Below are 127803 nucleotides of genomic sequence, written 5' to 3' on the forward strand. Positions count from 1 at the left end.
GGAGCAATGGTTATCTTTCGTTTCTGCCATCGCACAAATTCCTCAAAGCACGAACTTCTAGTCTGGTCGGCTTGTTCCCATGGAAACATCCCCGTGAGTACGCAAAACAGCATCACTCCAAAGTGCCATGAATCTTGGCTGGGTTCTACAGCAAAACTCTCATTCTCTAATGCCTGACAGACTTCGGGTGGTGAATAGGGAATCGATCTTGCATTCTTACGAACCAACGACCCGCGTCGGCGCGTGCGACCAAAATCGGAAAGCTTCGCGACAGTGAGATCTTTGTCAAAGAGGAGGACGTTCTCGGGCTTAACGTCCCCGTGTACAAGGCGCTTGGAATGTAGAAACGATAGAGCGGCTGCAACCTGGGCAAGGCAGGACTTGGCCCTGATTTCATCTAGTCCTTTCTGAGGTGGAATTGCCTCCAAGAGATCTCCGTATGGCGCGTATTCCTGCAGCATCATGTATGCGTCAGTAGATTCAAAGGTATCCGGAAGTGTCGCGACAATTGCTGCGTGAACAGACAACTCGCAGCTTAGCGTGGTCTCGCGATTGAATTCCTTGAATTTAATCGAGTCTTTCTTGACTTGTTTCAACGCGTAGCGAACCCCTGTACGCTTATCCACGATCAATTCTATCTTGCCGTAATTGCCTTCTTTAAGCACCCCTATGGGTGTGTAACGCTGGGTTCCCGGAAACGGGGACACTGCTGTTGAAGAGTCTTGACCCCCTGACCCTCCTGTGCTTTCACTTAACTTCCGCTGTGCCATCGTGTCCATGAGCGACATCTGCACCAAGAGTGGGTACGAAACCACTTCACCTGGAAATCATAGAAGTAGAACAGACTTCCCACTTGCCACTGGCTCTCGAGGGTATCGCTTTTAAACCATGTCTCTATGTAGCACGATCACTATCCATGCGTACTACATACACTCTTTGTCATTATCAAAATTTCCCTGGCTGCTGTTTGTCTTTATCCTCCAGTGATTTCGGCAGAAGCTCCAGACGTTTCATTGGAATATCTTTAGACTGATAACATTAGCTTCAGTTTAGAATCAACAAAATATGTGGCAGGCTTTTCAGCATTACTATCATCCCGCGCAACAAACACACCATCATAGCGCTCTCTTGGTATATCAACACTCTTATTGAGAAATTTTCTGAAGAGCTAGTGACTACACAATGCCATTAAAAGTCAGCAGAGTCGGGAGAATGCACGCGTTACTTACTTAAATTCCGATTTGCAGCTGTAGCATTTTAGAAGCCCCGTTGAAATCAAAACACTGATGTGATACTATTTGTTGGCTCTTTGAGACATTTAACGCTCCGCAAGCAGTCGATGAAAGGTGCAAACATCTATAAACGCTTTGATGATATTTTCCTTTTGATCATGCAGTTGAATATCCTTAGCCTTAAGGTGGGGTTATTCCATTTATACAGCACAGTGCCACAATACACGGAAGGAAAACATAATTCATGAACGATCCATTTATCAAATGGGAACAACTCGGAGAGGTGGTCGAGACGCACGAGAAACAAATCTTTCGTGCATCGCAGTGTCACCCTCGACGGTATGAGGAATGAATGCCGTGTGTCCGCTTGTTCGATTCTTACCTCGACTCCTGCGTCTTAAAATAGCCGAGATCCATTAAAAGTTAATCATCCTTTAACTACCCATTTCATTCCATCGCGTCAAAATCTCTCGTCCTGTCTCTCTTCGTGTCTCTCCTTTCACACCAGGCGTGAAGTTATTTGCTTTCCAAATAGGATCCCTCTGCTAGATCTCTCTCCTCAACACAGTTGCCTAAATGGCACCATACACCGGTATCTACCGCATTTGGAGCTTATTGCCTTGGGGTATCACATGACAGTATACGAGGCTGTCAGATCACCCAAGAGTTTTGAAGTTCGTCCTGAAAGCTGACCGTTTAAATTCCACCACTTCCATCCGTTAACAGCAGCAATTCGTCAGAAAAAAAAGTGATTATGGAAAATGTCTCATGAAGTTGACTCCTCTTGAATAAGTCCAGCAAAGTCTTTTCAAGAAATCAAGACGAGAAACATTTGAGCTTTTCCGGTGACATGGCAATAACATTATCAGTCACCTTAAGATAGATCACATTCTGTAAAAGTCGCCTCGTGTAAGTGCAGCTCAGTGGTAGACAGCGAAGGAAGGCAGTTTCTCACTGCGAGTAAAACGTCGCCAAGTGTCGGCCAATTTCTACCGCATGCGTGAGCGCTCTGCCGGATGAGACACTGGCTAGAGCATCCTCCAGGGCGCCGCATGGCTGGCGATTCACGCTTCCTTTTTGCCGCATGTTTCAACTGTTCGATTTGTTTTCCTCCTTTCCTGCAGAGTACGTATATGAGGATTTGGGGTATACCCCCGCGCGCACGCACGCAAGATGCGTCACGCATACTAATGTAGTCGACAGCAAGAGCTATACATGGTAGCGGAAGCTGTGTCGATTAGATGTAACCGTCGGGAAGAAGAAGAAGAAGAAGAAGGATGATACGAAAAGATGAAGGAGAAAATGGAGAAGAAGAGGGTGGAGAAAACCTCAAAGATGAAGTGAAAGAAAAACAGAAAATTCGATATTACGATTTACAAACGAATGTATATATGAGCTCACAACAATTGCTTCTGTGTCTCGTTTACGCACTCCCCAGTATTGACAGCATCAAGGAATGTAGAACGAGCTGTTTCTCCTACGAGGGTATGGAGACATGTTAACGCAACAAAGTGTGTTCATTGATTGAAAAATGCACATTTGTTTGTGTACATATAGATGTATATATAATCTAGATTATACTATGAATACATCAGTATTTATGAATCGAAGAGAACACGTCGATGTGCATGCATAAATACATACCTTTGTGACAAGTTTTGCCATTTTAACCTATTGAAAGAAAGTGTATTCCCAACAATTTGAATCAAGATAGGACAATAGTCCCTCTTTTTTTTTCTGGTCACATTATTGTGACTTTAACATTATCAAGCGTTGGTGTAACATGCACACATGCACACATTCTTGCGTATCATGCCAGCCGTGGAAAGTAATACATCAGTGCGCATTTAATCACTTCAATATCCATAAAAAGATTGCTGTGCACAGTCATGTGCGAACAAAATCATTCTCCATTTAATGTTCCCGACACCGAGGCTTCCGCGGTTGAAATCACTCGCTGTTATTCCCTCATATTATTATCACATCGATCAAGTTGTTCCACTCCAGTCATCAGAGGGAGAATGACTTAAAACGCCCATCCATCATTATGGACTCTCTCGCACCTGATTAACTTGTCCCTCTCAACCCCTCACTCCACCCCACCCCATACCCATCCTCTCCTCAATTCCCCCTGTTTATCACCATCTCCTTGGTGGTTAACCAGGATCTAGACAATGATTATGTTTCACAAGGAAGAGGGGAAATGCGAAATTATATGGAGCTCAACAGAGTGGAGGAAAGATATAAATACAGAAAAAGAAATGTGAGGAGTGTATATAGAATGTTAGAGGAGGGACAATGATACAAAGAAGTAGGTGTGAAAATGATAAGGCGGACAGAAACAGAAGAACTTAACGAGAACAGTACTTCTGAATCTCGGGGTGGGGCTGGTAGAGGGAGATGAATAAAGAAGAGAGATGCGCAAGTAGTTAAATACGTAAGTGAATTAGATTCGATTCAAGACAACACAAGGACTAAATGCTTCGCAGCCGGTTTGATGTCTGAGAAGGCATACGTAGTCGCTTTGTACGTCAAATATAACTTTCCACGAAAATCACATCCAATAAGAAAAGATAAAAAGATGAGGAAGAGTGAATGTTTATAAAGCAGAAACAAAAAGGAGTACATGTCACTGTTTTATATAACATAGAGAAAGAGACGGAATCATGAAGTCACAAATAGAAACATTACTTGCTAGTCTGATGAGTAAGAGAATCAGGAAATGAACCATACACTCGTCTTTGTTTACAATTATTCAGACACAGACATCAGGTGGAGTGCGGGTGTAAGGATCTTACAGCCGGATTTATTCCTTCGCTTGACGTCAATGTCGTGATGTGATACATGGATAAAGTCGGAATGAGCTGTAGGCAAATCCATTATTCAAAATAGTGGTATGATTTACTGATCGTCATCAGCACGACACAAAAGCGCGCACTCCACTATGATAACAAGAGATTCTCCACAACACACCTCAAACACGTAATGTAGCCAAACTCATCCAAATTGAATTACAATGTACCAACAACGCATGAATATGATATCATGGACAGAGCAATGATAACCAAATTACCTGAAGAGGTATATCAAACAGCGCAAGATCAGTATAGCAGAGAGAGGTATATAGAGTATAGAAAATTAAATACGCTCGAGGGACAATCCTCAAAGAGTTTAATTGTATTTCGAGAGTCTCTCTCTCTCGCTCTCTTCTCTCTCTTACATAACAAAACGAAAGTTAATGAGATATGATAGCAACCTTTCGAATGCCACGATATCTTTCTCTCTCTCACATTCTTTCTGTAATCATTGATTTTATTCACCAACGTGTCGCAGGGATGTTTATTTCAAGTCGTTATGGGTGCATAATTCATCTCCCTTTCATTGTCTCTCAAACTGTCTGACATTCAAAATAATGTAAGCAATAATGTTCTCTACAAGACAGCCAAACCATATCAAACGATCTCTCTTCAAAGTTGTGTCTGTTAAAGCTGTCGCATTTTCAGGAAAGTCTTTTTTATTTAAAATTTTCTCCTACGTTTATAAAAGTTGAAATACTCGTTTCCTCAAGGATAAACAAATCGTCATATGCAGAGATGAGTCGTTCTGTCTTTATGTCTTTTATTTCCGGTGGCTGAAACGTTAAGCTAATAATCAACGTGCTTCGGTCAGGCATAATCAAGTAGCATTCGCATTATTCGTTGAAAGAGCAATTATTTGGTAGTGAAAATGTACGAATAATAGGAATGTGAAAACAGGGGAGTTTGACTACTGGCGACAAAGTGATATCTTTTTAGGGAGAGCCTTTCCTCTTAAAACTTGGTCTCGTAAGCTATAAACCCTATACGATTCCTACTGAGAAACAAACAAACAAGCCTGCTTTATCGAAATCAATTTACCCAACTCATTGATCAGTACGCATCATGTGCAGAAGAAAACAACGTGGATTGCCTCCCCCCCCCCTTCCCTTCTCTTCGCGGAGTTCCTATTGCATGTATTGCACACGGTCTCGCGCGTTTTCCTTCGTTCTTTCATGCAAGCGGAAGAAATTACCTGATTACTCTCGCCGGAGCGATGTCTAAAATCCTTCCTTATTTACTGCTTCCCGATTTGATTTGTTGCCCCAGTCATGCCAGCATTTGTTTTCTTTCATTTTGTTTCTGTAAAACTTTTGGTTTCTTTTCTCTCTTACACAAGCACCCCATGGTTTGTAGGTATTCCTTCTCCTTGTCACATCAAACATCCTGTTCCAGGTAAATTTGTCGCGATCACGTTATTGTTTGTGACACGTGATTGGGCAGCTGCTTATTGCCACCGATGCGCATTATGAGCAGAAATGAGAGAAGGAGTTAAAAAAGAAGAAGAAGGAGAAGAAGAAGAAGAAGAAGAAGAAGAAGAGAAGGATAGCAGAGAAGAGAGAGATAGAGAAATTCAAAAATGGGAAATGAAGAAATGGATACAAACATGAAAGAACGAGTTCAAAAGAAGAGAGAAAAAATAGATTTTGTGTTTTCAGCTGATATCGATGGTTGATTTATTGTATTCATCAACCTTTGAGGGTTTCTTAAGGAAAACAATGGACTAACTTGAAATCACAAAGTGGTTTTGATGAATTTTATTCGTGCTGAGTGGTGTACATAAGATGTCTGTGTTTGTTTATAAAGACGGGTGTAATTTTGGGGTGTTTGTGTGTGTGGGTGTTCATAGTTTGAAAGCGTTTGTGCTTGGAGGAAGTGTGGGATTTGACAGTGTTAGTGGTTATGGTTTGGCGGCGTCTGGCGTTACGTGCATTGTGTGTGCGTGTGCGTGTGTATGTATTTGTGCATATGTATTGACAATGTTGAATACAAGACTGAATCAACTTTGACAATATTATGCCGGTATGTGTATGAGACAGTTAAAATTTGTGTGTATACAAGTATTGATAAGCAGTTGTGTAATTTTGCGCTGTTAATAATTATGCTTATTATCAATGTGATGTGGCAATGTGTCTGTTCAACGCATGTGGTTTGGAGAAGTTTGTGTACACGGCTATATACCAGTGGTTGGATTGAATAATGTTTGCGTATGTCAAGTATGTGGTGTCTTTGGTTAATCAGTATTGTTTTGTCTGAAAAAATTGTGAATACGCCATATTTGTGTGTGTGTGTGTGTGTGTATGTGTGTGTGTGTGTGTGTGTGTGTGTATGTGACAGTGTTTCTGTGCTCTGTAAAGGTCCAGTAGGATGACAATTTTATTTGGTCTATATGGTCCGACACATGGTTCGATCAAAATAACTTAATGATTGAAAAAAATAAATACGACTACAATAAAATATTTGAAACACGAACTGTGAACACGGCAATCCATGGTGGATTAAATCTGTGAAGATCAGACACCTATAGTATAGATGACATCTCTTAAACAATAATCAAAACGTGTCATTTTTTTTTTTACCATCTTTTAAAGTTCTTTGAAGAATGCACGTTATCATTATCGATGTAAATCAGACACAATTCAGCCGTTCGGCTGCGAAGTTTGATCAATAAACCATTCCATACATACATACATACATACATACAATTCAACAGAATACGACTACAATGAACTATATTCTACAAGGTATAGTGGATTATGCTTTTTCTTCTGCGTGTTGAGTGAATTATGTTCTACTAATGCATAATATTACATAGTATATTAAACATAATTATTATGTACAATAATGCATTATAATTATTATAATGTACTTTAATTGTACTCGTTTGTGCATGGCATCACTGTCACAAATAGGTATGTTAACTGCCTTGTATCCTTTCCAGGCACCATACCCCTATTTCTTTCATGTCAGTGTGATGTGGTAGGTTGATCGTAGCCGAGACTGACTTTAGTTTGGGGATCGTCATGGTCGATGCCTTGCCTCCACGGGCTACTGCTACCTCAGTCTCACACACAGCGTGCAGCGTTTCAATCAGCCTTAATTGATATGCAACCAGCGTCTCCTCGTCCCAGCTTGAGTCGATTTTTTTTTGGGCTTGTTTGTAGGTATATCTATATACTGAGAGAAAGGGGAGGGGGGAGGGAGATAGGGAGAAAGGGAGGGAGGGAGGAGACAAATGCTTATCAACTGATGAACATATTATTTCTTTCCCCAGATGAATGTCTTCCTTGTTGTTCTGAGCATTGCACCCTCATCATATTCCTAGAATGCTTCAATCTCATTATCGCTCTACACCAGGAAAATCATGTTTCAATGATGCTATCATAGTAAATGTTAATTTGATTATCTTGGTCTCTAATACCTATCGTCATTTTCTGTTACAGCCGTCCTCCGTTTCTATTTCTACTGGAAAGCAACAAACTTAAATAACAAACAACCCCACCCCGTGATGTCCTGAAATAAAACAGACAAAGTAAGGAAAATTTAGGAACACATTTATCGATACTCTGTAGGGCCTACTCGTCTTCAAAGAAATTTCAAGTCCATCGGCATTGAGGGCGCAAGTAATATTCTAGACCTACGTAGTCACTGGATAGTTAGTGTCGTTGACATGTGGCAACACATCCTGGTGTGTTGCAAGATAAAATAGATGACACATGTATATATATAACATATAGAACTGAAATTGCATAAAGCTATACACACATTATACTCACATTTGTGTGTGTATTGTAACAGCTATGTTGTATGGTATAGGTATAAGGCATACACAGACATAATGTTCGTGTATTACACCAATCTACAAGACAACCATACGGTCAGATATAGCAAGGAGGTTTTATACATGGAGTTCCAACTGGCTGTAATTATTCAAGCAGTTGTCAGATTTTCTGTTGATGTACAAAAGAATTCCACAGGTGCACTTGTGCCTTTGATGATCGATGTTCGAGGCCGCCGTCTTGCTGAGCAATCTGAAGATTCATTTTGAACGTTATCATAATGTTGGCCATATTTTGCTTATTTATCTATTAAATGATATAAAATTTCACTTAATGATAAAGCATGTAAAACAAAAGTCAATCCCGTCCAGAAATTTGTGCAAAAGTGTAAATCAAAGCTGTATCATGTGAAAATGTTTAAAACTGTACTATCCTGGAAAGCTGGTTTTATCACTTTTCCGCTTAATTTCCACAAATGAAACTAATATGAAATAATCTTCAAGTATAATTCTTTATTGATAGATATATCAGATTAGTGCCCGGGTATGCCTATAGTCCAGTAATTTTCATCTTTATTTCAGCATTTTTTGCTCAATTTCTATTCGCGCATCCTCGTGTCTGTACCACCTACCTTTTATAAGAAGGGATAGCGAAAAGTAATTACCATCACAAAGACATATCTTCTTATGAAAGTGGCTGGTCATGATGCAATGAGACACGAGTCAATTGTCTTCGTATCTGCGCGGCAGATCCTGTTTGGCATATGCTTCAAATATTTTTGAGCGGCGGCTTTGAACATGGTTTCAAAGGAAATAATACAGTCGTGACTCCATTCTCTTGAACCTCCTTGGATATAGCAGGAGTGATAATTATAATTTCGCTGCTTTGACATAATCTCAAAGGAAACATTTTGATACACATGGCATAAATTTCTAATTTTCCTCGTTTCATAAGCAAAATAACCAGCCTTTCAGTGAATAGAATGTGAGAGGTTTTGATCCTGTCGTCACATGTCCCATTCGAATGCGAAGTCAAAAGTGTGTGTGTGTGTGTGTTTTTTTTTTTTTTTTTGGGGGGGGGGGGTTCTAATTTAACTTGTGTAAAAAGCGGAGAAACAAGTAGTTTACCGACTTTGAGACAGAATAATAAGAAAAAAATCATGTTGCAGAGCCCCGTGTGATTTTTATGTAAATGTCTTTTTTTAATTACTTATAGTAATAGGAATGTTAAATTTTGCAAAGGTTGGTGCAAGAATAATGCGACAAGGCAGTGCCATTCAACGTACGTGGACGTACTATAGCTCATACAATTCACCAGTGTGCCAGAAAAAAAAATAGAAGGTAGCACTCATGGACCTATGAACGGAGGTCTTTCTTTAATCCGACCTGCATCGCCGCCACCTGATTATGTGCATCTTATGAGTACATTCAGATGTTTGGACAATGACGATTGTGTAATCGTTCATCGTCACTGACAAAAGAACCGTTTCCCTCATTTCGGTTTTATTTCGCTGAGGTGCCTTTTCAGACTTAATTGCCTTTGGAAAATCGACAACGATGGGGAGCAACAAACCTCAAATCATGACAAATTTCGTGTCACACAATTAGTAATTACTGAAGTGGACGCTTGTGGACGCGCATGTAACGTTGCTTTAATGGTAAGACATACATGTCGTCACCATTACTGTCCATGTTGACGCTGAAACAATGTGTGAAAAATGGGATAAATTAGATTACAAATTACAACCATCCTGCCGAAATACTTGCTTTCCCTCGTAAAGTACGTGCATTTCGCAAATGAAATTAACTGAGCAATGATTTCCCAATGTACACTACAACTGCACGTGCATTTTCTTGATTTAAGAGAGTTATTATCTTCAGCGCATGTAGTTTTGAGATATCTCAAAGCGCCGCGCCGTCTTGTTTTTACTCCAGGCTGGCTGTCGGTGATGCACTATATGAGATCAAAGTAGGAAAGCATATCTAAAATGTTATTGTGCCGCTTTTCACAGAAACAGGTGTTTGAATTAATAAATGAGCGATGTATGTCCATGTGTGGAAGGTTTATGGTAGCAATAGCACTGATTCGTAGAGCATTGCAGCCAAGAATGCTACCATGACACTTGCTCCTAGATACTTGTCGCCCTCTAGTGGCGATTTGAAAATGGAAAAATGGTTGACAACTGCTCAGTGGTACATGCACTGGACGCTGGACGGACATACGTAACGTACATGTATGTATGTCTTACATATACACGTATGTCTTGTTCACATCTTTATCGACTTTGATATTTGCAGAGCACACGTGCATGAACATGTACAGCGGTAAACAGAAACACGAGGTGAATGATTTTGAACTATCATGTATTCATTCTATCATTAAATATGACTGAATTGTAGAAGCACCAGTGATTTTTTTAGAATAACTGAATGTATTGATCTGTTTCTAAAAGACCACATTATGAATACATCTTAATGTCCATGATTCTTTTTATTCAGATGAAATACTTATGGCATTAACGATTTTTCAGAACGCCTGATCGAAACTGATTATTTTTCATCCTATGCCATTGTGCATGAGAAGATTAAGCGACATTATTATCATGTCCAGACTATCAGTTCCGCAATGATCACTTTGTTGAAGTGCTCTTAATGTGCTTTAATTCCGTGGGTAAGCCATGAAGTTACGATAAAAATAATTTGAGAATGAAATAGATAAGACTTGGCACTGGTATGGGTTGATTGTATTCAGAGTTTGCAAGGCATATGGCATTTTCCACTATTCTTGTGCACGACATGTACAGAAAGACACAACGATGTCCTCGTCATGTTAGGAGAGTACAGCGATCGCCAGAAATCTGGTCTTTTTTGCCTCTTGCGCTGCTTTGTCTCTTTCAATCAGCTTCCATTCATCTCGCTTCACATCCGGCTGACCGAGCAGCTCGTCTGATCTCTTCTTCGTAGCCCATTGCCATGGCAACCGAAACCGGATCTGAAAATAATTCCTCTCGCTGAAATTCCCACATTTTCCCCCTTCTAATGGTGGGCATAAGATGGTTTTCTGAATGCTGGTATACAGTCTCTCCCCCCCCCCCCCCCCCCCCCTCCGTCCGTCCTTCCCTCCCTCCCCAGTTCTCATCACCCCTTAGGGACATAATTTACCTCAACGACGTCATCATCGTCATGACAACCCCAAGGAATTTTCCCGTTTTCCCCCAAGTATTTCAGTCCGATCATTTACCAATATGCCCGACAGAATAATTGGGAAGTGTTTTACAGCGATGTTTTACAATGGGGGCCTCAAATTAGCGCAAATTAACGCACGTGCGTAAACATGGGAAACATTTTCTTGCAAGATGTGGGTTACGCCAAAATAGTTCTCACAGAATTCGACCCCTTTGAGACTACTGCTAAATCTCTTCAGCGCTCGATACAAACCGCAGGTAAAACGGACCCAGCTCTACTGGGTGTCTCTTTTCAGTTTATAGTCGATATCGGTTGTAGAAAAAAAAAGATGGTAAAGTTTTCAGTTGTGTGTTATATCGTAATGCTTTTCCTGTATATGTTTCCAGCGTGTCGGATGCCGTGTTTCAATCTTTGCTGACAATATTTTATGAACTACTACTTGTTCCACTTTGCTGCTTTATTTTTTTTTAGTCGTATCGGCAATGTGTATCGTAAAGGGGTGGATAGATTACTCACAGCTTCAATGAATGTTCATCTTCAGATGGCACTGCGTATAACTTTTCTGCTAGACCAGAATAAGTATTCCAGATTAACATTGTGAAATGAAAATAGTACCCTCGATTCTAATCAAAAGTGATGATGATGATGACCTTTCACATGTTTAGAATGGGGGGCGTGTTTTATGTGCGTTGGGATTAAACATTGTACTAAATTGATAGGGCCTATGTAATGAATATTACGTTGGGATTATCAGTTGATTATTGCACAATATTACTGAACACCCTTCTCGATCTAAGCCAACATTTTCCCAATTCCATTTTATAACTCTTCTCACCAGGTGATCTGTTCACTGAGGTCCTAAGTTTTGCTTTGTTTTGTTTTTGTTTTTTTGTTGTGTGTGTGTGTGTGTTTTTTTTTTTCCCCATATGCATAAAAAAATGGCTCTGGGGGCGATTGCATCTGGATTTAAGGCAGCTTGTGCGACCGGCGTACCTCCGGATAATTTTCAGACTTTTGCACTTGAACATTATATAAGTAATATTGGTCATTTTGGGTGTACAGAGCTACAGAATCTATAGTTATTGGGATGAGAAATAACATTGTTTTCAAAATCTATAAGAAAATCATAGTGAACAAAGATGATGACATAGCAGCTTCACATACGAATGCGTGATTGGGTGGACATGGAAGAGGAACAAAAGAAGAAAGTATGCATAAAGTCTACACAATTGAACTTGTTAAGCATGCGGTATTGTAGTGGAATTACATTGCTACATAACTGGAATATGTGAGCCTCTACGTCATCATTCTCGTTCAGTGTAATGTGTTTGGACTTTTTGAGAGTATTGGTTTTTCTGCTCAAATAAATGAATAAATAATAAATTCCACAAATCTATGTACATGGCATTATCAGTTTGTGTACTAAATGTAAATGTATATAAATTGCCTGGAATGTCCCTTTAACTGGACTGTTGGAAGAAAACCTCAGTGGATATCGAATAACAATGTTCAATATTAAATGTATTTCCAGTGCTTAAGGATAAAATGGGTTTAATTTCTCATGAAGGCGGGTCACTGTTGTAGATATACATAGGTGAGCGGTCAAGTGAAGTACTATTTGAAGAGCTTAATCGAAAAACAGGTTTAGTGCCATTTTAGAACATTTTAAAGTTCATCATCATCATATAGAGCAAAATAAAACCTTTCCAGTCATACCTCGCCATTGTTACTTAACAAGGCATATTCTTGAAGATTGCGATTTTAAAGAATATCACGTATTTTCTTTTACGTTTGATGTTTTAGCAACTTTATTCGCAAATATCTCAAATCAACAAGAATAGAGGTAACTTGTTTTGCATTCAGATTCTTCTTTCATTCTGTTTGAAATTCACTGAGATCCCTTACAAAACAACGGATAAGACACCACTTTGATAAACATGGTAATACGGGTGTGACGCATTTCCTCGTCTCATTTTCAAACATCGAATTTGGGGTGGGGGGTGGGGATGAGGTGGGAGGGGTAAAAGAAGCATCGAGGAGGAAGAGACTCTATTTGTCAAATTGCCCCAAATTACAATTCCTTGCGGACTCACAGTATGTGACCCAAAGAATCAGTGTCCTGATTTAGTTTTATTTTACATCATCATCCAATAATGTCATTATCTTTATCATAACTATGATCACTATCATCATTGTTGTTATCATCATTATTACCTATGTAGGCCTACTTTTCATTTTGATCATTTGAAGCATAAAGTGGAAAAGACCCACGTGTAGGTACCATACAGAACGAGATAAGGCGGTAAAATAAAATCGATATAAATAGGTATAACTATAAAAACGGGAGAATATGAATTGAAATAGCTTTAGATAAGTCGGCCCGGATAGAAAGACAACAATTAAAAAACAAGTTCACCTTCATAGACATGTGGATTGAATGAATGAAGCAACGATAGTACAACACATCAGTTAGAGTGTGAGGAAAATTGGACAATCCATTCATAAGTCATGAATATTTGAAGTTTCTGCTTTTTTACTACTGGATGAGAAAACTACTACAGCTTGTGATGTCAGATGCATACGGGTACATGAGTCACATGAACATAAAGAATTCGACATATTTTCACTTTTCTCGCATAATAAAAGAATACTTGACTTACCTCTTTCAGAAGACAGGTGGAATAATATTACCCTTGGCATACGTCAGTGCCAAGTCGAGGAAATGAACATATTTTCCCTAAAAATACAATTTTATGAAATTCTCTTCATTTTCTTTATATCGTTCAACGCATGTGACATCACACACTGTAGTAGTCTTCTCATTAAGCAGTGACAGCGCGGATACTTTAGAAATTAATAACTTTCGAATGTATGGTCCGATTTTCCCCAAACCTCCACTGATGTGTTCTACTAATATTGCTGCATTCACTCAATTCACATATGAAGTTGGACTTGTCCTTTAAGATGCATACATAATTAGTCAAATAACAAAAACAAATATAAAACTTTTAGGGAGAGGGAGAGAGGGGAGATTTTGGAGGAATATGAAAGAGTAAGGGAGAGGAGAGAAAAAATGGGGGGGGGGGTAGAGGAGAGGAAAAAACGAAAAAAAAAAGGAATAGGAAAGAAGACAAGGCATGCATGTAATATGTGTAACACGTCATGTAGGCAACAAACTTCAGCTTCAAGCTCTTCCCTTTCTCTCCAATAGTCCCATTTAGTGGATATATTATTCCGGGGAGCGCAAACCCAATCGACACACGGTCTCTGCAATATCGACCCTTTTCCTTTGCACAATCTTATGGGGGGCCAACCCCAGCCGCACGACGACTCAGATCGTCGCTTCTCGCAGTGGTGCCTCCATCGATCGATAAAACTCCGTTTAATGAACGTGTCTTTTTTTTTCTTCTCCTCGTTTTGTGCTCCAGTTTCTTTCCCCCCTCCCTTTACAATCACCGTTTGCCGAATTATCAGTTCTTGAAAGATTTATTTGCCAAAGAGATGTTATGTATTTTTGACGACAATAATCTATGTTAACTTGGCGTTGGTGCTGCATTCGAGATACTATTCTGTGGATTTCGTATCATAATCAGTGCTGGCAATATATCATAAGGAGTAAAATTGAATCATTATGTGTGTGTGTGTATGTGTGTGTGTGTGTGTGTGTGTGTGTGTGCTTAGATACAGTTTATTTGTATATAGTGAGGATAAACCGTTATCATTGTAAATGCAGCTATAGGGATTTGCAACATTACCAAGTGTTTAGTGTGATATTTAGTAGTTTAAAGCCAAATTCCCTTTTCCGTCAATGCCTTCACTTGCTTCAGATACAGCCCACATACAAACAGACAGACAAACACACAATACATACATCGTTATGACTATGCAACAACATGATTATCTATTTATTGTTGTGGGTGGATTATTAATTCCTCAACCATCATTCCGTCAACCTCTGAAGGTAGTGAGCATTAAATCAATTATAAGTAACTTTTGATAGTGTCTGTATAAAACCATCTTTCTTAGTCTGACTTCGGCGTTGTTCTTTTTCATGCGTGAAAGTGCAGGTATCACGAAAATCTAGTCATTAGTGACACTGATACTTTGAAATCGTCTAATGTGTTGTTTTCGACAAGCTTCAGGACGAGGACAATCTGATAGCCTCTCCATAATGGTTGCTATGGAGCTTTAAAAATATTTCAAAAACTCCTATTTTTGTCCACTGTATAAAAGGTGCGAGTTCTTCAGTGGAGTTATACCGCAGCTACAAATGCCGGCCGATTTTCTTATTTAACTTTGTTATTTTTTGGATACCCTATCACGCTTAGGGGGTTAGAAACACCCAACATTGATGAGCTGTACATTATCTAAAAGCTGAGATTCTTCGCTTTTAAAACCCTGACCCTAACCAAAATTGACATGGCGATAGAATTAAGTAGATAAACACAGAATATATGAACAATTTGAATACAATAACAGATAATTGCATTTTTTGTTTTTAAAGTAAGGTAATCATCAAATAGAGAAATATTAAATCTCTTTAAGTGATGCTACACTTTGTTTTCATTGGTTTTTTTTTTCAGCTGATTCCATTTCACATATCTCAAGCTGATAAAAATTCAAATTTGTTTTCTATGAAATTTTATATATTTCATATATATTACACAAATGCATATGCATGTATATATATATATATATATACATATATATATGTATATATATATATATACACATATATATATACATATATATATATAGATATATGATATATGTATATGTGTAGGTAAACACGTATGTATATAAATATGTGTAGAATGTATGCTATTATACACATTATTTTATGATTTATCAATGCATGTTATGTTTGTGTTTATGCATGTAATGAAATTGAAAAAAAACACCTCTATATATGATTTTAGAACATCTTAAATGTCCATTTGAGGCAACAGCAAACACTTGCATTTGTGTTAGATAATATTACGCTTTTTCTGATAAATTTTAAACACTGGAATATTCAACATCTTGTTTGCTCTGGATGAGTACCCGAGTACCTAAATGAAGTATCAAGAAGTATGTAACTTGTGGCGCTTATCAATGCTACTGAGTTGCATTTGGTTATGTTACACTTTTCGTGGCTATGTCGCTGTTGTAGTCTCTTTTTAATGTGCTGTGTTGCTATAAACCTCATGTAATACCATTCCTTGCAAGTATTCCGAACAACCGTCATGCTATTAATCAACAGCCCAAACACACATATTTTTATGAAATTGTTTTAGTTTATTTAATTGTTCACTTACCTACAATCTAGTGTACATAACATTTAATAAAACCATATTAAAACTTTGAAACACCAATAGTTTATTGCGAGTCGACAACGTATCAACGTACTCAAACAGATTCGGTATATCCAATAATAAACCATTGTTTCTGTACATAATAGACGATTGATTTCATCATAAACAATATGAAAATGAATGCAAGTGAAGTATTGTCACATGAAAAGTATTTATTGTTGTTTTCGCACATTCTACGTTCAAATAATGAAGGGTGTCGACATGACAATAACTACAGGCCGGCCTCGAGAGCTCTGGCTTTACGATCAAAAGCGTATTGGCAAGTACGTGCAAATGCATCGCAACCTACGGCCTAGAGTTTGTGCAGTAAAGCAACGCAGTGGACTGACGCACTGGGCGGTAGGTTGTGCTGCTTGGAGGTGCATGAGTTGACCCCTCCAAATGTGCATAGATAAACGTACAACATTTGAGTGCATAATTATACACAAAGCACTATAGAGGTATGAATGCTGGCAGTACGACGCTTGTCTCTGTGGAATAAGATCTAGCGATGATGATGCAACTATGTATACTAAAACAGTCGAACATTTTCAGCACATGTCGAAACCTGTTTGGTCTGTATTAACCCAAATTGAGAATCAAACCCTGTTCTGCCCAATTGCGCCGTGTTATATACGGGCCAGTTATGATTTCCAAACATACTCATTACCGATGGATAGATAGGGGATATAACAGTGAGATGGAGAGATCGGACTGACCTATCAGACGTAGATATGAAGATAGCACTTTAAATGGTGAGAGATAGGTAGACTTATGAAAGGTTGAGGGTGGACAGATAGAGAGATGGAAAATACGCATGTAGACAATAATAGAGTGAGAGATACGTATTGATGAAGGGGTATACAGCAAACATAGACTACAAGGCATAGAAGGAGATAGATAGATAGATAGATAGATAGCTATATAGAGATGGAGAGAACGAAAGGGATTTAAAGAGATAGATAGATGTAGAGAAAACGTATTAACAAGAAGTACTGACCAAAGCTGGAATCAATCTCGAAAACCTCCGTAGTTCAACGAATTATTTACAGCATTACAAGACGTTGTAGACATAAAGCAGCTCCGTCGAAGTATAGCCGATACCCATTCAAAGCAACTGAAGGAGTGTAGCATTCATTTTGCAGGATAATTAAAACTCACGAAAGAAAAACAAAATCGAATGAAGATTGCCGTTTCAGTTTTATATTGAGTTTGTTCGTCTTATGAATATGTTTAAGTGCAATACCGGGCACATGAAATCACGCCATATCAAAAATTTTACACATTCGGAAAAACAAAATGCTCTTTTAGGTCCGCTACAACTGCTGTGTTATAACATGCATTAATGTAGTTCTTAGTCCAGCAAACGAGAATAACAAGGATTGACGTAACCTTTGGAAGCGGGATCAACCGGACCCTAAAGGCCAGTTTGAAACGTAAATATGCCACGGAACTATCTTATCCCCTGAGGATGTGTGGAATTGATACTGGAATTAACCGTACATAGTCGTAGCTGTTTTCCCGAACATGCAGGACAGTGCGGTAAGGTGGAGAGTTCTCCCTGCCCTGCTTTCGGTACGTATAGAGGTATAATAATCTGTATTAGACGGAGGTTTATGTACATACATATAATATGTATGTATGCATGTATGGATGGATGGATGTATATCTTTATATTACATACAAACCATACATTATACATGTTATGTACTTGGTACGATTATTTCTTTTTGTATCAGACATGAGAACGTCGAAATATGACTTATTTATCTATAAGTTCATTATTGATTGATTGATTGATTAATCTATTCATTCATATCTATATCTGTCTCATGAGTTTAACTGCATCACAATCGAAAGTCTGTCTCAGCATGAAGTGTAACATTTGAGACGAGCGTTTCATGCGTCCTTTTTAATTTTAGGTATATAGGTTGTTGTTTCCACGGTAATTACAAAGCAATGATATTCATACCATATGAAAGCGATACAAGCAACGAAACAAGAACGAAGTCATATTGGAATTGTTTACATTTTAGATTCACGTCATTCGTCATAACTGTGTTTGTGGTGGGTTTTTTTTTTGTATAAAACGAAGCGGCGCAAAGTGGTGGAAACAAAACGCGTGATTCAGACATTCGTATTCAATCATTGAGAATATAAATCTACGGAGTCAGTAGAAGATTCATGGTTTATCTTCTAGTATACAAACAAGTCAGGACAGCATAGGACAGGACAGGACATCACAGCACAGGAAAGGACAGCCTTTCGATAAACTGTGAAGACACAGCCACAAGTAATAGCGAACACCAATGCCCATTATATTTCTCTTGCCCTCTCCCACTCTCTCTATCTCTTTCTATTAAAATATAAAACAAGCAGATTGTCATTTCATACGACTCAATCGTCATAAATTGATTTCCTTTTGTTTACCAAATACTGCAGACAATGTTGAAAACTTTCACGACCCGACTAAAAAACAAAAGAAAAACAAAAACAAAACAAACCCCCCAAATTGTAGAAATATGTGAAGGTGATTGGAACTCGTCAAGTAAAGGAGCAACATAGTTACGTACATCAATAACGAAATCAAGGTGTCAATGCACAATAATTCCTGTCGTCTAGTAATAGAAATGCTTCAATACACACTGTCTCCTCATTTCGCTAATGGAAATAACAAACTAATGCCCTCAGTGGCATGGTATTTCCACCATGTCAATAATACAAACACTAACACGACAACAACGGGAACACAATTGTTTGAGTAATACCCTCCTGTCGAGGTCGTTTTTGTACTTATGAAAAGAAATTATATATATCCCCAGTTTGATCTCTCGTTGCCCCCTGGCATTGCAACGAGAAATGTTATAGTCCATGGGCCAAGACCCGAAAAATGGGTTATTGGTACCACCTGGGGTGGCAAAACCTTTTTGGTGTCATTTTGTTTGTCGGGCATAGATATGCTTATCAAGCTATGACAGCATTTCCAAATGAGTAGCTTAGTCATAATAAATGAATTTTTAACCAATTTGGTCTCGTTTTCATATCCCTGTACTTCTGAATCGAAACTTACCGCTATAAAGAAGAGCACCGTGTTCTGTATGTCCACAGGCGTTCTGTTGTAAACGCGGTGCGCTTAGTCTTTATTCAAGGCAGCGAAGGGAACATCCAAAGGGTTATGATGTCCACAGCTGTCACGCGGTGCGCTTAGTCTTTATCTAGTACAATGTACCGTTATCATATCTAAAGTTCCTAATAAAAGGAATTGTCTATACTGTTTTTATACTACCCTCTCAAAAAATACATCAGTTTTAAACAAAAATCACTCTGTTCATTTACAATATTATTTATCATAATGTATTGTAGTGTACCGGTACATTGTTTTTGCATTATCTGTCATTGTTGGATGGAAATAAAGCGACATTGGCGTGGTATTAGCGTTTTCACCGTAGCGTTTTCACCGGAAAATGATAAATAATTGAAAAATACAGTAAAATTCACGAGGAATTGCTTTTTTGTTGTTATTTTTAGATAAAGGGATATACACTGTATCATAAGCTTTGGATATTCCCCTCGCCGTCTTGAATAAAGACTAAGCGCTGTGGACATCATAACCTTTGGATATTCCCTTCGCTGCCTTGAATAAAGACTAAGCGCACCGTGTTTACAACAGAACACCTGTGAACATACAGAATACAGTGCTCTTCTTTGTATAGTGGTTAGTCTCGATTCTGAAGTATAGGGATATAACAACGAGATCAAATTGGTTTAAAATTCATTTATTACGACTAAGCTACTCATTTGGAAATGCTATCATAGCTTGATAAGCATATCTATGCCCGACAAACAAAATGACACCAAAAATGTTTTGCCATCTCAGGTGGTACCAATATCTGGCCTGGCCCATGGACTATTAATGCTCCTTGAATTTCTCCTCATTCATTAGACATCATTCCTGTTGTGAAGCCGCGCGAAACGTTTTGATATCTTTTTAGACATCGGCAACCACAACATTTCCATAATGCTATGAATATTAGGCTATCACCTGTCCACCTTAGTTGGTCTTCTCCTGCCTCCGACGAACATGTAGGGTTTCTTTTTCCACCCCCACACGTTCATACGGATAACAAGCACATGCGTACACACACACGCACTCACGCACACGAACGCATGAATTCGCACACAATATACGAACATACCAGTACAAGTACATGTACTTTTACACACCCACGCACGTCAAGAACGAGCGCGTTCGCTCGTGGATATAGCACACAACACACACGTACACAATAAGAAACAAAATCACATTTTGTAAACAATCTTTCAATGAAATACGATTCACAAAAATGTTTCTACTATAGCTATCCGGGCTAATCTGACCGAAAACAGCAATTTTATGCACGTGCATGTGGATATAGGAAATCCACCCCCATTTTGTGGTACCTTCATGGTAATACAATAATTTTGAAATCTTGTTTAGTTTGTATTTCTTTCATAATTATTGTTATTATTTTATTGGTGTGGGAGAACTATTATTCTCTTTTAATCGAGTCATGTCCTCTTTTTTCATTTCTAAGTTTCATTTCAGCAAAAGTGGATCCCACGCAACCCCCTCCCAAATAACAAACAAACAAACAAACCAAACAATATTCAAACGAGCCACAACAATATCAATGACTTCGATGCTACCAAACACCTGCACTCGCATTTTGGACATCCAAATAAGTCAGATACAAGATGCCACCATTATGATACACTCCCTTCTACAGCGTACATGGCATATCACAACATGTGTCAGTATAAGTGTGTTGCCTCCATTTTGTCGGCTAGCATGTGGAGGCGCTATTTTCGCAGTACTGATAGAAGATCGCCGAGGCATGAAGCACAGTGTATTCCGTTCTGACTACTGAGTATTCAGAAATCACCTTCTCCATACACCATAACTCTGCAAAGGCTGTAGCCCACAGTTGCAAGTCAACATGGAGGTCATGAAATACGAGGACTAATGGTAGATTTCAAAGACGATTTGCCAAATAACAGGAAACATTCATAGTGATGAACAATTTTTTGTTTCATAATTTACTCTTCTTTTGGTGCAGACTGCAGACTTCACCTATCATACTCCCAGAAAGTAGGATAGGAGGACACTGGAAGAATACGCTGTATTTTCAATTCTCATGACCTAGTATATGACACTATTTGATACCAAATGAAATGTTAAAATGATGTTCAATGATATCTCAAAGAGCTCCCCAAAGTGGGCTACCTTCAGTATGTAACATTCACGTTGTAGAGTTCAATAATTTGATATCAAAGTCGGAATACAAAGAAGTGATTTAGTTAATTGATGGAAAGTGGTCCAACATGTTACAATAGATACAAAGTCATTTCAATTTGACACGAAAACATGTTGTTTTGACAAACATGGATAAAATGTGACGTATCAAAGGTATATCGAAATCTTCACGTTTCTTGTGCTTTAACGACTCGATGTTGGCAATGTGTTTGAATAATTTGTTTGTGGAGTATCGGCAGACTTGGTATAGAGTTGGAATACATAGAGCGTCTGGGAATGAGTCTGAATTTACCCAGAGGAAAGATAAAAATCGCGATTTTTAGGTTGTTGTTGCTGATATGATTTCTCCCATGTCAGTGCAATCCACTCTGTGGCGAGCTCCATTCTCTACGTCCAGATGTCTGGCCTAAATTACGAGACCAACATGGCATGAGGTAAAACTTTCTCACAGTCTTCACGCGTGCGCAGTGTGTGCCATTGCGCCACAGGGGTTCGTTGTGAACTGCGCATGCGTTGCCAGTGAGTGACCTCGCTGTGACCTAGAGTAAAGAGACAAGGCATGCGGAAAAATAATCAATTTAGCGTTTTCAATCGATTTGAAATTACGTATGTTTGACTGCCTGATTGAAAATAAATCACATTATTTTCATTCATATAGTGGCGGGCAAACTGGGAAAGATAGCTATAAAAGGAAGAAGAAAGAGAGAGAGAGAGAGGGAAAGAATAAATGATTAGCAAGAGTTCATGACGAGAGTACTTTTTGTAGATTTCGATAAGTCATTTCTATCCAAGCATGGAGGGATAGAACAAAAGGAAAACATCCAGAATAGAATGCTGAAATTCCTTTTACATGAATTCTATAATTGGCATATTTGATTTAAAATACGTACATTCCGTTGTAGATTTGGTAGAATAAGATAACGATCACAGAACTTTGTAAAAGTTTTAATCAGGTTTCGATACTGAGGTCAATGACCCCAGACGTGGATACGTGTTATGTCCGTCAAATTAATAAATCATCAGGCAACGTGGGTAAATACGCTATCATAATACTTCCTTAAGTTTTAAACAGTATAGCGTCAACACAGGTCAACAGATTTGTCACAAAACGTAGATAAGTATAGATATACAAGTAACTTGGAATTGTTATCATGGTTCAAACCTGTCCGATCTTTTTTTCTAAATGTGACACATAATGTTTTCAGTTGCATTTGAATGCGCGTAGTGGGACAATGATTGTATTTACTCTCTCTACAACAAGCAAAGTGATGAGAGTGTAAATCAAACCATTCAGGCTAGCATGGAGAATACAACTGCAGCATTTGTTTTCTTAGCATTACTCAAATTAGATTTTCGTTAATGAGTCTTCAAACAGTCCTCATTCTCATATGCGTCCGGTTTGAATAACTTCTGTGGCACAGGTAAAACAGCTCTGTTTATTATTTATTGCCAAAACATCACTCATGAAAAAAAAAATGAAAGCACAGCGATTGAAATTCATGAATTTGAATAAAAAGCACAGCGATTATATCAAAGGCCATCTGTCATGAAATGGGTGGTAATACCCAGTCTATATCATTTTCTGCAAGGGACATGTTTGATTCAGTCTAAAACGATGTACAGTATGTTTGTTTATTTGGGCCTGCTCTAAAAGCCAGGTCTGAACGTCATTCTCCATCTAAAGGCCACCGCACACTACACGATCAGACTGGTCTTAAAGTCTTAAGCCAAGCTGGGTCTTAAGACCAGTTGTAAGACCGGACACCGCACACTATACGACCCGACTGTAAAGCGCGCGCAGTGCGCACTACGTACGCTTGCATTTTACTGCATTGTGAATGGCTGAAAGCCTACGACCAGTCGTAGAAATTCAACATGTCAAATCTCTGCGACTGGCGCTAAGACCCAGTCGTACGACTAGAAAATGGCAAGACTGTGACGTCACACTTCCAGTCTTAAGGTCTTAAGACCGGTGAATCGAGGCAAAATCGTGTGGTGTGCGGCGGGCTTTAGATTTAGCTATGATGAGAAGCGACTGACTTCTAGGAAAAAAACAAACAAGCGATATTTCTTTCATCTGACCTGAAGCTATCGTGCCCATGATGATTTGTCCCGTAAAATAGTCCCGGCTCTTCGTGTTGTAGTCCCAGACGGAGATCAGTAGGCTGACGTCACCGAGTGATGACGGGTTGACGTGGAAGCTGAAAGTCTCGTTGAACACGGGGTCGAGAGTGTTTTTCTTCGTGGACGTCTTCTTGGTCTTAACCACCTTCTGTCCACTAATTAACTGGAGTTTGACGAAGGGATCTGCAGAATGTCCAAAGAGGTGGCAACTGTTATATCTGATATCTATTTATAGGTTTTCCCGGCTAATTTCGCACTTTTGTCAGTCCATTTGATAAAAGGTTCATTCAATTTAGCGAAAATCCTCGTCACTGCACATTCTGTCATTCAAAATTGCAACTTGTTCGTTCAACTTAGCACTTCGATCAATGCAATTCGCACATTTGCCTTTCGAATTCGTAAAACGGGCATTCAAATTGGCACGTGCTCTTCAGTCATTCAAATTCGCCAGCACTGGCGGAAAATGGTATTTCAGTCATTCAATTTCGCGCATGGGCAGTCCAATTCCAAACATGTTCATTCAAATTGGCGTAATGTTATTTCTATTTTGAAAAGGTGAGAACCGTGATTCAGGCGTATTCAAATGTGAATTTTTGTTTCATCCACACACTGTTAAGTTGTTAAGTATATAGTAAAGGTATCTTTGACCCTAAATAACTCAAGTTTGTTGTTCTGTAACGCTCCTCTTCTTTTATACATGTTATCAGAACTATACATGCACCAGTACCACAGATCACTTCACTTTCTTATGTCCAGTCATGGCAGCACGAGTTAGATACAGGCGTATACCTCAAGAAGACAGGGAAAGAATCATAGAAGCATTTGAGGGTAATAACCTTGACAAATTGATGGCTAGAGCTGATCCAAGAACTTTATTCCTAATGATGATTAACGCAATATAGCACCCACCACATGAAAATAATGGAACATACAGATGAAAGAAATAATCACGATGTAAACTGAAACCTCCTTCTACCAACTAATGTCAAAAGAAACTTAAAATTAATGTATCTGTAAATGAAATAATGCTATCGAACATCATAAACACATACACATACAATGTGTGTATATTGAAAGTACTGTTGCAAAGGTGATATCAGAATAAAGAATGAATACGAAAATATTAAATGTTTGATGCTTGCAAACAATACCTATGATAAATGAAAATTAAAAAAAAAGGAGTAGAAGCATAAACGTGTCTGCTAAATTGACTGCAGTAAATGCGAAATTGGATGCCCAAGAATGAATTCGAATGAACGAGCGCAGCGTGTACGTGATCACGTGACTATATCATGCTAAATTGAATGAACGATTTGCGAAATGGTGCTTGTCTTACGAATTTGAACTGAAAAAGTGCTGATTCGAATGATGTTAAAGGTAATTTGAATGCTCCAAAATGAATTTGAATTCAATTCAATTCAATTCAATCATAGTTTATTTCCAAGAATGACAAGATTATAAAATTGAAATACCGATCATGCCATCTAGGCTAAATCGTGATAAATTGAATGCAGCAATTAGAAATTGGACTGAAAAAAGTGCGAAATTGGCCGGGAAAACCTGAATATTCAAGAACATATATTCTTGAACACGATTTATGTAAAACATCATTCGATATGGCAATGGAGTGCACGAAAAGAAACGCGCTCGTTGCCTATGTTCGAGTTCAAGTTCAAGTTCAAGTTCAATCTTATCTTTCTCCATCGCAGCATAATCAATGACATTATACGCACAATGTTCGCACCGTAGTCCCAGCCGGACTGAAAGAGCTCGGAAAGGTTTCTCGAAATCAAAGTATGTTTCGTAAATTGTTGACGTGTATCAAGATTATCATCGTCACCATCATCATCATCCTCGTCGTTGCTGTCGTAATAAATATATTGTAATCATCTTCAGCATACTCGGTGTGTCGATTTTAGAATCATTCTTCTTTCTTCGTGTTCTTTTTCTACTTCTTTATATTCTTCTTTATATACTTCTATTTCATTCCTTCTTCTCCTTCTTCTTCTTCTTCTTCCATCTTTCCTTTTCTTTGCTTCATCTCCCTCTTCCCCTTCGTTTTCCCGTTCTTTCCAGATCAATCTTAACATAAACAAGTTTCTCTTAGCACGAATATGGCAATTTCTTTCGGCACGTGTCAAATCTATGCCGCATGCACCTGCTGCTATTCACCGTTTTTGTACGCCCGATTATTCTCGGCTCTTAAAAAAGCATCTGGCCGCGAATGCAAAAAGTTGACTATGGGCTATATTTATCCCACATGTAATGTGCATCGGTTGAAATATGAATACTTTCGTGCATGCATAATGTTTCTTAAAATGCAGACTTTCTCGCAACTTCACTTGGTATGAATGGTTGCCTGCTATTAGGTAACATAATAGTGATAAAAATAGAGGGGAAAGCGTCATTCCAAGCGGTTTGGTTATTGATCGAAACAATTCTGTGACACATACAAATACTAATAATACACAGAAAGGAAATTCATTTCTTTATTAGCGAGAATACAGCCAGTTCCACGTCTTGCACGATTAATTCCGGGAATCGGTAGCAGCTCTGCAAATCAGATTGGTCTGGTAACTGGCTCTGTGTAGCAGCAGCGTGTCTTCACTAAACATGCTCAACCTGATTGCAAAAACTGGAAACAAATCTCCTAGCAACGGGCTGGGCGGGGCTCGCATCACTTCATCCAATATGACCATTTCGTCCTCACACTACCTTCAAGGAAACGCGCTTCTGGTGGCGACGTTCAAGCGTACAGAGAACCTTTACTGCTGGCAAATCCAATAATACAATAGCATTTAAAAAAGATCTCGGGAGAGTTGTTGCTATCGCTTCCCAGAAAGAAAAGACGATTTGATAACTGGAGAAAAAATAGCGAGGGGAGAAGTGCATTGGTCGAGGTACTCTGCAAACCAGAGGGGGGGGGGGGAGGGAGGGGCAGGGACACCTTCCGAGGTGACTTCACGTGACAAATAGATGTCGACAAATAAATCCATCATGGAGGAAACAAAGAATATTGAGCTTATCTCGCGAGAGAAAATGGTTTCAACGCTCTTTCCCTCCATCGTCTTTGATAAGATTGGGTAATTTCTTTCAATTTCTGGCGGAAGCATTTCTGGTGGGAGAGAAAAAAAAAGCAAGACGTAGAAGGAATTCGATTTGGCACCGTAGTCATTCATTGCAAAGTGCAATGTTACCATTGAAAACCCATTGAGATGTGCATCCTTTCTCGCTACAATTTGAAAGGTTTGCCAACTGAGCGGGGAAGGTCAAACCAGGAGAGAAGCCATACATAAGTGTTAGGAAGATGTGTGAAATGTGTTTACAGTTTGTGACGAGAATACACTATATAGATCAAGGATACGACGGATCAGTGGCGTCTCGGCTGTTGTGCGAGCCTTCCCCATATCTCTCGTAAGGCGTAGGCCTGCCACAACGAGAAACAAAATTATTGAACAATCTGCAATTTGAATCAATCGGAATATATCTCTACACTCATGGGCAATTCTTCTGCACAAACGTTTTATACCTATGCATTCCAGAGACATGTAAAAATAATCGTATGACACTTGCAGTAAGGCTAATTTACTTACCCGAGCCACCCACTATGTCTGTCTGCAGTAGCTGCTTGGCCTTTATGACGTCAACATTTAGCCGGCCAGCGCTGGGCAGGTAATTCAATGATAGTAGAATTTCCCCTCGACCTGGGTTGTTCTGTGTTTGAGAGAGCGGTAATGATACATATTATCTCGTATGACGTAGGGGGGCTACCTAACCACGCGAATAGAGTGGCAACACGCCCTTCTGTTGTCTTCCAGAGGTAGATTTGCCTCGAACTGGGCCAAGATATGTGACATTTGCTAATTAATATCTCCTCCAACCTCCAAATGGAGTATTTGAAAAGTCTCCTAAAATGTGTTTCTAATCTGATGAAACAGTGGTATTTTCTCTCTTCGTTCCCGTAGCCTCACAGAATTTCCGAAGCTTTGTAGCATCTGTGAAACAATTTCATTTGTAGCAAGCAACATCAGTTTTTTTTTCCGTTATCATCAATTATTAGCAACTTTTAACCTGAAAGACACGATAATTATAAATATGTTATATGACTGTCACCAAACTTTATCAATCTGACACGTGAGAACATGCCTATTTGACCGAGGGCCATCTGCAAATGAACTTAATCATGCTGTTATGTTCAGCAATTATACATCTAGCGTGAAGAACGTAGTAGAAACACCCAAAGATGCAATCGTTTAGTAAATTTATCAATACTTTCAGGATAGCTGTTTCGCGAAGGGACTTTTTTCAATGACTCTACCGTCTAGAGACACACAATTATTCAGCTACATATTCTTAACAGCACAGTGGGTCAGGTTCTTTACGTGAAATCAAAATGTAATACACAGTGCGGTCGGTGTTATTATGAGAGCATGAGGACGGCAGTAATAAAATCACAGTCATGCGATCATTACTGCCTGACACACACTGTATGACGTTATACAAGGGTAATTGACACCTTGACGGTTATATTTTGTTCACGTGAACTGAAGTAGTCGATTTGCCTGATGCAACATGGCATAATTGATAAAATTCTCGGTAGAATTCCTGTCATGTTGAAATGTCCTCAGACACGTTTGATTGTGCTACCAAATTCCCCATTGACCCGGCCGTTGACCGAGGTACTGTATTAGACGGATACCTGCGATGTTACATAATAATTACGGCGTTACCTACGCCCGCCTGTAACCGTTTGCTGTAACGGGTATGTTCGTTATTCCGAAGATTTGTTACCCAAAAATGAAATAAAGTTCGTTATTCTGAAATGCGCAAACTGCGCATACCTACATATTCGTTAATCCGATGGTTTCTTTTTCCAAAAATGAAATAAGGTTCGTTATTCTGAATGTAAGTTTATCCGAAAATGAATAAAGTTCCTTAATTCGAAGGTTCGTGAAAAAAAAAACGCGTACGAAGGAACCTTCGAAATAACAAACCTTATTCCATTTTCGAATTACCGAACCTTCGGAATAAGGAACTTCATTGCATTTTTGGAATTATGAGCCTTCGGATTACGTAACCTTCGGAAGAAGGAGCCTTCGTAATAACGAACCTATGGAATAATGAACTGTAACTTGTTGTTACACTTACGTAAGTACTAAATATGGGAACATTATCATTGATCACAGCACGTTTGTAAAATTTCTCTTCCTAGTAGGACTCTCCCTTCTACTAATTCAGAGGCGTTCAAGTTTTTGGATAAATCTCATATTAACTTATTTATTTCCTTTTCAAACAGACCAAACAGGGAATACGACACTGATACAGAATTATTATATGTTCGGCACAATGTCATGAATATGAATACATTTTCAAACAATTTTCAAGACTTTTGATATAACTAAAATACTTCCGGGAAAATGGAGGGACTCAATGAAGAAATGCTCCCTCATGGAGGGTAAATTATCAATCAGCTCCCCTATAAGGTGCTTAAAAGCAAACATATCCTAGTTGAAGTGAAACATAAAACGATACAGGAATACGATACAAAATAACGGAAGAGCGAAAAAAAAAACATCTTGGAGTATAGGCATCAGTAGGCTTAGCGGAGGGAGAGAAAGAGAAAGACAGAGAAAGAGAGATAACTAGAGTATTTAGATAGATATACTTGATCCTATAAGTTGAGGTTGTTTCACATGAGAGAATCGTAACCCAATTAAGACTTCGTATTTTTTCTTCATCATTTAGGTGCTTTTTAAAAATGATGAACGTTAAAACAAAGAAGTTTGTACATGTACGCTACATAAGATAAGTAGATTATGTTTTTCTTGATGTGATGAAGAGGAAGAGAGTGAGTGAGAGAGGAAATATATATATATATATATAATATATATATAATATATATATATATATATATATATATATATATATATATATATATATATATACCATACATATATATTAAATATAAATATATATATACATATGTACTATATATATATATATATATTTGCCTCTTGGATGCATTGTTAGAAGGCAGACTACTTCAAACGTCAAAGTGATATCGAATTTATGACTAGCCTCCCAGGGTACATACTATGATAGACTTCAATTCTATGACACTCTCTTCCGAAATTCGAGATGACATCCCACACGCGGGGGATAATCTAGATGATGAATTCCCGCTGGACAATTCAGCCCGATGAAATTTGATGATGTTTTAGCAATCGGGATAATTAATATGCTGAAAGAGAGGAAGAAACGGAAGAAACGGAAGAAACTGACAAAAAGTCAAAACAACCAAGATACACGTAAAAAGAGAAGGAAAGACAGAAAACAAGACAGAGGATATCGAGAAGTTGATCATCAAGTGGAAAGCTTGGAAACCTTGAGGGAGTGGTGACAAGTTTTTACAATATTGTGAATATGATAAATATACCATCGTTCTACAAGGTTTCCCCTCCAGCATTTTGGCGCCATCGTCGTGGGAGAATCTATCCCTCGACGGAGGAAGCATACTTCAATTCCAGCCGCCATTTCTTGCTTGAAGTCATTTTAAGTTAACTTAAGCCTAATCGCATCCATGATGTAATAACATCTATACAGATGATTATCTACACCAACATGATGGAATTTGATGTCTGCCCAAACAAACAAACACAAAAACTGGAAATATCTGTAGTAGGGCTTGACACTAATTTATTTATGTGGTTGCCAGTTTGAGCCTTTAAAAGCTCTAATTATTACATTTTGATGACCCGAAAAAAGGTATATAATTTATACATAACAATCCACTTTGAATCTATAGTTGCCCGATTGGGCCATCAGTAGAGAACCTTTTTGGAAATTTGGTGGCTAAAAGCCCTGAGATACATCGATTATACAAGGTACATTTATATGTATATTTAAATCAAACACAGTTGATCCGTGAATCAATTACCGGTCTGTCGAGGCGGACTGGTCATTATATCTTCCAACACATTCTTTGAAAGCTAAACATCAGGAAGTCACATCTGAGGGAATTGAATTGAATATACATGACTGGATTTTGAATTGTCTACCAGCTACAAGGAATCCTGCCGAACATGTTGACTACAGCCATCCAAGTCGACGAAGTTAACTGCAGTAATAATTAGTACCATCGCTCAGCATTGCTATCAAAATAGGCGCACGTAAAGGAGCTGGCACTTGAACAAACATTCACACAATACACACAAATAGAATTATCATAAGGAAGAGAGAGAGAGGGGGGGGGGGGAGGGAGCGGAGCTAGGAGGTAGTGATGCAAATTAACACACAAAAATCGAAGTGAGCAAATTTATTGTGTTCTCGATTGTGAAGCGCGCTCACTGCCGAAAGCTGAAAGGCCCCTAAATTATCCATGGCAACGGCACACGGTTACCCGTCAACACGTAGGAACCACCTCAAGAGGATCATTGCAAAATAAATAACCTCTCAGCACATACCAAAGGTTTTTGAAGCCCGAGCTTGGCGGATCTCGTAATGACCACACAAACCATGGTCTCATGCATTGGGAGTTACTATAATACACTCGGGACATATTGCGCGACATACGCTCTGCTTTACAATGCTTGAAGCGATAAGTTACATACAGATTCTCTGCAGATTTAAACTACTTGTGCGAACTTACTGCAAGGTGACGTCGTTTTCCAGTGATCATGTTTTATGCATCTCCCAAAGTTGACATTTTTGTAGGCCATTAGAGAATGATTTCAGCAGTTTGGAAATAGTCACTCTGGCATTATTTTCTTTTTGCTGATTTAGACGGTACTTCACATTATAACTTATAAGACATACAGTTTTGAGATTTCTGTATGATTATAAGTGGATACTAGAGACAATAATATTAAAACATTCTGTATGTATTTGAAACAATCTAAGGAAATAACATGGTCGGTTTGCATGTCAGTCCAAAATATTCTGAGCGTTTCCATTGTCATATAGACGAAGACACGTACACTTGTATGCCATTCTACTTTCTTAACCACACCCCTAAATTAATCTTACATTGTATTCCTTCGCCCGTTAGTAATTCTGTTGAGAGAATCATCACGTGATTTCTGTGTATGCCGTGATGCAAAAATAGGCACATATTCAGCTGCCACTATGAGAAAATTCGCATTGTACTCGAGGGATTGTAGAATTATTATTGTACATAAGGATGTCATAATATTGAATAGCATGCCATCTTAACCCGATTCGCACGATACTTCAATAATACTGTAAACTATACACAGGCAATGACAGGGTACCGTTACATGGGTTGGTCAAATACCACTCGGCTATTGGATAAACATGATCACGTGATTGCGGACCATTTGTAGTATTCTTCTATGGGAACATTCTGGGAATGTCGCCAACGGGAGATCATTCTTGTTTGAATAAAAAAAAGGGGGCACGTAAGTGGGACAAAGATACTGAAATAGGTTAAAGAAGCGCATAGCTACCTAGATGCGGGAATTTTTACCTCCTAAAAGGAGATTGTGTTTTTTTTTACCGGTGTTAGTTTGTTTGTCTGTTTACAAAATAACTCAAAACTTTATCGACGGATTTTGATGAAATTTTCAGGAAAAGTTGGTAATGACAGAACAAAAAGATTACTAAATTTTTGTAGCGATTCAGATGATCGTCTGGATCCTGTGGGTGGAATTGAGTTGATTGGCAGAGGTCTGCGCTCTCCGAGGGCTTTTCCACTTGCTTTTGTTTGTTTGTTTATTTGTTTGTGTGTGTGTGTGTGTGTGTGTGTGTGTGTGTGTGTGTGTGTAATGCAAATATGGCTAAGGAAATGAAATTGAACTCAACTGAAATCAAACGTTTGCGTTACTCTCCGAGTGATTTAATTCACCTATTTTCTGGTGAGTAGTATGCTGATTCTTGCTGTCGGAAGTCCACAGAATCTTCAAACTCCAGAGTTTAAAAGTTTCTCATTAGCATTTCGAACACTCGAATGACTCATTCAGTTTGTTTCCTAAAATGGCAATCATTATCTATTTATTACCACTCAAGAAAAAATATAGTGAATTGTTTGATGTTCAATGTACATAAACATTCAAACATCGGATATCCCAAGTTTGTGCAGACTCAATAAGTTGCATAAAATTGTGATCCTTCTACGGGTCTTTCATAGACGTTAACGACGATTGATATGCAGTGACTGGTCACGTTCTTACGTCCATATTCCACACAAGCTATTATCTAGATAATGACCAGAGTAGAAGTGACCAAAGAAAAGAGATTGAAATACAATGAGAAAGGTAATGAGTCCCCTGGCGAAGTTGGAGGGATTTTAATCTCCTCGAAATAGCACCGGCAATCCGAAACGTAACTTAGAGCATTCTGCGTTGGCTACTCTCGACAACAAAAGGTCACCATCCGTTATATAATAAGGTATCATTACATGGCATGGGTAATTCAAAGTACAGTTGAGTGACCCGCACCTCGTCATAGTTAATGTTTATGCATGTTTAAATCACATAACGTCACTGGAATTCTATGAAATCCCACTCACATACAGGAAAAATGCTGAAGATTCCAATGGAACGACAAGTTCAGTGATCGATACCGGAAATTTGCAGCTATCGTCGTCAAACGCGAACGATGCGAAATAGTTGTGCGCTAAGGAAGGGGCCCGCACTTCGTCACCCCGCGCTCCTATAGACAGAGCACGTAAAAGACGTGTGCGGGTAACCGTGATGATACTTATAACACGTATTCCTTATGTAGATTTAAGATTTTCAAGAAAAACTTCGGTTTTCACCTCAGTTTGCTCGGTTGCGGTAACCCTGCAAAGTTTCAAGCATACTGAACACAGTCCCGGGCGTACATTTTTTGTTCAGTGCGCTTCTAGCAATTTTACGCAGGGTGACGGTATAAGGGCCCCTGACGAGGTTGGGGCACCTCACTATACTTTGGAAATGTATAATACCTCAAATCTCCTCATCCGCAGCCATGGTGGCAGCATCACCGCCTAGACCGCAGGACGCACGGTGCAGCTTTTGCGCCTCATGCGCGCATTACCTATCCGATTTCATTGGGCGCTGCTTTCCTCAATCACATAATATCCGTTCGCATCAAAAAATTTTCCGACGCTCCTATTTTGAGCATCCTGCAAAATTCTAAAATGAAATCTTTCGATTGCGCTGAATATAGCGTGCTATCGTTTGATGTCGTTTGACATTTGTTTACACGAAAAATGCTTGCTAATGGGATACCAGTGTTCTGCCCATGGGAGATCTTGTCAAATAACCCATTATCACGTGATAGTAATCATGAAATTGTTGAACGGTGCTTGATGGACAATATATGATATAAACTCGGACTGTCATCTACCAGACTGTACATAGTAGTGTTCATGCCAGTCCTGTGTAAGTCTTTCCATGTCATATAAGCTAGTTCGTAACTAGCTCACGTCTACATTGGTATAAATTTCCTTTCTTTTTCTAAGTTGGCTAGGCACTTCACTTGTTCTGAAAGGAGCATAATACATCAGCTTGCCCGACGTAACAACTTATAGAATTCATGTTCAAACAAAGAATAAACTTGCGCCGAGTAGATGACCCGAAAGAGCTGTCTATTAACACCTGGGGAAGCATATTATTTCATCGACTTTCCTTGAATGCACTAAGCTTTTTTTCTATTAATACTGCCAAATAAAAGACTTACTGTCTGGTGGATGTGCTATTTACAAGGATCACGTGAATAATCATCACACCACAGATGCTTATCTCGGTGAATTTACAAAACAAAATGCCTGTTGGTACAAATCATCTTTTTCTGCTCATGCGCAAAGTGGAATTACGAAATGGTCTATTGTCACAAATGAAAATTATTATCTATAACGCCGGGAAGCACCGTGATAGGATGAATACAGGGCTCTGGAACCTTAATTTTGGAATTCTCTTGATAACAATATAAAAGAACTATTAAGTTTTCATACCTTTTCCTTAAAGTTTAAGAATTATTCAAAAACTTCGTATGCAACATAGTAAGTTACTTTTTTTTTCTTTACTTTTGACTTCAAAATTGTTGCTCCGGTTTAATTTTACTACTTTTTGTACCTCGGCGAGCCCGAACTTCTGTGCCTCCAGTGCCCTGGTTATGACCCACCATTTCCTTCTCCTTTCCCCCTTTTTTTATTGTCCACCTCGGACTTAGTACCTTCCTCACTAATCCTTCTATCCTCTCATCATTTCTTCCTTTACAAGAGAGTCGTGTTGTGTTTGTTAATGTGCGTCCTCGTGTGTGCATGTATGTGTGTATTACTCTGTCTGTTTTCTATCACTTAGGCAAATTACCTTCTTTTTTGCAATTTGATTTTTTTTTCTCATGAGGAGACTGCATAACTACAAGCTCTGCTTTTTAGCAGTCCCCTTTATTTCCAGCAATTTTGTTTCTGCCTTTACCATAATGATAGAAAATTTATCGTATCTTTGTTGATAATTTACCTGTGTCTTTATTACATGTTACTATGTTTATCACATTGTTGTACTGATTTCCTGACATCTGTATATACGAACATTTTATTGTATTCCTAATTATTTGTTTGTTGGAAATGAAATAAATCAACTTGAACTTGAACTTAATGACAAGATATGCTGGTTTGAATTCTGTCCGCTCAACACACCCTACATGTAGGACATCATGATTCTACCCACGGTGTACTATAAGAAACATCCTTTGATCAATGTGTATAAATAGGTACCTGACAATGCTAGGGATAGGGTAATATTAATCATCCGGGATGGCAAGGATAAAGAAGACTATATATCACAGCTTTAGTGATAGTGATTATAAAAACAATGATATTAGTTATGAGTGTCATAACCATTGCAACAAAAAATAATAACGATAATTCAATGACAGCACTGCTACTAAAAAACAGCAACATCTACCACCACTACTGGTGATTACTATTAGTTGTGACTATGTGATTATGTTATTGCTATTTCTTTTAGAACACTGCGTTGAAAGCCAAAAACATTCCTTGGAAGTCAATTTTGCGCAAAATTGTTGTCAAAACAGCAGATATTCCAGTCGCTGAAATTAAGAGTAATAGAACTCTTCGGGCGTAAAGATTGAACTTTTCAGAGAGCGTGTACTTTGCCTATGGGCGTTATTGTGCAGACTGGCGTTTGCGACAAAACGAAAGCCTGCTTTATATTATGCAATACATCACGTATATAGGCCAACATGCATCGTGTTGTAAAATGATTGAGGAATGAATTACCTGGGAAGAGAGAAACTATTTTGAAAACAATCTCTGTACTCAGAGTGACGTCAGTGCTAACGAAATCCTTATTGTTCGATAAACTTCTGGGACACCACACCTATACAGCATGATGTTTACGTGACTAAAATAACATTAATCGCCTTTTTTCACTTTTTTGCTTTGAAAGTGCAAGATATCACTGAAAGAAAGTATGCTGAGTAGACATAGTATAAGTTAAAACAAAACGCAAAGAAAAGCTGACATATTGCATTGGCTCAGCGGGTGAGCAGATCGAATATATATATATATATATATATATATATATATATATATATATACACACATTTGATGCATTATCAGCGTCCAACAACTTTTGATCATTGAACCAAATGTTAAACGCGTCACTTGCCTTCTTCAGGACCTCGGTCCGAAATGTATAGGTCCCCTGTTTACATGGTATCCGCTTTCATTCAGTTGTTAACAACAAAAATTCAATGTGTATGGCATAAAGAGAACGACGAGAAAACACGTTAAACACGTCTACACTGATAATAAAGCTGACGGTTTGTCTATCTCTCTGGACGTAGGTTTATCCTCTTAAATTCATAAGTTACCATTTGCAGATGAAACATAAAACCCAGCATTAGCTCTTCAAAATAGTTATAAAATGTGAGCTAGGGATAGAAACAACCACTGTACAAAATTTCAATCAATATAATCGCTGTTAAGTATTCTTAAATATACAACATGTGAACAATAGTTATAATAAAAATGTTTTCAGACTAAACCATCTACAGTTATGGTTTATTAAGAAAAATAGTGATATTTACTCATATTTTTGGCTTTATTGCGAAAATTTTACATGTAGGATGTTTTGGGATACAACTGACCTACACGTATGCATCAAACGTGATATCTTGAATATATTTAAACTCACTGCTCCCAAAGGTAAACAGGACCTTTAATATAGCATAAACCACCGCCAGTACACCTGGACATGGCAAACGTAATGAACTACATGTATATCTATAGGCGGATGTTTTTTGTTTTTGTTTTTGCTCTACAGTAGAAATAAATAATCTCATAATGGAGCACCCTGTTGCTTGTCGCTTTTGTACTCATTTTGTATTCTTTTTAAATCATGAATAAACAATATGTTGAAATGATATTAGTTCCGCACGTTAATTACAGCAATGATTACAGTGAAGTGTAAACATACAATGACAGGGCCCGAGGAGAGGTTAAAGGCAACTCAATCGGATACCCGAATACAAAGCACTTTTCAATTATACTGAAATTAAGTGGTATCCACGCAAAAGCAGCGATTTCATAAAATCATAATAAAATCAATTTAGTTAATGACAACGTGCTTTAAGAAGCCAAATACAACTAAAAATACCCGTAGGTATCATGCCAAATCACAGTACTCTACATTGTGACGATGTAAAAGCGTTCTGAATTTGACATGCTCTTCATCATGTGCTTACTACGTCTTCAGACAGGCTATGAGATGGGTAACTCGGTTGCCATGGTAACATTTAGCGTTTCAGTAAATTTCCGTATAGTTTTGTAATGAGAAATGCTCATTGACATATTCGTTTGACTCGACCTCTATAGTGTTTACAGTGGTCTCCCCATATCGAGGTTCTATAATAATGTACAACAGTGTGCATTGCTATGTGAAACAGTTGCGTTGTGTTTGTTTGTTTGTTTGTTTGTTTGTTTTGGGGGCATGTTCTTCTCACCTGATTTGGTGGTTGCAGGGGTTTCCAATAGTGACCTCCTTTCACGAGATTAAGTCCAGCTAACGTTACCGTGTGCTGCCCTATGACGCAATGCCGAGAAAACTTATCGAAATCTTGGACGCTGAGTAACAACATTCGTCTTTGCGCCTCTGGGTGAGGTAAGTTGAAACAAAAACTTTCCTCAAAGTTTGGGTTCTGTGTTTTTCGCTTCACCGACGTCTGGCGGGAATCCTTCTGGTCGGGGAGCAGACAAATTTTCACGTAAGGATTGGAATGCGACAAGTCTTGTTTACTGGAATCATAGAACATCGGAGGAGGCAGGTCGCGCGCTTTGATGATGCGCACATTTAATCGACCCTCGTTGACTTCGTACTTGAGCGCAAAGTGAATTTTTCCGAGTTTGAAGCGCGCTACTTTCTCCTCGTCAGTGAGGTCCTCCTCGTTTTCGTTAACTTCGTAAAGTTTTGGTTCGATCTTGTCAGCATCACTGAAGGAAGAGAGATCACTGGTGTACCTACGGGTCAGTGGGCGTGGTTGGACCGGTTCCTGGCTGGTATTAGGGGGCCAGAATTCGATCGGTTTCATGTCTATAATGGGAACGGGTGTGCTGCTGCCCCGGCGATAGCCAGAGCTCGAATATTCCGAAACGGGCGTCGAGCTTCGTCTTGACTCGCCGCACGATGACCGTCGCGAGCTGGTGGAGTTGAGTCTGGAGTGGGACGTCGATGACGGTATGTCGCTAGAGTATCCCGGCGATATTGGAATGTCAACGTTGTCGTCGTCATCGAAGTCGTCGGCGAGATCCTGAAAGGAGGAGTGATGTGGACGGCAACAATCACCACAGCATGCACGGCAGCAGCGAGCTCCACAGCACAGTGTAGCCGCCAGCTGCCACAGAACCCCTCCCCCTCGGTGCTGGAAAGGAAAAAGAAAAGAAAAGAAACTTCTAGAAGAGACAGTCCGTTTCGTCAGGTTGCAAAGGGCAACCTTATAGACAACAACTTAAAGTTAAGTGCGACAGATATTTTCAATGGGGTTTTCCGATGATTTTGTTTACTAAAGAGTTTAATGTATATGTTGTGTACTTGCTTATTTCTCCTATTCGTTTTCAAATGTATGTTCATAAATTTTGTATTACTTTGAGGTATTGTAATCATAGTATTTGAAAGAACTTTGTGTGATATTGGAAATGACATCTGCATTCGTTAATGTTATTAGTTTGGACCATTTTCATCTGCATTATTTCATGGTTGAAGTGAATGATCATCGTTGTAGTTGCTCCGATGCCGCTGAGCAGGTTGGCAACCCATTCGCAAAACGTTTATTTCATGACCCAACGTTAGATTTTCTAAACCTGGCAATTATCTACATCTCTGAAAAAGCCCCCCCCCCTCCCCATAAAAACACCAAAAAAAAAAAAACCCACCAAAAACCAAACAAACAAAAAACAAATAACAATAACAACATCAACAAACAAAACCCAAACCAAACACAAAGAACTTTAAACTCTACTCCTGAGTATTAAACCTTGCCGGACACTATCAGCGGTGCCGTCAAATCAGTTACTGTCGATGCACAAAGCCAATTAATTATCCTTGAACGTGGCAAAATCAATTTCAGAGCGTGATAAGGAAGCAATCAAATTCCGTTTTAAAGGAAGAGTGAGCATGAAGTGAAGACGCTTCGGATGTCCTCAGTAAACAGGATTTGTCGATGTATACTGATGAACATTGCTTCGTGAAAATATCAGACACGTAAGCAAGACAACCCCAAGAGAAATTACAGCAATCAATAACCTAAAACTTCTTTTATTGAAAAGTACTCCCATCTCTTTATTCTTTTGAGTGTGTTTGTATGGGGGGGGGGGGGGAGAGAAATCACCCCATAACTGAATTGGGAAATTCCGGCTTTGAGTGCTCCTTTTATGTGCAATTCTATTCAACATGGCTTTGATAATTAGAGTTAAAGTCGAACATACAGTTTGTTTTATTCATAACAATAGCTCATAATATAGGACCAAAGCATTACGAGACCCCAAAAGTTTTATCTGTTTCTGTAAAGCAATGATGTCAGTCACAACCACATACAAATCAGATTTGCCTGTTTTCATAATTGCTAGCGTGCTCTTGAACTTGTCTTACGTAATAGGTTGACATTGAGTATTATGTGCTTCCAACTATGAATAGGTATTATGCCTTGCTTCATAAAATTGCTTGTGAGTAATTGAAATGTTGATTATGTTCTTAATTTGTAATAACTGCGAATGATGTATTAATCTATATACTTTAAATCTAGGGTCACATTACACTTGACTTGACTGCTACATTTCTTTTAAAATGTACGAATTGATGCTCACAAATGCACGTTTGGAGCATTGCTGTATCAGAACAATTTTCTTTCTGCCTCATCATACTATTTCACGCGTTCGCCGACAGAACGTGACACCTTGGTCACTATCACGTGCTATCCCGTCACGTTGAGAAAAAATGTATTCCATCTGTCTTTCACTGCAACTTGGAGGCAAGGATCACACACTATATAAAGCAGAGAAATTACTACACACAGTAAAATGCGAATTAAACAGATGCTAAGTTAATGTGTAGACACTTGTCAGAGATAGGATAAAAAGCCGTGCACAGCAAATGGGACACCATTTTGTGCGACACCCCCTTTGACTCTCCATACAAGGTGTCTCTCTCTCTCTCTATGTGTGTGTGTTGGTGAACCAAGCTTTATTTAGTCAATTAGATGAACGAAATGAAAGAGCTTGAATGATCATAATGAGACAATCCGATGACGCAGACAGGAAAGTCTATTTGAATATACAGTACATGCTGCGATAAACAAATGTCTATTAATGCTCCGGTAATTTGTAGCATCCTAATTTCTTAATATCTCACCATTAATCTTTTTTTACGTCATAAAAATGACAATATAATTCCGCGAGGGCACACTTAAAAAGGGACATCTGTTTCCACGAGAACTTAATGAATGGTTCAAACAGTGCGACATTTTCGGTCGAAGACGGGTAGGATGGGGTTAAAAAAAAAGATTCTAATAATGTCTCTCTTTCGACAATTTACGGAGGATACTAAATATCCTGCCCCGAGCTATACTCCGCCTATGCCGGTATTTCTCCTCCCAATAAAGTTTGAGCAAGATATATCTGGCCTTCGTCTGAGAAGATCGATGGCTGGGGACGGACTAAGTTGCCTCCATCTAATTGACTTATTGGACAGCAAACAATGATGAATTCAAGGGTTCTCGTGTAACCTATAGTCCTGTTTATCGAGTCGTTTTCGTGGCTTGATTTTACACGCACATGTAGGAATGACGTGATCGAGGCAAGATGAAAGTTTTTGAAGTTTTTTTGTCCGCAAGAATTAAGAAAATGAAACTCACTTTGTCAATGGACGAGGAAGGAGGGACATGTATAGCCTTCTAGCTGCATTGGTGGGCGCTATGGATGCACACGAACGGAGAGACAAAAAGAAAGTGAATATATTTACGCACCCTGCGGGGGCGCTGTCAGTTTCACGATATCTTCATTTTGGCTGAATTGATGTTCGGGCACAGCGAACATACAACTCCAGCATCGGATAAATGATACCGACCGTCACGCTATAGAAAGACCTCGCGTCATTTATCACTCGACTAGAGTGGCACAACACTCCTCCTCCTCCTCCTCCTCTCTCCCTCTCTTCCTCTCTCTCCCTCTCTTTCTCTCACTCTCTATCTCTCTTCCTCTAAAAAGATGCAGATCCAGAAAGTAATTGGGCCCAAACGTGATTGCCAATATTCAATAAGGCGAACTTTAAGCATGTGCTGATACAGGTGTAGGAAAAATACGACTGCTGGGGAGAAGTCCAAATTACCGCACATCTTTCCAACTTTTGGGGTGATCTCTCCTTGAGCTTTGGAAACATCGTGCCCAGCGCCGAGAGGTCGGGGCTTTCATGTCGGCGGGGCTAAATGCAGAAATGAATGCCACGCGATATCTTCATTATTTTCTCCGGACGGGTTTAAAGCCTGGAATATTGTGTCGTTCATCATCGCCGAGAAGGAAAGAAGTCCATTTAAGCCTTCCGGACACGACACGATGAGATCCTGGGACGGAGAGATCTTCTCCTAAATCTAATAAATGATGGTGCTACTGTTCTAAATCGGGCGCAGATTTTTATTCGAATCTCGCTCAAGGCTAGAGATGCAGCAGGCAGGGAAAGGCGCAAGTAAGAAGCAATAACCTGCAGGGAGTACAAAAAAAAAAAGATGAATCCATCCCAATGGATGCCTGCACTACCAGTAAGCATTCAGTCGGTCCAGGTTAATGTCAGATTCGTTGCTTTCATCCGAAGGAAAAGCAGGGGCAAAAGAAGCACAACAACACCCCCTCCCTCGCACAATTACCGATGCTTATAGATTCAGAAGTTCTATTCAGCGGCTATTCGTTCTATTTAAGCACCATATCAAGGCCAATGAGTACCGTAGTAATGACTACTTAAAAAATGCACATATGTATAAAAATCCGAAATGATTCTGTCTCACGGATTGCTGTGTGTGTATGTCGCGAAAGGATGTCATCTAATTAGTACCCTGAGAAGTCAAATTTATGAGTGAAGTGTTAAGGCAAATCGTGAATTTCATTTGTAATAAAAACAACTATATTATAACTCTATCAATCTGAAATGAAAATGGAAAAATCAATTATAATTTACAGTTGAAATTCATGAAATTCTTCCGTCGAGATGTTTTCATAGCAACTGATGGACAAATTGCCCTATATCGACGGCAATTTGTCTATCAGTTGTAATGACCAAACATCTCGACGGAAGAATTTCATAAATTTGAATAATTACGCAGTACCCGCTGCATGCTATAAGGATTAGAACCAACACTTAGTGTCGGGCGGAAGCGTAATATCTATATTCTTCATAAAATGTCTGCATCTTCATATTCTCCACATCTGTCTGCCGAGCTGTGCTCCTTCTCAAGACAGAATGTGTCTGACATCTTTGATTCCTCAATTTTGGGAAAATAACCTAAGTGAAGAAAATGCTGCTCATTTAATAATGACCAATCACTGTAGAAGCTGGAGCAATCATGAGTCAATAATCAAGATTGATGCTTTGTATGTGTTACTGATTTTATATCGCAAATAACAAGCATATGAACTCTGGTATGTGGGGAGGGTTTCACCGGACGGAGTAACGTTTGAGTGTATGTATGTGTTTGTGTATGTGTATGTGTGTTTGTATGTGTGTTCATTTAAAGTGTCCTTGCTTTTCTATCTGTCCATTTAATAGTTTCATTATTTCATTTCATTTCATTTCCAACAAAAGTATACAGTACCGTGTAACATTTGCACATACATACGAAATCAATGCGGTTTATTTTTATGATAATGAAAACATAGTTTAAGAGAATACAACAGGCTAACTGTGACTTATTGCATCTAAGAAAAGTTGTTGGAAATGGATGATTATTTCGCTTGTTATGATTCTGCAATCTTTTCAAGGACCTTACAAAAATATATGCTATACGTTATATGATTATCTTCAATATGAGGGTTCTTCAGCATACTTTTTCATTCACTTAATTTTGATTAGATTTCATTCTTTATTCTTGATAATGATATCTTGAATGCAAAGAAGGCCAAAAATATTACATCTGAACATTTCTTTGTTAAATTCATGTAACATATTGGAAGTCTATGACCATGCGGATGACAATTAAGACGTCAACTTCTGATCCTTTCTATCTCATGCTTGGAGATTGAAAAGAAAGATAAAGAAATAGAGGCAAAAAAACATAAACCTACGAAATATCACCTTGACTCTTGCTTTTGTTAATGAAGCGAAGATTGATTTCAGATTAGGTCTTAATGTTAACAGCTTTCTCTCTCTTTGGCCGTGTATATGACTGTACGTGAAATGCCTGTCTAGGTGAATTATCTTAAGGGGGATAACAGACGTTTTTTTTGGAGACGGGCAAAAAAGGCGGCCATATTTCCCTCCCCCGGACTCGCCAGAGGCAGCGAAGAGTATGCGTCTCGGCCCGGCAACCTGTCGACGGCGTGTCTAACTAATTTGCATGGATGAGGTGCTGACAGATAACAACAACAGAAGGGAATCACAATCTTCCAGATTTCATGACGTCAGCGAAATCTGCTGGGCCGAGGGGGCTGGCAAGGCGCAGACACTGTCACCGCGCGTTACGTTGCTCTTACTGCACAAACCACCTGTTTCGTGACGTCACAATCAAACCGGCGTCCTTCCTCGATTACACTCATTTCGTTCTTAAAGTTATAACCAAACGTTTTCGACACGCTGGCTGATTACTTCAAACCATGTATGGGGCTACGGTAGCTCTTTATGTTCAAACAAACTCGCATGCAAAAAATCTCATTGCAGAATCAAATTCTTGAAAGATTGTCTCTATAGCTTGGAACTCGTACAAGATTATGACGAACATCGATTCGTAATCTTTATTTTCGTGATCAACGGTATGATTTTGAACAACATGACAGCTTAACATACACGATATGAGAACTAAATTTGAAGAACTGAAGAACTGAGTGAAATTATTTACAATCATTTTGGAAGGAAACGTGAATATATAACATGACCAGCTATGATTATAGCCAGATGTTTCTATCGAGTACAATATCCTTTAAGTGAGAATTTCTGTTTGCCACTGAAAACGCGGTACATCTAAAGAGTTGTTTTTTTTTTTCTTGATACAAAATAAAAACGTTTTATAATTCTGTCATGATTGAAAGAACCAACAAAACGCCTCATGAGACCATTCGTCCTCTATTGCTAAATGCACTTATGTGCGCATACACACGCACGCACGCACACACACACACACACACACACACATACAAAACCGTACACCCACTAATCTGTGAGGTACATCTTCATGTCTTTCTATTCTGTATACATGACATTGTATACCCCCACAAGCTCGAGGGAATCGAACCATCTTTAGTTCTGTATGGTTCCCTTTACCAAACAATTATAGTCTAGTGTGTCAGAACACACACACACACACACACAAACACACACACGCACGCACACACATGCGTACACTTGCATGTAAGCCTTCGACAGCATTTGGTCTTTGATGTTGTCTGCCCTGTTGAGTTCAGTGACAGCTTGGCTCTTCCTTTCTTCCCCTTGGTACGCCACACTCGCCTCACACCCACCACTGTGATGTCGACTATACACACGCACGCCGCGCCTGTGCATCCGTGAAATGGGGGAGCGTGTTTCGCGCGGCGACCTCAGCTCCCCTGAAAATGCCTGCATCCGACGTAAGCCTAAACGCCAAGGGACTGTAGTTCCCTGCAGCAAGAGTGTAATTCTGATTCTCTGATTCCGAAATCTGAATTGCTCCCAAAAGTATCCCACGAAATACTTGTGATTTAATCTTCACCTATTACGTTTGTCTCCTCTTTTCCGATGGCGTCACAGACGCCACTTCGCGTGCATGCACCCTAAAATGCTTGCAACAGATTCACGTCAGTTTATGGTTACATGTGGTTAAATACTGCCGCTTATGAATGTGCCAATTTCATAAATATTCTCTTTTTATGAACGATGGAAAGAGTTGATCTACACAACATGAATGTCAATAATGAAAATAATGACAGGTAATAGCTAGTATGTCATTCTTAATTCGTCATTCATTATGCGTTTTAATGAATCGAACGTCATTATTGGTATCTATAAATCGTCTGTATTTCATACATGTACTGCTTGTGGCAATTTTTGAAGATGCTGAAAATACACCAAAACTATCGAAAACAGTCTAACTATATCCATGAATATATACATTATACAAATACCAGGTAGTGTGAAATAAGCAGTTATTATATAAATGGCGTATTATTCGATAACTTTGTGCAGTCACAGTTGGATATGTATAATCAGCATATTCACATATAACTTTGAATTTATGACGGTGGCAACACATCTCTTTCTGAAAAAAAAAATGTATTCATATCTTAAGGAGTCATTACCTAATTATTGTAAGAGAATTAGCAAATACACCTACAAGATTAAAACAAAACAAAACAAAACAAAACACGATGGAAAAAGTGTAGAAGATTATTCCAGTGGATTCAATGCTATAAGGCCACCAAAATCAAATATTATGACCATAATGGCACTGTTACTGTTATGCATGATTGTGTATTTGTTACAGATGATTTTTTTTTCTATTTTTATATGTGACAGATAAGCTTATTTTGGGGACTATTCATATCTTCACCTTTAATAGGTGTGTATAACATGGCTCATTCCGTGCAAGTGTGAATTTATGGTCATTTTTCACAACATACCATGATTATATACACTGGCTCCATGTTAAGAAAGTCAAAAGGTATCATAGGGAAGGAGGGATCACGTGTAAAATACATCTCATAAAAGATCTGTGTTCTGGTATTGTGGGTATACAGCGCATAGGTCCAAAATTACATTACCAAATGCACCGCAAGGGTTTAACACTTTCCACGTTTTCTCCGGACTCAAAGTCGGGCATCTGTCCGCAACGTCTGCCCCTACAGGTCCACTGCCATCTGTTATCTGTATGAGACATCTGTATATGTCTCATAATAGTTGGCTCCTTAACATACACGGTCCTTGCAGTTTGATGACATCGTAAATTATGATATCAATCATGATGTCATAACTTTACGACTGAGTGACAATCGCCACTAGACGTGTAATTCAAACGTCAGAGAGAAACGTCTTGTGCTGACCTATGTGACCTTTGATAAAGTGGCTGAGAGTAACAAATAGGCCAACTATATTTTATGTAAGAAAACTGATTCCGAAGGATGACCACATCGGATCCCTGTCTTCGCTGGTATCTCACTAGAGTACTTGCAATGTTTTACTTATTCATCCTTTGCGATATAATAGGAGGCCCTCCCGCATCCGTAAAATCACCAAATTCACTAAACGTGTAGGACAGCGTACACTCTGAGAGCAGTCATCCTTGAAATTGGATGCGTGACCATCCCACAGAGATCGAGAGAACCAGAACAAAAATAACGACAAGAAGAGCAGAGCAACTCTAAAACACAAACCGTCATCCGCTGAGCTGTGGGTGTCACGGGAACGTGACGAAAAATACACTCGGAGGTGTACTTTGCATACACTGTTCAAGAAGTCTATGAAATTGGACAGCTTTGTACTATCCATGCTTTCTTTCTTGCGCAGCTATGAGTCACTGCATAAAGTTTCTACAAGACATGCTAGTCACTTCTGTTTCAATCTGACCAACATTTGCAAGAATGTTCCTTATAGTGTAGTGTTCCTTGCACACGTATAACTATCGAATACTCGACCCTTGACCTCTAATCTAAATCAGTCAAGGTTTGTACATGGTTGGTCTTCTTTAAACCACAATGTACCCAGCCGTAGCTTTCAGCGACAAACTCGGTTACAAGCAAAAGAGCCAACCAAGCTCCTTGTGCACTTTTGGGCTGCCGTCTAGAGGCATCCAACTTTCACGTCAGATTATCCCATTACAAATTAGCTGGATTAGAGAAACGCGGGGAGTCGGTCAAGGCTCAGACACTGGGCTGTTGACGACAACTTTCACTGGCATTTCATTAGCGCACAAAGCCCGCGGCAACCTTAGCACTATAGCACACATCGTGACCCACGCGCGCACAACAGACACAGACACACACACACATGCACATATGTATGTATGTATGTATGTATATATATATATATATATATACACACAAGTGCGAGTGCAAACTTAATGTGAAGTGTAAGGTATCAAAATCAATATGAGCCATTTGCGCATTGCTTTTTTGCTTTGGAAAATGGATCACTTTGTGACAGCCAAAAATCCCCTTACTTTTAGAAAGGATGCATTTATTTTACTTTCCGCCTGATTTATAACAACAGCAACGAAATAGAACCATTGTTGACATCAACTGCTTTCAGTGCTTGTATACCATTTTTCATGGGGGGGGGGGGAAGGGAGGAGGGGGATACAACCCTACAAGTAAAGGTCAAAAGCAGGTCTACCACTAGACATATGGAACATTCAACATGCTGTGTGCTTGTTGAAACGTAAAGCACAATCTATGCATGAGATGAGATATGATCCAATTTCCCTTTAGTGAGTGACGTTGCCGACATCCCTCTTTATTGGTATCGCTAATTACGATTTATCGTTGATATGATTGTAAAACCGGACAATGGCCACTCCTATTTATTGTTAGCATCTTTCCATTAATAATGTTAGTATTATTTCATCCGATCCTTCATTCTTATCATTAGGCCTACATGAAGCCAAAATGTGCTGATATTAGGTGGCCGACCAGTGAATGTGTTTATCATTATTTTTTTTTTGTCGTTTTCGATATAGCATGATATCTTTTTTCATCACATAGTATTCATCATGTAGACATGATCATAATCTAACTTTAGTTAATACACAACCATGAATACGATATGTTTTATGTACATGGTTTTGCACAATAGTCAATTGACATTCATTGTTTATTTTTTTTCCGTGCTGAGTCAGCTCCATGACGAGATTAAAGCAATTCACACGCCAGATAGGATTGCCTTTAGTTTTTCATGAGTCTTCCGCTGACCCACGAGAAACACCATTTTCAAAATTGTGCGACGTCGCTAAGGAATATTATGGCAAAGGTGGTAGTTCTTTTACATTGTTTTGTATCATTATCATTATCATTATTATTATTATTATTATTATTATTATTATTATTATTATTATTATTATCATCATCATCATCACTATTATTGTTGTTGTTATTATTATTATTATTATTATCATTATTATCCTTATTATCATTATTATTGTTGTAGTTGTTGTTTATTTGGCATTTCAACATAAAATACAAACTGAAAATCATATTACATGATATAAAGAATGTGGTAATCCTAGATGCATACCGCTGGTTGCCAGGGGAGGAAATGGCAGACTTAATCACCGAGGCTCGAAACCTTCCTCCCCGACCAGTGCATGCACCCAGAATTAACATCAGCTATAACAATATAAAACAGCTCCAAACAATATCAAATTATACAATATTTCTCAAAAGAAATATGCACTTCAAATACTACTAGTAATAAAGGCAAATGAAACCAAAACTATCACTGAATGTGATTTTGTTTTGTTTTTGTCAGGAGAAGTGGGAGAAAAGAGGCTTAAGATTTAGCATTCATGTCGATAGATCGATGGTACTGAGACAGATGTTAATGAGTACAGGTGTGACTGAAAACTCAGACAGAGAGAGAGAGAGAGAGGGGGGGGGGGTGGAGAGGGAGAGACAGAGAGGAGAGAGAACTGGGAATACGTAACATGCGATGCACTGGATACCAGGCAAAAAGAAATGTTTATCGTCAAAGGCAAGCTACCTGTGCTGCCCTTTAATAACACGGCATGATGGCGGGCTCGAGGGCTCAAGTTTTGTCTCTCGAATTTATGCCCATATACCCCTTTCATCGGCGGTATGGTTGTTCTCCGCATACATGCTATTTGAATAACAGGGATGGACTATATTTGTGATATTCGGATACAAACATACACACACACAGAAACACACACACACACACACACAGACAAACGCTCATACTAAGGCGCGGCATATACAACCTTTACATGCAGAGAGACAGAAAAAAAAAACATGTTTGTCTTTCATGGTCTATGAATAACCTATTCTACTTGCTGTAGGCGCACACCTCTTCATGGCTGGAATGGCTGGCAATGCAGCAGAAAAAAACAAGGAGTACCGTTTAGAAACTAGATCAGTGATAACAAATAGAAAGGAAAACACATGAAGATGCAGATGAGTATGACCCATAAAAAGCTCTATTGTGCAGTGAATGCGCTCTATTTTCGGAGCTACGGAGAAACAGAAGTGGCGACTCTCTACTCAATGAAATATTATGGTAAAGGCAAAGCGAGATTCTTATCGCAGAGCGAAGCAGAGCTTTACATTCTTAAAACATGATAGAGACGACAACAATTTTCAGACGAGCCGCACCTCACACAAATATAGATTCTCTATTTCTTTACCTCTCCCATCTCTATAATGTTCTTCTACTGTCTCGTCTGAAATGAAGGAGAGACGCATAGAAACCCAAAATCAAACAAACGGTCTTGAGTAATATACAATACACCATATAAATTCATCGGTAGAAATTCACACTGGCATCGCTCCACATGCAAAACAATATGTATTATACGAATATTGAAGCCGTTATATTTGCCTCTTTTTGTTTTCTGCATGAAGTCGAGCTTAATCACCTGGATTTTCAAAGAGCAAGAATAAAGAGGAGTTATCAAAACCTAAATACAAAGAGAAATCAGTGTAGATCAACCGTTTTTATTGTGTCGGGAGTACACACTTGTATGTGATAGCGGCACTCTCCTTGCATATTTCATATACCTGTATACATTCATGTGTCATCGCTTGTCCACTATGGTGTCTTGCACTTTAGCACAAGTGCACTGGTATAAAAACACAAAACATCACTAAAACATCCTTTCATGATAGTAAAGTGAAACGGATTATGATGCCGACTAATGTAAACGCACTCAACAGGTTAGTAATCATTGTTAAGGCGGAATTTACCCCAAGTATAATCACAGACTGAATAAATGCAGCAATATTAGTAGAACACATCAGTGATAACGTTTGAGGAAAATCGGTCAATCCGCTGAAAAGTTACTAATTTTTAAATCTCGGTTCCGCCATCGTTGGTTGAGAAGACTTCAACAGTTCCTGATGTAACGCCAGGATATAAAGATTATGAAGATAATGCCAAAGAGATTTATTTTTAAATGAAAAATACATATTCCCTCGAGTTGTTACTGACATGATGTCAAGGCTAATTATTCCCCCTGCCTTCTGAGAGAGACCGGTTAAGTGCTCTTTAATTAAAGGTAAATGAACGTGTTATAAATTCTATTTAGATTTTTTTTTCAATATTGTTGTCCTACATTGACATCATGAACTGTTGTAGTTTTATTATCCAGCGACGACAATACATGGATTTAACCAAAAGTTAAAGGTTTACTATGTACAAATATTTATGCATACATTGAATCCACGTATCTATATTATATTGGGCAAATTCCCCTGATAATGTTTATCTCTACATTCGCTATAATCAAACCCAGTGCTTTTATAGTGTGATCAAAAAAAAAGAACAGCAACGATTTGTGGTATGATGAAGTTTTTGCAATAATAGAAAAAAAAATGATGAAATGATATATGAATCAATTTAAAATCGAAGAAATTAAATTTCCATGCCGTTATCAAAATCATAAACACTGCTTACACATCCCCCCTCTCTCTCTCCCTCTCTATCTCTCTTTGTATATATATATATAAAAATGTGTGTTCATGTATCTATTTACCCCTCCAATTGACTGTTTGTATACATAGATGATCTTACATAAAATGAAACACGCATGCACGCATACCTGTGTCTGTGTGTGTGTTTATAATCATAATGATAAGCAAGCACGCGCTTTCCGATGTCCTTCAACCTGCCAAACTGCTTCTACAAATTCTACTACCAATTCCCTCGTCCCCACCACGTTGAGATACTTGTCGCACTTGTGCCCCTATTTAGATCGCTTCACTTTATTTAGAACATTTTATACCACTTTATTTTGCGTCTCTGGTTCATGTCATCCATCACATGCGTTTACATAAATACAAGGCTGTGCTTGTAATGCGTTTAAAAATAAATTCTCCCACACAATTTCAGTGAGATTCTAATATTGGACGTGAAATGTGCCTCGCTACAATTGACCCTAATGACATGCGTCCGCACAGAGATCAAATAATGGGCGGCTCTATCCCTCTGGCTGCTGGCGGAGTGATATATTTTCAAGTGCAAGACTGCAATCTTAACGGAGACATCGTTTTCCAGGTTTATTTATGGACATTCCTACATGCGAGCGGCCACGAACTTGCGGCCTCAGCCTAATTGCCGAGTAAATCACGCCTTCATCTATCATTACTGACTGGCGAGACCTGTTCGGAATACATCGCGGGTGCTATATATGGGGAGATGTGTTAGTCAATTCGTATTCAGTTATGCCAGTCATAAATTGTTCCGTTCAGCATGGACATTATCCGGTCATTAAACGTGTACTTTGTAACACTTACCTATTTTCCGAGTAAATATTTGCTCACTGATGCCTGCGTGGGAAGGCTAAAGTACTCTCCCCACTCCCGTTAGTTCTGTTAGCAAAGGGAATATTTGTTGTGGGCTTTACGAAGGTCTAGAAAAAATGTGCGAACTTCTGCAAATATCATATCATATTTGTATTCATCAAATATAATGCAATTTGATAAATCAGCAAATATGGGCGATGTGCCAACGCATCTAATCGTCTGTTGAGCGTGAAGACTCCTTCGTGATTCAGAAAATGGCAATGCTCTCTACCTTATAGCCTTTACGCAAGACGCTTTCAGTTACTCCTCTCACTGAAAAGTTTATGCTCCGAAGGAAATATATACACAGTAAATCCTAAGAGCGGTGTACAAACCGTTAGTGAGAAGGGAGCTAGCGCACTGAGAGAAGACTGACTTGGGCGCACTGATCACTATAGGAAATATATTTCCCATAGAGATCAGTGCTCGGGCGCCGCGATTCCCTCGTAGAAAATGTAGAATTAGGCTATGAGTCCCGTGTAACTCATGACGTAAATTATGCCCAAAGATGTAACGATACCTCTTCCACCCTCAGATGGCAGAGTTCATATACAACCACATGTTTCTCTTTCTCCCTTTTCCCGATTTTCTTCATTTCCCCGCTGCGATTGCCTTGTCTCGTATACGAGCAAGCACACCTGGAAAAATCAATTCATTTCCTTCAGTCCCAGCTATATATTCCTGTGTCCTTTTACTTCACTGTGTTAATTCAGCAGGCCTATCAAATTGAAAATGCTATATCAATAGCAAAAGTAACTTTTAGTAATTTTAGTTGTCTATCTTTCTCCCATACGTTCTTTGCGGCAGGTACAAAGACTCGAGCATTACACTTCTCGGGTCTCAATGTGATGATGCTATATGTTCTTCATACGTGGCTATTGCCTTATTCTTTTCGAAGACACACTCATATGAAATTAAACTAACTTCTGTGCAGGAGGCTACTCTTATCCCCTCTTTGTGCTGCCGTGGATGCAATCCCGTGACTGTCTTGATTTCTTTCACACTTTAGCTCCTTTTGGCCATAGTGCGCAAGATAAAGTTACAGGCTGTGACATTATTAAAGCAATATGAGCCAAATCTGGCGCCAAAGAGACATGAAGATCTCAAACCTTATCGAGAGACCGAAATCATATGCATAAGTTGACCTTAAACCTTGTTTCATGCAGGAAAAAAAAAAACCATTGAGATAATGTGGCATAAGGGCTTTGATCTGGATTGCTTTGGAAAACATTTGGTCTGCAGGCAATAGCATCTCTAGTGTTTAGATGTATATGCAAAAACAAAAATATCAGATGTACCCAGGAAACTGTTTTTAAAGTTCGTCTTCAATTTGCAATGACACTTCTTATAAAACATCTCTGTCACCCTTCCTGAAAATTCATGTACGTCATTATGCTTGCTTGTGTGTGCGTGATATAGTGTGTGGTATGTGTGTGTTTTTGTCAGGGGGGGGGGGGGTTGTATGCATGGTCTTTTGCAATTGTCAATTCCAAAATCAGTTTAGCCCTAGGAAATCACTTGACTCGGAAAGTATGGACTTAAAAAGATATAGCGTAAAATGATATCCATGCGAAGTGCATTAGAATTTAATTCAGTGAAGGAAAAATAAATAGCCTAAAAAAAGCGTGACATATTTCACGAAAGGGCTCACCCCATCTCGATATTATGCTGATATACCCATTATTTTTGCTATGACATCGTGATACATAGTGAATTAATTATAAATGATTTCCAAGGTGTCGAGAGAATACTGCAAAATTAGCATTAGATAGTGTAATTTCAGCATTTTAATCTGACCTTTAACCTCATGACCAGACCCAAAACTTCCGAAGAGAATATTGTCAGGAAATACATGAAGATGTACTAAGTGTCATGAAGATACCTTGAACAATTTCCAATATATGCAGACCAAAGTGAAATTTTAGCATTTTCACTTGACTTTTGAACTTTAACTATTGACCCTTTGGTCCAAAACTTTTCCTAAAGAGTCCCAATCTGGTAAAACATGTATACACCAAGCCTCACGAAGAAATACCTTCAGGTATTACAGAGATATTGGGGAAATCTGGCGACGCTGTGTGGCTGAAGCATAATAAGAATAACCTCTTCAAATACATGCCACACCTGACGATTGTTTAACATCTAACGAAGATGTGTCGGCTTCACATTGTGAAGCAGCTCATGGACTGTTTCGCGGCGAATGTTTTCGAATCTTTCTGAGCGTAAACATGATAAAGAGTGGAGACGAGTCTAAAATCAGCCATATTGGCAAGCTTGTCGGCAGTCTGAAACCAAATCTTTGCCGACGTGGACATACTCTGCCCGCTGTTTATAAATGACCGTCTAAACTAACGAGCCCTTGGGAATCACACATCTCGAGTTCAAATAGACTGAAGCCACGCGATATTTGCCCCGTCTGGCCTTCTTGTTAAGGTAAGTATGGCGGGCGAGCGTCGCGGGGCCAGTCGGTATGACATTCTCATTAACATTACGAAAATTCCCTGCTCTAGCCGTCTCTCTTTGCATTGTTGAAGCATTCCATCCTCTTGAAAAAATGATGAGAACAGGCCCAATTCTAATCATTAACACATCCGCTATGTGTATGACGAGTAATTACCGCCTCATTTATCTGTCTGGAGCAGGAATTTTCCACAATTTGTACTGTTTGGCATGCCGAAATTGGAGCTCCGTTTGAGAATCGATTGCTTTGGCTCTCTCAACGCACGAACCACCACCTTCTCGCGCTTGTTTGTAACGCGCGTTCCGTAGTCGCGCACCTTATACTGACAGAGGGGGCAGAATTGACGGAATATGTTCTCGACTGTGTTTGGTATATCTACCTCCTCCGAGGTGCCCAATTATACGAACAATGATGTTCTCTGACCACCTGCAAGGTAACGCTGTACGCATCCCTGTTTTCCTGCCCTATTTTCAAGTGTTTTCTTGACGTGTTTAACTTGTTTTTAACGATTGATTGAGGTCAATTTATGCCATTTATTCGGCAAATAAAACTCAAAAACATATCATTTTGGGGTTTACGATGTAGAGAATAACCACACAGCTTCTGAGTGTAAACACAAAAACATCATAGTGACGTTTAAATGTGGAGAATAACCACACAGTTTCTGGGTGTAAACTGATTTAGAAGAACTCGTTGCACAACAAAATACATGTAAAGGAGAGAGACAGAGAGAGATAGGGACGGGATTGTTTTACACGATACTTGCATACGAGAGTTGAGAGTTTAACGTGACCAAAGGTAGAGTTGAAAGCAACTGAAAGGCCAAAATGAAATGAATAACTATACTCAGTGGAGCGGAGTTTCCAGCCGGGTAACCCAGGGCACACCGGGTCAGAGGGGAAGGCACGAGCAACAGAATATTACGAAGTTTAACAGGAGCATAACCTGACGTCATCAGCGTCAGAGTGCAACGGTTAAATAAAAGAAGAAGAATCTATCTGCGAAAGTCATGGTATCAGGATCAGCTCTGGCAGTGAAGAATGTTGTTTGTGGAATGAAATTGGTTACAAGCAAGAAGTATATGTAAGGACATCAAATATATCTTCTGCAGAGTCTCGTTTCTAGCAACAGACCTCACCACTCACAGGATTAATCATAGTATTGTTATCGTTGCTGTTGTTATTTATACTGTATACTTCTCTTGAGACCTACGATAAACTGAAAGCATGGTCATTTGTAATAATAACTCTATAGGCCATTCATGTCGTCACGTAAGGTAGAACGGCGTGAGGTTATTGCTCCTATGACTCTGCGTTGAGGATTCCAGAGTACTTTCAAAATAAACATGATAAAGATCACGTCTATTTTACAGTAGAGCTCCATGAGTTTAACAATATGGATTGACCCATGATGTGAGAATCACCTTCCAGGGTATGATTTATACTCCACCTCTGTTCATATGAGAAGACAGAAGAATAACGGAGATAGATAGATAGATAGATAGATAGATAGATAGATAGGTTGTTTGATTGATTGATTGATTAAATTGATTGAGAAAGAGGAAGGGGACCGAGTATGTAAAAACAGAATAACACATGGCAGAGTCCCACATTTATGGACCAGCCTGATAGATATTACAGATATACATGAATAGCATTCAATTTTATTCTCGCGGATCTTGCATAGAAAGGTGACGAAGGCCTGCACAAGATGAATGATCGTTGATCGACCTTTGAAGCGAGTCGGTGTAACTGTTGCACTAAAACATTCACCATAAAAATCAATTGTCCTAAAAAGGAACTCTTCCATCATACAATTTCATGCAAACACGGCAAGCAGTCGCTTTGCAATGAGGTGCCGCAGTCATGTAAATCAACAAGGACAGCGAATCAATAGTGTAGATGTTCTTTGAGTGCAATAAACTGGAGATGTTATCCAACTTTCTCTCCAATCTCCTGCATCGTTCTTGTGAGGGGGGGGGGGTAAACTAAAGAAGACAACAGGACAAGATACTGCAGCTGCTAGTGAGGTCATTGTCATGATTGTTACGTGCCCGGATGGATCCAACAACTGGCCATTTTGCAGGTATCCCGGCGAAAGTAAACGATTTCTGAGCGCCTGGTCTTTAATCGACAAACTCCTCTTAACCTGACGAGTTCTGCTTCATGCATGCCTCACGCAGCTTATTGGAGGGACTAAAGTCTTCGAAATACGGGTCAGAAGCTTTCGTTATTATTAAAAGTGATCATGATGTGAGCAGTGAATAACCGAGTGGACAATTTGTGACCGACGGAAACTGTCACTCCCATCCCTGGCCCGAGGATTGTTACACTCAACCTGTCTTTCATTTCGGGCGAAAATCATTCGAGAGCGCACCTGAGAAAGACGCCAGCGTTCAGGCCGTCCCTGGCAGCTCCTTTAAAAGTTTCAAAAAGTTTTGTGGGAAAAGGGAAGGTGAGGCACACGATGATAAATATTTACATCGAGACTCGCAATGCTTGCGGCGCTGGCCGTCGCCATGGAAACGATGACGTCAAACCGAGAGCGATCGCGGCAAAACTTCCAGTGATGGAATGGAAGTGTGTTCCGTTTTCTGAGCCACGTTATCAATCTCGTTCGGCTGCCGATACAAGGTGGTTCATACAAAAAGGCCTTCCTTTTTTACTGTTATTTTTTTTACTGCTCGTAACAAGATGTGGCGTTTGCCTGGCTGGTATATAGCACACGGCGAGATGTATCCCCGGTTGTTTATATGGGGCGGTAGAGTCCACAAGGACTTTATAGAGCATACAGGATCTTCCTGCACTGACAATCAGCATGAAATCATGGCTTTCTACAGAATATAGGCCCACATGGCGTGAAATGTGGCAAAACAAAGAACCAAAATATCACGGGAGTGCATGCAGTGAAGGTTAAGAGGTAGGGGTCACTTTGGCAGGGGTAAAGGGTTGTCATGTTTTAATAACATTAAACAAACGTTAATGAGTACTGTGTATTGAGGGTAAGGGGCACTATACTCATGTGTGTGTAATCTTTCTTCTTCTTCTTTTTTTTTTTTTGGGGGGGGGGGAGGTATTTTGTAAACACTGGTACATAATTGTCGGCAGCAATGATGATCTGGCCAAAAACATTGTGCTGATAGCACTACCCATAGTCATAGTGCTGCGGCAATGGAATTACATGATTGGGAAGCTTGCTGACTTTAACAACTGTATGATTACCCTATATGCATACAGAAGGAAAATACTGAATATGTTACCTCCCCCCCCCCCAAAAAAAAAAGCATTCATTGGGACAATTTTCAGAGCATTATGTGGTAACGGGTTTGCACAGGTTTTCTTAGGACAAGCTTTGCTGGGACAGCCTGCGCAATGAGTCGGTCAGTAATAAGGTGGTAACTGACAGGAGGACAACGGGTCGGGCTCCGGCTTGTTAGACGGACGGGGACTCAATTTCATTTCTCTCATTCATTATGCATGATAAAAGGGGGGTTCTCCGTTCCGCCACGTCTCGGTAAAGGCCTCGTAACCTGACTGCAGGGTGTCGAACCCCCCCTGACATGACGTACGAACTCAATAATGAATACGTGGGACGATTTGATGGAGTGCGCAGCAGACGACACGGTGCGTCGCGCCGCGGCCTAGACATAGACCATGTCACGGATGGCTGTAATGAATTGGATTGTTACGCGTCACGTGATAAATCGCAGGCCTTTGATATCGCGTGGGTTAAAACTGGCGAGGGCTTTGGATGGCAGGATTTTCTTTATCTGTTTTTTCTGTCGTTCGCATGGGCTGTATGTTATGCAATTTCGTCAGTGTCCTAATCTGAAACTCTACTATCAATTGCTAATTACTGGAAGTATTAAACCGCTGTAATTGTGAGTCGTATGTGCTTTTTTCACGTAAACGAGATCATTTGTTAAGTAAGTTTGCGCTGCATGCTTCTTGATTAATCTAACTTCCCTTTCATGCCACACTAGACGTCATTCTATGTGGTCGAACAAAGCAATTCGAACTGAGGGCCGTAAAACATGGACTGATAGTGATGGTCAAAGATTACAAGGAAAACAGAGCGTGCTTGAGGTTTGACGAACTGGTGTTTTTGCAATCAACGTACAGCTGTATAGTATCAGCATTGACTTGTATTTCGCCACCGAGTAGTATGCAATAACTATTATCAACCCTTTTTTTACACTGTCAACTGCAACAGCAACAGCAACAGCAACAGCAACAAGAACAAGATCAAGAACAAGAACACAAACGATGAAAACAGTGGTATACTTTCCCCTATTTAAAACATGGTTATAGAATTGACAAAACCATGCCCTTCACTATAGGCCTACAGAGAGAAATTAAAAGGTCCTGTTACCATTGGGAGCAGTGATATAAAAATGTTCGAGATATCACATTTGATGCAGATGTGTAGGTCAGTTGTATCACAAAATTCCCTACCTATTTGAGTGACTATAACGACATGTCGAATGCATACAGCAATTCGTACTTACCTATAAGCTTTTAAAAGTTTGAATTTAATAAACCCCATGTGTCATTTTTTTTTCCATTTCTGTTTTATGGTGAAACTAGCCTCAACATTAGACCCTATAACGCTTCTCGGATAAATAAAGCTTTGCGTATATCACCGTAATACGTGTCTGCTCACAAAACGAGCTAACTCCATCTGTGCTAATAATATATTTGTCATTAAAGCTGCTAAAGAATTCAAGGAAACTGATAAGGAAATATGGGATTTTTAATCATAACTTAAAGAATATTCCCTGTATTGTTACAAGTGAAGTACCACTGGAAATGTTTTATTTTGGACTGACCCTTAAAATGTTTTAAAATGGCGTTTAACCATTTGCAGTGAAACTCTTCACAGCGATGATAATTGTCAGTCTGAAATCATTCAGCAAACTCTCATGAATAAGTAGCCCTAGCTCTATGAATGAAAGTGACATTATCAAAGTGGCTGGACGATTTTTTTTTTTCTTCTCTTTATTGCTCCATAGTGCCGATTCTTTTTTTGTCGGTGGAAAGTCGTAAACTGGAGCTGTTTGCAGAAAATAGAAGGTTCTCCAAAAGAATTCTTGAAGCGGAGATAACGAAGCGGCTGGATCGATCGAAAGGGAACCATTAGCATTTCATTGAATACAACTAGATCGTAGAACAGCGGGAAATAATAGTCGTTCGTTGCATCTAAATCTAAATCTATTCTTACTGCTTTGCTACTTAAGTGGATCACTATGATCCTTACAGTAATAACCATAAATCAAATCTCATGGTATGTCGGCCACACATACATTCGTAAAGATACAGCTTATTTGACATGATGACTTTCGAGCAGGATGTTTTGACACAAGGTGTTCTTTTGTACGTCTTATTTTAGTACGAAACATCAAGTCAGGTCCTTCAGGTCCTTGCAACTGAACATGAAACATCATTTCCTTCGAGGGACTATGCAATGCAAATTCATGTTGACTTGTAACAATTCACAATACCCTGACCAGCACTTATGTGGCGAAAAGAATATCGAGATAATATTTGCTATATATTTCATAATGATTTTTTTTATACTCTTTCTCTTCAGATTATTTGAATACGTCCACAAAATAAAAGAAACCCTTCGAAATCAAGATTCTGTCAAAATATCATCTGTCAATCACTGATAAAGTACTACTATGATTAACAAAAGACACTGGAATGCCACTTCCCCTATATAATATAGAATATAATATAATATAGAATATAACTTGCTTGTTTTCCTGCAATGTCTTTTGTGAATCATGATTATTAGTACTTAGGCAATGATTGACAGATGACATCACTGACAGGATCATGGGTTTGAGTTTTAAAGAAAAAACAGTCGAACAATACGTGAAATGTATCTAAATGTTTATTTGGCCATATAAGTCACGGTAAGGGTACCATGAATCAATTATAACACAAGTCAACATGCATTTACATTGCATAGTCTCTTAAATTCGTCAAGAATGAACCGAGGGAACTTTTCTTTACGTTTTGCTTGTGAGTACAGTGTATTTATAGTGACACCGACCTAACGCTATGCATTACTATTAATGATCTTATTCCTGAGCACACGTATTATGACTATCAATGATAACAAGGTACCTATATATCGTCAACATCTGGGTCGAAAGATCCATGCGCTTGCAAAGATTCTGCAAATAAAAGAACATTAATTTGGTCACAATCGCATCTCATCCTAATACGTAGGAATGTTTTTGCGCAGAGATTGCAGTTTTCATTTAAAAATAAAACTGGCGCTGCAATTCAGCTCCCAGGCATTCATCCCTGCATGTAATCAGCCCATTGTAGTACCGATTTGGGGATGTGTGTGTGTGTGTCTTTTGATTGATGAAGAAATGAATGGCATGACAACCTAAAAAACATCGCGAGGAAAAATGTTTGCCGTACCGACTCCGATAAAAGGTATTTCGCTGAGTGAATCGAACAATGGAACCTAAACTCGAAACGCTTCGCCATTAGCGTATGAAAGAAATTGAGGTCAGCTGACGTCATCTCATCTCAATAGCCAAAAGCAGTTACAAAATTCTTTCCACGTGCAATGCAACTTTCTTTTTTTTTTGGACCTTATATATTCACAAGATATCATTGAAACGCTAGGCTGCTTTATGATCTTCGCCTTTACCTATCTTTTTCCTTAAATATGCTAAACGAATTACCCTCCCATGTTATGTTAAGGCTGTATACATAAAATAGATAGTGCTAAGCTGCTAAGTAATGTTTATCAGTATAATTATTTTGATCACATATTTCTAATGAGTTACAAGATTTCAGGGACTGTTGGTTTCAGAAAAAATGACGTTCTGTCAATTTATTAGATTTTACTGATAGCATTATCGAGTTATCTGTGGTCGGCGAATTACATGAATTTGTGTGGTACAAAATACTGGTAATAATCATTGTTTCTCGCTCATCCTTGCATTAAGAAACAATGTATCTGTTTCTCTCTCAGAGCGATGGTCCTCAAACATATACATAGGCAAAATGTGGCTCTCGTATTCCTCTAAATAACAAACGTGATCCACTCTTTCCGTATTGCGTTTGAGATGAATTAGCTTGGGGGTATTTTTTTCTCCCTGAAACTCCGGTTGAATTATGCACAGATATACCAAAGAGAGTAGGTTCATTTATCGATGGAGAATATCAGCTCTCCCTCAAAGCTGCCTTGATGTGATTAATCCATGGCAGTAACGTGTAACTTTTTTATTATTATGTTCCTGTATTATGGGCACCCACGCGTCTCCTGGTGACTGTCTGTAGTGGTTCCAGTGCCGACAATATTCAAACAAATTATCCCAGGGTGAATAACTAGAGCTTATAAAGTTAGGGATATCCTATGATGTCGTATTGATAATTATGGCTATTGATGGTCAGGTTGAACGAAAAAGTTGAATGAGGCTGCTGTAAAACAAATCTTCGGGTAGCAAGAGATAAATATGGTGAAGATAATACACATCTGTTACTAGCTCTCGAGAGTTCATAAGATTTGCATAGGTCAACAGTTGAGCACATTTGCCTCAATTTCGTGTTTTTCCATGGAAGGAGTGAAAATAGATATCACATCTTCGGCACATATGTCTTTATAATGACCAGGGGGGTGTTTCATAAAGCTGTTCGTAAAGTTACGAACAACTAACAAGCGACTGGTGATCAGTTCTATGTGCTATACTTACCAGAATTTCCATAATTCAGCACAAGAACTGATCACCAGTCGCTCGTAAGTCGTTCGTAACTTTACGAACAGCTTTATGAAACACCCCCCAGGGCTTCAACCCACAACCAGCCCATTACAATTTGGCAGTATCATAGGAACCAGTCAAATCAATCATAATTGAAGAAATGAATTGATTACTGTGTTATTCAAGAAACTTTTAATATGAAACAACGCCCATATCTGTACCAAAATAACTCTTGGCGGAAACATGTAGTTGTCACTAGCAAAGACATGAAACTAGACACAGAAGTAGGTCATCGTTAAACTGAGGCGCAACGTTGAGGAAAGTTACTTTAATGGTTAAACCCAATCAATCGTGCCAATGAGAGTAATTTCGTGATATCAAGCTGGCTTCATTTGTGTCTACTCGATCAATTGATCCCTCATTCAACAGCTGCGATATCCTGTTATAGTGCGAGCAAAGTTTTGTTGATATACATAATATGCACGTCTATCACTTGTTATCTATCGATCATTTTTCGTGCAAATATATTCCGTCAAGATACTCAGAGAGATAGCTTCCGACACCATTTTCAATAACCATTCACTGTTAATAGGCTATTATGTGCCAAGAAATACATCATTCCACTTTCTTGGAAGTCGTCGGTCAAATTAATGTTGACATCAACGTAATTTAGTATATCATTTGGGAACTCCTGTACGCTTTGACGTCATCATCACTGATGACTTAGTATATACTGAACATATAATACATATATATATTTTAGGGGGGGACTGCTGCTCTCAGCTTCGACAAAGATATAATAATCATCAGGATTTTATACGATATCTCAATATGGTTTGTCCCACTCTTCCTACACAAAATGGTATAAATGTATGCATATCATTATATTGATGTATTTGGCTATACATTATGTGCAGGTTTTTAATAATGTGCCTAGTGACAGGAGTAATGATAGTTTGTGAAGCGCGTTGAAATTCTTCACAAGTCTGAAATTTACTTATGAATTCAGAGGTGTGTTGATTATTAGAACAAAGGACAAATAGGAATGACAAGAGAGGGCACGATTCACTATGTAAGGTCGCTCGTGAAAAAAAAAATAAACAAAAGACGTCCTCATCCCAACCCAAAGCACGCATCGGTATTATAAACCCACTTGCAGTGGTAATGAATAATCTTTAGAATGAAGCGAATCCCCGGGGTGGTGGTTGGCCGAAGTGACGGAAAGGAGAAGAGAGAGAGAGAGAAAAAAATAAATCTGAGTGTTTGAGTGTGCCACGTATTGAAGGCGCGCAGTGTCGTGTTAGTTAGCATCAAAGAGAGTTGAGATGAACCGTCAGTAAAGGAATCAAAACAACACAGAGAGATATATGCATATATAGACAGATACAATAATGTATGCACCTATATACTAGCAGACAATGCAAACAATGTGCTAGCCTGCCGAAGAAGAAGTTGAGCGTATAGACAATTTCGATTCCTCCCCAAAAAGGTTGCAAGAAGATGTACCTGACGTGAGGTTGAAACAAAAGGAGTTTGCGCAACCTTTTTGTTTTTGTCCCCTAAAATGACAGGTTATATATAAAGCAGTCCTTTTTTAAATTTCAGGTCGAATTTTCGGGAAAGGACATCAGCGGTTAGGGCGTTAATGCACATTGAAGATTTTTAATGTTTTTGACAACGTGCTATATGCTATAATCAATAATAGACGCATAGAGTATATAGTTTGTCAACCGGAAGAGACTGTTTTTGTTTATACAAAAACCATGTGATAAATGTACATCTGCCTTCCCACGCACAAAAATACCAAGTTGCATGGAAAATTGTTTATCAGGCGATCGTTCTGGCACGTGTGCTTGAGAATGTGGATAAATTGAGGCCACTGTGTTTTTGTCAGCATATCAGCACACATTATCACCGCCATTTTAGACGACATCCTTCGGCGATCGATCGAAGCGAGGCGAATCAATCTTTGCCCGCGTCCCCTCCACGAATCTCTGCAAATCTGCCTCTGTTTCTTCGATTAGCTGCACTCGGGGGCAAGACAGTCATTTGCAAACAAATAAAAAAAAGAAAGAAATACAAAATGGCACGATGCATTCAAGTGAGCATCATCAACTCCGTGTACGCAGACGAACATGGCTCATGCGGTATTCTATTTCCCCTTTCTATTCTTCCTTGGTTTCCTCATTCAGAATTGCGCGGGGCGGGGGGGGGGGGGGGGGTGGGGGTGGGGAGAGGTAGGAGAGGGTGTGCCGCAGTGCATGCACGTGAGATAGAAATAATGTATTCACAGATTTCACATTAAAGGGCCTCGGGTGAATATCAGGATGATTATTAAAGTGACAAAGACAGACCTGATGTGAAAGTCATCACGTGACCAAAATGCTTTGCCAGTTCAAGAGTTAAGAACCCAAACAAAGGCACAGTAACGTCTGGTCAAAGATTTTTTTTTGCACACACACACACACACACACACACACACACACACAAACACACACACACACACACACACACACGTTTTTGTTTTATGATATTCTTTATTTGAATTTCACTCGATATCAGGCCCATGTTCACAACTAAATCAATAATTTTATGAACAAAAACAATACACAAATTATTCTAACCTTCTTAGCGCGCGACAAAGCGCAGTCTTCTACGTAAGCACGCCTATGTAAAGCTCCTGCTTTTCATATGAATATAATATTTTCTTCTGATATGTTGTCGTTTGCGTAGTAAGTCTGCTGTCTATGCAAGTCGCTTTACAGATCACTGCGACAAATGCATAGCCAATGACACGTACTAGAGGTAATGTTATTTTCAATAGACATGTTTACAAGACTATCTCAAGCACCCTGCACACGTGTGTTTACACTTGAAGGTCAACGTCGAGAATAGGTAATATGGGGGGAAAAGAGCACTCATAGTAAAAAGCAACGACAGCAAAAACCCAACAAGGTCTGTCGAATTTGCGTCCAGCTTTGAGTGGGACTTTATAGCCGCTCAAACCCTCGCATACTCTTATGAGTCAACACGAGCCGGCAGAAGCAGGTGCAGTCGCTGCCAAAGTATGACATTTACAGACCGTAATCTGCGCTCAAAAAATAAAGATTATCTTAGAGAGAGAGAGATACTGGGGGGGGGGGGGGTAAAATTATAAACTTGAAGCTTCATATACGTATATGGCATTTAGCCAGTTTTGAGAAACTTCGACCTCCGTTCTGAAGTGTTGTCTTGGCAACCGGTCCATGTATTTTGGATATAGTTTTGAGACAGTGTGCTTGTTTCTTGACTCAGCGGTCGTTTACCTAGGAAAGCCTGTAACGTTTCTGCTGAGGTGATTTTGATAAAAATCCCTAAGCGCTGATTTCATACCCTATGCAGCATGAAGAAATGTACATTTTCGCGTTGATTGAGTCAGCCGCGGTAATTTGACAATCCTCTAACTTTTATTTCATTATTTACACGTGACTAAAGTTTTTAGTATTGAACAGCTTCTAATCGGCGTGCATCAATGCATGTACATTTCCTCTACACATAAGATCGCTTTATATAGCAAAATATCTTATTTTTTTCAAAGTTGGAGAATCTTTCTTATTCAAGTTGAATGACATTGGTATTTTTATGGACTTGAGTAAGGCGTTTGATGACATAAATAATTAGATTTCATTGTACAAAATGGAAACATACGGTATTTGACGCCAAGCTCGACACTGGTTTAAAGATTATCTACAAAACAGAAAGCAATACATGTATACATTTTATCAGTAAACTGATTTTTACGGTGTCCAAGAAGGATCGATTCTATGGACCCCTATTGCTTTTGATGACTTTGAATGACTTATTATATTCATTGAAGTGGGTCAATTTTACTTTTCACCGATGATCTTTTACAAGCATTTTTTTCTCATAAAAAATTGTATACACTGAATACAAATAATTTAGAATTATTTAAAGTTACAATATGGTTTAAAGGGTGTGTACAGTTCTAGTCGAGGTGAAGATTTAGCTTTTAACGTTTTGCGAGATATTCAGAAACCACTCTATGAGATGTCAAAGAGCATGCAGTTCTAAGGGGTATCAAAAGTTTATTCGATGAAAATTGGTTTTGAAATGGCTGAGATATCCAAAAACAAGGTGAAACAAAGAGATCCTAATAAAGTTGTGGCATGTCGCCTTTTATTATTAGCACTTTTTTGATATCTCAGCCATTTGAAAACCAATTTTCATCAAATAAACGTTGAATCCTTCTTAAAATTACATGCTCTTTCATATTTCATAAGAGGCTTTTCATTATCTCACTTAGGAATGTTCAAAACATGAATCCCTACCTCAACCAGTACTGTACAGTCCCTTTAAGGGTAGAAACCTGTCACTTAAAATCGACAAATCTAATCACACCCTCTTTTAATTCACACATTATCCAATCACTAGTATACTGTTATTCATATAGATAGACCACACTTATAACTAAAATTTGGTGTTCATAATGTTTAGGAGTAATTATTTATTCTTACTCAATATGGTCCGATCATGTCACAGGGTGCACTTATATTGGGATCCCCTAGAAGGGTATATACCATAAAAACATACTGCATGTTCCTTGCAATCCTTACGATGCATTCGTATACTGCTTCATATCACCAACAGTAATATTTCATAGGGAAATTGTGGTACTTGAAATAGTACAATTAATTTGATATCATGATTACAAAAAAAAGTAATGTAAGACTCATCACTGATTCTCATTACTTTATAACATACACTAACTGCTTGTTTCATGATGTAAAAACTCTCAGATAAACACAGATATACAAACATGGCACACCTAAATATTCATGTATACATTAAGAATGTAACCAACTCCCTGTAATGTTTAAACATACGTTTATATCAAACTCTAACATCCATTCATATTAACCCATCACGCAAATGTATATCATTTAGCAAATCCTACACGTATTACAAAAAGGAAAAAATCTGAGAGAAACCTTATAGCCCCTGCCGCATAGAACTCATTATATAGTGATCCTAGTGCTCCCTTTAATGCACTAAATTATCTTACAAAAAGTTCGTCTCTTCATAGATTGAAAATACAAAAATACAAATTCATAGGTATTTTTTGTGCAAATATAGTACAATATAATACATATATTTCATATATATTATATATATATATATATATATATATATATATATAATAGCTCCAAATTACATAAAACTGTAAGCATCCTTTATTTTCTCTCAACTTTTCCTAACTCAGGTGTCTCCTTTTATATCCGCTTGTATTTGTGTCTCTCTCTCCCCTTTTTTGGTGATGTTGTTCCTTCACTTAAAAAAACAAACAAACAAAAACACACACATAATAGAGGTCGTTATCTCAGTCAAGCAAACGGCGTATGTATGACGTTTTCTCCGTCTGTACCGTCATACACGATATATGCTCTTATACACATTCTTAATTATAGCTATATTCAATTCAAGTACACTCACTTACATTTGACGAAATTGTTACCGTTGATTTGTCATCGATTATCCTCTTATAAAAGTATGCTTATGGAGAAATATCAATAACACAAATTGAATTTGACATTGATTTTTTTTAAAACTTTTTATGACATGCACCTTTTCTGTAATTACAATAAGAAAAGATTGGAGCATTAAAATTCAATGACCATGAATTCTAAGGGGGGGGGGGATCATTGTCAGCGCTCCAGCATTTTTCTCGTTCAGAGATACCATAGAAAATACTTCCGGCCTAATCCTCAGAGATGTCTTTTGTCATTTGGCTTTGCAAATTGAATGCATTTAATATTAGGTATTGTCTGCGCGGGAATGAGTGAATCCGCCCATTAGCCGTGCTTCGATTCCAATTATTCAAACCAAACTCCCTCAGTGCGCCAAGCTAAACATAGACGAGGAGACCCTTTCTGTCCACGGAGTATACGCTTTTGTGAGCATATGGCAGAAATGCTACATAATCAATAGCAGGTAGATCTACATGGTTGGAAACGGATGGCATTGAGAAATGAGTGTGGAACCGTGGGCTGTAATCTTACTCCCACGTGAGCTTCGGTTGCAGGGATTTCGTCGGCTAAGTAAGATTGGCAGTAACGATACTCATTTATGACACAGGCAGTAAGGGCGAATTACTGACGATGATAATGCCTTCATAGCTGGTGGTTATTGGGGTTAATTGATCTCCCTTAAAAGGATTATACGATACACAGAATGACTAGGGGCGGTAACACGATAAATGCTACTCCATCTGCAGTTCAGATGATAAAAATTGATACTTTCTGACACTATTATGAAAAAAAAAATGGCGAACACACACACACACACACACACACATATATATATATATATATATATATATATATATATATATATATATTTATTTATTTATTCATCTATTTATTTATTCATTCATTTATCTGGGTACAATATACAAACAAGAGGAAAAACATGGAAAGAAACCTAAGTTTAACTATTTCTGATAAAACAAGTCAACTCAGTGATGTACGCAATTCGTTTCAAACTTCAATTAGCAAGACTCCAGCAACAGCAAGCTTCTTCATCATTTGGCGAGCCCTTTCTTTTTGAAGAAGGGTATTTTTTAACGCGATACATGTAAGCAAATGTCGAAGCATTTTATTTACTTATATAATATCTATTTTATGTTGGGCCAAAATCTCATTTTAGTCATCAAGTACCTTCACATCTTGCGTAGATAGCCATTATATGTTGTCAATTCAAAATATGCAACCGTGTGAATTATTTTTTCTGCGTGTCAAATGGCTCCCTCTGCTACCGTTACGTTCGTAAGAATGTACGTCAAACTGCCATGCTTATAGTAGGTAATACAGCCAATAGCTCAATAGGAAGCCGTTGAACATGCCTATAACGCCCGCTACGCATGAATGGTTCTATTCTTTGTCATTACGTTTTCATTCTTCCTTTGTGAGGAATTTTAGCACTAGTGATCAAACCGTCTGACCAAATACAGGAGACAAAGGTGGCCTCATTGAACAAATATTGAGACAACACTTCTTACCTGACAAAACCTCCATGTAGAGACACGTAGAAACCCTTTTCAAGAGCATAGGGTTTTTATGATCAGGCATACGTTTATGTCACGAGAGAAATTACATAGGTATATCTATGTCAATGTATGACATTCAGACAAAATATCTGTGTTTTCTGTCTTTATGAGTTATTCATGTTGTAAATCTGAAGATTGTTTTTTTTTAATGGTACAGCTGGAGTTAATTGCCGCCGGGGAGGTAAAATTATTGAACATGTATATATATATATATATATATATATATATATATATATATATACATACATTATACATATGTATACACACACACACACACACACACACATATATATATATATATATATATATATATATATATATATATATATGTATATATACATGCGTACATCACATTGCGTGACTACATGCACTTACTTTCGTCATGCGAAAAATATATTACACACACACACACATATATATATATATGTGTGTGTGTGTGTGTGTAATATATTTTTCGCATGACGAAAGTAATTGCATGTAGTCACGCAATGTGATGTACGCATGTATATATATATATATATATATATATATATATATATATATGTGTGTGTGTGTGTGTGTGTGTGTGTGTGTGTGTGTATGCATATATATATGGTACATTTAGTACGCCCAGGGTAATAAACAGTTATATGCACCTGTGGATGCGATTAGAAATGGGTGTGTAGACACATCATGCTGGTAAATGCGGGTTTACGTGTTGTTTGCTTTTCAAGTCTCTTTACACAAATCAAAGTTCAACTTAATCATACGTGGGCCTGTCCTTACGTGTGTGTTATATCTACGTTTTAAAATCTCAGTCTTGTTTTCACTTCTTTCTCCGCTTTAGTTGTCTATCAAAACGTCTATGTATTTTTAGATGTTTTTCACTTTTCATCAATCCTTTTACGAAAGTTCTCTTTCCCCATTTTCTTCACTTCTTCATTCAGTTTCATCAATTTTCAATTCAATTTTGTCAATACTGCGTTCACATCCTATGTTTAATTTCGTCAAATTTTCATTCATATCCGTATTTTGTCATTCAAATTTTAATAGCAAGCATTCAAGTTCATCAATTGTCACTGAAATTCGTCGCTGTTTAGCTCTATCGTACTCAGCTACTGAGACCGAAAGAATTTGAATCAGAGTTGACGAAAACCGGTGCCAAAGCACGAAGTTGAAACACAGCTTTCATATGATCAACAGAACACGAAATTGAAACGATCATACGCACATTCCAGAGTGCTCGGGAAAAAGTTGAAAACTCATTTTTCATTTTGAATGGAATGACGACGAAAAAAGGCTGGAAATCCTATATTGTGTCATTTACTTATTCGTTATGGCTTAATATTTCAAAGCACTGTTCATTGCCCGTACTGTTGAAATCCCTTTTGTTCTATCATAATTATTGATATATCTGCAAATTGTAGGACGCAATCACAGTGATAATTCTGTCTCTCGAATCCACGAGCTACACCCTCCGTTGCCAAAAACAAAAATAAAAAACGAAACAGGAAAAAGAAAGCGATACTTCGAGACAATTTTGATGAAGTCAAGACATAAAGTTAGGCAAAAAATAACATAATAAATTATCTACGCAAAGGATATAATAGTCGCAATGTGTATATAACGTTCGTCTGTTACTTAGCGACACGCGACAACTTCCTCTAGTATCATCCTTTTCCGAAATTCTCGTCGAGAAGCGACGATAAAATAAGAAACACGTGCTATATTTAGGGTCTGGATGCTCCTTGGTAGCCCTGTCGGGCGTCGGCAAAGCGTGGAATTGTAAATTGTGATCAAAGGGATGATTATGCATGCACCAAGGCGGAATGCTACTCGCAAATTCGATTTCCATTTACGGTAAAACAAGAGCCTGGTGTCGCAAGACGCGAGAACCTGGGGGGGGGGGGGGGAGGGGAGGAAGGGAGGGGGCCCCCAGTGGGTTTGCGGGACCCTCTTTCTAACCGGCCTTCAGATTGTGAATAAGGAACCGTCCACGCCGAAGTGCCTACCTTCGAGGGTTTGCCTGTGTTTGTTCGCCGAAACCATTCAGCACTTCTCTACGGTGTTTGCTTTGTAATGGAGAGTCTGTGGTGATACGTGATAGGTAGTCAACTTCTTTCTTCCCGCACCTCGGCAAGATGCGAGATTCAAAATCGAAAAGAAAAAGGATCAAATCCTGGAATATTGCCATATCAAAGCAAACAAAATCTTCACGAAACCGAACTGATTTTGAGGAGCTCGCATTTGCCCACTTTAATAAATTATACAGGACGACGACCATACATACACAAAAAGTAGCATTCCATGCTGGGCCATTTGACACCTCCATCATGACATAGCTGCAGTAACCCGGGAAGACATGTGCTATGTACGGTGGGGGTGATAATGACGTGATAGGGTATGTACAATACCAATCAGTTTGTTGATCACGCACGCGTGAAATTGGCGCACTGGCAATATAACAAGGATTGTCAACGTCTCTTACGGTGCGACGGCGTTGCATATTACACTGCGACACACGGACAAAATTGGCGCCGTTCCGCAAGCGTCGGCTCCATCACACTTCCGTTGTATGATTGATACTCTTGTTCTTTCCGGGTGTCCATCAGAAAAAGAAAAGATGAAGAATTACGGTCAATGACCCCAGGTCAGTAGGTACCTAACTTGGATTTCCGAATTCTGTCTACCTCCGCGGCAAAGACGTTCCCACAATGAATAGGAATAGGCCTATGTACCCATGTGAAAAAAAAAAGAAAATCAAAAGTACATTGTATATCCATGCATTTCATTAAAAAAAAACCAAAAGCATATAGACAAACAGTTCAAGTACCAACAGAGGTTCCGGGAAGTCTTGATTTACATAGATTTACATAGATTGACAAACTTAGAGTTATTTTTCCTTCACAACCATTAAAACATTTGCTTCAACATCACGTTTTCTCTAAAGACGAATAGACGATTACTTCCATTTAGATGGAGACAGATGAACCCCGAACTCTTGGGAGCAGACTCCTCGAGAAACTGCTTCTTCTGAGACATTGGGAAGTTGTTGACATTTCACGCACACAACAATGTACCTGATCCCTCCCCCCACCCCCCCCCCACCCCCCCACCCCCCACCCGCTTTGGTCGATCAGCAATTCCCTTTCCCTCTCTCCACACACACACACTCACGCACACACACTAACATACACATTTTTTCTTTTTCGATGGTATTTCTTATTTTCATTCATACATTTACACACACACACACACACACACACACACACAGAAAATCGTTCCTCGGCACTTGTGTCAAATATGAAATGATGGTCATTTCACGCACAAAACAAAATAATTGCATTATACGCAAGTAAAGGCGGAATCAGGTGACCCAGGGGACGGATTTTGAGATGTGCATTGGCCGTGCCACGAAAGATGACTTCACGACATTTACATGGTCAGAATTGTAATTTTCCTCACTTGATTATCTGTATCTTTCTTTATAGCACGTTCATGCAAAGCAAAATATGTTTTCTCTGTGTTTAGATTGATTGCGCTGTACACTTTGGGAAGGGGGGGGGGGCGACTGGCAGGGAGAAACAGAGAGAGAGAGAGAGAGAGAGAGAGGGGGGGGGGGTAGAATACATGCATGGCCTTGTATAGCTAAAGTACTACGTTATCGACTGGCCTTAGCGAACCCGGCTAAATTTATCTCTTATCTCCGTATCAAGAGACGTCAACAAAGGACGCCAGACTACATTATGCATTCCAGGCAATCTTGCCATCAAAGCCAGCTTGACATTTAAAATAGAGAGAGAAAATGGAAAGAATATAATGTTTTGAATAAAAGGACGTTACAGAAACAAGAAAACATTTATGTTCTGAAAGTTAACAGAGAGCTGAGAGAAAGTAGTCCGAGGAGATTAAAACAAATATCAATGAGTCGGTCCAAAACACGATCATTTATTACCTTCTCTCTGTCGGAAAATTCAACCCAGCAGGAATTATTTGGGTACCCTATAACTGGCTGTCTCGGCCATGCGGCTGCAATAAGACTTACATCCACTTATTATGTTGTATATATGTCACGGATGTTGTGTTCCACGGAAAAGCAATTTATATCTACATCAAAAGTCATGACAAAACAAAAAACCTAACAAAATATTTTTGACTTTGTGTAGTGCAAAGTGACTATGGCGAATGAAGGGTTAGATTAGGGTTTGATTGAAAGGTAGCATCATAAATACTGGTATATGAGTGAAGTTTCATTTGGCTAGAGTAAACAATGTAACGAAAAAAGAGTGAGATTAAGATTTGTTTCCTAGTGTACGTTAACCCTTTTCCCACCCTTCCCCATCGCCCATTCTATAATCCAACATGCCCTTCTCCTTCTTTTCACCTTTCTTCCACTCTCTAATCCCCGGCCTTCTCCACTACCTTAATATTATCAACCACTCCAACATCCTTCTTCATCTTTCTCCTCCTAGTAACCGCTTCATCAAAACTCTCCAGCCAATTCTCATCCTTCTCCAGCCCTCCTTCATTTTGTTCAGCTCTTCCTCACTCTCTCATCCCTCTCCATGTACCCTTCTCCCATTCTGTCAGTCTCCTCATCATCATCATCCACCATACCTTCATCCTTATTCAGCCTTCTCGAATCTTTCATTCTTACCCTCATGAGCTTCATCCCCATTTTTTCCACACTCCCTCCTCATTTTCCACTCCTCCCGGCCCCACTCGTTCAATAGTTTCCACCCTTCCCCACCCCCTCGTCGTTTTTCACTCCTCCGCCACTCCCTTGTCCTTCACAACCCTATCCATCAATCCTTCATCCTTCCTTATCTGTCCCTCACTGCCTCCTCTTTCCTTTTGGCCTTCCAACACTCCCTTATCCTTCTCCACCCCCTCCCGTCACTTCGTCTTCCTTAGCAACCCCTCAGGCGCACCCACGTCCTTCTGCAACCCATTCCCCAAGTCCTTCACCCTCCTCCGCCCCTGCTCTCTTTCTCTCTTCTACAACTTCACAAACTTGCTCCTTTTTTGGCAAAACCACTTCGAGCTTAATCTCAGAGCTCGGGGTACTCGCTCTCTTCCAACCTACGACAGTAATCGGAAACCACAGCGCTAGTTCCCAAGAAACTGCAGCGCGTAATCAAGAAGGTGCAGTACTAGTGCTCGGAACTTCGCTTCGTCACGAACGCGGGTGTGCCAAACTCGTCATCCAACCTACTCGGCCACTCTTGGCTTCTTCCTCGGATCTCGTTTCGCTCGCTCATCTTAATAAAGAAAAACACTTAACCTCACCAGAACTTCAGTTTTCAAAGCCGAAGCAGAGTTCTAGTATTTTTTCCCTCATCAACCATGATGATGTGAGAGCAAATATTTCACATATCATTGACACATTATGGTGATCAAGCAATCCAAAATCTGCTCCGTTTTGGAAACAAGTTAAATTTCTTCCGTGAGTGTAATTTCATGGAATGATTGTCACTTTTCATTGGTGAGACTACACCGATCTTTGATACCATTCAGCACGAGTAGTACTAGTACGTGGATCAATAACAAAATCTCGCATCTAATATACAAATCACATGCAGGACTCGATATTATAAAATTCAATCAAACAAAGGCTAGAGCTAGAGCCTGTAATACACAAAAAAAAAAATGCACCCAGGGTCAATCCCCCAATCCCCTTTTAACGAAATGGCCTGAAGAGGATCAACGAGTTTTTAAGGGAATCTATTCGCGCAAGATCGAATTTGAGCGCATAAAATCTGAGATATTATGGAGTCAATGCAAACGATTCGAATTATGCCTCGGAGCAACATGGATCTGATGTTTATGGGAAGACTCAACGTGCTACCGTTAAGTGGCATGCGGGCACGGCACGAAACTCGGGCTATTTGTGCTGTGCATGTACGCTCGCAGGGGACGCACGAGTACCTGGCACAACAAGGCTGTGTTTGGACTATTGACGCCGCGCGACTGAACCCACACTGCTATGCATTAATAATCACCATTGTGGGTTGTTGTTGTTTTTGTTGTTGTTTCGTCTCACTGCCTGAGGGTCCAACCAAACTCATTCATGCATACTTGAGAGAACGTGAGCGCCACTTCGGAGAGATGGCAATATCATAGACGGTTCACATTCAGACATATATCATTATGCAAGAAAAAACTTACCCCCCCCCCCCCAAAAAAAAAGGGAGAAATATATCTACGAACATAATGTAATCCGTTGATACGGTGGAACAATAATAAGTAATTTCCATTCCTCTATAAGAAATGCATGCTTTTCTATGTGATATCATGTTAGATGAAATAAACTATTACTTTGATAGCTGCAATATTTATGTATATTGTATGAAAACGAAAATAACAATAAAAATGAATGAACTCAACTGAATCAAGTGCTTTTTGGAAGGAAAGGGAAAATTTATGATTGGTTGAATGCGACACGGTCATTTCCGATGATAACTAATAATGTGTGAAAAAGATAATTACGAAGATGTTGGACTTTATCAAGAGAGCTATGGTTTGTTCATTTCATGGCCAACTCGAGATGTGACAGGGATTACACTTCACTCGTCAGACTGTGAGATAAAGAAGAACCATTTCTCCTGCACATTTAACCAACTTTTTTCATTTTAATGTTTCAGCGTTCATGGCAATAAATTCATAAATATTACTGTGATTCAAACTTTAAATCGTAGTTGAATCCTTGTACCGGCTCAAAAATATATGGTATGATTTCATCACATTTTTTTTTTTTTTTTTTTTTTTTAGGGGGGGGGTACTTCTCTTTCCTTTCTTCGAAACAAAAGGTCGCGACGTAGTTATGTGAGTGAGCCCATTTAACCAGAAAAACAGAAACAACAAAAATGAAAGAGACAATTAAAAAAAGACGAAGAAAGGCAGACGTGAAAATTCCGCGGAATGCATGGCCAATGAATGTAGACGTGCGCCAGCGAACCAGTAACGCCATTAGCCATGATGAAATAAGGGACGTAGGAGTATAGTGGCGAGGCAAAAGGATGTCTCCACGAATTGAATTGTCTGTCAAACCGGCGCATCGCTTCCCGCCACCATACCTACAGCCCCACCTGTGTTAGTCTACACATGAGTTCGTGCACGATATCCAATGCCGGATATTTCACTATTTATAGATCACTTCTTCCACTTTGTCTGAAGCGATGGCATTTTATGTTTGACATTCTCCAGGATGTTCGCCCCTTCTCGCTCATTCACAATTCATAAACGGGGCAAACATACATCAAATAAGTTCGTTACATGTCGCAGTACGTCACATATCACACACTATTATGAATGCCGTATATAAGGTCAGATTCTCTCGGTGGCGGAAAAGTACTGCGCTCATGCGATGGCGCTGTTGGATTCAAATGCGTGTACATTTTACCTCGTGTGGAAAAAAAATCAATGTCTCCTGATGACAGATAATGTAGAGACATGTTTAGGTACTGAGGATGTCGCATTCATAAAATTATTTATCGACACACACATCATGATTATGAAGTAAAAAAAACTCAAGATAAGCTTTTACCATCAGGATATTAGGTTTGGATGGGTTCTTTAATGAACTACCACTTATACAAGTGGAGAACAACTACACCAACTCAAAAGTGCGAGTTTAAATTCATAAATATGCCATCGTTTTTGGGTGATTGCCATGGCAAAGTAACTTTTGGAAAATGTGTGATCAGGTCGAACAAAAAGCCTACATTACCTATAGAATGCACGAAATAAATGGCAACATTGATTTGTTACTTTGATTGCGAGGATTAGTGAACAAGCTTTTAACAAGCATAAGTATAGGGTATATAGAAGTATATACCCATAATGTCAACTGTATGTGTGGTTATGTGACTGAGTGCTGTTAAAAACTTTGCATCAATAACGTTTATAGTCCACACTACTTGATTTTCCAGAACCTGATGTTTACCTTAAACTCGCCGATCGCGCTCCGTGCAATATGGCGCGTGGAAAAAAAAAGGCAAAACGTGCAAGCCGCAGTCAGCCTGTGCTAAGACTCGCTGTGTGCTCATGACATGATAATGACTGTGAAGTCTGGATTGACGGGGACACTCTAGCGGTCACTCGAGCCCACTGCCCGAAGCTGAAAATGAAATACGAATTCCCGAAGTCGTCATCAAGTACGACACCCACCACTGCCTGTCAACATCCCTCTCAACGCTAAAGGGAATCAACGGACGTCACGCAAGGCTTTAATAGACAGCTTAGTCTTCTCTGAGTTAAGAAAAATTGAACAGATTTCTAGGCATAGAAAGCGTTTAATCTTAAAGCCATATTTTAACTTTAATAATAATGCCTCACTGCTTTCTGAAGCAGTAGTGGTGCCATGTTATACCTGTGCATGATAAATCATACGTTGAGTGAAATGATGTTATTCCATAAGCCAATCACTAAAATCTTGCTGCATGATGTTATGATAAAAACAACTTATGAAAAATGAATTTCTTTTAGAGGCTTTGCAATTTACATGCTCTCCTTTTGTGAACGTGACGTTTTTCTTTCTCACCAATGATCTAAATTTTATAGTCACATTGTGGCAGCATCACACTAATTTTGAATGCCCAACAGTCTTAACAAATATACAATGTATAAGCATAATATATGTATAGCTTATGACATTATGATGATATGTATACAGGGTAACCTGCAGTATGAACACAATCACAGGGGACCCTGTCATTATTGCGCCAAACTCGCAAGGTAGCCCTTTATACGTTTAGGTCAAGAGGGGCAAAATTAGTTGAAAATTATTTTTTCTAAGGGTGAACGGGCGGGGGAGGGGGTGGGGCATGATTCGAATTAAAAACTTATACGAGCCGAAAGTTTTAATCACTTTACCACGATGAAGATTATGTTAGAATTCCTATAGTCAAGAAAATTAATACACTATACTCACAAAATGAAAATACACTAAGAATGATAAAATGTTCCTGTATTCTTTGTAAACTTGTGACTTCGTCGTTTCCTCCAAGAAAATCATACTAAATATTTAATCATGTAAATGCTGCACAACGGGCAAAATCTAATTTTATGGTACGTTAACGCTATAAATACGAGTCATCATTCTGTTGCCTATACAGTGGACCCAGCTTAGGTCCAAGCCACCCTCACCCCTGGGAGGCCTGGCCAAATGAAGTCGCCAATACCCCCAAGAGAAGCGAGAATCACCAGTCACACTGACCAAGGCTACTGACACCATTCCACGGCTGCTCAATGTTAAGTTTTCCCTGACATTTTGCCTGACAGAGAATCGAGGGGCCCCCTAACGTACAATTAGATGCACAAGGCGGATCCAAGATCACTTGTATGATATATGGGAACGTTTCTTTCTACTAACAGCATTTCTAATAAACATATATACATTGATTCATGCATAATATCAGTGACAATTCTCACATATTTGATGTTGTTAAATACAGACCAACAAAAACTGAATGCGCAATAATTTCCAGAAGGCGGTTTAAACTCAATGACAGTCTACTTTTTCATGAACATAAAACGTGTCTTCATAGTCTAGCTTTCAACTCGTCTAGCTTTTTTAGCTCGTGAAAGTTTTTTTTTTTTTGTCTCGAGACAAACTGGGAGACCTGTTAGAACGTCAAATTGAATTAAAAATCATAAAAGTTAATAAACGGTTTCCCCATGAGTGGCCATTGAGTTTCCTAAAATACTTCGCAAATATGAGTCGCTGCGATTGCGGTTTTCCTCTGCACATATCCATCAATGCAAAAATGGCTCGGTAGCTTACAGTTTAATGCTATAAGGCCGATATAATTACATATCAACAAAGTTAACCAGAATCTAAATATATTTGTTCATATCTGAAAAAATTGTTGATAACATTTATTTTAGGCAAGTTTTGATCACGCGTTGTTTAATGATTTAATGATGTTTAAATATTTACTATTCTATTCAGTATGGCAAAACTCGTCAGGATCTGTCTGCGGTAGGTTTGTTTGTTTGTTTGTTTGTTTGTTTGTTTGTTTGTTTGTTTTTGAAACAAGTCGCTGATTGTCAACAATCAAACACTAGCAGGTAAGAAATAATGTGACATAAACATTTTTGGATCAGGGAAATTTATCTTCCTTGTACAGGATCCCAAATAAAGTAACCCATATGTATTAAGCCCAAAGAGGTTCTTTAGGGATAGAACCTCTTTGATTAAGCTTCATCAAGTCACACGCCAGTGATGATAACCTATACGCTTTCCACTCTATATATTTAGGCCACCAGCACTTACATTGTCTTTTCAAGTCTACAGCACAGGTTATGTATTATGTTTGATGTCAATCAAGCAACGCTCATGGCATCTGCAGTGGCTTTGCGATCATAAAAGAATTACGAGAATTATAACGAGGCACTAGACTTATGGTGTATATGTATACATACATGCATATATATATACATACATGTATATATACTCTATATATATTATATATATACATATTATATCTATAAATATATACATATATATATATATATATATATATATATATATATATATATATATAATACATGTAAAGATTTGGATTCTCCCCTGAATAATTATAGTGGACAGTTTAAACGTGTAGAGAATGACTCGATAGTCCATATCCAACCCTAAGAAATTTACCATTTTGACAGTGTGATCAATATTCTCAGTCTTCCACGATCATTGAATACATCCGCTTTAAATGCAAACATCAACACAGGAAAATTATTTGCATTCAAATCACTGGATCTAGGGTTAACGTGAGCTCAATAGACGAAGAAAAACAAAACATACATAGAAGCTGCTAATAACATGCATGGAGAATCTGACTTTCTCACTGAAATATCATTGTTCCGTGCAAGTCACAGTGCCAGTGAAATGCGCTTTTCGTCCTTAAATTGGCTTCATCATTAATTGGTATAACTTGAACATATTGAAAACCAGATTAGCAAAACATACAACAGCCTGAAATAAAAATCTAATAAAAGAACACTAAAAGTAGAGGTACATGAGTAGAATTGTTCAATCAGTTGAACCTTACTTGAAACAACATCTTGAACATTTCAGCGTTGTGTATGACTGTTTCAGGTACATGATTCATCTTCTTGAAGGAGCGACCGTTATATATAGGAACACGCTATAGTTGTAAATACAATGACGCGGACATTGGGGGTTTTTTTTGTCTTCTCTTTTTCTTTTTTATATCTTTCGACGTTTATATTTCCCCAATTCATAAATTGTCATTCCTTTCAATTGTAAATATCAAGTAAGAATCAATCTCATATCTGCGTCTGGGAATCTACACCCTACAAGCAATGCTTTTATGTAGATTCCTCATATTTCACATGTTTAATTGTCTTAAATACTGTATTTGACAATTCACCCATGCATTTTTTTATGTTTATGGTTTATTTGTTGAAATGTGGAATATGGAACAATAAAAACAAACAAAAATATACATTTAAAATCGTCAACGAATTTCGGCTGTCGTGAACATAACTATGGACCCTCCAGGAAGGACAATCTACTGTACGGTGTCGCACAGCAAATAAGGAACGCAAAAGGAAACAGTAAATTTGCGTCTTAAATGTTGTCCAGCGTCATAACACGTGAGAAATTGACTTCAAAGTCACATGACACATCTGACATGTTTATTGCAGTCTTTCAGGCTGACCGGAAGAACAACGTAACCTTACAAATTTACCCAAATATCCATCACAGACACACAGAACCATTGTCTTTTCCAAGACACACGCTCATATCCAGCAAGAAATGATTGGGGGTAGAGACTCAATTCATACTTGATCAAAATTGCAGGTAAAAGTGAAATTCAATATCGATCGTTCTTCATCGAAATTTTGTTATGAGATTTTAGCGTGATGCAAATTGCCAGCTATCTACGTATTATTTTCTTTGCTTTCTAGTGTTTGCAAACTAGGGTTATAAGCAAATGAAGCCAGTAAAAAACACCTAATATTTTCAATCATCATCATACTGATCGACTTTCGGCGTAACAATGCAGAATACTTTTGAAGCTCATGAATAAAAAAAAAAAAAAAAAAAAAAAAAAAAAAAAACATCGTACTGGTTTCAGTGAAAAGGGGGCTTGCTATTTTCGGATTTGATTCCAGTTATCCGCGTTCCTGATGGCCTAGAAACAAAATATATCAGAGGCAGGCGCATGTCTGTTTTCTGCTTGACTCCTTTGTACCTTACTAGACGCAATGGTGGCACGATGTTGATGTGGTGTTAGAGAACTGAGCGCCAGAGAGAGCGAAAGTGTTTACTGTAACCACAGAGAAACTCGGTGTAGCTTTTAAATCGACAAGAAAACAGAGCAGGCTTCCGCCGAATTGGCAGGCGATAAAAATGCGAGACCGACTTTGGGGCTACTCGCTGAATCCCCATCACCCCAGCTGAAAACATGCTCCAATCAAGTTGCATCTGATGCTGGTATTTCTCATTGGTTAACGACTTGGAATGCGTATCACACTTCGAATGGCAGACTAAAAACGGGGTGTGGTCGACGTAATGGTAAACTACTAGTTCTGTCCATAATACCAATACAAGTCAGATGCTATTATATCGAGATGATGATGGTGAGAAAATTTTACAATGTAGCTCCCTCAGGGATGAATTAATTTTCCCCGATGTCTGACCTGGGCCATTCTCCTCCAGGGTCGTCACTCCAAGGTCAGAGGAAGGGGAGGGGCTCTTCAGAGGAATAGTAAAGAAGTAGAGGTAAAAGGGGACTGTACCATTGTTTCCTGGTTTGTTCGTTCAAGGGCAACAAAGAGCCACGGAGCCAGCCCGCGCATACAGCTATTGAGCAACGCTTCTTTTAGTCACTGTGAAGTAACATATTTATGTGTGTAACAGGGGGCGCGGAACCTGCCGTAAAAAGAAAAGATCACAACAAAACCCATGACTTTCCGACGGAGATTATTTCCGTCAAAGCGGAGGGGGGGGGGGGGGGTAAGGAACCATTGACTCTTTTACTCAACCACGCACTATATACCCTACTACCCTATCCCTGCCTACTCTCGACCCCGGGCCCGCAGTCCCCCCCCCCCCCCCCTCCCCCCGCCCCCATAACTAAAAAAGAAAAAAAATCAAAACACACACACAAACACAAAACAAAATAAAAACCCACCACCAACAACAACAAATAGATAAACAACAATTTTCGCGGCCACTGTACAATAATGTGTAGGCCTACATAAACAGATTCCATGTAATGTAAAAGTACAGCACTATGCCATTGCCATCTACCTATATATGCATGCATTTGAATACACTTTTTTTTCAATATGGCGGTGTATTCATGTTTACAGATGGTAGGAAGAGTTATTTTGGATGTCTTCTACTCCCTTGAATCGACGTTCCTGACCTAATTATTTCACTTGCAAAAAGGGACGCAAATTGTACGAAGTCATAATGATTATAATGAAGTCAGGTGGTCTGATAGCTATTGATCGGTTGCCTGGAGCTCGATCACGGAGGTGATATCCTCGGCAGTAAATAAAATCGCTGTTGTCGAACGATTGAATGAAAGCTGCATATTTTGTTGTACACTCACTTGACATAGATCTATCAATAGCTATTTATCCCTATTGCACTAATGTGACAGTGAAAGATGCTGTAAGAAAAGACATCATATTATACACTTACACACGAGCTAAAAGTTCACATCGAAAAATATAGGTAATGCGCTGGATCAAGCAGCGCTTTCAATTACGAAAACATGAAAGGGAGGGTGATGTAAATATGTTGTTTAGTATATATGTGTTGCATCTTTGACGCAAGTTGTATTTCTGTAGAGAGATTTGGAAATTCGTTGATTTGGTCCTACCGTCAATAATACGCAAGCATTGATGGCGTGTTTTCTTCGATTGGCTTACGTACGAGCGTCCTGAAGGAGCTATACCGATTGCGGTTCTACGTGTAAACTCACGCACGGGCGCACATTATTTTTGTGTAACGGTTCAATGCATGCAGCGTACGATCAAGTGTGCATATCTTCCATTTATGAATACCTTACTAGGTGTATGTGTGTGTTTGTCTGTCTGTCTGTCTGTTCGTTTGTGCGTGCGTGTACTTTGTATTGTTATGATGATATATCGTAATGCCTGTACAGCGTAAGGCCTGTGCAAAGTTGTGTGAAACTTTATAAGATGAAAAACATATCATGGAGTAAGGTCATTCTGGACCCTTATTCCTGCAAACATTTGCTAAAACTGAGCACGTTATATCTTTTGTTTGGATAAACCGATTCTTACTTTTTAAGCTATATACATAAGTGTATACAAGCATGTATTGTGTATATACGTCTGTCATAAAGATACTAATATGATATGCGTCTTATTGTGTCCTTGTGTATATGTAAATGTGTGTATTCGTACCAATCTTTTAAGAAAGATAATATCTCATCGAAATTTTTCCACACTGCAGACATTCCTAAATAAACTGCATGCATGCCGACCTCTATTCAGACCATGAAGCGAACATAATAGGCATCAGCGCAAGAGCTCGCTATGTACGGTCCCGATGGCCACTCGAGCAGTTATAGTCATTTTTGTCCTCGCTTATTTCCACCAAAAATAGCAAGATGTAGAAGGAGATAAACATATAAATACGCAGAGGTATTAGGGGAAAATCCCACCAGAATAGCTTATCGAGGAAACATCTACTATCAATTAACTTATAAGGGATGGCCACACGGTGCGTCAAAAAGCATGAATATTTCATATCATATCAGATCATTCCTCCTTTCATGCAGAAAACGAATTCTTTTTCATCAGAAAACGTGATAGCTCCTTCATTTATGAGAAGTTTAAACCTTTTTATATATTTTCTTTAGGAATGTCTGAGTAAATATACTGTTATATCGATCCACTCTGCGTTATTACTCGGTCGGGTGTTTCTTTTTTAGTTTTCCTTTTCTGCCGTTGTCGTCAGCCTGTATACCTGTATTGCAATTTACTGTCGTTTTATTTTGTTTTACAAGTAATTCTCGCGAGGTATACTTAATGCATGATGAACCTCGCAGACGGGGTAATTCAACCCTCTTAATCCCCATTTCGTGATACCAAGGGGGCCACTGCATTCAATGACATAAAAGACACGACCTTAAAAAAAAAAGAAATGTGTGGCATTCCGCCTTGTTTACGTGTCCTTCACCATGAGGCAAGCCCTGGATACGTATAGTAATTGCATTAACGCGAGGCGGTTTGCTATGAAAGTTGAATATGGTCGTGACTATTTACGGCTCACACCATATTTTATACGCAAGCATAGGGTGGAATGGTATACAGCCACGTATACAGCCACCAGTCGGTCTCACTTAAGTGTATTGCCATAAAAACCAACAGCTTGTTACTCATCACGAAATCTTCGTGCTGTAGCACGTGTGGTTGAAAAGAAACAACAACAATAAACAAGCAACACAAAAACACCTGTATAGTTATTCTTCACCTTGAGAGCCTATGAAGCTATTCATTGTTTGCCAGGTATACCTTTATTTCTTACAGATTTATTAAGCGAGAGAGAGAGAGAGAGAGAGAGAGAGAGAGAGAAAGAGACTTTTGATGGTCAAACCGATGGACAAAACAAAATATTCTTCCATAATATGTTTAGCCAGCAGATGAGTTTGCGTCGTTGCATATCAATATACGACATGTGAAGTATACTCGTATACATATTGTATATCTTTAGATAACTGATGGCAAATATTAATGTATAATCATATTATAACATCATCCTTGATTTCCTTGCATGATATTGAACACCTACCTGTTACTTTATACCATCCTAGTGTGAAAACTCTTTCTATTTAAAGTAATGGGCATGAACATGTATTCTTGGATAGATATTCTAATGTTGCCCCATATTGTTTCTATTCTTGTGTGACAAACGATCGGTGATAACATCACGCTCATTACATCAACAACCCCCCCCCCCAAAAAAAAAAAAAAAAAAAAAAGATAATGATTTATGTAAATTCATGAATTTAACTGTAATCAATACTTACGTCATCATCAAGTTTGCGTATTACATCAAAGAGACACCGATAGACAAAGATGACACCACAGCTATGGTGTATGCATAACACACACGAGAATATAAATGTATGTAATAGTAAAGATAATCCTTCTATCAGAATAAAGAGTCCCATGAAACTCATTTCCTCCCTACGACCTCTCTTGTAGTGTTCGGCGACTGATAATTAAGTTCCATCACACTTACCTTCACTTTTCTTAAATAAAAACAAAGCTGAATAACAGGAAATAACATGGATAATAAAAACAATGATGGAGCTGTTGATATTTTATTATTGTTATTGTTATCATTATCTTTAAGCATAGCAAAAGAAAGCAAGATGTAAGAGCGTTACAGTGGCATATCATTACAAAACTGGAAAACTTATCACGTACCTTGTAATAGGAATTCATCGTGCCCTCTTATCCTCTTAACACTCCCTGTTACTCTGGGTCACCACCCCACGAGCTGCTATCATCAGGAGCCAATACGAGACACCACCAGCCGAGCTACCCCGCTGTCCCGCTCGCTTCCTTCCGTGGCGGTGTGACTTGGCGAGTCAGTACCACCTCTCGCCTGCATTTCAAATTATCATGCCCTTTGAGTAGTTCCAAAATCCACACTTTCATCCGGTTAGTTCTTTCTCATCTACCTTTGAGACCTTTTTTTCTCCACTGCCTGCCCTCGAAGTGATTCTACTCTCTGCCAAGGGCAGCGTACAAAGCGAAAGGCAGCACCGTTGCGGCAAGACTATGGTCGACAATGGAAGGAATGCTGTCTTAACGCATATTGACGGACGTGCGTCGTCTGCTGTCGCTGTGAGAAGTGAACGTCGTGCATTGAAATGGAAGTGCGCCCCTGGAGTTCACAAACAGTTAGCCGCTATCAACAACCTCAGTTACGCCGTATGGCCGCAATGGCGCACTGCTGTGGGGCTAATTAACCCATAGGTGGCTACGAAAGGATGATGATCCCGGCTTAAGCCAGAAGCTCCCGCCTGCGCTCACAAATCTGTCAGCATTTAGCAATCTATCTTGCTTATGATGTCATTGTGCCTAGCGATACCTTCAATGGCGCTTCTTTCTACTCGCTTTCATTGGCAGATTCTCGTCGTCTGCTAGACGATGGAAAGTTTTCTTAGCTTTATTTTCACTGTATCTTCTTTGAAACGACCCGCTCGCTGTTATTACTTTCCACCGAGCATCATTTCGCGGTGTTTTCACCTCGTTTAAACAGAGTTCATCATTACAATCACTAATGTATAACAGACTTTGACATGGCAACCACAGTCAGTGACAGTTAATAGTTGACCTTCAACAATAAGAGTACATTGCGAGCCTGCTCTGTAGTCAGCCAGTGGTGTTCATTACGGCATCATTCTTCCTCTCACTCGAAACTGCCTCTTTCACTGTCTTCTATTACTGCCACGGCTCTAACACACACGTGCAATGACGCCGCGTGAGATGCGACATTGTGTACTGATAGGGATCTTTAGATCGGCGACGCTAAAGACGACGCTATTAGGCTACATATTATGGTCTTTTGCGCAAGTGCGAGGCATCTAAATTCATAATGATAATAATAATAATAATAATAATAATAATAATAATAATAATAATAATAATAATAATAATAATAATAATGAATGAATAATAATAATGATAATAATAATAATAATAATAATAATAATAATAATAATAATAACTCTTTCTTATTGAGCGATTTTACAGGGACCTGATCAAAGCGCTGGTGAACACCACTGACGAGCTATTTCCATTGTTCAACCCGGGAGGCTGCGTCGTTTTAGCGTTCGTGTCGCAGATCTAAAGCTCACTAATGCTGTCGAGCGCACAATGATTGTGTCGCCTTAACTCCAGAATGTGCGTCCACGCGGTTTTCGGGTAGTATAAAGCCTAAAGTCATACACTATCATCCGTATCGGACTTCCTCTATATTAAAAATATTACAATCTACCAGTGCCACCTCTGCTGATTCTCTTCTGATATCTTTACATATCTTTTGCAATAGAGCTTCATCCACATGATGCGACTGAATAATGGAGCAAAACAGATTGAGTTAGACAAACAGGCAGACAGAAAACAGATACAAAGAGAATAGAAAGATAGACAGAGAGTAATTGTAGTAATAACGATTATAATAATGAACATAGCGAATAGTAATCTAACAAACTTTTAAGTGCTTTATTACTTCCGTCTTATACATCAGAAAAGAGTCAAGTTTTCAACGATACAATTCAATACAAAGAGAGAGAGAGAGAATGTGTTTCTGTATGTTTTCTCTTTTTGGATTGTGTGTGTGTTTGTGCGTGTGTGTGTTTGTTTGGAGAGAGAGAGAGAGAGAGTGTGTGTGTGTGTGTGTGTGCGTTATGAAAGACAGAGATGGCTTAAAATTGCAATATAGAAAGTTAACGCAGTCTACCAAAAGCACGCTCAAAAATTTGCCTACGTTGTTCTGTTATCAATGCTTTTCAATATGTTCATCTCAAATTTATCGTTAATCAGAATGAAACAGCTTCATAAAGATCCTCCTCATTCTAATTTTAGGCACATTAAAATGATTAAATGTTATATTTCTCCTGACTAATACAAAGTGAAAAATGTTGTACCACAATCCTCTAAAAAGATAAGCTACATATCATTTCCTATTACCTCTCGGCAGATGAGATATTGTGCGGGTGACTATCAATAAAAATAATGTATAGTCTTCATTCTTCAACTCTAAGTTACACATTAATTGCTCGATGACAGTAAAACATGAAGACAATCGGGCACGTTGTTGCTAGGCTACGTCTTCGCACAAGAAAACCAAAGCACAGCATAAGATTCGCGCGCGTTTCGACGCAAGAGACCCAGCCAGCCAATCACAAGACGATCTCTACCGCCAGTCTCCTCCCAACTCATTGAATCGGTCATCAGTCGAGCACAGTCTGGCTGCATATCTTTGCGGTTTTGTTTTTGTCTGCTTATATAAGAGATACATTAAGTGCATAATGTTCGAATATGTGCAGTAAATGATTGACGAGCTTGTAGAGCAGAGATAAAGCCAAAACATAGTTCTCGTATGTCTGCAGAACTGTCGTACGGAAACTTAAAAGTGCCAACCAGATGACGAGATAAGAAGACGAGAAGACAGGTTAAATACCGAGAAGCCGAGTTATTGCAACTCGGCAAGTCGACTTGTTTAGGTCAAGAAGACAAGAAGCCGATTTCTTGTAGCTCGGCAAGTCGACTTGTTTGGGACAAGAAGACATGATATCGAGTTGTTGAAACTCGGAATATCGACTTGCTTGGGACAAGAAGACATGATAACGAGTTGTTGAAACTCGGCAAGTCGACTTGCTTGGGACAAGAAGTCAAGATGACAAGTTGTTGAAACTCGGCAAGTCGACTCGTTTAGGACAAGAAGTCAAGATGACAAGTTGTTGAAACTCGGCAAGTCGACTTGTTTGGGACAAGAAGACATGATAACGAGTTGTTGAAACTCGGCAAGTCGACTTGTTTGGGACAAGAAGACAAGAAGCCGATTTCTTGTAGCTCGGCAAGTCGACTTGTTTGGGACAAGAAGACATGATATCGAGTTGTTGAAACTCGGAATATCGACTTGCTTGGGACAAGAAGACAAGATGACAAGTTATTGCAACTCGGCAAGTCGACTTGTTTAGGTCAAGAAGACAAGAAGCCGATTTCTTGTAGCTCAGCAAGTCGACTTGTTTGGGACAAGAAGACATGATATCGAGTTGTTGAAACTCGGCAAGTCGACTTGCTTGGGACAAGAAGTCAAGATGACAAGTTGTTGAAACTCGGCAAGTCGACTTGCTTGGGACAAGAAGTCAAGATGACAAGTTGTTGAAACTCGGCAAGTCGACTCGTTAGGGACAAGAAGTCAAGATGACAAGTTGTTGAAACTCGGCAAGTCGACTCGTTTAGGACAAGAAGTCAAGATGACAAGTTGTTGAAACTCGGCAAGTCGACTTGTTTGGGACAAGAAGACATGATATCGAGTTGTTGAAACTCGGAAAGTCGACTTGTTTGGGACAAGAAAACAAGAAGCCGATTTCTTGTAGCTCGGTAAGTCGACTTGTTTGGGACAAAAAGACATGATATCGAGTTGTTGAAACTCGGAATATCGACTTGCTTGGGACAAGAAGACAAGATGACAAGTTGATAAAACTCGGCAAGTCGACTTGTTTGGGACAAGAAGACAAGAAACCGATTTCTTGTAGCTCGGCAAGTCGACTTGTTTGGGACAAGAAGACATGATATCAAATTGTTGAAACTCGGAATATCGACTTGCTTGGGACAAGAAGACAAGATGACAAGTTGATAAAACTCGGCAAGTCGACTTGTTTGGGACAAGAAGACATGATGACGAGTTGTTGAAACTCGGAATGTCGACTTGTTTTGGACAAGAAGTCAACAACTTGTCATCTTGACTTCTTGTCCTAAGTAAGTCGACATTCCGAGTTTCAATAACTCGTTATCATGTCTTCTTGTCCCAAACAAGTCGACTTGCCGAGTTTCAACAACTTGTCATCTTGACTTCTTGACCCAAGTAAGTCGACATTCCGAGTTTCAACAACTCGTTATCATGTCTTCTTGTCCCAAACAAGTCGACTTGCCGAGATCCAACAACTTATAACGAGTTGTTGAAACTCGGCAAGTCGACTTGCTTGGGACAAGAAGTCAAGATGACAAGTTGTTGAAACTCGGCAAGTCGACTCGTTTAGGACAAAAAGTCAAGATGACAAGTTGTTGAAACTCGGCAAGTCGACTTGTTTGGGACAAGAAGACATGATAACGAGTTGTTGAAACTCGGCAAGTCGACTTGTTTGGGACAAGAAGACAAGAAGCCGATTTCTTGTAGCTCGGCAAGTCGACTTGTTTGGGACAAGAAGACATGATATCGAGTTGTTGAAACTCGGAATATCGACTTGCTTGGGACAAGAAGACAAGATGACAAGTTGATAAAACTCGGCAAGTCGACTTGCTTGGGACAAGAAGTCAAGATGACAAGTTGTTGAAACTCGGCAAGTCGACTTGCTTGGGACAAGAAGTCAAGATGACAAGTTGTTGAAACTCGGCAAGTCGACTCGTTAGGGACAAGAAGTCAAGATGACAAGTTGTTGAAACTCGGCAAGTCGACTCGTTTAGGACAAGAAGTCAAGATGACAAGTTGTTGAAACTCGGCAAGTCGACTTGTTTGGGACAAGAAGACATGATAACGAGTTGTTGAAACTCGGCAAGTCGACTTGTTTGGGACAAGAAGACAAGAAGCCGATTTCTTGTAGCTCGGCAAGTCGACTTGTTTGGGACAAGAAGACATGATATCGAGTTGTTGAAACTCGGAATATCGACTTGCTTGGGACAAGAAGACATGATAACGAGTTATTGCAACTCGGCAAGTCGACTTGTTTGGGACAAGAAAACAAGAAGCCGATTTCTTGTAGCTCGGTAAGTCGACTTGTTTGGGACAAAAAGACATGATATCGAGTTGTTGAAACTCGGAATATCGACTTGCTTGGGACAAGAAGACAAGATGACAAGTTGATAAAACTCGGCAAGTCGACTTGTTTGGGACAAGAAGACAAGAAACCGATTTCTTGTAGCTCGGCAAGTCGACTTGTTTGGGACAAGAAGACATGATATCGAGTTGTTGAAACTCGGAATATCGACTTGCTTGGAACAAGAAGACAAGATGACAAGTTGATAAAACTCGGCAAGTCGACTTGTTTGGGACAAGAAGACATGATGACGAGTTGTTGAAACTCGGAATGTCGACTTGTTTGGGACAAGAAGTCAACAACTTGTCATCTTGACTTCTTGTCCTAAGTAAGTCGACATTCCGAGTTTCAATAACTCGTTATCATGTCTTCTTGTCCCAAACAAGTCGACTTGCCGAGTTTCAACAACTTGTCATCTTGACTTCTTGACCCAAGTAAGTCGACATTCCGAGTTTCAACAACTCGTTATCATGTCTTCTTGTCCCAAACAAGTCGACTTGCCGAGATCCAACAACTTATAACGAGTTGTTGAAACTCGGCAAGTCGACTTGCTTGGGACAAGAAGTCAAGATGACAAGTTGTTGAAACTCGGCAAGTCGACTCGTTTAGGACAAAAAGTCAAGATGACAAGTTGTTGAAACTCGGCAAGTCGACTTGTTTGGGACAAGAAGACATGATAACGAGTTGTTGAAACTCGGCAAGTCGACTTGTTTGGGACAAGAAGACAAGAAGCCGATTTCTTGTAGCTCGGCAAGTCGACTTGTTTGGGACAAGAAGACATGATATCGAGTTGTTGAAACTCGGAATATCGACTTGCTTGGGACAAGAAGACAAGATGACAAGTTGATAAAACTCGGCAAGTCGACTTGCTTGGGACAAGAAGTCAAGATGACAAGTTGTTGAAACTCGGCAAGTCGACTTGCTTGGGACAAGAAGTCAAGATGACAAGTTGTTGAAACTCGGCAAGTCGACTCGTTAGGGACAAGAAGTCAAGATGACAAGTTGTTGAAACTCGGCAAGTCGACTCGTTTAGGACAAGAAGTCAAGATGACAAGTTGTTGAAACTCGGCAAGTCGACTTGTTTGGGACAAGAAGACATGATAACGAGTTGTTGAAACTCGGCAAGTCGACTTGTTTGGGACAAGAAGACAAGAAGCCGATTTCTTGTAGCTCGGCAAGTCGACTTGTTTGGGACAAGAAGACATGATATCGAGTTGTTGAAACTCGGAATATCGACTTGCTTGGGACAAGAAGACATGATAACGAGTTATTGCAACTCGGCAAGTCGACTTGTTTGGGACAAGAAAACAAGAAGCCGATTTCTTGTAGCTCGGTAAGTCGACTTGTTTGGGACAAAAAGACATGATATCGAGTTGTTGAAACTCGGAATATCGACTTGCTTGGGACAAGAAGACAAGATGACAAGTTGATAAAACTCGGCAAGTCGACTTGTTTGGGACAAGAAGACAAGAAACCGATTTCTTGTAGCTCGGCAAGTCGACTTGTTTGGGACAAGAAGACATGATATCGAGTTGTTGAAACTCGGAATATCGACTTGCTTGGAACAAGAAGACAAGATGACAAGTTGATAAAACTCGGCAAGTCGACTTGTTTGGGACAAGAAGACATGATGACGAGTTGTTGAAACTCGGAATGTCGACTTGTTTGGGACAAGAAGTCAACAACTTGTCATCTTGACTTCTTGTCCTAAGTAAGTCGACATTCCGAGTTTCAATAACTCGTTATCATGTCTTCTTGTCCCAAACAAGTCGACTTGCCGAGTTTCAACAACTTGTCATCTTGACTTCTTGACCCAAGTAAGTCGACATTCCGAGTTTCAACAACTCGTTATCATGTCTTCTTGTCCCAAACAAGTCGACTTGCCGAGATCCAACAACTTGTCATCTTGTCTTCTTGTCCCAAGTAGGTCGACTTGCCGAGTTTCAACAACTTGTCATCTTGACTTCTTGTCCCAAGCAAGTCGATATTCCGAGTTTCAACAACACGATATCATGTCTTCTTGTCCCAAACAAGTCGACTTGCTGAGCTACAAGAAATCGGCTTCTTGTCTTCTTGACCTAAACAAGTCGACTTGCCGAGTTGCAATAACTTGTCATCTTGTCTTCTTGTCCCAAGCAAGTCGATATTCCGAGTTTCAACAACTCGATATCATGCCTTCTTGTCCCAAACAAGTCGACTTGCTGAGCTACAAGAAATCGGCTTCTTGTCTTCTTGACCTAAACAAGTCGACTTGCCGAGTTGCAATAACTTGTCATCTTGTCTTCTTGTCCCAAGCAAGTCGATATTCCGAGTTTCAACAACTCGATATCATGCCTTCTTGTCCCAAACAAGTCGACTTGCTGAGCTACAAGAAATCGGCTTCTTGTCTTCTTGTCCCAAACAAGTCGACTTGCTGAGCTACAAGAAATCGGCTTCTTGTCTTCTTGACCCAAACAAGTCGACTTGCCGAATTGCAATAACTTGTCATCTTGTCTTCTTGTCCCAAGCAAGTCGACTTGCCGAGCTACAAGAAATCGGCTTCTTGTCTTCTTGACCTAAACAAGTCGACTTGCCGAGTTGCAATAACTCGGCTTCTCGGTATTTAACCTGTCTTCTCGTCTTCTTATCTCGTCATCTGGTTGGCACTTTTAAGCTTCCGTACTGTCGATTATTGCTCGAAAATGTACACGTACTGATGCATAAGAAATGTTTGAAATAACACTGTAATAACACGATTTCAGTTGGATGGCAACTAAAATGCGAAATATCACACGAAAAGGTTCGTCAGAACTCAACAGTCTCATAGCTTTCCCCACCGTGGTTGCTTCGTAAATTGTCATGATCGATTATCGGTAATCGACGAATCGAGAACCAGCGATATCCCTCGATCTTCCGCGCTAGAGTGAATCGCATGTAGCTTATTGGAAAATACGATTGCGAGGATATGATCGATCATCACGTTACGTTCTACCTTCCCACAATGCTGAACCCGGAGTTAACGGACAGGACGGGGAGGGCTCTTCTGGAATAAAAGTCATGTACTACGATCGACATTATTCTATACTTTTGATCTCAGAACACTCCAGAACAGCTCATCATCCTGGCAAATTGCGTCAGTCAGTTAAGTTTCTTGGTAGACCCTTTCGATGTATTGGAAGCAAATTCCATACGACGAATATAAATTTCGAGCCCTTATGTTTTGGCTTTAAGCTGGGTCAGCGCAAAGTAACTGGAAACTGACAAAGAGGCAGAACATATTTTTGTTTTCGGAATTTGTCATTGAAGGGGGGGGGACATGTAAGTGTCTGAGGGTGTCAGACCCACTCACGAAAAAAAAAACTCCTCTAAAAACAGAGTGAAAGGAAACAGACTGGTTAGGGAATTTTGCAGACTAAAGAAACCAAAAACATCTTGGTTCAATCTGCCCAGGAACATCCCCACTCTGCTAACTTTATGTGATCATCACTTTCATCACCCTCCGTTGAAATATTTGCTGCTATAGAGGGACAATATAATCATTGGCCTCTAACGCTATAAAAAATCCACGTGTGTGGTTTCTATACATCTTATCTACATAAGATGTGAACTGTCTGCTAATCTCTTCTTTGGGCGAGTATCATTATTTTGATCGGTTGCGTCGCGGAATATCATCCGTGAAAGTTTGGCTCTTAATAACAATTTCCTTGAAAGCTACCACATGTATACAATCGTCAGTATCCGAGACAATAATTACTTGCTATCAGGATTCTGCTTTGGACAGCTGTCGAAAGTGTAAAAATTGGGTTTGCCCTTTAATCTTCTGTGATTTCTGAAGTACATAATAAGTGGAGCAAAGGGAATGATAAAGTATAGGATCAACCCATTTACTTTCTATTTTCTCAGTGGAAGTGAATAAATAAGTGATTTTTTTTTCATGGCAAAATGTAAAAATGGCAATTATGTTTGTTTGATGTACTTCATTCTAGAGGTTTCTGCAGAACTTTAGAATAATCACGTGGTTGTACTGTTTGACCAACACTTACATTGTAATATTTGAAAATCACTCTGAAGACTGAACAATAACGCAAGCACGGAAAGAAAGGAACTTTGCGTACAGTTGGCATAGTAATAGTTAAATGATGACATCTCATTTTTTTTTTGAGGGGGGGGGATAATCAATCATTAGATTTTGTAAGATAATTATAGAAGAAGTGTACCATATTACAATTCTAAAATGATAGTAAGAACTGAAATTGTTGATGTGATCTCAAAATACTTTGTTTCGCCATTCCTACAACCGAAATGAATAAAAAGAAGTGAGTATATCTATGAGATATTTCATCAGGTTCTACTTTGTATTCACTCTAAAAAGCGCTATGTGCATTTTCTTTTTCATCATTTAGAACATGTCAAAGTGTTGCTTACAGGTGAAATTCCACTTGCCGCTCGTAGGCCTATATATACATCTTCACAGTTTGCCCGGGAAGAATTATTTTGTAACTCGCTCCTTTTTTACGTCTGAAAACTCGTCGAATTCAAACTGAGTAGCGCAGAAGAGGCGTCGTTGTCTTTCATTATGAATATATCTCCCTTGGCGAGCAGCTCGCATCCGCTGATGGATGGTCTAGATTGAACACACGCCCGTACCTTTAACAGTATGACGCCAATGGAAGTCACAATATACGTATACTTGTCCCTGAGGGCGTGCGTCCGTAATAAGGAGTGGAGCGGTCGGCGTGGTCCTGCAGATCAGAGCGAACACAATATTATACAGGTGTAAACATTCGGGTGCTCAGGGAGTTGGCGCTAATATATCTCCTTGGACGACACTGACGTAGAACGCGAAGTTACGAGCATACAGACGGATTGAGCTTCCATTAAACAACCAGTCATTTTCTCGACATGCTTTGAATGTAGCTTTGTACATTATGCATTTCATATTCATCTTTGCTAGAAAACGGGCACATTCGTCACAAGTTCTTAACTTGTAGAGATGTGCCCCCTGCGTGTTCAAATTGATTGCATCGTTATCTGTACTTATGTTTATTAATGTTTGCTAGAAATTTAATGTCGTAGAATTGAAGTGAACTGAACATTGTACCAGGTAAAACACTATAATAGCAAAGTTGACTTTACACAGAAGAGTGGACAGTGGACAGTGATTTTTTTTCTTTATAATCTGACCAAATAGTGCAAATAAAAAAGGACTGCGGAAGCTCAAGAATGGTCTAGATAACCTTCACAAAGTATGAAGAGTGTGAACATGACATTGCCCCGTGAGGCTGGCGAACATGAGGCAGCCTTGACTCCCGTTTCACACGGTAGCACGCAAAGAGTATCAGTGACCGTGATGAATTTCACGTGATGTATTCTATTACAGCCACCGCGCCCTGCTCACCTTCTTACCTCCTTCCGACCGTGGATAGACCAGTTCTTTTAAACCTACTCAGCGCCAGAGTTTAATAAGGTTTGCAGAATTACAAGGGGCTAGTTGGATCGCTCAAGTGTTCTTTTCGTCATGTATTATTATATCTTCATTTCCAGTGCGCAGGATCGAATTTGACTATCACGGGGCACTATGATCAATCCAACATTCGTCATGGATCCTCAATTCTCAAGAATTCGGCAAAAGCCTCATGGTGAAACTGCGTTTTCGGCAACATCCCAATGCCTTATTCCTAGAATAAATTATGTAAAATCGCAGGAAACCCAGAAGCGAGATAAAGAACCTCACCTGGGGAAATACGTGTACTGTTTTGTTTTTGTTTTTGTTTTATATTTCAACCCGTCGTATACCGTTGTTTCCTCTTAATGGGAATTTCTTTTACATTCTGTTTTTATAGATAGCTCGCTGTTTTTTGTTGGCAGTCCGTTACTCGGTACAGATAAATCCCATTAAAGATGAATGTCAAACTATGCACGCTCGCACACGCGTTAAACGAGCGGGAAAATATTTGCATTGATAGAGGAATACGGTCATGTAATAATGTCAAGTTCCCACAGGGTTTAGCACAAAGGGGGCGATCAGGTGCAGATCTACGCGGGACAAAATCACCTGCTGGCCCTAGGATAGTTTGGGTGGCTTAATTGTAATTCTTTCAGATTTTCCAAAGAGGACCAGCCATGCTTCCAGTGTTTTCCAACAATCATGACAATGGGCGCATTTCTCTATACGCAACAGAAAACAAAAGGCTTGACTTTTAGATATAAGCAAATCCGCTGAAAACAGATGCGTTTAGTCTATGGAATTCAATAGAACAGAACAACCTATATCGATGATTGGCGTTTCAACTTATCAGGTCCATTTCTTATAATTTCAGTAATGGGAGGTGCGCTCGAAGCTGCTGCTTTGTGAAGATTATCAACATTTCCTCCATGTAATCTCAAACTTGTCTTGCTAATAGACAGAGAGAGATCAATATGAATTACTTTGCTGTATTGTTCTCCAGTCTTGCTTCCATTGGTATCCATGGAAACGAGCCTGTTGAAGCAAAAACAAACAGGCAGCTGTGAATTATACATCTCTATAGTGACTAATTGATTGTTTGAAGAGTTTGGTAACAAAACGGGTAAAGCGTCATTTTTAAATATTTTCAACGTAAGTCCATCATCAGAATAGATGGAGGAAATGTAAACTTTTTCACGTATACTATACACATGGGTTTTTTTTAAAGGAAAATGTTGAATTTATGATTGAAAAATAATATTCCATATTCATCTTATAATTTTCTCTTTTCCGAAGGTATAATCGCAGGTGTCTCAACTTAACAAGATTGGAGTAAACTCTTTTTGTGATCGAACTCTTCCTTTCACAGGGCTGGCACAACCGGGGGGGGGGGGGGACACTTTTTTTTCCAGAAAGTATCGGATTTGACTTATTTTTATCTTTGCTTGTCAGCAGCCAATGTTCTTAGAGGAGTGGCATCAAAAATTTGGAAGCTTGTCAGCCGATTTTGGTAGGAAAATGGCATGCAAAAGTGTGAAGACCTTTTCTTTTTTGATTAACCCCGGAAGTGGCACCAGAAAAACACTAGAAATTAAACAAATTTTGTTTGACTTCCCATCTGAGAAGATGGCTAGATAGCCCATATTCAGCTGCACTAGCTGGTCTTATATAGGGCCCAGTCGGATGTGGGGTGGGACCACTGCACCGGACGTGAACTGATCAAGGAGATTAACAGTCAGCGGACAGGTTGACTTGAGTTCAGGTTCTTGGGCCCTCCTCATGGCATTGGTATCACCCTTAAGTGAGCCATGTTGTGAGTCTCTGGAGCTTGAAATTTTTGCATCATCTATAGCTTCACCTTAGCGTGTGATTTATTTGAATATGGAGACATTGTATTTCACGATTTGTTCGAAGACGTGTCAGAGGATGTGTGAGAAACTATGAGAACAACCTTGAAAATCTTAATTTTTTACATATTTTGATGATAATAAGGTTTCACGAGCAATATCATAATAACTTGATCTTTCTAAACAAATCTATCCATATCGAAATATGAATAGAGGTGATGTTGCTTGTTTTTCGATAAATGTCACTCTTGCTTTATGCCTACGATGTCGTGGAGTAGCCATATTGAATTCGCTGCAAATGTTCTTCCTACCGTCGATCCCACTCTCGATGGCGAGCTGCCACGGTGTGCCACGGCGTGTGATGGCACTAGGAGTCGGGGATCAGGTGTCACGCATGATGTGGACCTTGGGCTAACGACGTGCACGAGGAAGAGTTGAAAAGTGTAACCTTACCTGTCTCACCTAGGCTATCCCCGCTCCTCCTTTTTCTCACCAAAACGGGCAAACGCACAGACCCTGACGTCTCTGGCACACTCTCACAGAGAGTGTGCACAATGGTACACAAAGACACACACACACACACACACACACACAATCAAAAGATTAACGAAAGCTGATAAGGATAACAACATCAACAACAATAAAAATCATGATAATGATAAAAATGTTAACAATAACAGTAGATGTAATAACTATAATGACTGTAAAAATAACATTAATAATGATTTTAATAATAATGACAACAAAAGAATAATAATGATGATTATAATATCATGAGAATAAGAAGATAAGAAAGCAGAGCAGAGGAAGACGAAGAAAAGCGATAATCATCACCACCATCATCATTATCATCATCATCATCATCATCATTATCATCATCATCATCCTTAGCACAACAGTTACTTATCGTATCAGCTTTTCCATCAAGGAGTAAGAAGAGAATTTGCACACACTCGTAAACACTCTTAATCTAATAGCAGAAATGTTCAGTTCAGTTCAGTTCAGTTCAATTTTTATTTCTGCATTTCAAAATCAATACAAATCAACAATGTTACAGGATGTAGGAAAAGCAATGTCACTCTGTGCCTCTACAGCTTACAATTCATTGAAGGCACACACCCAATGTTTGGGTCATTTACTGGAAATATTTGAATAACAGCATTGTTAAGGTTATAATTTTGTATTCTTTTTTTAAATAAAGGGATCTCTTTAGATAAATTATGGTGTACGCTGATGCCTTTGAATTAAGTTGAAATATGTAATGTAGAAACCAACGTTGCAATACTTTTGCAATGAATTCACTGTTCTTGTAACACACGTGACTGATGCTCGTTTTAAATGCTCTCAGTGTATTGCCCAAAAAAGTCATGACATCTGGAAAGGAAAGTGATATCCGTCGTAAAGAAAAAAAAAATCATTGTGGAGTGAATCGGGGGAGGGGGGGGGGGTGGAGCTCTTATGAATGTGGTTAGTATCCTTTGATGGAAAGTGATAAAGATCACTTGATGTTAAATACACAATAGGACTGATCACTGAAAATGCACCAGATCAGTAGTCTCTTGTAAGAGTTAATTTAGTCGCCAAATTTTTCAGTAGGAGAGTGCTGATGATGATAATGACAATGATGATGATGATGATGATGATGGTGATGGTGATAATGATGGTGATGACGATGACGTGATTGGTATACAGAGATGAGTTATAAAAGATTGAATCTTACTGAAATCTTCTACATGCACCGACTTGATTTAAAGGGTCTATGAGAGGAGACGGTGCCTGAATCTGGTAGCTTTACTAGTTTACTTTGTGTGGCAATAACAGAGACGACAGTGGTTACCATGGCAACATCCCTCGACTGAGCCATGTAATCGCTGGCAGCTGGCCGTGGATTGTGGATCGGGATGTCCGATGTATCATGATCATGTTAAAATCATACACCACACACACACACACACACACCACACACACACACACACACACACACACACACACACACACACACACACACACACACACACACACACACACACACCAAAAGCATGCACAGAGTAACCACTCATGACCTAGTTCGTGCATTAGTTCAATTCAGTTCAGTTCAATTCCATTTTATTTCTGCATTTTTTCGAGGAAATCATACATGAAAATGATAACACGTGTATCTGACAACAGAATAGGAAAAAACACAGTATTACATTCATAGTATGATAATCACAACAAACTTTAAAGTTTAAACATAACGACAATGTAATAAAAGTAATCGACGATACACTTTTTCCAGGTAAAGAGGAAGAAAAAAAATGCAGGAGCCTGCCATTTTTAAGCAAGTGCTTGATGGTGATGGCAGCCTCAAGGAGTCTCAAGGAGAATATAAGAAACATGATGATACATAATTATATATACAGAATGGGCAATTTTCCCATTGAGAGGTTTTGTGCTGTCTTTGTGACGTCCTCAAGGGACGCCACAAAGACAGTACAGAGACATTTGCTCACATCTCACAAAGAGCAGCATTAGCGACACGAAGAGAAAACATGTTAACCATTTTAAGTCTCGCGTTAAAATCAGGAGTTTCAGTATTCTGGGGATGAATAAAGGTATTTGACCAGGCAGAGAGTTACGAAATGACCCAATATGCCACAGGCACATGAATACATAAATTTGTATTTCCTGCATCGTCTGAGTGTGAATGTATTTGGGTTGTTGTATATAGGTTCTTCATGAATTGCAATTAACACATCGTCTTAAATCATAGAAATAAACAAAATCATGATTATTAAGAGAATAATATGCCATCAAGATGTACCTCGTTTCTTTGATCTTTATTAAAGTATATTTCTTTTTTTTTCATTTCCACGAAATTTGCTGTTCAGAATAGAAACTTGAAAACAACTCTAAACACACCAGAAAACAGATAGTTATTCTGCATCAACAGCCTATGAAGCATTAAAATGAATGCTTAAGAAAAGAACGAACCCAGGGATTTCTCTTTCGAAGTCGAAATTACGTGCAGTCTCTTCTTTCAATACGGCAAGATTTAACAGTGGATGAATCACCATTATGTGTATTGGGATTCGAGTGTAGGACGGTATGCCCAGAGTAAACGACCTTCCGTACAGCCTTCTGTAATGAAATGTGATTGGTGAGATCACAATTATGACATTTGTTGATAATTTATGATTGCACTAATGGCATCTCAAAAAGGGGCTCCCCACGTCTCGACACTAGGCAGCTGTATGTCATCGATAAATCTGATTGGGAGGACGCCCCGTGATGGAGTGTGATGGTGGCATAACGACCCAAGGCTAATACCATTAGCAATTACATTTTCATCACGCAAAGTGTCGCAACGAGAGGCCGTGATCTCTACTATAAGTGTGCTCAAAATTCACCTGATGTCAATGGAAGTTTGTTCCCCCCCCCCCCCCCCCTAATCATGGCCAGATTCGCCCGATCTTATCATTCAAATCATGCGTCAGATTATCATTTCAGGCAGTTTCCATTATACTAGTACTCCTTTCTGTAGAGTCTGTCCGATGTATGGTTAATAGGAAAGCATCAAGCTTCCTGTCCTTTGTATTTTATGATATAAAGACTACCTTGTACACCAAATTCGTGCTTAAATGTTAGTGTTCTCTTAACATTTCTTGAAAACACTAATTTTCATTTCTGTTTGGTTTGTTCTTTTACGAAGAAGCATCTGTTGAGCACCGAAAGGTCAAAGATCAAAATCCGGGACATTTCTCGAGAACAATTCGAGGCGCAGCTGCATGCTGCTCTCCCATAGTGGCCATAACAAATGATTTTGACTGGCACAAAAGTTGTCATAACGTTTTTAAGTTGATGTCTACATTTCACTCCCCCGTGATCAAATCTATCTCTTTCACCTTTTTTGTTTTTGCAATCAATCTATTATTTTCTTTAATTGCTTGCATCTAGGTTAGGAGGAGAGAACGCATTTAAAAGTACTTCATATATAATAACAATCGAGATGATGATGATGGTAATGATGATGATGATAACAGTAATGAAAATGATGTTGATGATGATGATTATATTGATAATGATAACAACGATAATGATAATAAAGCTTTTACTAATGATAATGACAGAAATAATGATATGATCATGACAATCTCTTTAACAGCAATAATCATCACAATCATGACATTGTGCAAGAAATGAGATACACTATTGGTCATAAAGACTTGATTCCATGGTTTCTTTTGTTATTTGACAGTCTACAGGTTGAGTGATTACTTAACGTTTCTTCATTACACAAGTGATACCATATACAAAATAAATCGAAATATGTGTATTACGCAACAGTTTCTTTTGTTCGAGACAAAAAGAAGACATTGCATGTGAGATTCTGTCACTTTCCCTGACGCAACGCTGCGTGAAATGAGGCTGGTTTTTTTTTTCGAGGTCTTTGAACCATTTGCAATAAAAATCGGTACAGACGTTCCCTAGGCAATGCCTAGTCCAACGAAGCCAGTATAATACAGGAAAAAGTGGTGGCACTGCTGCAGGACGACTATAGAGTGATATTGAGGATGTCCTCGGGACATCACAGAGTACAGTCTGTAATATCCTAAAACGCCAAGGTGAGACATGGAATGTGCGACCATGGAAAACTCCAGGACATCCAATCTGTACTCCGAGAAGAGATAATTGCCAAGAGTTGAATCTCTGCAGGAGAAACCGAAAAATGCCGTAAAATCATCTTCGTTGCTTTTGGAGGAGATATTACAGGATCAACGTTTCTCGGTCAACCGTTAATCGGAGATTACTTCAACATGGATACCGAGCACGACGGTTGACTAAATTAATGTCTACGCTTGGCTGTTCGTCACAGAGTTGCTCGTCTTGCTGGGCTAGGGAGCAGAGAACGCTTCATCCTGGACACTGGCCACATGTTGTCTTCAAGGACGACAGCCACGACACCCTTGGCCGAATAGATAGAAGACGACGAGTTCGTCGATTTCTCAGGAAGAACCTCCGTGGTGACTGCATCAACGAGACGACTCAAGGTGGTGGCGGCTCAGTGATGACATAGGCCAGCCTCCATTTCGGTGGGAGCTGGTGGTCCCGGAAGGAAATGTTAACATAGTTGTGTACAGTCATATCTTGGAGTAGCACTGCCTTCCACAGGCAAGACGAGAGTACGAACACAATTTTCGAGTACAGGACAACAACTCTAGACGACGTAAGGCTGCTGCACTAAGGGAATTCATTGACGCAGAGCTCGTGGAGCAGATGCCATGCATGCCATGGTCATCTTGCTCGCAAGGTATGAATTAACCCCGTCTGGAGCGTTCATGGATACTCCGGGCCGAGCCATCAGCGACAGAGATGTCATCCCTCAAACTGCACAGAATTGGGCCGACGCTCTGATAGAGGCATGGGATGCTATGTCTATTGACGTTGCCAACACGCTAGTTTACAGCATGCCACTAAGTCTGCAGGCCCTGATAGGTGCCAGGGTGGACATACCCATCACAATAAGTGACGGAGTTATAACAATGAGTCTACTCTGGTGAACACTGATCGATGAAATCACCAGAAAAAAAGACATAATCTGAAAAATTGACAGACATTAAAACGAAATGTATCACGATCTTTCATTGAGTATCTTTGTTTTTGTCGTTTTATGCTCCAGACACAAACCAGGGAGGTACCACCTCCCTGCGCAAACCAATTAACTGTTTATGATTGATAAAAATCATTGTAAAACGTGCGAAAATGACATGATAACGTAATGTGGTTGTATACATCATAATTGCGGTAGAATGAAACCAATAATGTAATGACAATTTGTTTAAAAAGTATTCCTCCTTTATGGCCAACAGTGTGGTAGTCATCAAAATAATAATGACGATGATCATCATCATCATCATTCAATAGACTGGATGACATTTTGCTCAACGTTTACTTCCGTTTCTGCTGATTTAATTCATTTTATACGAAAGACTTGGTAAACTGTTATTTCTTTTCTTCCTCTCGGTATCATTTTCTACCATAATCTTCCGTTTCGTGATTTTTACTTCGTATTATATTGTACTTTGCTTTTGGTTCATTTGGTTTGACTTGGTCTGATGTGATTTTTTTTTTTTGCATCAATTTCATTAATACCATTTTCCAGTGAACCGTGAAACCTCCTCGGTGATACTGAAAAATATAGATGAAAATTCTGTTGCATCAAACGAGTAAAAACAAGACGAATAGATCAAAACGCGCAATCTGACTGTCCGTCGAGAACTTTCAGTCTTCAACATTCAGTTGAAAGAAAAGGCTGTTGCAAACAAAACCGGCTCTACACACGAAGAAATACAATCACTCGAAGAAATAAAAGCTCTCGATGCAGCTATATAATCTATGTACGGAGTAAATTCGTTATGCTCTTCCTTGATAACTTATTTTGGAAGCAAAGATTGATCAGAAATTCGATTTACACTTAAACTGGCTGCAATGATTTGTCTATAAACTACTACGTTTGGCACTTCGGAATTTATAAGGCAGTCTGTGTAGAATTCAAGGAACTTGTCCTACAGCAAGAATGCTGTCAAAATAAACGATCCCTGTCTGCAGAGGGCGGTGTTATGCAGTTGAGAGTCGAGTCCCTTCATAAAAGGACTCTTCGTACAGTTGACATCAACAGGGTCATATCAAAACATAGATAGCTCTGGCTGAGAGCAGAGCAAAAGCCGGGTGTATAGGTCCTACACTACTCTAGTTGACAGAAGACAGACTGTAGTAGATTGTACAAGTTGTTCTCTAACTTGTCGCTTCTCTGCATTTATTCAACTGTATTACCGATGATGACTTTATACTAATGACATTATTATCAAGACGAAATAAATTTATGTAAGTTCTGATTCATCCAGGTAACATTCAATAAGGTACAAAATTAAATCGTTGCATCTGGACTTACTGATTTAATTCCGAGAAAGGTTTGACATCCGATCTTTGACGCTTCATCAGCTCGTCTGATTTTGTCGTGGGAAAACGCCGTTGCCGATCGGTGTCAGTGTGTAGTCGAGGAATAATCCGGATTACCTCGAGTTGTACACCCGGGAGAGGTTGTGTCGAAGTCTCCCACCTTTATTAAGGGTTGGGTTCTCCGAGTTGACTTAGACGGCTTCCCGGACCCCCTCTCAAACCACCGAGGCACCTTGTCTAGATGAGCACACCTATTTTTAAAGTTGTGTTTAGCTGACCTTAGGTGGGAGAAGACGGCCGAATCGTTGGTAACCACACACTCGAAGTGATTCCCAGATTTGCTTATGCTCCTTCTCCTTAGCTTCCTCAGAAGATGGAATGTAAGAAGCCCTGTGAAACAATGTTATTACCACTCCCAGTTTGTGGATGAGGGGATGGTGGGAGTCAAACATCAGGAGGTATGGGTTCGTATGCAGGTGGCCCTCCTATAGACCGAGGAAAGGAGCGTACCGTCGTCTTTGATGGTGATAAGGCAATCTAGGAACGCTGGTTGATTGTCTTTTGCTTTCTCAATCGTGAACTTGATACACGGGTTGATACAGTTGTTGATATGTGCAAAGAAAGCGTTTAGTTCTGCAGTCTTAATCTTAAGAAAAGTCCGCCGTACAAACCATTCTTTCATCATGGTATTCAAAGCTCTGAATAATTTTAGCGCTCCTTTTTTACTGGACCGGTTTGATTTTGTATTACATCAATACTATTTGTGACCCTGCACCTCAAAACAAACAAAAAGTCGCCAGACACGAATTTTTAGTTAAGACCATATTCTGAAAGAGCAGACTTTCAGCTTTAAAATGATGTATAACTCAAATCAAATGGACTCTCCTAACCTATCTAAATATTGGGAAAAAAGCACAAACTCAGGAAAAGTGTGAACTGAGAAAAGAGGCTCTGAAGTACAGTGTCTATTCAAGCGCTTAATCTTTACCAAACCGTGCTGACTGTGCGATGAATGGGACAAAAAACAGGGAAGTAAACCACCAGAGTAACAACAATGAAGGGATTATCAGATTAAACTGAAATTGAGCATGCCTCATTAACACATTCTGTCCATAATTAATGCCAACTTTCAAAGCAGTAGCACCATACTTCCAAAAGTTATTAGAGTTGAAAGTGAAGAGTGTGAACAAGGTTTTTCAGAAATGAAAAAAGGATTCTAAATACACACCTAATCACACTATTCTACCAAAAATGTTCGAGATAAACTGCTAAAAAACACACTTTCTTGCCCGTTTTATGATACCAAATTTTAGCATAATGTAAAAGAAGCCCCGCTCTTTCAGAAAATATGAAAAAGTTAAGTTCGGCTAGGTTGACCCATTTCACTTCTTTTCAGTCCTCACGCAAAATCAGTGTGTGCGACTTTATGTTCGTTTTGAGGTGCACGGTCACATTTACTCTCCTATGAAAGTTATCGCTGTCAAAGCCAAGAACAAAATTGCAAACGCATGAGGTTCCCCTGTCGTGGGACATCCATGTTCTATACTCTTATTCCCTGAAATATAATATCCTCACCATCATGCAACTCATTTAAGAAAGCTATAAATGATCATGTTTTGCGTCGGATGTTATGATACCTGACATGACGTGATGTCCCTACATGTATGTTAATGATCATGCATATATTGGGAGGGGGCGTGGGTGGGGAGGAAACATTGGCAGTCGGGATGGGAGGGATAACATTTTAACGGGTTTCTTGCAACTAATTTCTTCTCTCTTCCGAAATCTCATATCAATATTTAAGCATGATGCCCAACTTAAATATCATGATAAAAAAGAAACGAATTTGGACAAGGAAAAGGTGAATGAGGAGAATACATCGAACGTACATTGATACTTGTTCAATTAAGAATTCGAATGATTTTGTAAAAGATAAAATTGAGGGGGAAAAGGTATGTACCCCCGTCTGTATCAGGTTAACACACTTAACACATTATGTTTCTAATGAGCTAATGTACGTGTTTTTACTAAAACGGTGCATGCAGGTTATAGACCGGTAGCGATTGTCGGAAGAGAACTCTACACTCGAACTAATCTGTGAACCCTGGTGTCATTAGTTAGGCCCAGGGAAAGGCATAAAATTGAAAATGCCGCCATGAATATCCTGAACAGTATTGTATAATTATTCAGAGCAGGCACTCATTCAAAGCACAATGTAAGCTGATGTCTTCCACGGCACATAACACACACTTTAGTAAATTCAATTCAATTCAATTCAGTCTATTTTCACACCGTATACATGTGTCACAAACCTCTTGTGGGAACAAGTACACTGTTTTGTATACTAGTAATTACATCAAATTAAACAAGGTTGATGGTTACATGGAATGTTACGTGGGGACCTTGAGAATTAAGCACAGCTTGTTAAACAAGGTCCCCTCAAAAAAGAAATATTACATACAGATGAGTGGAAGTGATACACAGTGTATTGCAAAATGAATGAAGGGCTGAGGTGGGAAACAAAAAATACAAAGTACACCATTGCGCAATCTTGTCACAAAATACTAGTACTTGTTACGTAAAACGAAACGTTGTGTGTGTGTGAACCCCAGAATCTTCAGCCTATTGAAGGAGGCAGACTTAACCAAAGAAACGTAGAGATTAGTGTTGTGAACCATGCGAGGTGGTACTTTCTAGTACTTTGCACAGCTGACTACGTCTGTCGATCCTGCACTTTGCGATGTGGATGACGTCATAAAAACAACGTTAATAAGTTACGTATTGCACTCTTTTTATAGCAGGGTTACAGAGAAACGGATTCCTATTCTGTATTTTCGTAACGGTACCCCACCAACATGGCGCTGAATCAAGCCAATACTAAAGATGGCTCCTTAGTATTGCAAGGAGACAGGTGAGTTTACCCTTAATGTTCTGACTATCAAAAATACCCCTTTTAAAGCCGGGTCCGATCGCCATCCGTTGTGTTTGTGAAACACATACGTGATATGGTACAGTCCCACACGTTGATATTTGCGTATTGTGAAATAATCTCTCATTCAGACCCACCCCTGTTTACTGCGCTACATCACAACAGCTGTAAATTAAACGGACCTTACTCATACACTGACCACAGCAAAGAAATTAGTCAGAGTCATGCTATTGGTATAGGACACATGAGCTACTAGTACATGTGTGAATATGAAAATTAGTATCTTCTAAACAAGGTAAGCTACAGTAAAGCATCACCACCAATACTGCAGAGTGCATAACCCCTGGCCTGCGCGGGGTGCTGTATATCAAACCAGTACAGGTTGGGGATGCTGGTGCGGTTACAGAGTAAGTGCAGTGTCATTGAGTGTAGTCCGCCACGTGCCAGAGCAGAGGCAGAGCACCAATTCACTACCACTGTGCTAATGCAACTCACAATCACATAAATTTCAGTCTTTTTTTTTTCTCTCTCTTTTTTTTTTTAGGTGGGTCAAACTTCTAATTTGTTGTTACAATAATGTTAGTTCTACCAAACATAATTCAGTCATAACCCAGAACACTTGTCGTGAGAACCTAGAGTATAAAAACACTTCTTGATATGTGAAAACATCAGTTTGACAGAGCATGAGTAGAGCCTAACTGCGACAGCCGCCACACGCAGTGTGGCGGCTGCACCGTGCTCCCATTCAGATCTTCATGTTGAACAAACGGGTGCCTTTGCGGCGCTATATTTCCTTAATTTTTCAACAGAAACTACTAGGAATACTTACATGGGTCGATGAAACCTAAATGACTATCATCGGTGACTGTTTGATGCATTTCATTGCTTGTGATGCACAAAATGATGTCTTATAAGCAGCTCACCGATGTTCACAGAATTCACAATCACTTGCACAAGCGCACAGAATACTTGAACTGTATTGCTAGCCTTTTCTCAAGGCCCTCTCGCTGTAACGGAAGAGCGAACGGATGAGCGAAGCTAGTCCATCCGAGCGCACAGCGCTACCCCACTCGGCTGGGCTCTCCACACCATACAGCGAGAGGGCCTTGACAAAAGGCTACGTATTACTTGCTACAGACGTAAATATTCATAAATGAATGATACACGCCAAAAAAAATAAAATAACAACAACAACAACATGCTGCTGCAATTTTTTTTTCCGTACCCTTGATACGCCGAAGAAATGTGTTCCAGTAATGCTGCTTGAATCGCTTACAAAATAATAATAATAATAATAATAATAATGTCTTGATCATGCACATCAATTAGGTCTTCACACTGAGGTCATGAATATTCATTTACAATGTTACTAGTATTATGTACATCGATGATGCGGCCGATGGGGGAAAAAAAACAAGGAAAAAAGAAAAACAGGCGAAAATACTAGCAATAAAAGCATCAACATTAACTTGTCCTTTTAATACGATTATATAATCGAGACAACTATAAAAAATGAATTATGATACATAAAATTTTATAGAAAAAATGCAAAAAAGTCAAAACTTAGTGATAGTTATTGAATTAGGAAATTACTAATGGAATGAGAGGGAAATTACTCAGACGCGGTTCAAGACTTTTGGCCTCAGTTTGGTGTGACTAGGGGGGGGGGGGGGGGGGGAGGGGGGGGGGACTCTGACAGTTTTTTCGGAATTTTTCTCCCGTTTTTAACTAAGCCAGCCGTGTAATTGTATACAAAATGATACAGTACTGTACTACAGTATTGCAAACATTGAAAATGAACTGTTTGATGCATATTCATTTCACCTTGTAATTATGCACTGAGTAATTATGCATTATTCATATCCTTGAGCTTCCCTACCGATGACGTCATAATTTACGCATGCGTAGATGCGTGCAAATGGATACACGTTCAAAATGGCAGCAAGGCTCTCCTAACTGGGGCAGGTCGCTTACTCCTAAAAAATGTGGAAAATTTTGCAGTTTCCAGATGAATTGGTGAGAAGAACCAAGCCAATGAAGTAATCTATACTTCAGTTTTGATTGTTACTGTGTTCATTATCGAAATTTAGTTATTGTTTATTTGTGAAGTCGCCGCATGTGGCAATAGGGGAGCTATTCGTTATTCTCACATAAGCGAAACTGCGGGGAAGCCGCCAGGACCGCGCCTGGCGACGCGGTCTCCGGGGCTAGAGTAGAGCCATGCTCCATCACATTGATTTTGACAGCCAAATACACCTCTGTTAGTGTTAATAGTACTAGAACTATATTCATAGTATGTAAACTGAAGATGTTTATCCAATAATAAAAGCGGGAAGTTACACTGTGAAGTAGAAAATAAAAAGAAGACGGATATCATGCGTGGATCGCTTGTAAGTTGCATTATGTACTATTGTACTTTGGAGTCTATAGATCGATGATTGAATGTATGTAAGGACTTAACCTGGGTATTACCCAAGTTTTCACAGTCAAACAGTTAGTGTCACCATGGTGGTTGCAATTATTGCCCATTGCTATTGTTACAAACTTGTTACAACAGTGTCCAACAACAGACAAATACACTGTAAGTGATCTTTAAATGCCTTTAGATGATCAAATGACATATTAAACTATCACTAAAATTTGTATTTTTTGTTCTTCTTTTTTTTAAATAGCACTTTTAATATGTGTACAGCACTGAAATCATTCTGGTCACAGTAATCTTCATAATTTCCATTTCTGTTTATGTTACTCCCATTTTGTTGATGTGTTCAACTAGTGAAAACAAGAGAGGGAAAAAAAAGACAATTCCAGAAAATGGATGAAAAATGAAGTGTCCAAGAGTAATGAAGGGTAAAACAAAGTGGGAAGGCTTTGAACAAGATCATTTTTCATTTTGCAAAAATGTACAGCATTGCGATTAAGCCATATGTGCGTATTACTGTACATTGCAATGCTAGTATACTATTTTCAAGCCAATGGGGCTTTTCATTATAGATGAATGTAGGGCATAAACATGAAGTTGCAACTGATTGACAAATTGCCCTCCATCGCCATTGATAAATTTCATGAATTTGAAAAACATGAAGTTGTTCAGTTAAAGAACAGACCCAGCGATATGCTTATGTACATGCTCTGTATACAAAATAATACAATATTCTGTTGATGAGACTTTGAACAATCTCTCGTGATAATTCTCCTTCAGGGTGATACTGATGCAGGATGGTGTTGAAGCCACATTTGAAATGACCCCCATGGTTGATCACTTCAAGGGAACCAAGAAAGGCACTGTTTACCTGACATCACTGGTGGTGAGTCTTAGCAGAGTCAGTCTTGGATGTTTTGCTGACAACCTTTTTGTAGCTAGAAGCCACAATGTAAATTCTACAATTTGGAGATCCCTTTGGTTTTTGCTATTGTTGCATTGTATGATGATTGTTATGCCAACAGCCGTTTATGGTCAGAAACACTGATGTGAATTACAATCTGCATTTTGTAAGTGTGTCTGCTGCTTGGTAATATTAGGTTTTTACATAAAATGTACATTACAAAATGTAAGTGTACATTGTATAATTTCTGGGAAAACTGAAACAACTGAACAAGTCTGATTGAAGTAATGTTTTGTTTTCATAATGTGTATCAGTTTACTTGCTCTGTAGTCACTGGGAAAAAGTGAAACTTTCACTCTGAGGAAATCATAGACAATGTGCTTGAAATGTGAGAAATGTAATATCGATTCTTTGGAATTGAATCGTGAAATATTACAATTACTTGTAACTATGCTCTTTTGCAATGTGTAGAAGTGCTGCAAGTGTAAATCATGCAATTCTGTGTCCACTCTGACAGTTTTTTAAATATTTGTGTTTTCTTTTTTTTCTAGATGGCATTTGTGCCCAAGTCAGGGTTGATGAAGTCACTGACCGTCCCATTTGCCAATCTAAAGAATCTGGAGGTCAAACAGCCAATGTTTGGAGCCAACTACTTGACTGGGAACATTCTTGCACAGCCAAATGGTAGGTATTTAGGTTCAGCTTTTATAGTAAGGAGATTATGTTTCAAGCACACTTGCAGAGCACTGTAAAGTAAGATATTTAAAGGGATGGTATAGTATTGGTGGAAATGAGGATTGGGCTTTTAACTTTTTGCGAGATACTAAAAAACCATCTATGAAATAGTACAGAGCATACCATACTAAGAGGAATTCAAAGTTTATTTGATGAAAATCGGTTTTAGAATGGTTGAGAAATAAAAAAACAAAGGAAAACAAAGCGATCGTAAGAAAAGGTGGGTCCCACCTTTTATTGGGATCGCACCGTTTTGGCTATCTCAGCCATTTCAAAACCAATTTTCATCAAATAAATGTTGAATTCCTCTTGGAATTACATGCCCTTTCACATATCATAAGAGATTTCTCATTATGTCACAAAAAAATGTTAGAAATCTGAAATAACGTCTCAACCAAAACTATAAAATGATCCCTGTAAATTGCAGCATGAAATTTTTCGCAAATTGGAGCTGACAGCCTTTTTTGTGGCATGAAGTTTTTACAAATTGCCACTGGCATTCAAATCATATAGTGTAGACAAAAACTTTTGCATGCATTTTGATTTCACGAATCTTAGCTCATGAAATTAGCGAAATGAAAATGCACATAAACATTGCTGGTTTTACAGTAATTCTTCATAAAGTTGATCTTGTAATGTTAGATCATGTGGACTGGCGAAATTGGAACACAAATCAAAATGATTTTATCAAATGACACTGTATATATAATTGAAGCATGCATTGGTAATGCATGTAGATGTACCTCCATGGATGGATGTTTTAGACATTCCACAATCCATTGCCAAAATTAAGAGTGAATGGAGTGCATGCACTCTCGATGACATTACATCTTGATAAGAAGATCTATGAATGAATAATATAATTGCTGTATGTTACTTGGAATATTTAGATTAGTTTGCATGCTGACCTATGACTTGATCAGTATGTGTAACATGTGACCGAGATTCCTTGATATAAATCTGCTAATATTGTACAGAGAACTGCAAATAAGATTTTTCACAGCTGAAAAAAGCAATACACAGTTTGAAGGTTTTGTGTCTAATATCTTACTAATTGTTTGAATTTCAAAGTTTAAGGATGTTTTGAAATTTGAAATTGGATGTATTACTTTTTTAAAACAGGTGGCTTTGAAGGCAAGGTGAAGTTCAAGATGGTTTTCAATAACGGTGGTGCTATCGACATGGCTCAGGGTCTTATGAAAGCAGTCAAACGAGGTTAGTGTCATAATGTGTCAATTTGAACCAGGTTTTATTTTCATCTTTTTTTACAAACGTGTAACCATAACAATATATTTGAACATTCACTGTGATGATAAATATGGAATCCCAAGTCAAAAGAATGTTACATTGTACCTTTTCCCTGGCTTGAGGAGATGAAAGCCACTTAGAATATCAGGGTGTTGTGATGCATAGTCTGAATGACCAAAGGATCAGTGATACAAAGGAGAAGTGATCCACTATGAACACAGCGGCACCCTGGTCACAGAGATTGATATTGTGGTGTTTCTAGCCTCAGGTAAAGGAAGGCATTATTCCTGCTTAATTGTGATGATTACTGTATACGCTGTTATTTTCGCGTACAGATATTTTCGCAATTGATGAGGTGGCAGACATTTTCGCGAGATGTTGTTTTCGCAAATCGATGCCGATGCTCACATTAATGCTCTATTAACAAAACGCATGGAGACAATTTCGTGTGTTGTTAAATTCGTGATCCAACTGTGATTCGCGAAATTCGCAAAAATAACAGCTTATACAGTATGTTGATGAATACAGTAACGATGATGGCAATTAGATGTGATGATGGTAATTATGATAATGACGATAAGAATAATGCATGTATTTCATACAGTTGCCTTACTGATTCTGAGCATTTTCTTGTGAGAAAAATAAACTCGGTGAGCACATCTCAAGCATTGTCATAAAACACAGCATGGATGCAGCACTACTCCCTGTAGAGGATGAGGTGTGTGAGCCTGTGAGGATCACTTCCAATCTACACAGATCATATAAGTGATCTGCATCAAAATGAATAGTAAGACTGTGTGTGATGTACTACTGGAAATCATGGCATCACACTGAAGCTGATAATTTTGTTGATTTAATACTTGAGTTTTATTCTAGCAAGTTAGCATGGCACTTCCTTCAGCACTAGGCTGGTTCCTCATCAGCTGTGTACCAATAGAAGGATGCTTGCTCATCAAATGAAAACTATTTGTGCTATTCATTGTTCCAGCCCATCATGCTCCTCAACCTGCACCAGCAGTGAACCCCATGCCCGGCGCATACCCTGCCCCATATCCAGGGGCCTACCCAGGGGCCTACCCTGCTGCCTACCCTGCTGCGGCGCCACCACAGCCTGGGTACCAGAATGGTGCCTGCTATCCCCCTCAGCCGGGACTGTACCAACCACCAACTGCTTATCCACCAGGTAATACCATCTGTGTGTCGCTGACTTCAAGTACAGATTGTAGTCAGAAAATATTTGATCCCTCATATACTGTGTAATTGCCCTGTAACATGTTTGTTGTTGTTTTAAAGAAAGAAGAGAAAGAGAGAAAAAATGGGGCCCTATGCATCAAATAATTTGCCCCATAAAAACATAACTGTAACATGTAAATCACATTTATTGTGTTCTCATAGCTTCGTTGTGTACTTTCTTATAACTTTCTTTCACAATGTTTTGACAAACAGGTGTTTCCGATAGAGTTTCATTTGCATGTGAGATACGAAGCTCTGATTGTATTTAACAGAATGAAATGCAGATATGCATAAATTAAGCTACATTCTTGATATTCACAGTATTCTGTATAAAATAAGGATGTTTTTGATCTCTAGTCTTACTGAATCAAATGTTTGTATTTCATGTCACAAAAATATGTGAGTAGAGAATTGATATACTTTTTAAGCAAGTACATTCATGTGGATTTTATGCTACCAGCTGGTAACTATTTTGCCTGACGAAAAAAAAAAACCAGCAACAAAAAAAACCTATACGTGTTGATTGGATACCTTTTGCCAATATTTATTTGTAGTGAATGCAAAGTTCATTCGACCCATATAGCTCTTAACAACCATTTGCAGTGGCAGTGTTTAGAGATGATTGTTTAAGATTTCTTTCTTCGTGTTTTTTTTTCTTGTTTGTTTTTTGCTACTTTTCTCCCTCTCAGCCCAGCCCATGCAGCCCCCACCACCCTATGTAGGAGCAGCGCCCCCTACTGGTGAGTATCTCTCCGGTGCTACACTTATTAGCTCACCTGAGCCAAAGGCTCAAGTGAGCTATTGCGATCGCCCTTCGTCCGGCGTCCGTCGTGCGTCGTCCGTCGTCCGTCGTCCGTCGTCCGTCGTGCGTCGTGCGTCGTGCGTCGTGCGTCGTGCGTAAACTTTTTACATTTTCATCTTCTTCTTGAAAACCCCAAGACCGATTTTCATCAAACTTGGCAGGTAGCATCCCTAGGGGGTTAGGAACTCAATTTGTTAAAATGGGCACCATGCCCCACCCAGGGGGCCCCCAGGGGGGCCCAAACCCCCCAAAATTAAGGAATCTGTAAAAATCTTCTTCTCTAGAACCAGAAGTGATAGAGCTAAGTTAATACTATGAGGTAGTACATTGATGACTGTAGTTTCAAGTTTGTTCATGGCAGAATCAGGGGTGCCCCCCTTGGGACCCAGGGGAGGGGGGTGGGGAGGGGTTCTAATGGGGCCTAAATTGTACATTTTCATCTTCTTCTTAAGAATCCCATTACCCATTTTCACCAAACTTGGCAGCTAGCATCCCTAGGGGGTTAGGAACCCAATTTGTTAAAATGGGCACCATGCCCCACCCAGGGGGCCCCAGGGGGCCCAAACCCCCCAAAATTAAGGAATCTGTAAAAATCTTCTTCTCTAGAACCATAAGTGATAGAGCTAAGTTAATACTAGGAGTTTGTACATTAATGACTGTAGTTTCAAGTTTGTTCATGGCAGAATCAGGGGTGCCCCCCTTGGGACCCAGGGGAGGGGGGTGAGGAGGGATCCTAATGGGGCCTAAATTGTACATTTTTATCTTCTTGAGAACCCCATGACCCATTTTCACCAAACTTGGCAGGTAGCATCCCTAAGGGGTTAGGATCTCAATTTGTTAAAATGGGCACCATGCCCCACCCAGGGGGCCCCCGGGGGGCCCACACCCCCAAAATGAAGGAATCTTTAAAAATCTTCTCTAGTATCAGAAGTTATAGAGCTAAGATAATACTATGAGTGAGTACATTAATGACTGTAGTTTCAAGTTTGTTCATAGGAGATCCAGGGGTGCCCCTCGGGGAGGGGTGGTTGGGAAGGTCCAAATGGGGGCCTAAATTGTACATTTTCATCTTCTTCCTGAAAACCTCATGATGGATTTTCGTCAAACTTGGCAAGTAGCATCCCTAGGGGATCAGGATCACAATTTATCAAAATGAGCACCATGCCCCACCCAGAGGGCCCCAGGGGGCCCCAATCCCCCCAAATTAAGGAATCTTAAAAAAAAATGGGACCTTATTGTACATTTTCATCTTCTACTTGAGAGTGCCTGGTCAAATTTTGGTAGAGCTGTGAATAATTTAGATTAGTGACTGCGTGAAAGGTGAACTTGCGATACTCAGGTGAGCGCTAGACCTGCGGGTCTCTTGTTGATACCTGCATGTCTAATGCCTCATCATTGTTCACTTGATCTGAGTGATCTCGTCTTTTGCCCGACATAACGGTGCGACAAATATTACAGAAAAGGTATTTGGAACGCAGTATGAATATACTACCACAAGTCATATACTGAAGTTTCATTTTTGGGCAATAAAGAAAAATGTGAGAAAATAGTTTACAGACTGAAGTTTTGATGTTATTTTCACAGGTTTGCCTTCAATAATACCCAAATTAACTATATTGCGAGTTAGAGAATAGTTTCTTCTTTAATTTGCTGTAAAGATTTTATCATTTGATGGCTTCTGAGGCGAGATATTGCGATTGTCCTGCAACACTTCCCTAGCCATTTTGCGTAAATGCGTTGTTTACTTTATGCAAATTAGGCAGCAAGGGCGAAAGCTTTTGGCCAGTTAATTGCACTGTATTGCCGAGCCTGCAATGTGTGTGTTTGGATACAGTCATACCCAAGCATATTGGATATGTACTTGTCACAGATCATGTGATCATATATCATGTGATTAAGCCTTACTGTGCTTTCTTTGCCAATTGACACAGATGTCTGGACACTAATTGTCAATGAATAGAGATTACCTAATCCCGTAATCCCTCATGTGTCACCATGGCCTTCCTGTTGGTCCTGAGTGGGCTTGCTAACTTTACAACTAGGTCCAGATTGTATTGATTACAGAATTTTGATAAAAAAGTTGAAGCACAGTGCTTGGCACATATAAAGAGCCAAGGTCATTCCTAATCTTTTCTCCAACTGTGTGCTGAAAGTTTGCCGTCAGATCCAAGCAATACACTAAATCCAAGCAGAGGTGAGCGATGAGCTATGTCGCAAGCAATGGATAGATTTTAGTCCTACTTGCACCTAATACGTCAAATGAACAGGCTTTCAAGTGGCCCTACTTTTCCTACTTTTTCCTACTTTTTTTGCTGCTGTCCCTACTTTTCCTACTTTTTTGCTCAAAATCCTACTTTTTCCTACTTTTTCCTACTTTTTTGGTGAAAAACCCCGCAAAAAAAAGTGTGCACGGCTACTTGAATAATTCATATTCAGAAATGACGAGTAGACTCTAGTTGCAGATTCTTACTGGTGGGGAGAGCCTCTTCAGCATGAAAGAGGGATAACACACACCAATCAACCACAAGACTGCTGCCAGCCTCAGCTTTTGCTCCTGTGCAGATGTGATTGATCCCACTGATATTGCAGCCTATGACTTGGAGCAGTGCTCAACGAGCTCTCATCATCGCTCAAAATTACCAGGCTCTCCCAGGAGCAAAAGTGAGGCTGAGGCAGCAGGGTTGTGAGTACAAATTAAGTACATGTAACATCAAGAGTTCTGGTGAGTATCGACGAAAACTACTCCAAAAAGCCTGCACATGTCCTGACTTATTCCTACTTTTTTTCTTTAATGCCCTACTTTTTCCCTCTTATGTCCCTACTTTTTCCTACTTTTTTAGAGATTTTGTTCCTACTTTATTCCTACTTTTTTACATTATCCCGCTGGAAAGCCTGAATGAAAGTAGAAGGCCTGACTTGTTTTTGATGTTTTGTAGCGTAAGGGAGCCAACTTTTTTCTGTGCAAAGGGACAGGTCCTATGGTACTGTATGCCTACATTGTAGTTTCCTGTCAGAATGGTTTGTGTGTCCTTTTACAAAATGTGTCCTTTCATTACGATGTACGAATTTGGCTGAAGATTGTCCGTTCTCATTCCTGTTTTTGTCCCCGCCGAACGAGTTCGAGCAGGGGACTATGAAACGGGCTCCGTACGTGTGTGTGTCTGTGTGTCCGTCTGTCCGTCCGTCTGTGCGTCCGTGTGTGATCAAAATGTTCAATTTGCTACTTCTCTGTCATTTATGAGCCAATTTTGATTCTGTTTGCTTTATATGATAGCACTACATGGGATCTTTGAAACTTCCACACAGAATTTCAGTTGTGACCTTTCACCTTGACCTTTGACCTATATTGTACATTTTGCTTCAAAATGCTACTCCTTCTCCATTTCTAACCCGATTTTGATTCCGTTTGCTTTATGTGATGGCACTAGGTGAGGGCTTCAAAACTTCTACACAGAATTTTGACCTTTGACTTCTTTGACCTTTGACCTTGATTTTTTACCTATATTGTACATTGGCTACAAAATGCTACCCCTTCGCCATTTGTAACCCCATTTCGATTCCGTTTGCTTTATGTGATGGCACTAGGTGAGGGCTTCAAAACTTCTACACAGAATTTTGACCTTTGACTTCTTTGACCTTTGACCTTGATTTTTGACCTATATTGTACATTTTGCTACAAAATGCTACTCCTTCGCCATTTGTAACCCGATTTCAATTCCGTTTGCTTTAAGTGATGGCACTAGGTGAGGGCTTCAAAATTTCTACACAGAATTTTGACCTTTGACTTCTTTGACCTCTGACCTTGATTTTTGACCTGTATTGTACATTTTGCTACCAAATGCTACTCCTTCGCCATTTCTAACCCGATTTCGATTCCGTTTGCTTTATGTGATGGCACTAGGTGAGGGCTTCAAAACATCTACACAGAATTTTGACCTTTGACCTCTTCGACCTTTGACCTTGATTTTTTACCTATATTGTACATTGGCTACAAAATGCTACTCCTTCGCCATTTCTAACCGGATTTCGATTCCGTTTGCTTTATGTGATGGCACTAGGTGAGGGCTTCAAAACTTCTACACAGAATGTTGACCTTCGACTTCTTTGACCTTTGACCTTGATCTTTTGACCTATATTGTACATTTTGCTACTAAATGCTACTTCCGGCGGGGACATATTTTACGCACCGCGTAATTTCTACTTTTCCTTGTTTCTCTATATTCGATCCCCTCCAGCTCCGCCACAGACTGCGTACTGGGATCCCAGCAACCAGAATGTCTACATTCCTGAGCAGAGTCAGCCGGTAAATGTTCTCCACTGTCACTGGCAGATGCTTTTAGTCACATCTTGTTTCCCTTATCTCATATCACAGTCCAACCTCTGTTATCTCTCCATCTCTTATCCGGACTCCTCTATCATCTGGGTGTGCCCACGCAGTGAAAAAAAAAAAGACTTTACCAAGAGACTTGTGTGTCACAGAAGTAATTCTGACATACTTTTGTTGACCCTGACCTCTTTCAAATTGTGTAATTATATATTCTATATGAAAACAATAAAAATGCTAAAGCATAAAACTATTAAAAAGAGGACGAGCGGTTTCGGGCATTTTAGGGAGTAATAAGGTGGGCGGTTTTGGGCGGTTAAATGACTAGTGGGTTAACTGTGTATCAAATATGATATTGTTCTCCCCATATGGAATATCTGTGGAGTTTTCCTGTGTGCTAACTTGTTCATTGTGACTAGTTATGTGGCCACAGTAACTTCATCCAGCTGAAGGGATAGGACAGAGAATGTTCAAATAAGTTCATTGTGAAGAAAAACAAAGTTCATACTGGAAAGGGGAAAAGACAGATGCTATCCAGTCCATTGCTGTCCTGTTTTCACACCTCTGAGTGTACACTCACATGATAAGGGTCCATAATGAGCAAACTGTCTTCCAGAAAATCCTACCCTTCACTTACCAAATGCCAGCTCTTTAACCTATTGAAGACTAGTCCCGAGAATACTTGGGCAGGTATTTATCGGAAATGTGTGTTGTAGCAAAGTCAGTCCGTCCTCAATGGGTTAAGTCATTAGGGACCCATCTTGGAAATGCTTTAGCTGGTGGTGTTAAAACACTATTTATAATTCATTTAGTGATTTCTTTTCCTGTAATACAATCTCAAATATTTCGTATGGATCCGTAAAGAAACTTTAATTTTCAATGTCAAACAGCACATGTTTAAATGAATCGAGTCCGATGAGAAAAATGAAAATAGAAGAACATTACATTATGAACAGCATATGGGAATAGCATGAGTTTCAATGTGTGTGTCCAAGGTCTCTTGACGTGCATGGAAATGGCGACATTAATGTGCCAATCCCTTCAGCAGTTTCTAACACCCTGTACCTTGACCTTTATGATCTCATGAATATTCAAAAGAATGAACCCCACTAGAGACTAAGCCTCCTGTTAGTATTAAGTATTCCTGCAGCTGTCAGGTTTCATTCACCAGCACTTCAGTGTATACCTGAACTCTACCTCTCTGTTCGTTAGAGTTTTTGCAGCACTTTTTGAGAAATCCAACGTGTGCTTACATTGATTATATTTCACTTCTTTTGTTTGCTTTTGTTCTTTATACATATTTGAGACTGCTGTGCTAGTTGTTGTACACTACGAAGTGAAATATGGGGCAAGGCCACTTTTGAAATTAATTTATCAAAATATGTGCTGACAATGGAACTTTTACAGCCCTATATACATGCTCATGCACTATAGCTGTTGGTTGGGTTGGGCTGAGTTGGGTTGGGTTTAAGGGTGTACCGTCATAGAATGTGTACAGATTGAAATCAAGGCTTTGCTTTCTGATGAGTGCATCCCTTGAAGTGTTTTCCTTGTGACTCTAGGGATCAGCATAGATCTTTTAACAATGTTTTAACCATGAATAGTGATTTCTATATCCAAGTATTTATATCTTACAATTGTGACCATTGTGTATGATAGTCACATACCGTATACACCATAAATTTTGCAAGCTTTTATTTTTGTGAATCTCACTAGTCGGGTGCTGTTTAACACACAAAGTTATCAACTCTGATCCTAATATGAATACATCATGCATGTGTACACTTCTCTCTTCAAAACTGCACTCCACAATCACAAATGTAACCACTTGTAAAATTGCTGCAAAGTCCTGATAGACGAGAAAATTAGACTTGTTAGATTTATGGTGTATACAATAGCTGTACCTAAGGTTTGTCTGACTGACTGATGTCATAACCAGTTTTAAAGAGAATTAAAGGACTTGAAAACAAAAGGGAACAAAACGGAGCAAGAGAGTTTGGAAACTTATGATGGCAAATTATATGGTCACTCAACCAGTTAACATTGTTTTGCTAACATGGTAATAAATGTGAGCAAGCTTGTACACATAAGAGTGGTGTCCACAGTGAACCTACAGTGTAGCTGCAGTTTATCCCTTGTCCATCTTGTACGTAATGTATGGTGTATTATTTTATCTTGTTATTTTTGTTCTCTGCACAGACGGCCCCTCCTCCTCCATACACAGAGAAGCCGAAGACGGAGTAGATCCAGTTGAGACATTCCCTGATCACCCAGCGATACTGAAGACGCGTGTACAGTGGCCAGCAGCAAACGATGCATCGGAGCAAAGGACCCTGGGAACGGTCATCACTTGCCGGGACCCTAGGGATCGGAGTCACTGGGGCCACTGAAGTGAGGGAAATGGCTTTGAAAAGCTGCTGCAGTGTGTTCAGCTCATTATTCATCCATGCTTGAGTTGTATATGCATCTCATCAAAAATTCACGTATGTATTTCAAGGGTAGTCAAGGTAGCCACATATTAGCACTGTGGGTATGCAGTTGTGTCATATTATGATAGCCTATCGTATAACAAGATATAATGAACTCAATGTATTAAAGAAAAAAACACTATCAATGGTTTTTGGTGCAGGAAAAGGCATTATGGCAAAAATCATATCGATGATATCAAAATGAAAGCATCATTAAACTTTCAGCTCTCATTAAGCATGCAGGCATGGCTGTGTTGCTGTTATGAACATTGAAAGTACAATTTTTTCCTGAGTCATAGTTACCAAAATTGGTTCTCTGGGTGGCTCTGACATGGAAATTAATGTTCTCTGATAAAGCTAAACAAAGGAATATGACATGTACCGACAGAAAAAATGATGATACATTACAAATGTGTAGTAGGAGTAGCGACCTGTTACTCCAACTTTGAATGATAGATGACCAACTACCATAAAAGTGAGAAAAAGTCTGAATTAGACCACTGTCTAAAAAGGGCAGAGCTCTGTAGCTCAGGTACAAGTCATGAGAAAAAGAATTTGGCCCACAGTTTATTACCAGAAATCAACAGGATGAAAGTTGTTCTGAATTGTAGGTCATCTTTGGTGCCAAAAAGTAAACACATTTCAGCAGATTTAGAAGTACATATTAGCATAATCTGTTGAAATGTCAGCATTTTTGTCCTATATATTGATACTTTGTAAAGAATATCACATATTTATTGCAGTACGGTGACATCAACTGTTGGATCATTTTGACAGAAGGCCCACCTGTCGAAGATGCTTACGAACTTAGTCAGTACCAAAATTCAAGGGTGACCTGTTCATAACAACTGCTTTTTTCTGTTCCTCTGAGAGTGAGGTTTAGAGGCAGGTTTGACCTTTATAGACGCATGGTAGTTCCAGAAACACTATGGCACATAGTGATTTGATATGCCTCAATGCATCATTTGAATTGTCACCTGCCATCATTTCCTGTGTCATGTCATGGAAAAGCGTACACACCAATGTTAACCATTGAACGGTAACTGGGTAAGCCCTCAGGATTGGGTCATCTTTTGTGACATACTAGAACTCAAAATCCAGGCCTCATCAAAACCAAGCAAATATCTACCAGTGATGACTTCAGAAAGGAAACAGTATCCCACCAGGTTCTACTGCTCAAGCATCATGGATTTTGCAATTTCAGACTAGAGAATTTATTGCCAATGTTATTTGAATCTGATGTCCATATGACGGAGGTAAGAAGATTAATGTGCGATGCAACAAATCCAAGATTTGATTTAAACATTCATCTCTATAGAAGGGGGCAAGTTCATATGGACACATTAATGCTGAACCGCATTTGAAGTGGTCTTCATTGTGACATGAAAAAGTTGATACCTCCATTACATGAACATCATGCAATTTGTTGATCCAACCTGATGGACTGACCCAACTAAAACCCCAAATGACCTTCTCATGTCCTTGATAAGACACTGAAGGTCTTCAATCCTGTATTGTGATTTACTTTGATTTTTTCATGGTGTGTAATTGATCACTAGTTTCCCAGTTGATGATTTTACACTAATGCTGCGTACTAGAGTAGTCTCATGCTTGCCTCTGAACAAAAACACATTTTGAGAAAAAAATAGAATACATTGGCGATGTGGTCTGAAAGAGGATTTAGAGAGATGAACATGTATTCTCGAAATATTCAAATAAAAAAAAGATGAATGTCCAGATGATTCTAGCTCTGTGCTATAGTGTTGAGGATCTTTGTGCTTTCAGGGGCAGGAATTTTTCACCTGCTGCTATATTTAAAGAGGAAAAAATGACAAAGTTAAGGCAAAAACTCTAGCTGAGGTACATGCATTAGTCTATTAATGATTTGATTTGTGGGGGAAATAAAAGAAAACTATATATCGTCGCTGGGGTGGCAAGATCTTGTATCTCAAATTTTGGTGAAATTGACATTTTTGGATCAATGGTCAGATAATCAGTTGAGTGATGTCCTGTCCAAATCCTAGCTGTCTGACCCCAAAAATAAAGCCACCACGGCATGTCAAAGGAAAGGCTATCCCATTTGATGCAGTGCTTTGGCTGTCATATTTTTTGCTCTCCTGAACATTTGACATTTTGTAGATACGAGGTCTTGTCGCCCTAGCGACCATGTGTACATTATATATTATACATTATATTAGTTTATATTACTGGCGCATTGAGGGATAGAGATGCATTTGTAGAACAATCACTTTTTAAATTGATGTTTGTACACACTTGTAACATTCAAAGCTGTATGTTAAGTTATCAATACGTATGTAAAATATTTATCCTTTAGAAAATTTATAACACTGCATACATGCATGCATATATTTTTAATACATGTTTCATATATACACTGACGTTAATTTAATCTTTAAAGTGCACTGGTGATATGGCATACAACACAATAACTGCTGTGTGCATCAGTTATTTCATTAACAAATACTTTGTCATTACAACATTATATATTTGTTCACTGTGTATGCTTGTTTGTCATATATACATTGACATATTGACTTGCACATCTGCTCAAGCTCTAGGGTCAAAGTTGAAGTCAAAGACTACAATATCAACTTTCTCGCAGTCAGTTGCCTGAATTGTCTTTGGCTTGGTTTCATTTTGCAATGTACAGGAATGTGGTATTACAAGATATCTGACTGATCGTGTTGTTGGCAAATTATTGTGATGACCACTGTGATGAACAGACATACAATTACTTCTGTAAGATACCACTGTAAGATACCATGGTTTATGGAGAGGCGTACACTGTACCATTTGACAAAGTGATGACATATTTGTGTGATGCCCTCAGTTGTGAAAATATAATACATGTATATATGCACATTTATATGTGGAGGAGGGTATTGGAACACAAACCTTTGAGACACTTTGGGGTTTTTTTTGTTTTGTGTTTTTTTTTTTTTTTGTGTGTGTGTGTGTGGCTAAAATGAGACTTTATCCCAGGTACCAACGTGTGGTGATATATTAAAAAAAAAAGGAATTCAAATGATATTTTCTGTGGTTATTACTAAAGTGAATGTTTTCATGTGATATGCAGTCTATGATAAGTATGTGTACGTAAATAAATTTTATATGAATAACTTTCGTAAGGTATGATTTATACTGGTTGATACAGTATATCAATTTTTGGAAAGCATTAATTAATATACATGTACCGGTATATTTTTTCTTTGTGCAGTGCATGTTCTTCTGTGTACATTCATGACAGTTTATGTGAAAAATCGATACTCATAAATAAAGTGCAATTCTAGATCCATCACAACTATACTGTTTGTAATTGTCTCTTTTTTCCCATGTTTAATGTATGGCTTGTATTTCTGTTATTTCTGATGTAGCTTCCCGAAGGTGTGAATTAGTTATTATTGTTAAAAAATCAGTGTTTGGATGTGAAATTTGTTTGTTTATGTGTTTGTTTGTTTTGTGTGTGTGTGTGTTGTGATTTGTGTTTTGTTTTGTTTTTTGAAGTCGTGTTCAACATTTTTAATATATATATATAAATATATATATAAGGTGAAGCGGACTTGGCCTCGTACGTTGTGGGTGCTGCATTATCTTTAGGTATATGTGTGACGGAGGAATGACTCGCAGACGTTGCAGTTATGTTCACTATGGCCTTTTATTCTCCCAAGCTTTCGACTGTGTAACCAGTCTTTTTCAAGGGCTTGATGAGACATAAACATAAAAGCAGGAAAGCAACCAATTTGCATGCATTTGAACAGAATAAGGCAAAATAAAAATAAAATGGAATATAGACAGCAACATGACGTTCACACCAATTTGCATACATTTTAACAGAATGATTTTCTTTTGCCTTGTTTTTGCCTCATTTTAAAATATGATTGATCCGATAATGGTGGTGATAATAATAGCAATGATGGTAATAGGTGATCTGCACATATGTTGGAGATCCCTTATGATAATAAAAGAAGTACTAAGCATTAATGATAAAAGCAAACGGGGGCCACCACGATCAACATCTTTCGGCACCCCCACCACCTATGGATAGAGACGTTACAGGTGCCTGCACTAGTGATTGAACGTGTCCGATGGGACGGGAACCACAAACACGCTTGTTCTTGAGGCAGGTAAACCACTGGCTCGCTCCAACTGCTGTGCAATCCAAACTTCTGGCGTCGAACGAAGGAGCGGAATGTTGAACACGCTCTGCTCTGACCAGAGGGCGTGTGGTCGTTTGATGAAGAAAACACCCGGGGGGGGGGGGGGGGGGGGGTCCTCGGAGGGAATGAAGAAGAAAATACGGTGTATTTTCCCTCCAAGTTGTTTGTGCTGTGACGTCACACGCGTGTGAGATGATGATAAGACAAATAATAACATGGTTACTAGGGAGTCTCAGATCGCACGAATGCAGTTTAACTGAAGAGCCTGTGGGAATTCGATACCTCCCAACGTTGCTTGGTGACGATTAGTGTAGAGTCACAGTCCTTTATGCACTTGTTGATTCTAGTTTGATAGGTTTCAGTCTGGAGCGCGAACCTACTGAGATGAAGTTCTATAACTCATCTGTAACAGAACTGGTTTTCTTATTGTTGGGCCACGTTATCGGGCACCCTATCGTATTCTACTTTTTACTATTGTGTGTCTGTTTGTTTGTCTTGATTTTTCGTTTTTGTTTCTTGTTTTGGATAATGATGACGCCGACGAAGATGATGATAATGACGAAGACGATGATGACGTCTGCAAGACGAACTTGATGGGCGTGGCAGACAGATGTCGTCAGTGTTTCCAGTCGCACAAAACAGGCAGTATTGCATCCGTAGGTTTCTCGTTCAGCTCATTCAGCCCACAGAATGAAAGATGTGTAGCTATCATGTTACGGATCCGTCGTGATTCTGACAAATACTTGAATACTTGAGTACCGTATGAACGATCGTCATGCATTTCATGCAAGATTATATATTGAAACTGTCAATAATTCTTCGAAAATCCAAAAGATGAGTAACAAAACCAGAACAGAAAAAAAAAAGCAAAACAAGAACGCTAGAGCTGTGAGCAGAGGGTGGCGGATAATCATGATTAAGGCATGCATGCAAACATCACATGATATCAAGATTGTGATAATAATGATAATAATCATAATACTCAGATTGAGATAAAGTTAACAACAGCGGCATTTAGGCAATATTCATCACAACTACAGAACAGACTGACCATGGGGAAGAAGTAAGAGTGATATGTTCAGATAATCATTTATTCTCGTTCAGTTTTTATACTTAATCATTTAACAAAAACTGTCTTTCGGCAAGAAATTACCAATTTGAAAGTTTAAAGGGACATCTCAAAGGGAAACCTTATCATGCTTATTCTGAATGAAAACGCAAACATATAACCACACACATAATAACAGAAGAGAGTTGGGTGAAAATGGACACAGAAGATTACAATACCCGTTCGTAGCTCGTAAATCGTGTGACATTGTGTTAAATTGGCAACTCTCAGTCACGTGACTTTGATGTCTCCTGCATTCAGACCTTTATCTTCCTTTATGCAAATGATGAATATTTTGATATTATACGCATATACACGCCTCTTACTGAGCATAACTGATGGAAACAAGAAAATGAGAGCTAGAGACTTTTTGATTAGAGAGTAGAGCTCACAGGCTCCGGACCA

General features: G+C 39.2%; 3 protein-coding genes across 3 annotated transcripts in view; 1 reads left to right on the top strand and 2 right to left on the bottom strand.

The window, feature by feature from the left end:
- The window catches only part of LOC139733469 (serine/threonine-protein kinase SBK1-like), a 1170-nt gene extending 400 nt beyond the window's left edge, over positions 1 to 770 (bottom strand). Inside the window, exon 1 of the mRNA XM_071644285.1 lies at positions 1 to 770. This exon is cut by the window's left edge and continues 400 nt beyond it. Within this exon, the coding sequence (XP_071500386.1) occupies positions 1 to 770 (770 nt within the window).
- A 21318-nt stretch (positions 771 to 22088) lies between these two features.
- On the bottom strand, positions 22089 to 86064 carry LOC139733470 (synaptotagmin-17-like). The gene is made up of 5 exons (XM_071644286.1): positions 85711 to 86064; positions 37773 to 38687; positions 27395 to 27515; positions 23760 to 23984; positions 22089 to 22216 (listed from the first exon to the last, which is right to left on the bottom strand). The coding sequence occupies exons 1-5, from the start codon at positions 85726 to 85728 to the stop codon at positions 22089 to 22091; spliced, it is 1407 nt and encodes a 468-aa protein (XP_071500387.1). The 5' UTR covers positions 85729 to 86064.
- A 21767-nt stretch (positions 86065 to 107831) lies between these two features.
- LOC139733462 (WW domain-binding protein 2-like) lies at positions 107832 to 122546 on the top strand. Its single transcript, XM_071644278.1, has 8 exons — positions 107832 to 107958; positions 111179 to 111284; positions 111854 to 111986; positions 113160 to 113252; positions 114274 to 114468; positions 115208 to 115258; positions 119556 to 119623; positions 121844 to 122546. The coding sequence occupies exons 1-8, from the start codon at positions 107903 to 107905 to the stop codon at positions 121886 to 121888; spliced, it is 747 nt and encodes a 248-aa protein (XP_071500379.1). The 5' UTR covers positions 107832 to 107902; the 3' UTR covers positions 121889 to 122546.
- Positions 122547 to 127803: the final 5257 nt, after the last annotated feature.

The sequence above is a fragment of the Diadema antillarum genome, unplaced genomic scaffold (genome assembly GCF_040938485.1).
Source record: "Diadema antillarum isolate AM-2024a unplaced genomic scaffold, OU_Dant_1.0 seq00000477_RagTag, whole genome shotgun sequence".
NCBI classification, from domain to species: Eukaryota; Metazoa; Echinodermata; class Echinoidea; order Diadematoida; family Diadematidae; genus Diadema; species Diadema antillarum.

Coding starts and splice junctions, on each gene's coding strand:
- LOC139733470 (XM_071644286.1), bottom strand. Junction 23,985..27,394: donor AGACATAGTGGGTGGCTCGG/GTAAGTAAATTA, acceptor GACATTCTGCAG/ATCCCTTCGTCAAACTCCAG. Junction 22,217..23,759: donor CATGGGCACGATAGCTTCAG/GTCAGATGAAAG, acceptor TCTTTACTCTAG/GTCACAGCGAGGTCACTCAC.
- LOC139733462 (XM_071644278.1), top strand. CDS start 107,903: ATGGCGCTGAATCAAGCCAATACTAAAGATGGCTCCTTAGTATTGCAA. Junction 114,469..115,207: donor ACCAACTGCTTATCCACCAG/GTAATACCATCT, acceptor TCTCCCTCTCAG/CCCAGCCCATGCAGCCCCCA. Junction 115,259..119,555: donor AGGAGCAGCGCCCCCTACTG/GTGAGTATCTCT, acceptor GATCCCCTCCAG/CTCCGCCACAGACTGCGTAC.